The 144179-nt window shown below is 43.6% G+C and overlaps 1 protein-coding gene across 4 annotated transcripts; it reads left to right on the top strand.

Annotated features, from left to right (window-relative positions):
* Positions 1-24954: 24954 nt before the first annotated feature.
* On the top strand, positions 24955-137984 carry ACSL1 (acyl-CoA synthetase long chain family member 1). 4 transcript variants are annotated; one of them, XM_040334098.1, is made up of 21 exons: positions 24955-25083; positions 59087-59299; positions 81158-81272; positions 83767-83831; positions 89096-89197; positions 91604-91703; positions 92836-93014; positions 95554-95586; positions 103810-103861; positions 106363-106436; positions 110343-110420; positions 118914-119048; positions 119130-119264; positions 120597-120692; positions 123469-123541; positions 125996-126084; positions 126171-126287; positions 129607-129750; positions 129851-129952; positions 131740-131811; positions 135981-137984. In XM_040334098.1, the coding sequence occupies exons 2-21, from the start codon at positions 59105-59107 to the stop codon at positions 136119-136121; spliced, it is 2097 nt and encodes a 698-aa protein (XP_040190032.1). In that variant the 5' UTR covers positions 24955-25083; positions 59087-59104; the 3' UTR covers positions 136122-137984. The 4 variants fall into 4 exon arrangements, with proteins under 4 accessions (XP_040190032.1, XP_040190009.1, XP_040190017.1 ...); XM_040334075.1 differs by lacking the exon at positions 110343-110420 and adding an exon at positions 110483-110560 and having other exon boundaries at positions 24956-25083; XM_040334083.1 differs by lacking the exons at positions 24955-25083; positions 110343-110420 and adding exons at positions 30970-31070; positions 110483-110560.
* Positions 137985-144179: the final 6195 nt, after the last annotated feature.

The raw sequence follows: 144179 nt of genomic DNA, 5'->3' as shown, positions 1-144179 counted from the left end.
ATGTATTGAGCAAAGGCTGTGAATACTTTTATACGTGTGATTTTTTTTTTTTTTTGGGGGGGGGGGGGCTTATATGTACAGGCGGTCCCCAGATTACAAACACAATAAGGTCTGTAGGTTTGTTCTTAAGTTAAATCTGTATGTAAGAGCAGGTACATTTTTAATTGTAGCTCCAGACCAAAAAAAACACATTTTAAGCTTTTTGGATAGTATATGGAAGGGTTAACACCCCTGTAATGTTTGGTTTGTTTTGCTGTCTGTGCCCCTGTTCAGAAGATTTCAGATGGGGATGTCACTTGCCACACTGCCTGCCACCAGATGGGGATGTCACTTGCCACACTGGGGTTTGCCACAGTTACCTGGCTGATACCCAAAAAGTACCAGTTTGTGACAAATTGCATGTAAAATCAAGCGCCCCCCCCCCCCCCCACCCCAGCATTGCAGAGTGCTGTCAGCCTCTCCTCTCCCGCGTGGGGAAACTAGCTGCAGGTGAACCATGAAACAGAGGCACATGAGACGCGAGTGAGAGATGAGAGTGAGGGCGTGCGGTGAGAGATGACGTCATTCTCTCTTTTCTGTGTCGTGCAGCCTTCGTGGCCCTGTAAGTAAGGGCGGAAGATGGAACAGCAGTGCGGGCAATGAGAGAAGATGTAATCTCTCTCTGCCGCCGCACGGCCCGCACAGCTGAAAAATTACTTGTCTCCTCCACCCCTGCACACAGTGCCACTCCGAAGCCTGGCCTTGTTGGCCTTGTGGGAAATCCGGCCCTGTCCATGGGTTTTGATTTCTGGATTAAATTTATATACAAAAGATCAATCAAGATCTCTGTGTTCTTTTACATTACATTGCCAATAGATTGAGGCATACATGTCTCTTTTCTTCCTTTTTTCTGTTCACGCTGCTTGTTCGTGTTTTTGTTGAGGTGGTTGGGAGAGTGGTTCCCATTCATACTTTGACATACACGGACACATGCGCACAGATTTTGGCGAGTATATATACTGATTTGCCAGCTGTACCCCAAGAGGCATCCATTCATTCTTTCTTCCCCTCTTATATATTGATATTCACATTATTCCATGGCATCAAGTTTGTGATTGATCACTTTGAGGCCTCGTACAGACGAGCGGACATGTCCGATGAAAACGGTCCGCGGACCGTTTTCATCGGACATGTCCGCTGGGATCATTTGGTCTGATGGCTGTACACACCATCAGACCAAATTCCCCGCGGACAGACGACGTGGTGACATGGCGGCTGCGGGGTGGTTGACGATGACGCGGCGACGTGCGTGAACCCGGAAGTTCAATGCTTCCACGCATGCGTCGAATCACTTTGATGCCATGCGCGGGTTCTCGGGCCAGCGGACATGTCCGATGAGTCGTACTGACCATCGGACATGTCCGACGGACAGGCTTCCAGCGGACATGTTTCTTAGCATGCTAAGAAACATTTGTCCGCTGGAAACCTGTCCGCTAGGCCGGAAAACTGTCCGGTCGGCCCTACACACGGTCGGACATGTCCGCGGAAACTGGTCCGACGGACCAGTTTCAGCGGACATGTTCGGTCGTGTGTACGAGGCCTAACAAGCTCACAATATCGATCCATATGTTGGAATCTTGTCATGTTCATTTTTACTCTTTCACTTTTGATCGCTACACAATATATATATATATTAGCTATCTGCACTTGGTAAGACACACACACCGTCACAATTTCGTTTATAGCTTCACACATTGTGATTTTACGATTTTCAAACAAACTAATAACACCAATAAATGTGTAAACAAGCATCTACTTGCTCTGCCTAGTGAGAATGACACTGATCTCGGCTCCGTGTACTCGGAGCGGAGATAAGTGTCACGTGACAGAGAGCCCATCCCCCTACAGTTAGAAACACAAGGCAGGGAACAGTTAACCCCTACAGCTCCACCTGGTGGTTAACCCCCTCACTGCCAGTGTCATTTTCACAGTAACCAGTGCATTTTTATATGACAATATGACAATGGTCCAAAAAATGTGTCAACAGTGTCCGCCATAATGTCGCAGTCACGAAAAAAATTACTTATCGCCGCCATTACTAGAAAAAAAATTATAAAAGTGCCATAAAACTATTCCCTATTTTGTAAACGCTATAACTTTTGCGCAAACCAACCAATAAACACTTCTCATTGCGATTTTTTTTTTTTACCAAAAATATGTAGAAGAATATTTTTTTTTTCAAAATTGTCGCTCTATTTTTGTTTATAGCGCAAAAAATTAAAACCGCAGAGGTGATCAAATACCACCAAAAGAAAGCTCTATTTGTGGGAAAAAAAAGGATTTCAAATTTGTTTGGGAGCCATGTTGCACGCACGCGCAATTGTCAGTTAAAGCGAATCGCAAAAAGTGGCCTGGTCTTTGACAACCCAAATGGTCCGGGGCTGAAGTGGTTAAGAAGTCAAATTAGTGGTGATTATAAATGGATACATTCTCAATAATATAGATGTATTTGGATGTGATCTGAAATAAGATCATGAGGATCCAAGACGAGGGTGTAAAATACTGATGACATAATTAAAGAAATAAATGAGATTGTGTGAACATGACAGATGTTTGTGATTCTGCAAATTTAACAAGTAGGAAGAGAGACACTTTGCATCTGTAATTTGCTGCTGAAACAACAAAAAAAAGATACGGTATAAATTAATCACAGAGATATAAATAGAGGTTTAAAAGAACAAAGCCTGCGTTGAGAAAAATAGAGATAATTCATGGGGCCAGGTTGCGAAAAACAATTTAATGTCAGGCTGTGGTATGAATGTGTGGGGGACCCCTTTGGTGGCTTTTTAATGACAGATCAGTAATTTTTATTTGTGGAAAATCATAAAGTGTTTGAATATATACTGTATATATATATATATGTGTTTAATAAAATATTTTGGTCTAACTCTATAATTCAGGAATGAGGTTTTGCCCTTATTTTTTCAGTCTTTTTTCATACTACTGGTTCAGTGTTTGGGGTATACACCACTGTATCCATTGTATCCTTTTGGATTGGTGTAGAACTAGATGAATTATAGAAATGAGGGATGTGGCAGTGGTGAGCTCCCAACTGTCCCTCATTTAAAGGGACTGTCCCTCTTTTGAGACCAAATCCCTCTGTCCCTCATGCAGGTCTTAGGCTGCGTACACACGATCGGTTAAACCGATGAGAACGGTCTGATGGACCGTTTTCATCGGTCCAAACCGATCGTGTGTGGGCCCCATCGGTTATTTATCCATAGGTTAAAAAAAAGCAATCTTATTTTAAATTTAACCGATGGATACCTAACCGATAGAAAAAAAACTATCGTTTGTAGGCACGTCCATCGGTTAAAAATCCACGCATGCTCAGAATCAAGTCGACGCATGCTTGGAAGCATTGAACTTCTTTTGTTTTTAGCACGTTGTTGTGTTTTACGTCACTGCGTTCTGACACGATCGGTTTTTTAACCTTCAATGGTGTTGCAAGTGGAGAGTACGCTTGAAGCCTCTTTGTTGGATATTATTACTGTTTTAGCGGAGCTTGGGCGTACTCTCACAAGCTCGCAACTACCTATCTCAGAGATGCCTGAGAGTGGCGACTTCGAGAGCTACCTCTTCAGTTAGTGTGGGGCCGGGGGGGGGGGGGGGCATTATGCCTTCTACCTCCCCTCTTTTGAATAATAATGTAAACATTTTGGGGCAGATCCACAAAGCGAGTACGCCGACGTATCTACTGATACGCCGGCGTACTTTCAAATTTCCCGCGTCGTATCTTCGTTTTGAGTCCTCAAAGCAAGATACAACGGCATCTGGGTTAGATCCGACAGGCGTACCTCTTTGTACGCCTTCGGATCTAAGAGGCAAATTTTCGGTGTCCGCTGGGTGGCGTTCATGTCGTTTTCCACGTCGAGTATGCAAATTAGCTATTTCCGACGATCCACGAACGTACGAGCGGCCGTTGCATTTTTTTACGTCGTCTCTAGTCGGCTTTTTTTGCGCTATAAAAAAAAAAAACAGAGCAACAATTTGAAAAATAAAGCAATATTTTTTACTTTTTGCTTTAATAAATTACCCCAATATATATATATAACCCCATCTGAGTTTTTCCATCAGAAATTCCAACGGAACATGTTCTCTTTTTTTCAGATGAAAAAATTCCGTTCGTCTGTATGGAACTCCGATGGAGAAAAAAACATGCATGCTCAGAATCAAGTCGACGCATGCTCGGAAGCATTGAACTTTATTTTTCTCGGCTCGTCGTAGTGTTGTACGTCACCGCGTTTTGGACGGTTGGAATTTGGTGTGACAGTGTGTATGCAAGACAGCCTAAATGGAATTCCGTCAGAAAAATCCACCTGAGTTTATCCCGACGGAAATTCCGATCGTGTGTATGGGGCATTAGTTATTAAAAGATTTTTTTTTGTTCACTGTTGTATAACTTTAGACTTTGATAGAGATAAATTAAAGTTTGGTGTGGATAACTAGGCTTGATAACTATAGACTATATGACATACTACAAATAAAGTATTTTAAATCCTATTGGTGCAGTGAGTGAAAGTCACATCACAGCTCTAGTGTTAGGAATGTGGCTGGGTCTTATCAGCATACCTGTCTGGGTTTGGAATTTGGCCGTTTGTCTGTTATGAAGGTGGTGGAGAAATTCAATAACAGGAGTGTGTGTAAATGTCATTTTGTGTTTTGGTGTGTGCTTTGGATATTCCTACAAATTTTGTATTAAAATAATAGTACTGATTTGTAGAGACATATCATAAACTCATCACGTAATGTGTTAAGCTGGGTATACACGTTAAACTAACAGGTTGAACAAAAAAATAACTCACAGATCACTGCATCCACTCCAGTAAGGTGTATCAGGGATATTGCCTGCTGTGCTTGTAGGTGGGGTGCAGTGTGGTGTAGGGGTGCAACGGATCAAAAAACTCACGGTTCGGATCGTTCCTCGGGTCAGAGATACAGATCGGATCATTTTTCGGATCAGCAAAAAAAAATTCTCCCCCACTGTAATATCCACATCTCCCTCCCACTGTAATATCCACATCCCCCCCACTGTAATATCCAGATCTCTCCCCCCCCCCACTGTAATATCCACATCTCCCCTCCCCCACTGTAATATCCACATCTCCCCCCCCCCCACTGTAATATCCACATCTCCCCTCCCCCTCACTGTAATATCCACATCTCCCCCCCCCCCCCCCACTGTAATATCCACATCTCCCCCCCTCCCCACTGTAATATTCACATCTCCCCACTAATATCCACATCTCCTTCACTGCAGTGGCATCACTAGGGTTGGTGTCACCCGGTGCAAAAAAATTGTGTCACTCCCTCCATCAGTATAGACCCCCCTCCCTTAGTACAGACACCCCCACCTCAGTGCAAACCCTCCCCAGCAGTACAGACCCCCCTCAGTTACAGACCCCCCAGTAGTACACCCCCCCTCAGTACAGACACCTCCCACAGTGCAGACAACCCCCAGTAGTACAGACAGTATACCCCCCCTCAGTGCAGACACCCCCCCAGTAGTAAAGACAGTAACCCCCCCCCTCAGTGCAGACAGTAACCCCCAGTAGTACAGACAGTAACCCCCCAGTAGTACAGACAGTAACCCCCCAGTAGTACAGACACCCCCCAGTAGTACAAACAGTAACCCCCCCTCAGTGCAGACACCCCCCAGTAGTACAGACAGTAACCCCCCTCAGTGCAGACACCCCCCAGTAGTACAGACAGTAACCCTCCCTCAGTGCAGACACCCCCCCAACAGACAGGGTACCTGTCCAAGCAGTGCTGCCAACCTTCCGTATTTTTACGGACAGTTCGTAAAAACGGGCACTTTTTTTCCCCGTTCGTAAATGTCCGTGGTGACAGGAATGTGCCAGTAGCCGAGATCAATTCGGCTTGGAACTGCACATGGAGATTTGAGGCAGGGGGTGATTGGAGGCAGGGGGTGATGGTGGCTCTGGTGGCACCGCAGAGGGGGATGGAGGCACCGCAGAGGGTGGGGGGTAGAGACAGGGGTTGTTGGTGGCACCGCAGAGGGGGATGGAGGCAGGGGACGATGCAGGCAGGGGGTGATTGGAGGCAGGGGGCCTTGGGGAGATTGGAGGCAGAGGGAAATTGGAGGCAGGGGGAGATTGTGGCACCTCAGAGGGGGGTGAAGGCAGGGGGTGTTGTGACTAAATAATTTGCCCTTATTTTATCGAAAATAACAAAAATGTTTTTTTACCTTAATATCTACCTTAAATCACATTGCTATTTGCCTCGCGTACTTGTTTGTAGCCTAAATACTGAAATGTGCACCTAAAAATGTAATTTAGTAACTTTTGTGAAATGCCAGTAAAAACGTGGCTGTGCCAATAAATTTCGGGTGTCGTGCCAGTAAATTTCAATCTGGTAGGTTGGCAACACTGGTGCCAAGCCTGGGAGCCAAGGCCTTACAAAGGCTCTGCCTGACCAAAGATGGCTGCTAGAGTCACATGGGGTGGCAGCATCTAACCAGATAGATTCCCCAGTGACCCAGAATGTTCCTCTTCATTTCCTCTCCTACTGCAATGCCGCTGTGGACGAGCATCACCTGGATAAAGTAGACTACACTTATCTACACGCTATTGTAATCTGACAGGGGGGACCCCCCTGTCACAATACACAGATTAGCTCTGCGGCTGACCAAATGCTGGTTTTCAAGCAGGACAGTTCAAAATAAGCCAGACTAAAGAAGAGCTTTTGTTGAACAAACAGGGCTACACACAGTTTGAAATTCAGCCAGTTTCTTGTCGAAACGGCCGAATTGTGATACATGTATACCCAGTTATAGCCTTTAATTTTCCTAACGGAAAAAGTGAAAGTTGTAATACAATGCACCCTTTTGTGCCAGCGTGTACCTTTAAGCAATGTCCTCAGTGCCCAAGAATCACAGAAGTTTATGATAGTTTGATATGCAAGTCTGACTTTGAATGCATACAGACTGTGCAGGGTACAGACTTTGCAGGGAACATACATGTAGAGCCTTATGCCCCGTACACATGACTGGTTTTCCCGTCGGAAAAACTGCGATGAGAGCTTTTCGTCGGAAATCCCAACCGTGTGTATGCTCCATCTGACTTTTTCCCACAGGAAAACTGCTGGAAAAATAAAGAGAGCAGGATCTCTTTTTTCCCGTCAGGAAAAAATCCAACAGGAAAAAAACACACATGCTCGGAAACAATTTGACGTAAGCTCGGAAGCATAGAACTTAATTTTGTCGACTTGTCATAGTCTTTTACGTCATTGCGTTCTTGGCAATCAAAAGTTCACCAGACTTTTGTGTGACCGTGTGTATGCAAGGCAGGCTTAAGAAGAATTCCGTTGGGAAAACCATCGTTTTTTTTTCCGGCGGGAAAACCAGTCGTGTATAGGGGGAATAACTCTTCTATGGTAACCAGGCTGTGGCCTTAGTCCTGTTGAAGTGCCAGTCCACTTATGCACATAAGTGACTAAAGAGTCTTTGGAAATTAAGAAAAAAAAATCAAATATTAAAAATAATCTTTTTAAGTAATGTTTTTTGAGGACATGTTGAAATAAGCTATCTGTTCCATGCAGACATTTATCTATATTTTGTCTAATCTCTTCTGGATCAAGTCAGCCAAAGTGGTATGTGTGTCATAGTTTTCCCAGCATTATTACACAACCCATTAACTTGTGTTTGTTCCATTACATACAAATGAAAATAAAATATTTAGCAACCACAGATTTTTTTTATGGGGCGAAATATGTTTGCTTAGTAGCGCATTTACTCTATAGAAACCTGCTTCTGATTTTCTTTTTCAACCAGCAGGCCAATGGTCTATTTGCCAAATGTCCAAAGCTGCCAGCTGTATTTCTACTATCATTCATATAAGGTGGCAAATTTTTTATAAGTTTAGAAAAGAGGCTCAGAACAGGGAAATATAAATTCTGATTGTTTGGTATGGGGCAATGTAATTAGCACTATCAAACAGCTGAGATAGAACACCTGAGGCCGGGTTCACACTGGTCCGACAAACGCTCCGACATTGGGAGCTCATGTAGCATGACGTGTGAAAATTAATGTTTCCCTATGGGAGCTGTCTTAACTGGTCCAACACATGTCGGACCGACTTTGAAAATGCTCCCTGTACGTATGACGTCACAGTCCCGGGGCATGATAGGAATGTGACGTCATACGGGCAGAGCCGGACACTTGTGACACTATTTTGGGATCATTCACATTTATACAGCAATCAGAGCTACAAAAATGCACTGATTACTGTGTAAATGTCTCTGGCACGGAAGGGGTTAACACTAAGGGGCGATCAAGGGGTTAAATTAGGGTGCCCACGTGTCCCGGGTTGCCCGGGACTGTCCCGCAATTGACATGTCTATCCCGGGCACCTTCATTCTGGGACAATACAATGTCCCGGAATGAAATAGAGGATGAAAATCTTTTGTGTCATCCTACCTTGCGCTGATAAAGTCCCGCCTACGGACGTAACGCGTACGAGGGGGAGGAGTCAAGACAGACGTCACCCACAGCCATCGCTGTTGCAATTGTTTTCTATGCTGTCTGTAAGCACTCGCGTCTGAGTGCCATCTTTGTGAGTAGTTTCGCTTTTGTTTTATCTTTGCAAATAAACACTCCTTATACAGAGAGCACAAGATTGTCTTCATTTATGTTTCATATGCATGTTGGAGACAAAGCTCAGGACCTTGATCGACACCTTTGGTATGCTGATCGATTGGATGTTCTAAGTAGTTTTACTGGGAATGAGTTACATGCCACGTGACCTATTATAGGTCAAATCAGTGAGGTGAGAGGCCACTCTGTGTGCGGTGGAGGGATTTCTGGCCACGTTTGATCCACATTGCATGCCGTCATTTTCATTGTGCCTTTTCACAATCATATGTGGACTGTTTCTTCTCATGGACATTATTTATTAGTGTTTATATTTACATTTTAGGTTGCGCTGCACTGCTTTTATTGTGATATGTATTCTTCGACATATTTTTAGAAAAAAAAACGTATAGCGTCTACAAAATAGGGGATAGATTTATGGCATTTTTATCATTTTTATTTTTTTATTAGTAATGGCGGCAATCTGCGATTTTTATCGTGACACTTTTGACACAATTTTTGGACTATTGTCCTTTATACAGCGATCAGTGCTATAAAAATGCACTGATTACTGTGTAAATGACACTGGCAGGGAAGGGGTTAAACACTAGAGGGCGATCAAGAGGTTAAGTGTGTCCTAGGGAGTGATTCTAACTGTAGGGGGGATGGTCTCACAACAACATGACAGAGATCACTGCTGCCGATGACAGGGACAGTAGATCCCTGTCATGTTGCTAGGCAAAACAGGAAAATGCCTTGTTCACATAGGCATCTCCCTGTTCTGCTGCTCCGTGACACGATCGCGGGTCCCACTGAGTGCGTGCCCACAATGCCGCAATTTAAAGGGGATGTACAGGTACGCCCATTTGCCCAACCCTACCATTGTGCCAACGTATATCGGCGTGCAGCGGTCGGCAAGTGGTTAAAAGAACAAGCTGTTTTGCACATGCAACAGTTACAGGAATGAGACAAACCATTTAACACTGGTAGGGGTGCTTACAATGATCAACTTTTATTTACTTTTGTAAAAACTTTATCCCAAAAGGAAAGAAAAATATTTGCTGTAGCTGTTAATAAGGTAGCTGGAGTTTGGCTTCAATTTGTTAGTGCATCTAAATCTGCTAGTACATTGAGCATTCTCTTTCCCCCAGACTGACAATGCTGCTGTCCAAAGGTGCCCCTGTGCTCATTCATCCAGGGTAGGGTACTCTAATACAGTAGGTGTGTTACTGGCCAGATCACCAGGTGAAACCAGAGGTAAAAGAAACCTAAAAAAGAAAATTAATGCAGCCACCACATCTAATGGTTGGTAAGTTGCGATATATACATTTTTTGGTTTTGGGTCTAATAGCACTTTAAAGGATAAGTTCTTTTAGAACATGTTACAAGTCACCCACATATTTAGATTATAACATGTAACATGTTCTAGTTCCGCCCCTCACCTCCTCACTGCCCCGCCCAGTGTGACAGCGAGTGGGGGTTCCTCTTCTCGCATCCACTGTCACATATTGAAAATAATGCAGCTTTGCGGGACTCCGCCCACACAGCCGCATCCTTTATTCACAGGAGATTTTGTGGAAAATAAATACACAAATAACTAAAAATCATCATAAATAAAATTAATTAATAATATAAAATAAATAATTAACCCCTAACCTTAAAAAAAAAAAAATTAATTGTTATTATAATTAACACCCAAAACCGAACAAAAAAATACACTATTAATAATAATTGATTTAATGTTACGGTTAGTGGCCTAGATTCACGTACCCCGGCGTAAGTGTGGGCGGGCGTAGCGTATCGTATTTACGCTACGCTGCCGAAACTTAGAGAGGCAAGTGCTGTATTCACAAAGCACTTGCATCCTAAGTTACGGTGGCGTAGCGTAAATGTGCCGGCGTAAGCGCGCCTAATTCAAATTGGGAAGAGGTGGCCGTGTTTTATGCAAATAAAGCATGACCCCATGTAAATGGCGTTTTGAACGTACGGCGCATGCGCCGTCCGTGGACGTATCCCAGTGCACATGCGTCGGATAGAATGCATAAGATACGTCGAACACTGCCTACGACGTGAACGTAACTTACGCACAGCCCTATTCGCGTATGACTTACGCAAACAACGTAAAAAGATACGCTTGTTCCGACGTCCATACTTTGCATGGGCTACGCCACCTAGAGAACCTGCTTTATCTTTACGCCGGCGTATGTCTTACGTAAACGGCGTAACTAATTGCGACGGGCGTATGTACGTTTGTGAATCGGCGTATCTTGCTCATTTGCATATTCGACACGGAAAACAACGGAAGCGCCACCTAGCGGCCAGCGTAAATATGCACCCTAAGATACGACGGCGTAGGAGACTCCTACGCCGCTCGTATCTTAGCCAAATTTAAGCGTATCTGGTTTCCAGAATACGCTTATATATACGACGGCGCAGATTCGGACTTACGACGGCGTATCTACTGATACGCCGACTTAAGTCTCTGAGAATCTGGCCCAGTGTGTTCATTTATTATATGTTATTTTTTTAAGGGTTAGGGGTTATATATTTATTACATAGAGTAGTAGTAGTATAAATAACTAAATAATAATAAGACAATAAATAAAATATTAACCCCTAATCCTAGCCTAACCTTACCTTTACTCTAACCAGGGGCGTTGCTAGGTGCCAAGAAGACCAGGGGCTTCAGCCCGAAGCCTAACCGGGAACCCGGGGGGGGGGGGGGTTTCGCGCGCGGTCGGTGGAGTGGCGCGGCACATGACACATGAGTGTGTGTGTGTGTCACATACACTGACATAACCTGCATACACTAACATGTGACCTGACTACACTGACCTGTGACCTGACTACACTGACCTGTGACCTGACTACACTGACCTGTGACCTGACTACACTGACCAGTGACCTGACTACACTGGCCAGTGACCTGACTACTCTGGCCAGTGACCTGACTACACCGTGCGCTCAGCCTATCAGCGGCCGCAGCAATGTCCCGCTGATAGGCTGAGCGCACGGTGAGTCACCGACCCGCAGGAAGAGGAAGCTGACAGGAACCGGAGCACGGGCGGCGATAACGGAACAACGGGGGATCGTAGGCAGGTAAGTGAAAGTTTATTTTGTATAGTTTTACAGCCCGGGCACAGCGGGGGTTAAAAGTTTTAGCTTAGAGAACTCCTTTAACTGATCTTCTGGCGTAAAATGATTAATGATAAATATGTGTGCAAAAAATGTAACTAGACACACTAATATCGAAACCACTCTTGGTTTTAATCTCCCAAACCCATGCTCCACCAAAAAAAAAGATTATAAAAAAAAAAGCATTAGCCTGATCCACACAGAACTGATATAGAAAATAAAGTCAGAAACCAGGACTCTGTACTGATTTAGGCGGTGGAGTTTTAATTGTGAACCTGTTCATCACTTTTCTTAATTAGAGTATTAATAAATATATTTTAACACATGCCCAGACCTAGTCTGGTTGGGTTATTTCTGGGCTATGTCCAGAAAGGTTTGAAAAGCACACCAGGGTGGAGCCTATTGGTGATGGGACTGAAGACTCTAGATCAGGGGTGTCAAAATCGTGGGCCGCATAAGCATTACGATTGCCCTCAAAAGGGCCGGTTGTATGTGCAAGATTAGATGTCCAGCGCATCCCCTCCCCTTTACATGAGATGTCAAGAGCCACCCCACCATCAGAAGTTGAGTCCCCAACTCTCCCTTACATCACAGTGCACCCCCTTTCCTTATGCTGCAGGAGAGGTGCGAGGGCAACATGAAATGGCCTGGAGGGCCAAATTCGGCCCTCGGGCCTTGTGTTTGACTCCTGTGCTCTAGAGGGCAGACTTGGAGGAGAGCTTGTAAGTGTGGGAATCTACCATGCTACATATACAAGTATGTAAAGAGGAACTGAGAGTGAGGCGTTAGGACATCCACGGTGTTGTAAGCTTATGTTGAATGGCAGTACAGCCTGAGTCATTCTGGAGATGGAAGAAAATTGCCACACATCCACCACCAGGGTTTTACAAAACTCCATGAAGAAATTACCAGGTAAAGAATAAATGGATCAGTGAACCAGAATGAATTGTAACAGACTATGTAATAGTAATATGTAGCAGATTATAGTGTAAATTTAGCCTATAGCTCCAAACACTCTATACATGTGTAGCACTACCCCCGAAGGAGCTGCTGGTTTAGATTTTGGGTGGCACGTTACCTCTATCCTCGCTGTCCAGGGTGAAAGGAGAGTCCAAAGAATTTCAATGTCCACACACAATGTACCTCTTTTCTCTTTGGGTTTATTTTGGAGAACTTTAGTAGAAAGAGGAGTAAAGGGTGGCAGAGGCGTACTAAGCATGGGGCGGAGGGGGCGGGCCGCACCGGGTGCCACACCCTGGAGGGGTGTCAGGCCGACGCCCCCCCTCCGAGAATGAAGAGGACTGTAGCGTGCGGCATGATGATAGCGCGGTAACAGGAAGGCAGCGCTAGCGGCAGTCTAGGTAAGGCTTTTCAGGGGGGAGGGGGTGTGACTCGTGCGAGCCGCCCGTACCCATACCCGAGACCGCAATTATCCCCTTCTCTGTGGCATCGCAGCGCCCGCGGCTCTGATAGATACGGCTGTGACTGGCTGACACTGACAGTCACACAGCCTAGGAGCGTGAAGCTGCAGCCGCCTCCCCCTGTGCTGTGCTGCCTGTGTGTGTAGTGTAACACGCGGCGCGCTGATGATCATCTGTCTGACGGCATTATGGGTCTGAAGGCAAGGGGGGTGTGTGCACTATTGTAATGGGGGTGTTCTGTATATGAGGTGGGGGGTGTTCTGTATATGAGGGGGGTTCTGTATTCTTCGGGGGGGGATGTTCTGTATTGTAGGGGGTGGTATCTGTATATGAGGGGGGTTTTGTATTCTGGGGGGGTTCTGTATTGTGGGGGGTGGTATCTGTATAGGGGGGATTCTGTATTGTGGGGGGGGGGGGGGGAGTTCTGTATTGTAGGGGGGTGGTATCTATATAGGGGGGTTCTGTATTCTGGGGGGGGGTGTTCTGTATTGTAGGAGGGATTCTGTATTCTGGGGGGGTTCTGTATTGTGGGGGGTGTTCTGTATTGTAGGGGGTGGTTTCTGTATATGAGAGGGGTTCTGTATTCTGGGGGGGGGGGTCTGTATTGTGGGGGGGGGTGTTCTGTATTGTAGGGGGTGGTATCTGTATAGGGGGGTTATGTATATGAGGGGGGTTCTGTATTGTGTGGGGGGAGTTCTGTATTGTAGGGGGTGGTATCTGTATAGGGGGGATTCTGTATTCTGGGGGGTTCTGTATTGTGGGGGGGTGTTCCTTATTGTAGGGGGGTGGTATCTGTATAGGGGGGGTTCTGTATTCTGAGGGGGTTCTGTATTGTGGGTGGAGGTGTTCTGTATTGTAGGGGGTGGTTCTGTATATGAGGGGGGATTCTGTATTCTGGGGGGGTTCTGTATTCTGGGGGGGTGTTCTCTGTATAGGGGGTGGTTCTGTATATGAGGGGGGGTTCTGTATTGTGGGGGGGGTGTTCTGTATTGTAGGGGGTGGTATCTGTATAGGGGGGGGTTATGTATATGAGGGGGGTTCTGTATTGTGTGGGGGGAGTTCTGTATTGTAGGGGGTGGTATCTGTATAGGGGGGATTCTGTATTCTGGGGGGTTCTGTATTGTGGGGGGGTGTTCCTTATTGTAGGGGGGTGGTATCTGTATAGGGGGGGTTCTGTATTCTGAGGGGGTTCTGTATTGTGGGTGGAGGTGTTCTGTATTGTAGGGGGTGGTTCTGTATATGAGGGGGGATTCTGTATTCTGGGGGGGTTCTGTATTCTGGGGGGGTGTTCTCTGTATAGGGGGTGGTTCTGTATATGAGGGGGGGTTCTGTATTGTGGGGGGGGTGTTCTGTATTGTAGGGGGTTGTATCTGTATAGGGGGGGTTATGTATATGAGGGGGGTTCTGTATTGTGTGGGGGGAGTTCTGTATTGTAGGGGGGTGGTATCTGTATAGGGGGGATTCTGTATTCTGGGGGTTCTGTATTGTGGGGGGGGGGGTGTTCCTTATTGTAGGTGGGTGGTATCTGTATAGGGGGGGTTCTGTATTCTGAGGGGGTTCTGTATTGTGGGTGGAGGTGTTCTTTATTGTAGGGGGTGGTTCTGTATATGAGGGGGGATTCTGTATTCTGGGGGGGTTCTGTATTCTGGGGGGGTGTTCTCTGTATAGGGGGTGGTTCTGTATATGAGGGGGGGTTCTGTATTGTGGGGGTGTTCTGTATTGTAGGGGGGTTCTGTATTGTAGGGATGGGTCTGAACTGTAGGGGTGGGTCTGTATTGTAAGGGGGTTCTGTAGGGGGGTCTGTATTGTAGGGAGGGGTCTGGACTGTCCAGAGGTGCAGTCTAATGTAAAGGGGTGCAGTGTAATGTAAAGGGGTCAAGAGATGCAGGGTGCTGTGTAATGTAAAGGGTTCCAGAGGTGCAGGGTGCTGTGTAATGTAAAGGGGCCAGAGGTGCAGGGTGCTGTGTAATGTAAAGGGGTCCATAGGTGCAGGGTGCTGTGTAATGTAAGGGGTCCAGTGATGCAGGGTGCTGTGTAATGTAAAGGGGTCCAGAGGTGCTGTGTAATGTAAAGGGGTCCAGAGATGCAGGGTGCTGTGTAATTTAAAGGGGTCCAGAGATGCAGGGTGCTGTGTAATGTAAAGGGGTCCAGAGATGCAGGGTGCTGTTTAATGTAAAGGGGTCCAGAATTGCAGGGTGCTGTGTAATGTAAAGGGGTCCCATGGTGCAGTTGTGGAGAGGGGGTACACAGTAGTGACAAAGAAATATTGAAGGATGCAGGGGGCACAGTGGGGTGTTTTTACATTTTACCGTGGATGGGGGGGGGTGCCAGATATTCGATCCGCCCCGGGTGCCAAATGTTCTAGGTACGCCCCTGAAGGGTGGAAGGGTAGGTAGGTTCAGGTGAACAGTCACAAAGTAAGGAAACACTCCTGTTTCCAGCAAACAGTTCTCGTCAGAGTGGGTATTGCTCACCCGGATAGGTCCCTCTCACTGGCCTAGCAGCCGGGATGACGCACAAAATAAAGTACAGTCTCTGCCACTCTGCCACAGACCTTCCTTTCTCGGTGAGATATTTTGGTCCAGAATCCTCTGCCACAGGATTCAGTACCCGGATCTCTTTAGCTTTTCTCACTAGAACCTTTAGACCCAACAGACGACACTTTCAGGCCTCTCGATGTACAGTGCATCCTTGGATGAAGCTTCCAGGCCTTCTCTTAGGGTACCAGCCTCTTGCATGGTCCTTACCAGGATAGGTCCTCTCCTGGTCTCCTTCATCAAGTGGCTTCCTCCCGCAGGACAGACAGCACAGGATCACCTCTGCGGTATGGGCCCCAGTGAGATAACTGGGCCCACCAGATGAAGCCACAGCCCCGGGCCAACGTGGTCCCGGAGCTAGGATTCACAACATGCACCTCCGGCCAGGCGGGCCACGAGGTACAAACGGACCCCGTACCAATGGCGCCTGTCACTTAAGTACTCCTCCCCAGCATGCACAGTTGGGTAACCACTCCCACTAATTAGTTGCTGAGGGGGACACTCAATGTACCATGATCTGACTGCTGCCACCCTTGGCCTGGGGTGGTAATAACACCCCCAGGCGATCAATGGTGGATCACTCCAGGCACAGCCATGGCTAGAACAGAGGCTAAATTGCCTTTAATCACTCTGGTCTGAGCCAAATAACAGCTCAGACCCCCATTAAATTTGAGGCAGCGCCTGTTCATCAGGAGCAGGGCGCTACACATGGACCACCAAATAACAATGTATTTAGATGAATCAGAGAGAAAACAAAAATCACAAGAATGATAGTATTAGTATTAAATCAAATCAAATCCCAGGGGGTTAGCTAAACCCAGGCATAAGGTACTAACATGGTCCCAAACAAGGCTGCCTCCTAAATTCAGGCTTTTAGAAATACAAACGGGAGAGGGGCGCCAAACCGACAGATAGTGTATATTGATTTTATTAAATGCAAAACAAATGTTATGCACACACAACAACATGGAACTCAAGGCATATCACTGTGAGGCCAAGATGGATGTGGTACTAATGCTGTACAGGGAAGGGACTCCACTGCTGCAGGGAAGTGTTGAAGCTGTTGGAGTTGCAGCCACTGAAGCCACTGAAAGTAGAAATTCCACACAGAGACACCGCCGTATACTTTGCCTACTCGCAAGGGCTACTGGGATATGTGTTTCTGGAGACAGCACATCCCCTTCTACAGTCTACCCAACAGCTACCCTCCAGGGATTAAATAATAAGGTACCTAATTTGAATTAGATTGATCTCCACATCTGGGCCCATAATTTGTTTTCCAGTCACTTGGTCTTTTACGGTAGTTATTAACCGCTGGCAGGGTGATTCCAATACCATCTTGCAGTTCTTTCAATATTGCAACAAAAATTAGTTTGGGATCCAATTCACGATGGTCACAGATCCCACTACACTTATTTTTCTGGTATCAGGAGCATGTGTGTTTCTGCTTCATCACAGCTGCCATTTCCAGCATCCTGGTTTTGGCTGTGGCATTTTCCTTGTCTGTCTGTCTACCTGCAAGGTGATTGTGGCCACATTCTGGGTGGAGCCCAAACCTGTTATAAGCTAGCCAAGCCTGCAGTCTCATGCTCTTCAATGAGTGTGTAATGCCTGTTCAAGCTGCCTGTTTGTCTGCCTTTCTCTGCTAAATTGGACTACCCTGTGTATGACCTTGGATCGAAAATCGACTATTATCAGAACTCTGCCTGCCTTTTACCTGGACTGTCATTGAACCACTCTACCTGTCTGCCAACTGCAAGTAGCTGTTTGCTTTGCTCAGTTTGCACATGCCCTGGTGTGGTGACCAGGCACTATAACATTGTATATAAGTCTTGGGGGCGACCAATTTCTGGTAGGGCTGCTTGTCTTATGGAAAAGGGGGACTGCTTTAGGTGCAGAACACAGTGGCCAACTATAGTGTCTGACCATCTGCGTGAGGCCTGGTACACACGATAGGATTGATCCGCGGATACGGTAAATCCTCTGAGGATTTTGATCCGATGGAGTGTACACACCATCGGATCAAAATCTGCGCCGAATTCCCATCGCGTTGACGTGTCGCGCCGTCGCCGCGATGATGACGCGGCGACGTGGTCATATAAGGATATCCACGCATGCGTCGAATCATTACGATACATGCGAGGGACGGGTTCGGACGGATCGATCCGGTGAGTCTGTACAGACCACCGGATCGATCCGCTGGAGCCGATTCCAGCAGATAGATTTGTTAGCATGTCTACAAATTTTTATCTGCTGGAAATCGGAAATATCCGCTGGAACGTACACACCAGGGGATCTATCCGCTGAAACCGATCCGCTGAGATTTTTCAGCGGATGAATCCTCTCGTGTGTATGGGGCCTGAGGTGTAAGCGTGACATCTGGATCTTGAATTTTACTATGATCATAATCAGATCCAACACACATTCTAAGCCAGGGGTCTCAAACTCAAATTACCTGAGGGCCACAAGACAAGTTTTCATATGCCATGGGGGGCCGCATGCAAACTTTCAAACGTCAAAAACAACAGTACTGGTGTCAGCGAACACATTATTAACCCCCAGCACTGGTGTCAGCGAGCGCATTATTACCACCTGCACTGGTGTAAGTCAGGGTTTGACAAATTTGCTTGGAATCTAGGAGCCAGCTAAAAAAGTTAGGAGCCAGAAAACGCACCCCGTCCCGACGAGCTTGCGCGCAGAAGCGAACACATACGCGAGCAGCGCCCGCATATGTAAACGGTGTTCAAACCACACATGTGAGGTATCGCCGCAAGCGAGAGCAATAATTCTAGCACTAGACCTCCTCTGTAACTTAAAACATGAAACCTGTAGATTTTTTTAAACGTCGCCTATGAAGATTTTAAAGGGTAAAAAAGTTTGTCGCCATTCCACAAGCGGGCGCAATTTTGAAGTGTGACATGTTGGGTATGAATTTACTCAGCGTAACATTATCTTTCATAATATTAAAAAAAATGGGGATAACTTTACTGTTGTCTTATTTTTTAATTAAAAAAAGTGTAATTTTTTCCCAAAAAAGTGCGCTTGTAAGACCGCTGCGCAAATACAGCGTAACAGAAAGTATTGCAACGATTGCCATTTTATTCTCTAGGGTGTTAGGATAAAAAATATATATAATGTTTGGGGGTTCTAATTAGAGGGAAGAAGATGGCAGTGAAAATAGTGTAAAATGACATTAGAATTGCTGTTTAACTTAGAGGGCCAGATTCACAAAGGTTAGCGGATCTTTAGATCCGTGTAACCTATGTGAATTAAGATCCGCCCTCGCAAGTTTGTGAGGAAAGTGTCAAATTCACAACACACTTACCTCCAAACTTGCGACGGCGGATCCTAACTCCCCCAGCGGAATTCAAATTCCGCGGCTAGGGGAGTGTCATATTTAAATCAGGCGAGCTCCCGCGCCGATTTAAATACGCATGCGTCGTCCGGGGAATTTCCCGGCGTGCATTGCTCCCACTGACGTCAATAGGACGTCAGTGGTTGCGACGTGAGCGGGACTTGCGACGCGCGTGTTCGTGAATCGGCGTACGCAAACGACGTAGGAAATTTCAAAATCGACGCGGGAACGACGGCCATACTTAACAATACTTACCCCTGCTTTTAGAAAGGGTAAGTATACGACGGAAAACCGCTACGGAAACGACGTAAGAACACAGCGTCGGGTCCGCGTACGTTCGTGAATTTCGCGTATCTCGCTGATTTACATATTATTCAGTGTAAATCAGCGGGAACGCCCCCGGCGCCATTTTTAAATCAAAAAAAAGATCCGACAGTGTAACACAGTGTGACACTGTCGGATCTCAGCCCTATCTATGCGTAACTGATTCTAAGAATCAGGTGCATAGATAGGACCAGAAAAAATCCGAGATACGATGGTGTATCTGAGATACTCCATCGTATGTCTTTTGTGAATCTGGCCCGTAATGCTTAACTTGTAATACCAACGTCCACCACCAGATGGCGCCAGCTCACATCTGGTGGTAATAACTTGTAATACCAACGGCTCACCACCAAATAGCGCCAGCTCACAAAAAAAAAAATTATAAAAAATTTTTTTTTTTTTTTTGCTCCCCCCACTTCTGCCTGCGGGCCATTTATAACTGGTCCGCGGGCCGCAAATGGCCCGCGTGCCGGTACTTTGAGACCACTGTTCTAAGCAGACTGCTAGGAGCTCGTACCCCTGATGAAGTCACATGCCGTGACGTAACACGTAGGGCATTGCCGAACCGGAAGTGATGTTCGAAGTCTGCATATTACCTGTATCTGCATATACCAAGCATCTTTTACCAAACTGAAAGTAAGAATTACTATTTTTTAATAAACATTGCGATTTTAAATACTACACCATAGGAGGTCACTTGGCTTACTTTACCCTGATGGGTTTTACTTCCTCTTTATTTCCCTGCAAAGGCAAAGCATGATGAGCTACTATGCATCGCATAGTAGCCTATTATGTGTCACTTACCTGAATTAGTGAAATGCATCACTGCCAAAATGAAAAAAAAAAAAGGTAGGCTATAAAACAATTGAATATTAATACAAAGGACCCAAGAGCATTTCTTGTACCTGGAACTATCATTGGGATATTATGTGGCATCTTTGCACTGATGTTTTGTTAACAATCATCTCAGCAGGTAAAATTATTATTAGTTTTCGAAAGATATTGGGGCAGATCCACAGAGCGAGTACGCCGGCGTATCTACTGATACGCCGGCGTACTTTCAAATTACCCGCGTCGTATCTTTGGTTTGAATCCTCAAACCAAGATACGACGACATCTGGGTTAGATCCGACAGGTATACGTCCTCGTACTCCTTTCGGATCTAAGATGCAATACTTCGGCGTCCGCTGGGTGGCGTTCACGTCGTTTTCCTTGTCGGGTATGCAAATTAGCTATTTCCGTCGATCCACGAACGTACGAGCGACCGGCGCATTTTTTTTTACGGCGTCTCTAGTCGGCTTTTTCCGACGTATAGTTAAAGCTGGTATTTCGTCGTGTATAGTTAGACCTGCCATGTTAAGTATGGCCGTCGTTCCCGCGTTTATTTTGAATTTTTTTTGCGTAAGTGGTTCGTGAATCGGGATGGACGTAATTCACGTCTAAGTTTAAAAAAAAATGACGTCGTTGCGACGTCATTTAGCGCAATACACGGCGGGAAATTTTGAAACGGAGCATGCGCAGTTCATTCGGCGCGGGGACGCGCTTCATTTAAATGAAACACGCCCCCTAATCGCCGATTTGAATTCCGCCACCAGAGATACACTACGCCGCCGTAACTTACGTCGCAAATTCTTCCAGGATTCGATTTAAATCCAGGTAAGGTACGGCGGCGTAGGGTATCTCTGATACGCTGTGCAGGTGCAGATCTCTGTGGATCTGCCCCATTGTTTTTTGATATTTGATATTTTTAAGTACCGTAGTTTGGCGCCATTCCAAAATCAATTTTAAAGCATGACATATTAGGTATCTTTTCACTCGTACTGTAACAACGTCTTTCACATTATACAAAAAGTTGGGCTAACTTTACTGTTTTGTTTTTTTTATTCAAGAAAGTGTATTTTTTTTTAAAATTGTGTTTGAAAGACCGCTGTGCAATTACTGTGTGCAAAACCGGCCATTTTATTCTCTGGGATCTCTGCTAAAAAAATATCTATAATGTTTGGGGGTTCCAAGTAATTTTCTAGCAAAAAAATAAAAATTTTAACCACTTAAGGACCGCCCCCCAAAAATATTAACCACTTCAGCCCGGACCATATTGCTGGTCAATGACCGGGCCACTTTTTGCGATTCGGCACTGCGTCGCTTTAACTGACAATTGCACAGATGCAGGGTGCTGTGTAATGTAAAGGGGTCCAGAGATGCAGGGTGCTGTGTAATGTAAAGGGGTCCAGAGATGCAGGGTGCTGTGTAATGTAAAGGGGGCCAGTGGTGCAGGGTGCTGTGTAATGTAAAGGGGTCCAGAGGTGCAGGGTGCTGTGTAATGTAAAGGGGTCCAGAGGTGCAGGGTGCTGTGTAATGTAAAGGGGTCCAGAGGTGCAGGGTGCTGTGTAATGTAAAGGGGTCCAGAGGTGCAGGGTGCAGTGTAATGTAAAGGGGTCCAGTGATACAGGGTGCTGTGTAATGTAAAGGGGTCCAGAGGTGCAGGGTGCTGTGTAATGTAAAGGGGGCCAGTGGTGCAGGGTGCTGTGTAATGTAAAGGGGTCCAGAGGTGCAGGGTGCTGTGTAATGTAAAGGGGTCCAGAGGTGCAGGGTGCTGTGTAATGTAAAGGGGTCCAGAGGTGCAGGGTGCTGTGTAATGTAAAGGGGTCCAGAGGTGCAGGGTGCAGTGTAATGTAAAGGGGTCCAGTGATACAGGGTGCTGTGTAATGTAAAGGGGTCCAGAGGTGCAGGGTGCTGTGTAATGTAAAGGGGCCCAGAGATGCAGGGTGCTGTGTAATGTAAAGGGGTCCAGAGGTGCAGGGTGCAGTGTAATGTAAAGGGGTCCAGTGATACAGGGTGCTGTGTAATGTAAAGGGGTCCAGAGTTGCAGGGTGCTGTGTAATGTAAAGGGGCCCAGAGGTGCAGGGTGCTGTGTAATGTAAAGGGGTCCAGAGGTGCAGGGTGCTGTGTAATGTAAAGGGGTCCAGAGGTGCAGTGTAATGTAAAGGGGTCCAGTGATACAGGGTGCTGTGTAATGTAAAGGGGTCCAGAGGTGCAGGGTGCTGTGTAATGTAAAGGGGCCCAGAGATGCAGGGTGCTGTGTAATGTAAAGGGGTCCAGAGGTGCAGGGTGCAGTGTAATGTAAAGGGGTCCAGTGATACAGGGTCCTGTGTAATGTAAAGGGGTCCAGAGTTGCAGGGTGCTGTGTAATGTAAAGGGGCCCAGAGGTGCAGTGTAATGTAAAGGGGTCCAGAGGTGCAGTGTAATGTAAAGGGGTCCAGAGGTGCACGGTGCAGTGTAATGTAAAGGGGTCCAGAGGTGCAGGGTGCAGTGTAAAGGGGTGCAGTGTAATGTAAAGGGGTGCAGTGTAATGTAAAGGGGTGCAGGGTGCTGTGTAATGCAAAGGGGTCCAGTGATACAGGGTGCTGTGTAATGTAAAGGGGTCCAGAGGTGCAGGGTGCTGTGTAATGTAAAGGGGCCCAGAGATGCAGGGTGCTGTGTAATGTAAAGGGGTCCAGAGGTGCAGGGTGCAGTGTAATGTAAAGGGGTCCAGTGATACAGGGTGCTGTGTAATGTAAAGGGGTCCAGAGTTGCAGGGTGCTGTGTAATGTAAAGGGGCCCAGAGGTGCAGGGTGCTGTGTAATGTAAAGGGGTCCAGAGGTGCAGGGTGCTGTGTAATGTAAAGGGGTCCAGAGGTGCAGGGTGCAGTGTAATGTAAAGGGGTCCAGTGATACAGGGTGCTGTGTAATGTAAAGGGGTCCAGAGGTGCAGGGTGCTGTGTAATGTAAAGGGGCCCAGAGATGCAGGGTGCTGTGTAATGTAAAGGGGTCCAGAGGTGCAGGGTGCAGTGTAATGTAAAGGGGTCCAGTGATACAGGGTGCTGTGTAATGTAAAGGGGTCCAGAGTTGCAGGGTGCTGTGTAATGTAAAGGGGCCCAGAGGTGCAGTGTAATGTAAAGGGGTCCAGAGGTGCAGTGTAATGTAAAGGGGTCCAGAGGTGCACGGTGCAGTGTAATGTAAAGGGGTCCAGAGGTGCAGGGTGCTGTGTAATGTAAAGGGGTCCAGAGGTGCAGGGTGCTGTGTAATGTAAAGGGGTCCAGAGGTGCAGGGTAATGTAAAGGGGTCCAGTGATACAGGGTGCTGTGTAATGTAAAGGGGTCCAGAGGTGCAGGGTGCTGTGTAATGTAAAGGGGCCCAGAGATGCAGGGTGCTGTGTAATGTAAAGGGGTCCAGAGGTGCAGGGTGCAGTGTAATGTAAAGGGGTCCAGTGATACAGGGTGCTGTGTAATGTAAAGGGGTCCAGAGTTGCAGGGTGCTGTGTAATGTAAAGGGACCCAGAGGTGCAGGGTGCTGTGTAATGTAAAGGGGTCCAGAGGTGCAGGGTGCTGTGTAATGTAAAGGGGTCCAGAGGTGCAGGGTGCAGTGTAATGTAAAGGGGTCCAGTGATACAGGGTGCTGTGTAATGTAAAGGGGTCCAGAGGTGCAGGGTGCTGTGTAATGTAAAGGGGCCCAGAGATGCAGGGTGCTGTGTAATGTAAAGGGGTCCAGAGGTGCAGGGTGCAGTGTAATGTAAAGGGGTCCAGTGATACAGGGTGCTGTGTAATGTAAAGGGGTCCAGAGTTGCAGGGTGCTGTGTAATGTGAGGGGGCCCAGAGGTGCAGTGTAATGTAAAGGGGTCCAGAGGTGCAGTGTAATGTAAAGGGGTCCAGAGGTGCACGGTGCAGTGTAATGTAAAGGGGTCCAGAGGTGCAGGGTGCAGTGTAAAGGGGTGCAGTGTAATGTAAAGGGGTGCAGTGTAATGTAAAGGGGTGCAGGGTGCTGTGTAATGCAAAGGGGTCCAGATGTGGAGAGGGGTACACACCACTGACAGATATTGGGGGATGCAGAAGTATACAGGGGGCACAGTGGGGTGTTGTTACATTTTAACGTGGGGGGGGGGTGAAAGATATAGGATCCTCCCGGGTGCCAAATGCTCTAGGCTGGTGACAGGTCCGCTTTACGATATTCTCCTTTATATGGCCGAACACACATATATAGCCTGCCCCGTCTTCAGAGCGGAGTATGGCGTGTATGTAATGTACGGACCGCACACACCATCCTATACACCCCGCTCATGTCAGGCGAAAAGCGCGCCGCGCACAGTGGGCAGGAAAGAACCCGGAGAAAGGGGCGGGATTACGAGAAAGAGACTTGCAATGTATAAATAGGCAGAGGGGCGGAGCTAAGGGCAAGACGCATGCAATGTGTAGACAGGAGGGAGAGGCGGGGTTACAGAGAAAGAGGCGGGGATATGTAGAGAGGGGCTGGGAAGTTAGCGGAAAGAAGGGCGGAGCTAAAGAGTCGAAGTGGCGGGGCTAAGCATGAAGAGGCGGAGCTAATGGGAGAGGCTATGAAGGATGCCGAAGAAGGGGTGGGGCTAAGCATGAAGAGGCGGAGCTAATGGGAGAGGCTATGAAGGATGCCGAAGAAGGGGCGGGGCTAAGGGACAGAGGCGGATAGGGGCAGAGCTTATGAAATGTAAGGCAGAGGGGGCGGAGCTAAGGTGCAGACAGGGGGGGGGGAGGATGTGTATGCAGATAACGAGGGAGTGCAGGTTGGGCGGTGCGTGCTCTCTGCAGACTACACGGCCCTGATCTGTGGCCAGCTCTATATATAAATAGGTCTGGCTGGTCCGGCATGCACGTTGTCGCTGTGGTTTGCTGAGGTAGGTAGAATGTGAATAGCAGAGTGGGGATGGATGGTGCAGTGATGTATGGAGAGGATGATAATGAGTGCAGGACGGGTTGTGCACATGCCGGGTTCCTGTGTGTGTGATGGGTGACATGTGGGGTGAGGCCTCGGTCTGGCACTGTCTATGGGATCCTTAGTGCTGTGCAATGACCATTCCTCATCCGAGAACACATGACGGTATAGGGGAGCATCAAACAAAGTGAAATGTCACAGCTGGTCCTGTGTGCACAGCCCATGGTGGAAGCTGGATGTTCCCCTCATCTGATAGGGGATTAGTTGTGTTGGGGATCTTCTTCCTTCCGAGTTCCTTTGTGTGGGGTCAGTACTAGGAAGAGGTAATCCGGATTTCCTGGCAGAGATCTAGTAGTGATCACACACAGTGGGATGGGCTGGCAGTGATCAGTATACTGTGAATGGATCCTATATATCTGGGGAGATTTACTAAAACTCAAGTGTGCAAAATCTGGTGCAGCTTTGCATAGAAACCAATCGGCTTCCAGGTTTTATTGGCAAAGCTTAATAGAATAAGCTGAAGTTAGAAGCTGATTGGCTGCGATGCACCAGATTTAGTAAATCTCCCCCTCTGTCTAGCATGCTGTGTGCTGGGAGGTAATGCAGACTTCATACAGCTCCAGTGCCACCTAGCTGGCTGCCCTCTGATCACACATTACCGTCTCATTCATATGCTTCCATTCATTCTGCATTGTATGTATTAAGTGCATAATTAAAGGCTAAGTCCGCCTTTTGCAAACCATAAATAAATGCAAGTGCAGAAAATAAAAATTGTGCATTTTATTTGCAAATGAGCCTGAAAAGCATTGGAGCTTCGATCAGTGGATTGTGGGTGCAATGCCAGGCTTCAGCTCCCTGTCTGTACTGAGGTGGTATGGGCATTCAGTTGGAAAGCTGGAAGAAGTGTCAGTGGACTGCGGGGGTTTATTTTAGGGATCGACAATTATCGGCGGCCGATATGCACTTTAATAACAACCGTTGTGGCGCTGTTATTACATGCAGTGGGAGGGAACATCCACAGCCCCCCCCCTTCCGCTGCTCGCCCCGGCTCTCCCGAGCACCCAGCCGGCATGTCCGCTAAAGCTCTGTTCAGGTCTCAGCTCTAGTAACCTGGACATAATTCCTTTTAGCCCAGGTTCACACTGGGTGCGATTTCATTCGATTTGAGATGCGATTTCACATGTGAAATCGCATCTCAAATGCCCCCAATTGTCGGCAATGGCGCCGTCCTAATCGGTGCGACGCCGCATCTGCGGCGCTGCACCGATTTCAAAAAGTAGTTCTTGTACTACTTTTTGCGATTTCGGGCCGCGATTTACATAGACATCTGTGCAGAAACCTGCACAGATGTCTCTTAAATCGCGGCCGAAATCGGGACTGCCGGCGGGAGTGAAGCCGTGCGAGTTCAGCTGAACTCGCACGGCTTCACTCCCGCAGCCCAGTGTGAACCAGGGCTCACAAAGAGTTTTATTGATAATCAATGCAATTTTACAGCTTAACATTGAGAAGAATACATCATGAATAAACATGACAGGGAAAAATAAAAAAGTAAGAGCCGGTTCACACTGGGGCGACCCGTCAGGCGACTCAGCCGTCTGACAAGTCGCGTCCCATTCTATTCAATAGAACCGTTCTAATCGGAGCGACACAAGTCCCTCCGACTTAGAAAAAGGTTCTTGTACGACTTCGGGGGCGACTTGCATTGACTTCTCTACAGAGGTCATTTTGCAAGTTGCCTCTGAAGTCGTCTTCAGGACGCCCTGCCGAGTCGCCCCCAAAGTCGTGCTGCCCCAGTGTGAACCGGCTCTTACAATACAGCATTTCAAAAAAAGATAAACAAAACAAGAATAAAAAATGCCAGTCAATTTAGACCCGTAAAGACAAACAAAAATGTTCAGGACCCAGGAATGCCCGTAGGGCATAGCCCACTATTTAGCAAACATAAAAGGTCCATCCCAACAGAAGCCCAACTGTAAATATCCCGCAGCTTCCAGCCATGCCACCAACACTTCCAGGGCCGCCAACACTTCCAGGGCCACCAACATTCCGAATTATAAGCGGAGGCTGAAAAAATAATAGCACTGAGGAAATAAGAAGGGGTGGGGGGTCCCCGCGGCAGGAGGCAAAAGTACATCAAATCTGAAGAAGGGTGGTGTCAAATCTAGTGGGTTTAGTATAATCAACCCAGGGTTGCCAGACCTTCTCATTCACCATTATGTTGTCCATGCGTTTTTTAGCCTCAAAGCTAAGTGTTGGCGTCTTCTACGCCTTTGCTATCGTGAGTTTGGTTGCAGCAAAGAGCTGCAGAGCCAGCTGGCGTTCCGAGCGCAGCAATTCTGCCATTGGGCTTCATATGGGTCCTTTTTGAGGTCAGTATGAAGTATATTCCGGGAGGAGAGAATAGACTCTGATCCATAATCTGCGTACCCTCGGACAGGTCCACTAAATGTGTATCATGGTGCCATCCTGGGAACACCCCCGGAAACGTTATGACATCATTTCCTGGATTACTGGCATCTTAAAGGTGCCAGTTTTAAAAAAATATATAAAGTATTCAAAACCGATGATCTTCACATTTTGAATAACAGTACTTTTAAGTGCAGTGGAGGGGTTGGGGGTCTTATGGACCCCCAATCCCTCCATAAAGAGAACCTGTCACATGGGATGTTTACATTCCTTGTGACAGCAATAACAGTAATAAGTGTATCGTCGGACAATATCGGCCTGAGAGGTGGCTGAAATATCAGTATCTTATCGGCAATGAAAAAACAATATCGGTCGATCCCTGGTTTATTTACTAAAGGCAAATCCACAAGTGCAGTCCCTGTAGATCTGAGGGGAAGCTCTGCTGATTTCTATAATGCAAAAATGCTGTTTTTTTTTTTTTTTGTTTTGTTTTTTATCTTCCTTGCATGTCCTCCCTCGGATCTACAGCACAGTGCATTTGCCTTTAGTAAATAAACCCCCATGAGTCCCTGATCACCTCCCCTGTGTTCTGTTCATAACTACCCGTCCGTCTGCTGCATAGCTGTGCCCATTACAAATCTGACAGTTGCTGAAGAAAACGTCCTACATGCTGTCGGAGGGGGTGGGGTCCACCTGACACTGTGTTACACCCTAAATATGGGTTAAACCTATAACAAAGTCTTTAAGGTGGAGTTAACCTCTGTCACAAACCGCAAATATGCATGCTTTTTATTTCAGAAGAGATGTGCAATGTCTCTCCTGCAATTACAATAAAATACACTCATCTGCCTGCTTATGGTCTGTGCATGCGCAGCTTAACTTAACCTGCATACAATTTGTGTGTGTGTGTATACCCCCATGCCTGAAGCCCAATTGAACTCCAAGGCTAGCCATAAACAAATCAAAAACTGAATGTTCAGTTCATCAAAAAACAAAAATGGCGCGTACAAGTGACAATGAAATCCAAAGCACTGCGCAAACTGTTGGCGCTATATACATCCTGTATTGTAAAAAAAAAAAAAAATACAATGTGGAGTATATGGTTTTACAATTATTTTTACCTGCTACTATTAATCTGAATGATCTTGAAGTTTGTAAATGTATTTTGTGAAGATCCTCGCACATTTCCTTCATCAAATTCTGTGATCCATATTCACTATGCCCTGTGGGTGGGCACTGCTGTGTCACAGAATTCAGAGCCTGCTCTGAGGTGCTGATGGGAGGGGCTTCAGGAGGCGGAGTCCATGCAGGAATCAGTTTGCAGACAAGGTACCATGGGATATGTAGTCCTTTAGAAATGAAAAGTAAACTGCAGAGGAGAAGCTGCAAAGCATGCAGGGAATTTGGGAAGTTGTGTAAAGAGATTGACAAAACATAGTCTATCCTCCCCCTTTCTTTTTTTTTTTTTTTTTTTTTATATTGACTTTAACCAATTTTAGGGATCAAATCCTTCCTTTTAATCTATTAACAACATTGTAAAGGCTTTTAAAATGGCCTTGTGGTTACGGTCATAACCTTAAAGTAGTTCCAAAGGCAAAGAGATTTTTTTTTTACCTAAGGGCCAGTTCACACCAGACGCAGTTCCGTGTGCTTTTTTTTTTCTGCACTAAAAATGCATGCACAGTGTTTTCCATGTATTTCAATGGCTCTAGTTCACACCATGCAGTCAGGTTCCGGTGCAGAAACTGACTGCATGGTGTGAACTAGAGCCATTGGAAAACACTATGCATGCATTTTTAGTGCAGAAAAAATGCACACGAAACTGTACGAAACTGCGTCTGGTGTGAACTGGCCCTTAATGCATTCTCTTGAGTTAAATTCCACTGGTTTTTTATTTTTTTATTTTTTTATTTTTTTTATAGCAAGTAAGTCAGCAGCTACAAAAAGTATAGCTGTTGACTTTTAATAAACCGACACTCACCTGTCCAACGGTCCAGTGATGCGGCCGTTCGACTCCTCAGTTCTCTCCCCCCTCCTCTTTGTGGCACCTACATTGTAAGGTGTGGGCGTCCGGCTTTGACAGTTTGCGGCTTCACAGCTGGGCACGCACTGTGCGCCGTCAATGGCCAGGCAATGTTCTGGGACCTGTGACGTGTCCCAGAACATTGGAGGGAGGGAGGGGCCGTCTAGGGGGAGAGGAGGATTGACCTAGGCGACCAGAAATTTAGAGGAGGAAGTGGGTGGGACAGGAAGTCACACTCCAAACCAGGTGCCCCCCCCCCCAAAAAAATGACCTTCTAATTGTGGCATGTCGGGATGAGGAGTACTTAAAGCGGAAGTTCCTCTTTTGGGGGGAACTCCGCTTTAAGGTAAAAAGCATGGCACTACTTGTACTGCCCCCCCCTTCTCCCCAAACACTTGTCCCCTCTCACCAATCCGGTGCTGTCCTGGCTGTAGCCCACTGTATTTCTCACTCGCACTATAGGCATACTTTTCCCTCTGTTCCCCTGGTGATCTGGCCAGTAACAGACCTCCTGTGTTAGAGTAAACATGGAAAAGTGGAAATGGATGGACAGCCGCACTCCAAAGGAACTTGAAGAAGTAGTCTTAATAAAAACTGGACATGCAAATCCAAAAATACAGTCACATAAGGGGACAGCCGACGCGTTTCGCACACAGTGCTTAGTCATGGCTCTTTCCTGTATTAGAGTGCACCCACTCTGGATGAATAGGCAAAGGGAGCAGATTTGGCTACAGCATTGTCAGTCGGGGGGGGGGGGGGGAGGGGCGTTGGACGTACTAGCAGATTTTAATACACTAACAAATTGAAGCTGAGCTCCAGCTCCATACTTTATAATCAGTGAAAGTAAACAGTGTTTTTACATAAAAACTGATTGTTCTAAGCACCCCTGTCAGTATTAAATGGTTTGTCTTATCCCTGTAACTGCAAGATGGCTTTTCTGTTGAAAAACTGTCTGGCTGGATCACCAGATGAAAATAGAAGAGAGAACCTAAAAGAGAAAACTAATACAGCCATCACATCTAGGAATTGATGAGCTGCAATATAATGTTTGCTTTTGGGTTTAATACTACTTTGATTTCTACTAATCATTTACATCTTGGTAAACGCAGTGGATTTTTTTTTTTTTTGGAGCTAGACGGATGATTTCTCCTCTACTTTATATGGTGACATGTTGATGTCTAGAAGAAAAGCATTGCTCTTTTAGATTGTCTTCTGCAGTTTGCAATATAGTGTTGGAAAGTTCTTTGCAGGGTACAGGAATGAGGCCGCCTTGTTTAGGGGTGTCCCTGCATGTGATCTTGTTATGACAGTTGTCATGTGTATGAAGCCTATAAGGAACTGTCAAAGTGTGAGTAATGTGATTGTGAGTTAGTCATGTGACTCCTGGGAAATAACCTCTGCAGTACAAGGGCAGCACTTTGACCCTGTTCTATCGCTAAAGTCCTAGAGAACAGGACTGTCCAGTTCCTCCCACAGATCAAGGACTAGGCTCACTGCCCTGTCTGCTGCCTGAAGAGCTGGTATGTTCAGTATTCTCCTTTCCCTACAATGTAGTAGTATTTCCCGAGTGCTGATATATGAGCGATTGTTATTTTGCAGACTTTAGAAATGATCTAAGCTGTGGTTACTGGGCGACTTGTAATTATGTAATGGGGGGGGGAGAGACATGGTGATTGCGCTGACATGAAGGTCACTCGCTCATAGTGGCTTTTAAACTTTTGTTCTCACTTATTGGTGGCCTGTGACAGCTTAATGCTAAGCTTCGCACGTGTTTTTTTTTTTTTTTTTTAACCAACACAAGGGACCATACTTTAAAAGGACATTAATGTACTGGTGGCTGCTGTGTTCCGTGAAATCCACTGTCCGCAGCCACCCATTTAACCTCCGCCCCCCCCCCCCGGCTGTTTGGGGGGGGGGGGCACAGAGAACGGAGTATTTCATGGAACAAAGCAGCCACCAGAACAAGGGACACTTCTTAGTAATGCAAGTACTGATGTACTTGTGCTGATTTTAAAAGTAAATAAATGTGTGGTTTAGTGGGTCCGTTAACGGTAAAGTGCTGCTAGTTTTGGCTGCATGTTTTGGCCATTAGGGTGCTTTTAACCCCCACTAGTGGCCGAATAAAGGGTTAAAAGTGCCCGCGTTGCAGCAGCTTCCGAAGATTCATGCCAGACAGTGCCTGGGATCAAAGTCGAATGACTGTCACAAAGGAGGAAAGGAGCCTAATATGTACAGTCTGGGGGTAGAAGAAAAAGAGGGGGGGGCACAGGACTGAAACTTTTAAGAGAGAGAGTGTTTAGTAGGGCAGTATTTTCAATATGAAATCAAGCACATGGGGGGGACATGACCTCCAACTAGCAGGAAAGTTCAAAACTAATCTAAGGCTTCATGTACACAGGACGTTTTACAACTTCAACTGAACGATTTATCTTGACAGATAGTAACCCGCGTTTGCGTTTAAAAAATATTTTTTTATTTTTTGCCCAAAACCGAAAAACGCCTATAAACGAAACGCTGCTAAACGCGGGAAAATTCGGCATCTGAACTAATTTTTTTTTTTTTTTTTTGCCTTCAAGGCATATCAATGCAATTGCCTAAAAACGACATTAAACGAACTGTGTACATGTACACATAAGCTAGCATTGAATGAGTTCAGGGGCAGTTGGAAAAAGTGTCCAACTGCCTCTGAACGTCCGTTTAGCAGAAGCAGTGTACATGGGGCCTTAGAGTAGTTGATGCGATTAGATAATCTCTACCCTTTCTCTGTTTCTTTGAATGGCAACACATTACACAAATGCAAATGTTATGCGTTGTGGTAGCACACACATTCCCACAACCCAGTAATGTGAACCTAGCCTCAGGCTGCACAATTAAATGTCTGTTTTTAACTGTGTACACTAATACAGTGTTTGACAATGTGTGACATTCCACAGATTTACAGTTGAAAACAGGTAACATTTTAAATGTTTCCACTGGGTGCAGTTGTAACTTGCACAAGAATTGGGGAATACTTAACCACTTCAGCCCCGGACCATTTTGCTGGTCAATGACCGGCCCACTTTTTGCGTTTCGGCACTGCGTCGCTTTAACTGACAATTGCGCGATCGTGCGACGTGGCTCCCAAACAAAATTGGCGTCCTTTTTTTCCCACAAATAGAGCTTTCTTTTGGTGCTATTTGATCACCTATGCGGTTTTTGTGCTATAAACAAAAATAGAGCGTCAATTTTGAAAAAAATGAATATTTTTTTGCTCTAATATCCCCCAAAAATATATAAAAAAAAAAAAAAACATTTTTTTTTTCCTGCACTAAGGAAAAGGAAGCTATTTAGACCCCTTTAAGCACCATACACACTATCAGAAGATCGTACAAAAAGAAAATACAAATTCCGGAGCGATTCTCGTTCGAAAATGCAATACAAATACACTACAACACCATGACATCACTTCTGAATTTTTTCTCTATCGTACAAGAATTTTCAGGACTTTAGTAAACTCTTCAGGTTTGATCTGATATTGGCATGAAAAAAAGAGGATCATTCGTCTGATAATCTCATCGTGTGTACCAGGCATTGGGCTGGGTTCACACTTATTCGAATTTGGATGTGGGTTTCTCTGCCTCCAATTCGCATTACACCCCTCTGGGGCGGCTGCGCTCAGCATTTGGAAAGGGTCCTGTGCGTCTGACATTTTCCCTTCGAGACAGGGAAAGGGACTGAGGATGGAGATTCCCCAGTCCCTTTCTCTGCAGCCTCAGCTGCACTGCAGATGGAATGAAGAGGAGACAGGGACTCCTCTCCATTCATAAACTGAAGCATTGTTAACACGGTGTACGATGCTCAGTTATGAATGGACAGAGTCAGTGACTGTCCATTCAGAAAAGAGTAGTAGGTAAATGACGTTTTATACACTCTCCTCCATCCTGACCAATCTGGGACAGGAGATGGCAGAGGGGGACCGGAGGAGCGCATGGGGGGGGGGGGGGACCGGAGGAGGACATGGAGGGGACTGGAGGAGGATACAGGGGACAGTCAGGGACAATTGATGCAGTGGTGGGGGGTTACAAGCACGATCTCCCTGTGTGGCTTTCAATAAAGCAGCTGAAAGCCACGGAGGAAGGTAGGAGAAGTGGTTGTCGGATGCTTTATTGAAAGCCACACAGGGAGATCGGTGCTTGTAACACACACACACATGCGCGCACTCCGCACCGATCGTCCCTGACTGTCCTGGTATCGGGTAAAGCATTGGTCAGAGCATTTGTACAAGTGCTTGTGCAAATGCTCAGTATCGGCACTAGTGCTAGTATTGGTGCAACCCAATTTTAAAGCATACCTGTAATCCTTATAGAATGGTTTATTACTGTTGTAGATTACAGATGCCAGCAGTTTGTGTTGGTGACAGGTGTACTTTATATAAAAAAAATGTTTTAAGGGAATCGTCTTTTGCTGTTATATTTGTGAAGGTAGAACAATGTTTTAAATTATAATGGGAAAAGACAGAGGGCCAGATTCAGAAAGATCAGCGGATCTTTCTGCTGGTGTAACGTATCCCCGATACGTTACGCCGCTGTAACTTTGGGCGCAAGTTCTGTATTCTGAAAGAACTTGCGCCCCTATCGCAAGGACTTATTGGAATGACGTACAGCCGTTTGCGCAAACGACGTAAAAAATTAAAAATTGGACACGGGAACGACGTCCATACTTAACATTGAGTACGCCTCATAATAGCAGGGGTAACTATACGCCGGAAAAAGCCGAACGCAAACGACGTAAAAAAATGCGGCGGCCGGACGTACGTTCGTGGATCGCTGTAACTAGCTAATTTGCATACTCGACGTGAAATTCGACGGAAACGCCACCTAGCGGCCGGCGGAAAAAAATGCATCTACGATCCGATGGCGTACTAAGGCGTACGCCTGTCGGATCGATCCCAGATGCAGTCAAATCTTGTTTTGTAGATACAAAACAAAGATACGACGCGGGAAATTTAAAATTACGCGGCGTATCAATAGATACGCCGGCGTAATTCTTTTGTGAATCTAGCCCAGAATGTGTATTTGACCTGCAGACAGTTTAGCAAGCTTCTGATTGCTCTTGGTACTGCATTTGTTCTTTGCACTCCTTTTTATTGGTTTATTATTTTAGATGCACATCTTAGCCATTTGCAGGCCATTTCTCCCTAGACAATTCACGGTTCTTATTGGTTTCCCAAAACCTGAGATCCACCCTGGTTGTATTGAATCGTAAACCTGAATTTAATGTGGTAGAGGATGTGATGAAAGTGAAAACAGGAGCTTGGAGACCTTTATATGTAATATGGAGGGCTGTCTCAGCTGTTCTAGTGCACAGGGTCATTGCGAGTATTTCAGTACTTCCTAGCACAGCCATGACAAATTCCTATCTTCGTGTGTCATTGACATGCTGCGTTTCCGAGTAATCTTTTCCTGACACACACCAGAGCCAGAGAGATGCTAAATTTATTAACCTGAATGGAGTTTGTGCGGTGTTCCAGTTTATTTTATAATATAAAAATCATGTGTCCGAAGTTTAATGGCCTTTTTGGAATGTATTAGGGTTGATTAAGTAAAAGAGTAAATGTTGTTCATGTAGAAAGGTTAAATGAATGTTCTGTTTGCAATGTGTATATTATTGTCCATGTATTCATGCACCTAGCTTGTCTGTTTGCTAAAGGGACAGTCAACATCTTGTTTTGGGTCACAATGCCTCACCATTTCCTATGTTTTGTATTACAAGTGTGGGTGTGCTAATGCAATGAAAGACTGCATGGTAAGCTCTCTTGTAATTGCTCTGCCTGCTTGTGGCTGTGTCAGATCTAATTACTATGCAGCTTTCACTTGCAGAGCACTAGACTAGACCCTGGGCTTGTTGGATATGTATCCATTTCCTTAACAGGAAGTGCAGTTCTCAGACTACAGACAGAGGTCCTGTATTACATGTGCAGTGCCATGCAGCATGCCTCATGTTTGAATACAAACAAATGATTGTGAAGATTAGAGTAGCCTGTGTCGGTACCTCCTAGGTAAGTCATTACCTTTTTTTCCATCCTTTATTCAGTGTGTTGTGGGGTGTTTTTTTTTTTTTTTCTTCTTTCTTTTTCTTTCTTCTTGCATCAACAAATTGGGGAACGAAAGTGTCAGTCCTGATGAACATAGCAGAAGAGATTCTGGGATGGGTGAGAGAGTCTTCTGTACACATGAAAGGAGAATTAAATGTGCTGGCAGATGCCTTAAGCTGGGAAACTTTGTCTCAGACAGAATGGTGCCTAAGACCCCTTTCACACTAAGGCAGTTTGTAGGCATTTAGCAATAGAAATAGTGCTTGAAAACTTCCTCCCATACATTGCAATGGGTGCTTTCACACCCGGACGATGCGCTTGCGGCACTCCCAAAATTCCCCTGCCCATTGCAATGAAAGGGCAGCCTGAGAAGCTCTTTGGTAGTGCCGCAACACAGGAGATTTAAACCCCCTTTTTTTGGGGGGGTTAAAAGCGCCCCGCTAGCGACTGTAAAGCGCCGCTAAAACGAGTAGCACTTTACCGTGAACATGGCGGCCCCAGTGTAAAAGGCGTCTAAATTCAAAGGGTGTTCGAGCAAAATGGGGAGGAACCCCCAGATCTCTTTGCCACAAGGGGAACAGGATCAGCCTGGGCCTAGATGCCCTATCACACCTATGGGAAGCAGACCTCGTATATGGGTTGGCACCATTTGCGCTCATACCAAAAATCATCCAGAAAATACGATTTTAGAGGACGAAGGTAAATCGCAATTGCTCCTTTTTGGCCAAGGAGGTCTTCGGATCCTTGGAGGCTTCCCTGCATACCAGACCTCATACATCAAGGGAAGGTGCATCATCCGGAGGTGAACCAGCTTTCTCTGACTGCTTGGCTACTGAAAGGTGTAAAGGTCTGTCGACTAGAATAATGGACACTATTCTCAGTAGCAGGAAAACTTCAATTAATTCCATATACAACAAAATTTGGAAGAAGTTCGGAGCTTGGCCTATAGTTAATAACTGTTGCAGGGTCAATGATTCCAGCAGTTCTACATTTCCTCCAAGTGGGGACAGATCTGAATCTTGCAGTTGGTACGCTCAAGGTCCAAATATTGGCCCTCTCTAGCTTTCTAAAATTGGAGGTTAGTAGAGCCCTTAATTAAAAGGTTCCTCACAGCCATAAGTCGCCTCTCTGTAAGCCATCCTGGAAGATTATTTTCCAGCTTGTAAAATACTGCTTCCAGTTCCATGACAAAGCTGAGCAACACTTGAAATCTGAGTCAAAAAATTTTACAGAAAGATGAGAAATTTCTGCTGCAGAGTCATTCCTGGAGTAGGTACGATATGACCTATTGCCCCATGTCCCAAGACCTGCTGTTCTCTCCTAAGGCCTCTGTCAAACCTGTATTTATATGCATTTAGAAGTAATTTCCAATATTTTAAAGGCAGGAAGTTCTTGCTCCCCCTTACCTGAACTTGGTTATAGTCCGTTCAGCTGCATTTAGGGAAAATGGACTTCTGTGCATCCAGGACCAAGTTACAAACTCTAAATATGACTAAACCTGCTTTAAAGCAGGAACATGCCGGTGACTAGTCCTCAATGTTCCCCTAACGGGGAAGTTCCTTCACTGACTGCGCAGGCGCAAACTTCCTGACGGAAATATCCGAACCTCGCCCAGCATCCAGGCTCATTCTTTAATATCCCCGTGGATTGGAGGATGTTAAAAAAAGAGCCAGGAGGCCGAGTGAGCGGAACGAGCCGTCCGAGCGCAGCGAGGACGTGAGGCCGACTGGCCACTTACCTCGAAATCCACGTCGCCCTGGATGCCGGCCGTGGTTCGGAGATTTCTGTCAGCAAGTTTGCGCCTGCGCAGTCCTTGAAGGAACTTTCCCGATAGCGGGAACCATCTCGACACATCAGCTTGCACTGGAACTTCCATGATGGCTGGAACAAGCACGGCAGATCACCGGCAAAAGTAATCAGGGAGGCATAAAATATTGTTCTTCCCAGGTAACATCTACTGCGTTTAGAAAAGTTAAAGCAGTTCTTCGTCATGGTTTAAAAAAAACAAAAACAAAGTGTAGCTGCTGAATTTTAATAAAGGGACACTTTCCTGTCCAAGGCCATCCTCGCCTAAACCAGTTCATCTTTGGGTCCCCGCGCCGACATGTTTACTGTGGGCAGCTAGCTGTGATTCCTTTTGGCATTACAGCCAGCTGCCCACTGCGCATACATGAGCCATGCTGCGCTTTGTGAATGGTCCCACAGTCTTCTGGAACCTGTCGCGTGTCCCATAAGGTTGCAGGTGTTGGGAGGAGAAGAACTGGTGAATCGTCATGGAGATACAATTGGAAGTTGGAGCTGGTACCTGTTGAAACCCCTTTAGGGTGGTCCACTTTAAAGTGATTGTAAAGTCTTGCGTTAAAAAAAAAAAAACATGTTATATTTACCTGATCTGTGAAGTAGATTTGCACAAAGCAGCCTGGATCCTCCTTCTTGGGTCCCTTTTTGCTGATTCTGGCCCCTCCCTACTGTCGAGTGCCCCCACAGCAAGCAGCTTGCTATGGGGGCACTGAGCTGAGCTGCAGCTCCGTTTGTCCATTCAGACACAGAGCTGCGGTTTGGTCCCATCCGCTCTCTCTCTCATGAATGGCTAACTGACTTTAACAGCAGCGGGAGCCAAAGGCGATGCTGCTGTGTATTGGCCAATTAGGAGGGAGGATGGCCGTGGGACTCTTGGACATTGCTGGATAGAGATGGGGCCCAGGTAAGTATTAGGGTGCTGAAAGGGGACTGCTGCTCACAGAAGGCTTTTTATCTTAATACATAGAATTAGAATGCATTAAGATTAAAACCCTTCTGCCTCTACAACCCCTTTAAGAACAGGAGTGGCATTGTGAATGAGGCCTAACTGAATAAATGGGTCACCTCAAACCAAACTGACCTTGTGTAAAAAATTTGGCTTAAAAAAAAAGGGGGGGGGGGGGGCTCTTGGTCGCATATATGTAAGCTGCAGTGTCCAACGTCAAGGCACCCCAGTTTAGTGCGGTCCTAACTCTATAATTTTGAGTCTCCCAAATTGGAGCACATCCTAGCAATGGATAGATTAAGGGCAGGTTTGTCTGAAGGGAGCCCATGCCTCTGTAAAAGTACAGGGATGCACCGGAACACCCAGCAATGGCACAATGGCAGCTAAAGGTATCCAGGGCATCTCCACACCATTTTACCACTGTTCAAACTAATGGCAACCTATAATTGCCCTTTGCTTCAAGGAGCACATGGAAGGGCAACACACATCAAAAACAAAGTCAAAATTCCCAACTCGTATGCCATATGCTCCAGTGTGACTCACTGAAATTGCACTATTGTGAACAAAGCCTAAGGCTGGGTACACACTGGTGCGAATTGGATGTGGTTTGCCCCCCCATTCCAATTCGCTTGACAGACTGTGTTCGGCTCTCAATGGAGCTGGGATGGCTGCGGAGCAAATTGCACAGGCATCCTGTGCGTCTTCTGGTCCATTTCAGGTTCCAATCCAGCCAAAAATTTGGACCAAAATCAGAGCTGAAATGGTGAACAGGGACGCACCGGACCCCTGCTGTGAGCCGATCCGCACGACCGTGTGAACCCAACATCAATGTTCTATACAGAAAGCAAGGCCGAAGCCTTTCCTTTCTGTAGGAATTCCTCTACCATGACGGGGTATGGATGGATAGATAGAATTCTTATAAATACTGAGATCGGAAGCAGCCAGGGACATATTTAGAGTTTACACCAGGGTTTATCAAATTTACTTGGAATCTAGGAGCCAGCTAAAAAAGTTAGGCGCCAGAAAACACGCTCCCGTCGAGCTTGCGCGCAGAAGCGAACGCATACGTGAGTAGTGCCCGCATATGTAAACGGTATTCAAACACATGTGAGGTATCGCCGCGATTGGTAGAGCGACAGCAATAATTCTAGCCCTAGACCTCCTCTGTAACTCAAAACATGCAACCTGTAGAATGTTTTTCAACGTTGCCTATGGAGATTTTAAAGGGTAAAAGTTTGTCGCCATTCCACAACCTAACGCAATTTTGAAGCGTGACATGTTGGGTATCCATTTATTCGACGTAACATTATCTTTCACAATATAAAAAAAAAAAAGTGGGCTAACTTTACTGTTGTCTTATATTTTTTTATTTTTTTTTATTAATTTCCCAAAAGTGCGCTTGCGCTAATACGTTATTGCAATGACCGCCATTTTACTCTCTAGGGTGTTAGAATAAAAAAATAATATATATATATTTTAGTCCCAATTGCGCCCGGTTTTTGTTGAGCCCTGTTATATCCCTGTACAAGCCGTGTGTGTGTGTGTGTGTGTGTGTATATATATATATATATATATATATATATATATATATATATATATATAATAAAAATAAATTTATTTTTTGCACTAAAGAATTTAAACATTCTGCACTTTATTTCCATGGTGATTAAGGACTATATGAGAGAAGATTTTTCCAGTTGTATTTTTATGAACTTTTTCATTGAATTGTCTTGAATATCACATGTATGTATTGCATTTAAACATTTTTGAACACTCGTACTTTAGATTATAAATATATCTTTTTGGATGCATTTTTTTTTGGACTCTTACAGCTTTTTTTTATTTTTTTTAAATGCACTTTATATGAGTTTATCCACTAATATTTCAAAATTTTTGATCTATTCGTTCACGAGACATTTCTTGGGAAGATATATATATTGCACTTTGTGATTTATTTAGATCGAATTGGTGAAGCGCGGTTGCACTATTCACAATTATTTTTTTAACTCGCCTGGTTACAATAGAGCATACATAATTCGAAATTTTCTCTTCTGAAAAGACTTGCTTGGTAGAGCTGCTTATTTATAAGGATATCTGAGACAACAAGCGATTATCTCCCAAGTGTGCCCTCAGGAGGGTATTGAATTCTTACAGCTTACCATGTATTCTAAAGCCTATAACCACCTGTCCAACAAAAGATTCCTCACAAGGTAAAAGCTGAGTAAAGCTTCAATTAAACTTGCCTTTTTTTTTTTTTTTTTTTTTTTTAACCTACAAAGTATACACGGATAATGATTTGTAAAAGCTGAAGGTTTTTATTTTTTTTTATTTTTTTTTTCTTGCAATTTGTTGTATTGGAGTCATTACATTTAAATATTGTGTGTGTATGTATGTATGTATGTATGTATGTATGTGTGTGTGTGTGTGTGTGTGTGTGTGTGTGTGTATATATATATATATATATATATATTCACATTCACACACACACATTCTAAATTAAACAACATCTGTTTTGTAAATGTTTTTACATAATATGGCCAGTAATTTTTATTTTGTGTGTGTGTGTGTGTGTGTGTGTGTGTGTATATATATATATATATATATATATATATATATATATATATATATATATATATATATATATATATATATATATATATATATATATATATCTATATATCTATATCTCTATCTCATAGGAATAATTTTCAAATGCAGCCATCGGTAGGAACTCTGAGACCTCTATACATGGGGGGGGGGGGGGGAGAGAGAGAGAATGTATTTGCCCTTAGCAACTTGTACTGCAAATATTTTGGTTCTAGTCGGGCAACACAGATAATTTCTTGAATGCCTCAGGCCCACCAATGGCAAACACACCTTGTTTACTGTAACATGTAATGCATTAAATAGGAAATGCAGTCTGCTCACATAATTTGTAATAAAAAAAAAAATTGCCATTCTCACGCACAAGCACACACTGTGAATCTGTACTTGCCAAATATGCTGCAGAAATCTCCCTCCACCAAGTCTGGCTGCATCCATTTTAACTGTGGGCATCTGAAGCTGCTGCCTGTTCACTTCCTGGATTTACACACACACACACACACACAGGCACACCTTCATCTCTGCAGTCCTGCAGCTCTTATTGGCCCTCTTATGACTCACCCCTCCATTCCTGGCAAAATCTGAGAGAGAGAGAGCTGTGCATGATGTCTTAAGCCTAGGCTTTTTACCAGACAAACAGGAAGTGGGTTGTATACGGTATTTACTGACAGAATGTGTGTTGTTTGTTTTTTTTTTTGTTTTTTACTATCCAAAGTTTAAACAACAAGGGCAGAAGATTTAATAGATTGAAAGTTGGAAAGAAAAATGACTAAAGGTCTGCTTTTAGCATATTCAAAGTACAGTTTATTCTCTAATCTTTAAAAATAGGGCTGTCCAAATTAATTAGGTCTCAATGGCAACATGTTCATCCACAAATCAAGTGGAGGGCTGCATTTAAATTGACTACCGTATTTGCTGGCGTATAAGACGACCCCCTAATTTTACAGGGAAAAATTTGGTTTTGGGATATACTCGCCGTATAAGAGGACCCCCTTCCGGCATACCTCACTGTGCCCATCTCCAGATCTCGATGCCTTATCCCTGTATGCCAAGTCAGATTGCGGGCGTCCATTGTTCAAAAGCCGCGCCGCCTCCTCGTCCTGTTCCGTGATAGGCGGAACTCTGAACACAGGCTCTGCTGGGAAACTGAGTGTTCCGCCTATCACGGAACAGGACGAGGAGGAGGCGTGGCTTTTGAACAATGGATGCCCGCAATCTGACTGACTCTGCATTACAGGTACCGGCATATAAGACGACCCCTGACTTTTGGGGGATATTTTTAAGTACAAAAGGTTGTTGTATGCCGGAAAATACAGTATTTAATTTTTCATTGCAACAAACAGAATGTAGATGTGTGTAAAAAGGGAGCATACATAAAGTGCACAGAACGAGGAGGTGTGGAATAGGGAGCGTACATTTCTGCGTACAGAATGATGCGTGTGGAAAAGGGGATTTATATTGCAGCATACAGATTGACTTGGTGTGGGGAATAGGGTGCCTACAGAATGATGTGTGGAATAGGAAACCTACCTACAGCACACAGATCAAGGTGGGGAATAGGGAAAGTACAGCATGCAGAGTGAGGTAGTGGGGAATAGGGAGCTTACTATGCAGCATAGTGTGGGGAATAGGGAATGTACTTCGTAGCAAACTGAATGAGGTGTTGTGGAATAGGAAACATACAGTTGGAGGTGGTGTAGGAAAAAACAAAGGTATAGTATACAGAATGAGGAGGTGTGGAATAGGGAGCACTACAGCACATCATACAAAATAAGGTGGTGTAGAATGGTGAACATGCAGCATAGCAATGTGATGTAACTTGTCGCTAGCCTTAACACGGCAGTCTTTCTTTTTCTGAGATCCCCCTGTAACTTTTTTTTATTTTAACTTTTGATCTTGCTGTTCTTCAAAATCATTTAGGATACCAAGCTGTGCAGCAAAGGTGGCAATTAGAGGGCTAAGACAAACCATTTAACACTGACCTGAATGCTTACAATAGTCAGCTGGAGCCTTTAATCCAGTTTCTCAATCCTCAAGGTGCACCAACAGGTCATGCTTTCAGGATTTCCCTCAGATGAAACGGCTGTGATAATTACTAAGGAAGTGAAACTGATCAAATCTCCTGTGCAAAATAATGGAAAGCCTGAAAACATGACCTGTTGGTGCCCCTTGAGGACTGGAATTGAGAAACGCTGCTTTAATCTGTTTGTCACTGTACTGCTGTCAAAGTATGAATCTGTTGTTCCATAGATGGATCAAATGCCAAACAAATTTTCTTTTAAAAATCAGAAATTTAGTGTGTTTTGAGATCCAATGGTGCCACCTCATGTTGCTACCAAAAAACATTTTCGTGGCTGGTAATCTTTCTTTCAAGGTCACAGCTTATGCGCTTTTTTTTAATTTTTTTTTATTTGGTTATATTTCTTACACGATTCTCCCATTGATTAGAACTTCATTTGCTTTTCCAAAAATTTCCAACATCACTGATCACTCAAATTCAATGGCTGCGCAAAAATTGTCCATTTTCCTGCAGCCCACTAATAGTATGAACATATATACCACGCTAAATCAAAAAGAAAAGATACAAAACGGGCAAGAGCTCAAAATGTAAGAGAGAGAGAGAGAGATATAGATATATATATATATATATATATATATATATACTGTACATACTGCAAAATTGGACAGAGCCGCGCTAAAAAAATTAAATATACAAAAAATCATAAAACTAGTAAGGGAATTTTGAGCCCATATGCCACAGTGATTATGTATAAATTTTGAAAATCCTCCAACACAGAGGCGATTTTTTTTTTCTTTTTTTTTCCCAAGAAAGAATGTTTATTTACTCTTTAGCAGTTACAGTCAACAAGACAACGGCCCAATGGCCAACTTAAAGTTGTTAACAAACATATAAAGCGTATATATGCGGGCGCAGCCGCTGCACTAAGTATGGCATGCAAAGGCAGAAGAGTCGAAAAGCTGCAACATATTGGACACAGAGGCGATTTTATGTGTTTTATGAATTCAGTCCATATATCACATGCAGAGGTGTATAATCTTGAAACAAACACCACCAAAAACCATGCACCTCCACCACATGATTGTGAGCTTACCAGGAAAGCAAGCTCTCGGAAGCCTGTGGCTTTTAACCAAGCCAGGGCCTTTATCCGGAATATATTGGAATGGCAGCTCACAAATGCTGGATGCGATGGAGCATAAGCCACACAGCAGACAACCAGGAAGACTCGATCATTAGACAATCATGGATAGAGGCCAAGCGTTGCCCAGAATGAAAGGAACTCTCCATAGTGTGAATCGTACATACAAAGTTTATTAAAAACAACCGAAAACGCTACGCTGAGGTGTGAATGCGGCCTTAGAACCGGTTCACACTGGAGCAGCACAACTTCGGAGGCGACTCGGCAAGGCGTCCTGAAGACGACTTTAGAGGCGACTTGCAAAATGACTTCTGTATAGGAGTCAATGCAAGTCGCCCCCGAAGTCATACAAGAACCTTTTTCTAAGTCAGAGCGACTTGCGTCGCTCCTATTAGAACGGTTCTATTGAATAGTAGATTTTACCCCCCCTCGCTAGCAGCCGTGAAAGGGTTAAAACCACCCGCAATGCCGGCGGTATAGCCGTGATTTCATTGGGAAGGAGCGATAAACACCCCGCTCCAAAGATGCGGCTAGCAGGACCTTTTTTTTTGTCCTGCCAGCGCACCGCTCCTTTGGGGCTTTCACACTGGAGAAACAGCAGCCGCGATCTTAAGGTTCTGTTTGTGTGTGGGGTTTTTTTTGTCTGAATTTCTCACTTCCTGTTCCTCCTCAGTAAGCTTGTCCCCATCATCCGAGCTGTTCTGGCTGGGGGTTAGTCGGCATGCTCGCCCCCTCCCTTGGGACTACGTTCCTGCAGGGAGACGCTGGTAGATGGATCTGCCACCCGTCTGTTTTTTGGCAGTCCGGATCGGATGCAAGCGGGTGTAAACTGACATGGATTACAATGGGTGGTGCAATCGGGTCCGCTTGAAAAAATGGATAGGCGGGCCCAATCAGTCTGCTGGTGTGTGTAGTGATCTAATATATGTCCAATAAATGTAGTGATATAAATGTATAATATGATGACTATAAATTACGTTGTTTCGCAGCAACACAGGTTCTCCAGAGAACGCAATTTTAATTAACTTCCAATACAAAGTCCAAATTCCACAGATGATACAGAAGTCCAACAAAGTAATGTAGTGTCTTAAGTAGGGGTGCAACGGATCAAAAAACTCACGGTTCGGATCGTTCCTCGGATCAGGAGTCACGGATCGGATCATTTTTCGGATCGGCAAAAAAAAAAAAAATCTCCCCCACTGTAATATCCACATGTCCCCCCCCCCCCACCAACTATAGTACCCCCTCAGTGCAGACACCCCCCCTCCTCTCAGTACAGTGACCCCCTCCTCAGTACAGTGACCCCCCCCCTCCACAGTGATCCCCCCCCCCCCTCTGTACAGTGATCCCCCCCTCCGTACAGTGATCCCCCTCAGTAGTGACCCCCCCTCCTCAGTACAGTGACCCCCCCTCCTCATTACAGTGACCCCCCCCCCCTTCTCAGTACAGTGACCCCTCCTCAGTACAGTGACCCCCCCCTCAGCTAGTACCGACAGGCACTCCCCGAGCGGTGTGTCCGATTGCGGGCTCCTCCTCTGTGGGTGTAAACAGAGGAGGGCCGCCGCCGGGTGTACCAAGATGGCCGTGGCTCCGGAGCTAGGCCGAAGCCGCGGCCTTTCCTAATGTTACGGTGGCGGCTCCGGAGCTAGGCCGAAGCCGCGGCCTTTCCTAGCGTTATGGTCGCGGCTCCGGAGGTAGGCTGAAGCCGCGGCCATAACATTAGGAAAGGCTTCGGCCTAGCTCCGGAGCCGCCGCCGTAACATTAGGAAAGGCCGCGGCTTCGGCCTAGCTCCGGAGCCGTGGCAATCCGCGGATCACAGTGTGATCCGATCCGAAGGGGGTGACCCGTTCGGATCACGGATCAACTGTGATCCGTTGCACCCTTAGTCTTAAGTCTCATCTTAGAGAATACATGTTCTGATCACTTCCAGACCAACATATGTTCATGCAGAGAATACATAGGGGTATATTCTCTGAGTGACAACCAGAACTCCCAAGATTATATTGCCTATTTACTGAATAGCTGAGCAATTTGATTGGCCATCTTTGATCTGAAAGACAGGAACTACATCCTGTCTTTTAGAGTGGCAGGTAAAAGACCCAAGCCAGAGTCACTAATTGGTATGCATTCTTGCATACTAATAAGCCCCCTCTAATAAGTAATTAGATTGCATGTGATCTGAGTAATTGTTTGATTGGTTTGATGTGTAAAAACGGACCCATCCTGTCTTTTTGCATATTGACAATAGACAAACCTCTTTTGATGTGTAACATGTAATTACAGGTTTGATGTGTAAACTAGACTTATGCTGTCTCTTAATCGACAAGCGTCTTTTTGAAGTGTAACATGTAATTACAGGTTTGAAATCTGGCCTGGTCAATTTTGGAGATTATATATATATATATATATATATATATATATATATATATACCCAACATATTACTACATATACGTGAAGAGGGGCTTTAGTGCCTGTTCACACTACCACGACTTGGAATCCGACTTGTGTCGCCCGACATGAGAAATGACATGAAAGTAAATGAGAGCCGTCTATGCACACTACTGAAGTCGCTCCGACTTCAGAAAAGGTTCCTGTACTACTTCAAGGCGACTTCTAGGCGATTTGTACCCATTGATTTCAATGGAAGTCAGATCAGTGTCTTAACTGAAGCAACTTTACAGGAAGAGAAAATAGTTTTCTCAGGCAAACCTCTCCCTCCCCCAGAGACGATTATTGTTTGATTGGCCACTGGCAAAGTCGCCTGTCCTGGAGGCGCCTCGAAGTTGCCTCACAAAGTTGTGCCGACTTTCATGTGGGTGTAGTGTGAACCGGCACTTAGTGTTTCCTTTGCAGTTTGTTTGTTACATAGGGCTTGTTTACTGTTAGGGGGACTTTTGGTGGTAAAAAGTCAAAGTTGAATCATGTTTTTACCACCATCCCAACTGCTCCCTCTTAAAGGAACACTAAAGGCAAACTTGTTTTGTTATTTAAAAAAAATAAAATGTTATACTTACCTCCACTGTGCAGCTCGTATTGCACAGAGTGTCCCCTAACCCTGTCTTCTGGGGTCCCTCGGCGGCTGTCTCGGCTCCTCCTCGCAAAAGCTTTCCACCTTCGAGTGAGCTTGCATGGTGGAAAGCTTTTGCGAGCGCGCTCCCGTGAAACAGCGGCAGGCATAGCCGCCGACTGTATCACTCCGCCCTGGCGCGCTGCGTCATCCGCTGTCATTGACCGCAGCGCCAGCCAATGGCTGCTCTGCTATCAATCCGTCCAGCCTAGCAAATCAACGGCCAGGCTGGGAACCGAAGAGGATCACGTGGACGCGCGCGGGACTTTCGAGGGGTCAGGTAAGTAAAACGGGGGGGCCGGTACCGTCGGATGTTTTTTCACCTTAATGCATAGGATGCATTAAGGTCAAAAAACATTTACCTTTTACAACCCCTGTGAAAAGATCACTCCTCAGAATGCCAACGTTAGTGTAAATTGGCCCTAGGGATGACATGTTAGATTTTTGTCTAGTTTTGGTTTCATTCTGTAAAGTTTAGCCCTGCCTAACTAAAAACTGTCATTCTTATGAGGTGTCCGCTTATGTCCAGCCATTCTTGGATTCTGACCCACACGTGTGTGTGTATATGTATGTGGGAGGGCCAGATGAATAAGAAGCAAATGGCCCCTTTATACTAGACCAGAGGCTCAGCAGATAGAAGGAACAAATGGCTTATTTAGTGAAGGATGCTTGCCTCACAATGAATCCTGTTGTTCTGGAGTCAGTGGGGTGGGGAGTGCAGCTTGATCAGGAGATGCGAGTCATTTCAGCATTGCGCTGTGAACAAAATCGCCCCTACGCTATAGGCACTTCAGCTTCTATGACGGCAGTCTGGGGAAACCAGTAAACTTGGTACCATTGTCGGCTTTAACAATAAAGTGCTCCATTATTTATAAAACGTAGAAGTTGACCCGAGAAAGTGTAACCAATATAAATATGCCCCCGGGGTCAGAAATTCTAAATCCTTGGCCCACAAGGTTGCCACACATTAATTTCCATTTATAAAGCAGGCTGGTTGTGTTATTCCATGTTGATCATACTGTAGATTGCAAATATGGGCTGAATTCATTGGGTTGCATAGAAGCCTGTAGATTTGTTGTAGATCTATGGCTTTTCTGAAGGGAACCAAGAACTAGGAAACATGTTTTATCCTAAAAGCAGTTGCTAAACGTTTGCATAGGTCAAGGTACCCAGAATTTGGACACCAGTAATCCTCCCCTCTTGGCTGCCAGATCTGTTAACATGGCTACCACTTGGGTGGGAGAAGTAGATGGCAAACTCGTGTATGGACAAATCTGCAATCCAACTGGCATGCAGGTGCTGCTTGGCCAAGAATTTTCCTGGCAACTTTGACAAAGGTCAAATAAAAAAAAAAAAAACAGCTTTTGTTAGGCTTGTTGGTTCTCGCAGGTCCTTCCATTGAATGAATTTTGAACAATTCAGCAGGAATCTGCTGGAATTTGATCTATGTATGGCAGGGTTTGACAAATTTGCTTGGAATCTAGTAGCCAACTAAAAAAGTTAGGAGCCAGAAAACGCGCCCCGTCCCGTCGAGCTTGCACCCAGAAGCGAACACGCACACGTCAGTAGCGCCCGCATATGTAAATGGTATTCAAACCACACATGTGAGGTATCGCCGCGATTGTTGGAGCGAGAGCAATAATTCTAGCTCTAGACCTCCTCTCTAACTCAAAACATGCAACCTGTAGAATTTTTTTAAACGTCGCCTATGGAGATTTTAAAGGGTAAAAGGTTGTCGACATTCCACGAGCGGACGCAATTTTAAAGCGTGACATGTTGGGTATCAATTTCACAATATAAAAAAAAAAAATTCTCAAAAAAAAGTGTGCTTGTAAGACCGCTGCGCAAATACGGCGTGACAAAGTATAGCAACGATCGCCATTTTATTCTCTAGGGTGTTAGAATAAAAAATATATATGTTTGGGGGTTCTAATTAGAGGGAAGGAGATGGCAGTGAAAATTTACTCATTAGAACTGGTTTTACTTGTAATGCCAACAGTCGCCACCAGATGGCGCTAGGTCACAGAAGGAAGCTTGGGACTTCCCAACGCCGCAAAGCCGCAGCCTCAATTACTGGCCGTTGCGGGCCCGCCGCGATCGCTCGGGGGAGGTGGGGGCGCACGGAGACACAGGATCCTGTGCCTGTGTGCCCCCACCTCCCCCGCTGCGTGCCCGCGATGGCCGGTAATTGAGGCCGTGGCCTTGTAGGCCGCAAAGCCGCGGCTTCAACTACCGGCGGGCGCCAGGTCACAATTCCTTGTCGCAATTGCGACCTGGCGCCTGGATTTTGTCGAGCCCTGATGTATGGACAGTTTAAGATCTGCTTGTCTCTGCAACAGAAATACTATATATCTTGCATCCCACTGCTCCTATAAGGTAACGTGTATTTTACTGTATTACTACAGTAGTTCTTGAAATATTAACAAACACATTATGGTGATTTCCTGTTTGGAAATAACCTTGTAGATTAAGATCTTTGGACATATACAGTTGTGCTTATAAGTTTACTTACCCTGGCAGAATTTATGTTTGTGTAATCATTCATATTCTCTGAAAAATGGCCAAACTTTTCTTTCACTCATGATTAGTGTTTGGCTGAAGCCTTTTATTATCAATCAACTGTGTTTTTACACTTTTTTTTTTTTTTTTTTTTTTTAATCTTGACGACAAACTATCCAAATGACCCTGATCAAAAGTTTACATACCCTGGTGATTTTGGCCTGATAACACAATTTGACACAAAGGGAGTTGAATGGCTATTAAAGGTAACCATCCTCACCTGTGATCTGTTTGCTTGTAATTAGTGTGTGTGTATAAGGCTTCATTTCCACTGGCGTTTTTACAGCCACTTTTTTTTAGCCATTTTTACTGCTTAAAAAACGCCTGTCCGCCTAGGTTCACACTGCTGCGAATTCAAAATCGCGGTAAAATGCGCGATTTTACCGCGATTTCGCGGCTGCGATTTTGCCGCGATTTCTGCCGCAATTTAATGTAAATCGCGGCCCGAAATCGCAAAAAGTAGTACAGGAACTACTTTTTGAAATCGCAGATGCGGCGTCGCACTGATTAGGACAGTGCCATTGCCGACAATTGCCGCCGATTTGAGATGCGATTTGACATGTCAAATCGCATCTCAAATCGTTCCAAATCGTACCCAGTGTGAACCAGGGCTCAATGTTTATTTTGTAAAAAAATATATATATATTTTTTTTTTGTGAGCTGGAGCTCAAACGCCGCGGTAGCGTTTTTGAGCGTTTTTGCGCATTTTTTAATGTCTGGCGTTTTTACAGCTCTATTGCTGGAGCCACAGAACACCCTGGTCCCGCGTTTTTTTTACAGCTCAAAAACGCCTATGCCATTTGCAGCTCAAAAACGCCTATGTGGGCATAATGCCATAGAATAACATGGACAGGCGTTTTTAAGCTGTAAAAAACGCTCAGAAAAATGGCTGTAAAAACGCCAGTGGAAATGAAGCCTAAAAGGTCAGTGAGTTTCTGGACTCCTGACAGACCCTTGCATCTTTCATCCAGTGCTGCACTGACATTTCTGGCGATTTCGGCCTCCGATTTACATTGACATCTGTGCAGAAACCTGCACAGGTGTACTCCAATCAAGTTGTAGAAACCTCTCATGGATGATCAGTGGAAATGGGCGACATCTGTACGTCACGTCAAAGGCTGCGAATACTTATGTATTTTATGTTCAATACATTTGCAAAGTTTTTAAACATGGTTATTATGGGGGTAGTGTTTTATAGAATTTTTTAGGGAAAATAATCCATTTTGGAATAAGGCTGTAACATAATGTAAGAGGAAAAAGTGAAGCGCTGTTATACAATGCACTTTCCGGGTGAATAAATCCAAAGCAAAACAAAACTTTTTTTTTTTTCAATCAATAACTTCACTATGTACATTGATTAGTGTGAGTGTAACAATGTAGTAAAAGAATAAAAGAGTAACTGTTTCTACTACACTGGTGACTATTGAAATCTCCTACCACAATGTAAGCTGTTTTGTCAGCGAGGGGTTAATGTTTCTCTTGCCATGGGAAGTGAGTGGCTGTCTGTCGCTGCCAGTCTTCATGTCATTGTGTCGGGGATGCCACCCTCTGCATGTGGGGTGACTCTCGCCAGATTAGATTGTCACTGACCTCTACCCGCCTCTGTTACCTTTTGCCTACTAAGCATTAAGTAGCGGGCCTCTGCATGTGACTTGTGTCCCCGGAGTCCTTGTCTGCAGCAGCTGACACGTATATGTCCATTGCAGCCGGGCGTCCTGTCACTTTTCAGAGGCACACGCGGGTGAGTTGCTTTCTCTGTTACAAGAGATACTTATTGACCTCATACAGGATTTGCTGCATTTGTTTGTATGAATGAGAAACGTGTTGTTATCGCAGATCTAGACTTGCCTGTAGTCTGGGCTTTCTTTGTCCAATTCATATTTAAATACCATATGTAGGAGAAGTTCTGCTACTTGCAGATTAAAGTAAACCTGAAATTATGGGTTGTGTGCTGAGCTGGTCACCGAAATAGCTCTGTTACCATTATATTTATATGTCTTTAGTATGCTGGCAAGTAGAAGGCTTGTGGTTTGGGTCTAGTGCCCTGTACATACTGTATGTATATACCGCGTGTGTTTTAGAAGGGTGTGTTCTTTGGTGTGTGTGTGTGTGTGTGTGTGTGTGTTTTTTTTTGTGTGTCAGAATCAACATATTTAAATTATAAACCCAGAAAGAAAAATGTTAATGTTTTGCAGCTTTCCAGTCCTTTTTAGATATGGTGACTACAATCCTTTTCCTTTTTATCTTTACCTGGTGATCCTGCCACTAATGCACTTCCTGTCCTAGGGTGACAACGCTCACTTGCCGTACTTTATATGTGAAAGAGCAGCATTGTCACCCTAGGACAGAACTACAAATGCCCCCCCCCCTCCTCCTCTTCTTCATCATCATAATTTGAGCAGTATGTAGACTGTCTTCAGGGCTGGGAGCAATTTAACAGACAACAGTGCAGCACAGATATAGCCCTGGACGTTAGCTGAAAATATTTCTACCAGGATCTTCAGTATGTGTGTGTGTGTGTGTATATATATATATATATATATATATATATATATATATATATATATATATATATATATATGTGTAAGGGTTAATTTAACTGTCATATATTTTTATTTGGCATATAATAATATGTGTACCAGGTATTATTGAAATATCTCCAGGCGTACAGAAGTTATGTGGGAACATACATTTCCCATTGATTTGCAGGGGACTTTAAACAAAAAACCCGACCCTCACAAATGGGGGTAGTTAAGGGATAAATTAACTATCCTATAGTTTAAGTGGACATATAAGTAACATGTGACCAAGTGTTATCGAAATATCTACAGCCGTTTGGAAGTTATGAAGTAACATGTATTTCCCATAGAGTTGAATGGGACTTTAAAGAAAAACCCTGACCATGGCAAATGGGGGTGGGTAAGGGTTAAACCACCTATCCTATGTTTGTTGCTGACATATAAGTAACATGTGTGCCAAGTTTCATGTTAATATCTTTAGCCGTTTGGATGTGATGCTGGTACATGCATACATGCATACACACACACACACACACACACACACACACACAAATACGTGCTGTAAGGTGTTCCTAAACCCACAACAGTGAAATCTGTCTATATATGCACCAATTTGGGATATTTGTACCAAAGATGTGTAGCAGTATACATTTTGGCCACAATTTTATGAAGAACAAAGGAAAATGTATTTATACAGAATTTTTGGTCCCTTTTTGTTTTTTTGTTTCATTTATAGTGCAAACAATAAACACCAGCGGTTATTAAATACCACCAACGGAAAGCTCTATTTGTGTGTGTGTGTGGGGAAAAATGTTTTCCTTTTGGGTACAGTGTTGCATGACTGAGTAATTGTCATTCAAAGTGTGAGAGCACCGAAAGCTGAAAATTGGTCTGGTTAGGAAGGGGGGTTTAACCACTTAAAGCGGAGGTTCACCCTAAAAAACATCGGCAGAATGGCACGGCTGGGCACAAGCACATACCTGTACGTCCTCTTTAAGTGCCCAGCCGTGTGGTCGCGTCCCAGTCCGAAGCTCCGTGACCGTGGGACCCGCGGACACGATCGCCGCTGATGTCCCGCGATCAGTCACCGGAGCTAAAGAACAGGGAGGTGTGTGTGTGTGTGTGTGTGTGTGTACACACCTTCCCCATTCTTCGTTGTGGCAATGTCAGTGATCGTCTGATCACTGATGTCACACGTCCAGCTCTGCCCCCCTACAGTTAGAAACACATATGAGGTCACACTTAACCCCTACAGTGCCCCCTAGTGGTTAACTCCTAAACTGCAATTGTCATTTTCACAGTAATTGGTGCATTTTTATAGCACTTTTCACTGTGAAAATGACAATGGTCCCAAAAATGTGTCAAAATTGTCCGATGTGTCCCCCATAATGTCGCAGTCACGAAAAATCGCTGATCGCCTCCATTAGTAGTAAAAAAAAAATATTAATAAAAATGCAATAAAACTATCCCCTTTTTTGTAAACGCTATATATTTTGCGCAAACCAATCGATAAACGCTTATTGCCTAAACTGAGGAAAAAATGTTTTATCTATTTTTGGGGGATATTTATTATAGCAAAAAGTTAAAAATATTGCATTTTTATATTGCAAAATAAAAACTGCAGAGGTGATCAAATACCACCAAAAGAAAGCTCTATTTGTGTGGGGGAAAAGGATGCCAATTTTGTTAAGGAGCTACGTCACACGACCGAGCAATTGTCAGTTAAAGCGCGGCAATGCCGAAACGCAAAAAGGGGCAAGGTCCCTAACCTGCATAATGGTCCGGGTCTTAAGTGGTTAAATAGGTCAAAGGGGACAAAATAAGAGAATTATCGGCGTTGCATTACCTGTAAGTAATTGTCGGACATTCTGAATTGAGCCAGGAGGGGGTAGTGTTGGGCTGTGTGCAGAAATCTGTGATTGGAAAAATCCCACACTTAGTAACCCAAGTGTGTGTGTGTTTTTTATTTATATTTTTTATTTGCTCTTTCGGTATGTTTATTTTCAAATTAAAAAAAGGCTACTGAGTTAACATTTGCAGTGTTTGTGTTGCAGCAATAGGGGTGCATGCACATAGCACCGATGTATGAACATGAGGTAATCCTGGCAGAAATTTTTTAAAATGGTGGGTTGTATAGTGTGTGTGTGTGTGTGTGTGTGTGTGTGTGTATTTGCATTAAATGTACAAATTATTTTAGCAGGTGAGTGAGGGTAGGTAGGAGATGGGGGAAGAGAAAAGCTGGCCATAGAATGGCGATTCAGCAGGGGCTGTCTAAATTTCGATCCATCTATAGCTATTTCGATTAATGAAAAGTTGATCTACTGATTGACTTCTCATGAATGGGCTTGTTGGGGAAAAAATGTCACAGCGGGGGAGTCCCACTGTCGGGATTCAATGACGCGGTAGGGAGAATTCCTGCACATGTGCATTGGGGGGGGGGGTGGAGTTTCGTATAGCCAGCTTTAGTTGGGGTTTCATTGCAATATTGCAACCACCATTGCTTCCTGCTTTGCACTGCTGCACAGTAGTAATGCTCTATTGCTGTTTCTCACAATGCAAGCCTATGAGGCAGCCGATCCTTTGAAAAGCAATGCCCACCCTGTCTAGCAGATGTCTCAACAGGGGGGACAAAGTAATGAACAGAGTGCTTACTCCCTCTAGTGGCCAATCTATAAATGCATTTTTTTTATTTATTTTTTTAACAAAATTATGAACATGGCATACTTGCCTGCTCTGTGCAATGGTATTACACAGAGAGTGTTGCTTAAAGAGGCAGTGAACCCTGATGGGTTTTACTTCCTCTGTCTCCCTGCAAAGGTAAAGCATATGCATAGTAGCCCATTATGTGACACTTGCCTGCAGTAGAAGCCCGTGATGTCGCTGTCTTTTTCCATGGCAGCAAGCGTCAATCTTCACCCCTCTTCCGGGGGGCGCGAAACTCCAGCTCTGTGACTGGCCGGAGTCGCGTGGCGTCACTCCCGCTTATGCGCACAGGAGCCGCCTTTAACGACTTGAAATGGCACAGCGTTCCCTTTTCAAGACCACAAATGCGCAGAAGACGACGTCGCTCAGGGAAATTGAAAATATATGAGACCATGTAGGTCTCGGATATTGCAAGCACCTACAGGTAAGCCTTAATCTAGGCTTACCTGTAGGTGTAACTTCCGCCGGAGGGTTTACAACCACTTTAAGTGCCCTATGGAGGCACATGTGCGGATGCGCTCCTGAGTCGGGCTCTGTGCATCCACAGACAGTGCAGCTTACACAAGCGCACACACACTTTGTCTGTTAGCAGCAGGAGCCAGTTGCTCCAGTAATGAGTGTAATGTGAGAGGGAAGAGAGAATGGCAGCCAGGCACAGTGTCGGATTGCTGTAGGACTCTAGTAAGTGTTTGTTTTTTGGGGGGACAGCAAGTGGCATCAACTTTTATTGCTATATATATATATATATATATATATATATATATATATATATATATATATATATATATATATATATATATATAATTTAATATAATAAATATTTTTTTTTTTTTTTTTTTTTTTTTTTTAACCATAATGCAGGGAATGCAATAAGATAAGCCCTGCATGTAGCTAAAAAGATAATTGTCAGTGTTTACTCATCTGAGAGGTATAAATCGCTCATTGCTGAAGGAACCCTATAGCCTAGTACACACGGGCGAGTACAGCCATTCAACCAGCTTCTGTCGAAAGGAGCATTACAGAATAAGGTCTGCTGCCCGTCTAAGACCAATAGCTGAGAGCGCTGCAGGGTAGATCGCTGTACTAACGTCAGGTAGTTGGTACAGTGGCTCCTCCTGAGCTGTCAGGGTGTGTGGTAATTTTTTTTTTTTTATTAGCCCTGCTGGCTTGAACGAAAAAACCAATTCTGGTGTGTACTAGGTTTGTTCCACTAATCCCTGGTTAAGAGGCTGACCTAACGTGTGTGTGTATATGTGTGTGTGTGTATATATATATATATATATATATATATATATATATATATATATAATATACTGTATTTGCTGGCGTATAAGACTACCTTTTACACTTAAAAAAACTGGCCAAAAATCAGGGGTCGTCTTATACGCCGGGTCAGCTGCTCTGATGCCTGCTGGATGTGCGGAAACATACAGTATATACCGCTTAGTCAATCCCGGTGAGCGATGTATTGATATAAATGAATACAAAGCCTGCTCGGATTGGAGTAACAACCTCTGCCAATCCGAGCAGGCTACATACAGTAGCCTGCTCGGATTGGCTTCAAGAGTCAGAGGCGCGGGCTGATGATGTTACAGCCTCTGCCAATCCAAGCAGGCTTTGTATTCATTAATAGAATACATTCCTCGCCGTGATTGGCTGCAGCAAGAATGGAGAAGAATATGGCTCCAGAAGAAAGAAATATGAAGCGTCAGAAGCCTCGGAAGGGGGGTCGTCTTATACAGCGAGTAAAGGCAAAAAATCGTAAAAAAATGTAAAATTAGGGGGTCGTCTTATACGCCCGGTCGCCTTATACACCGGCAAATACGGTATATATATATATATATATATACACGTTTTTTAGATACATGTCACACCCAACAAAGTGAGCCACATGCTTTGTCTAATATAACACTTTCAGTGGTGATCTTTTCTCCCCAGGAACTTTTAGCTCTGTGTATTAACCTATCTGGGGAATACTGGGTGGCTTACCTTGCCATCTACAAGAAATGAACAGCGCAGAGAAGGCAGAATTTTTTTTTTTTTGTCCTGGGGCCTCCAGTGCCTGTAAATGTGAATTAATCTGTGTCCTGCACATACATATACGTGACACAAATCATTGATCCATTTAGCCTCGACTATGAGCCATAATGAGGAAAACCTTTCTCTTTAAATGACTGTGCTCTATTTGCATTTATTAAATGAAGGCGAGTATTTACTTATTGCTGCACAACAATATATTCTTGGTCTGGAAGTCGGTACTGTGTAACATATTGTGACATTCTGACCTCTTCTACTGAAACCGTTAGTTTCCTCTAAAATTGGTCAGTTAATTTCTCTTGTTAAAAAATAAATAAAAATAAAATAAACTTTTATTTGGAATGAAGTGGTGGTACATAAAAGAGGAAGAAAAAAAATTCAAATTTAGAGAAATGCAACTTAGAAAATGTTATACAGTTTTATTTCTCACGGAGAACCTGGAACATGTATGCAGATTAGGGGTGCACCGAAATTTTGGCTGCCGAAAATTGTGCATCGCGTCTGCTAGAGGTGCACCGAATGGAAATTTTTCTAATACTATTAGCAGTGTGTTTAATGTGGTTGTAAACCTACTCTGACAACCTGCACCTACAGGTAAGCCTAGATTAAGGCTTACCTGTAGGTGCAAGAAATATCTCCTTGACCTACACGGTTAAGGAGATATTTGCAGAAAACACTGCACCGAGCCAACAGTGCACTGAGCGTCCTGGTTTTATGAATGGGATCATGCCGGTCCCGCGCGCATGCGCGGGAGTGACGTCATCGCCGCTCCGGCCAGTCGTGGCGCTACCCGGAAGGTGCTCGGAGGGAACATGGCGGAGGAGGGGAACGAGAAGCGCTTCAGGGGCTTTGATCTCAGGTAGGTCATTCATAAAGAGCTAGTATGCATACTAGCTCACACTAGCTCATTATGCCTTTCTCTTGCAGAGATGTGTGTTTTTTCCCGGGGGGGGGGGGGGTTTACTTCCTCTTTAAGTTTTTAAAGGTGAATTCCAGCCTGAGCTCATCCGGCTGGGCTTCTCGTCCTGGTCGCATGAGTGCAATTTGTTTTGTACTCCTGTGACCCATTTTTAGCAGAGAGCGCGGTCTGAAGTTCGCTCTCTGCCGATGTCACCAATATCAGTCCAGGCACTGTGATATCCCGAGTCTGGATCCGCCAGGTGCCTGGACTGATGGCATTCTCAGTCTCTCAGCAAGCCGCTAAGATGGCCGCTTCCTCCCCTCCACAGCTCGGCACTCCTATCAGTGTGGAGGAGCAGAGCGGAGAGCTGCTGACTGACAGGCAGGAGCTCTCCGCTCGGGGAGGTGAGAGAACTGAGCCATCAGTGGGTGTTCGGTGGCTCAGCTCTCAGTGAAGAGGCTGCGGGGGACAGATGCAGCATCCACCTAGGTAAGTATGATTATGGATAAACAAAATCCCATACTGCTTTTAAGTAAGAGATTGCAGACATGATGCCAGAGACTGCATTTTTCATACTGAGACCCCTTTCATACTAAGGCGGGTTTCAGGCATTTTAGCGACAGAAATAACGTTAGAAAAAATGTCCTGCAAGCAGCATCGTTGGGGCAGTTTGAGAGCGCTGTATTTAGCCCCAGTGGGAAAGGGTGTCTAAAGGCGTCAATGGCCAACAATAAGTTCATATTTAATTTAAATGTTATTTAATTAAAAAGTCAAATATAATACAATTTATATATATATATATATATATATATATATATATATATATATATATTTTTTTTTTTTAAACTGTCATTTTCGGCACCAAAATTTCCATTCAGTGCACCTCAAATGCAGATTAGAAGTTCTACATTTACTGTGCCCTAACAAGCTCAGGCTTGGAAGCGGTGAAGCCAGTGACAGCCAGGCAACCAGCTTTTTCAGAGGGGTCAGGTTTTGAGCAAGTAGACCTGTAAAAAAATTCAATATTAGAAAATACATACTTGGTATTTTGATTGGCTACTGAATATATTGTACTTTTTTTTTTCATGCACATTGTACAAAGCCACTGCATGGTTAATTTTGTACATTTCTTAATGCTTTCCTCCTCCCACTCTGCTCCTCCCACAGATCTAGAGAGCACTAATAATGCAGGCACACGAGATCTTCAGAAGTCTTCGGATCCCGGAGCTACGAGATGTTCACCAATATGTCCGCACTCTTCCCACCAACACCTTAATGGGCGTTGGTGCATTCGCTGCTTTAACCACTTACTGGTACGCGACAAGACCAAAAGCCCTGAAACCCCCGTGTGACTTGGCCATGCAGTCTGTGGAAGTGAAGGTAACTCTATCTTTTATAATATGTGCAGCACCTGTCTAGACCGATGTACAGCCCCGGGAGAACTGGTTTAGGAGGAATTTCTTACTTCTACACGCTGTACCATACCTGGAATTCCCATCTTCATGTGTCCCCCTCTCTAACCTGTAAATCTACTTTAGGGGTTGCATGTTCTGTCGGAAGAGGTAACAAACATTTTATTTATCATAGGTATTTATATAGCGCTGACCATTTACACATCACTTTACTGTAAATTCCCTGCTGTGTCTGACGTCAAGGAGCTTACAATAAATAGGCAGAAGTGGTTACGTTTAACTAAACCAGGATTTCTACTGCTTAAACTCTGACATTTTGTGTAATAATTTTACATTTGCAGAGCCACCTTAAACTACCTGTTTAATAAAGTATACTATTTAGCATTTTTGCTATTCTAGATTTATGGACACACTTTTTATGGGAGCAATGGTACCCAATTAAGTCTGGTAGAATAGCATGCATCAGTATAATGCTGGAGGAACTAAACCGAGTCATTAATGCATAAAGAATTGTTATGTAAACGCTGGTGGTTTTGTAACCAATCGGGCACTGGCTTTTTTTTGTTTGCTGTGACTTGGGTTTTCCTTCCTATATTTCTGGAAATAAAGCCCTTTTTGGGGGTATATATTGATTGGTGTATACCAATTGGTGTGCATACATAGGTGATCATATATAGTCTAAACAGCTTGGTATGTTTGTCTAATATCATTGATTGGATGTTTCCCTTCTACCTGATTTTTATTATCACAAAGTGTCTCAATTTAACTTGTTAGCCACAGTGAACCTGATTGACCTTTTAAACCTTTTTGCCAGTACAAGATGGTAGAATGAAAGGACATTTTAAAATCATTAACCACTTCAGCCCCGGCCGGAAGAATTGGCTACCCAATGACCAGGCCATATTTTGCGATTCGGCACTGCGTCGCTTTAACTGACAATTGCGCGGTTGTACCCAGACAAAATTGACGTCCGTTTTTTTTTTTTCTCCCCCACAAATAGAGCTTTCTTTTGGTGGTGTTTGATCATCTCTTTTTTTTTTTTTTTTGTGTGTATGCTATAAACAAAAAAAAGCGTAGTTTTTGAAAAAAAACACTGTTTTGTACTTTTATTATTCATATATAATAATTTTTTTTTTTTTTTTAACCACTTCAATACCAGGCACTTTCCCCCTTTCCTGCCCAAGCCAATTTTCGGCTTTCAGCGCTGTCGCTGTTTAAATGACAATTGTGCGGTCATGCTACACTGTACCCAAACACATATAAAAAAATATATATTTTTTTTCCCCACAAATAGAGCTTTCTTTTGGTGGTATTTGATCACCTCTGCGTTTTTTTTATTTTTTGCTAAACAAATAAAACCGAAAATCTTAAAGCTTTTCATTTGTGTGTTATAACATTTTGTAAATAAGTACGTTTTTCTCAGCTGATGGGCACTGATTAGGCGGCACTAATAAGGCGACACCGATGAGGTAGCATCAATTAGGTGGCACTGGTAGGTGACACTGGGCACTTAGCGGTGGCACTGATGGGCACTGGTAGGCGCTGTGGGTGGGCATTGATTGGCAGCTGCCTGGGCACAGATTGGCATTCCCTGGTGGTGTAGGGGGTGGGGAATACCTGGTGGTCCAGTGTGGTGGGCATCTCCAGGGGGGGCTGCGCTGATGAACTATCAGCACAGACCTCCCCACCCCTGTTGGGAAAGCAACCGATCGTCTCTCCTACTCGCGGTTGGACGCGGCTGATCACGTGGTAAAGAGTCTCCGGAGAGGCACCACACCACCGATCGCCACGATGCAAGCCTCCGGGGGTGCGCAGAGGCTTGTTATCCTGCAGAACCACTTTGCCAACGTAACTTTGCTATATGGCGGGCGGCAAGTGGTTAAAGCTTTTTTTAAATCGGACTGCGACATTATGGCAGACAAATTGGACATTTTTGGGACCATTGGCATTTATACAGCGATCGGTGCTATAAAAATGTCACTGATTACTGTAAAAATGTCACTGGCAGGGAAGGGGTTAACACTAGAGGGCGATTAAGGTGGTAATTGTGTTCCCTAATGTGTATTCTAACTGTAGGGGGGGTGGGATTGACCTAGAGGAAATTACAGATCATAGTTCCTAGCTATTATGAACCCATGATCTGCCTTTCCTCACAGAACAGGGATATGTGTCTGTGTGTGTTTACACACATGTCCTTGTCCTGCCTCTCATGCCTGTGATGCAGCGGGTGCACGCCTGCTATACCGCTTAAAGGGACCGACGTACAGCTACAATGGTTCGCGCCGACCTGCTGCCGTATAACGACGACGGTGGCTGGTCGGCAAGTAGTTAAAACTGGTATGATTTAGATTTGGAGTGTTAATTAGTAAAGTGGCGTTTGAATCCCAACCACGACACTACCTGCCTGGAGTCTGCATGTTCTCCCTGTGCCTGTGTGGGTTTCCTCCGGGTACTCTGGTTTCCTCCCACACTCCAAAGACATGCTGGTTGGTTAATTGGTTCCTGTCTAAATTGGCCCTAGTATGTGTATGAAAGTGAGTTAAGGACCTTAGGGATTGTAAGCTCCTCGAAGGCAGGGAATGTTATTTTTTTATTTTATTTATGAGAGGGATATATTTTATTTATACTGTGTGTGTGTGTGTATATAAGTTGACAGCACTATAGAAGTACCTGAAATAAATAGATAAAATGACTATACAAGCAAAAGTGCTAACTTTAGTTCCCCAAACTTCAGTAAATTCTGATTGGTCGCTATGGGTTTCTGCACTTTAATATTATTATTATTATTCTGCCGTGCACATAGACGTGCCTCTTCAAAAAGTAAAACTAATATCGAGCTAGCCTTACACAGTCAGTTTTTAGGGTGCTGTTAAGATTCCAAAGAATAAATCGGCCGCTTTATAAAACTACACGATGAAATGTGAAAATACATTAAATGAATAAGGTGGACCTTCTTGATTGCCACGTGTTGGTGGACTTTTTAGCTTTGCGCTTTCAATTGATGAAGCTTGTTTGCAGGAAGCTGGTCCACTTCTTCATTTCACCAGGTAAGTGACGATGTACCTAGTTGAAATGTAAGAATCGGGGGTTAAACAGTTCACCCTCTCCATCTCCTGATTGGCTCACTGGCTGTGATTGACAGCTGCTGCCAAAAGCCAATCAGGAGCGCGAGTACCCGGAGAGCCATGGTTCTTGTGGACATTGCTGGATCGAGAGGGGGCTCAGTTAAGTATTGGTATAGTTTCATGTAACAAAACTAAAGAAATTATGCTTTTGCTACAATGTAAAGTAGTGAGTGTACAGCTTGTATATCTAAATAAGTGGATTGCGCTAACCTTATATTGGGGCCCAATAGTGAGCAACCCATCTGCAAAGCCTTATAGAAGCTATATACAACGTGAATAGGTGCTTATAAAACAATTTTTTCCCTGTAGTAAGTGAATGTATACTCAAAAGTACTTGGTGTTGGACAAGCAAGCAAGCCCATGTGTTTTAAGTGGAAAAATTATTCCCCCAAATATACAACAGTGTTTACTAATATAAATTGTGCCTATAATGGCTACTTCACTTATTTCAGTGGCTATATTATAAACGGAAAAGCCAAAACATCAAATATCTCAAACACTTGGAAAATGAATAATAAGCAAAATTATAAAAAAGAAACACCAACAGAGAAAGCAAAGGGGAAAACGCTTCTGCAATGGCCACTTATTTAGATATTTTTTGGCAATTTATGCTTTTTTCTTTGATTGCAGCAAACTAAACAATAAGGTATTCATTCAGTAACAACTTTTTTTCCTTGCGTCCGTGAACACCCCCTTTTTTTCTAGTACAGCTTGTATAACAGTGTAAATGTCCAAATTGGGCTCAAAGTGTCAATATTTTGTGTGGCCACCATTATTTTCCAGAACTACCTTCTTCTTTTTTTTTTTTTTTTTAACGCTTTTGGGCATGGAGTTCACCAGAGCTGCTTCACGGGTTACCACCAGAGTCCTCTTCTACTCCTCCATGATGACATTGTGGAGCTGGTGGATGTAAGAGACCTTGCACTCCATCTTATGTTTGAGGATGCCCCACAGATGCTCAATAGGGTTTAGGTCTGGAGACATGCTTGGCCAGTCCATCACCTTTACCCTTAGCTTCTTTAGCAAGGCAGTTGTCATCTTGGAGTTGTGTTTGGGGTCGTTATCATGTTGGAATACTGCCCTGTGGCCCAGTCTCCGAAGGGAGGGGATCATGCTCTGCTTCAGTATGTCACAGTACATGTTGGCATTCATGGTTCCCTCAATGAACTGTAGCTCCCCAGTGCCGGCAGCACTTATGCAGCCCCAGACCATGACACTCCCACCACCATGCTTGACTGTAGGCAAGACACACTTGTCTTTGTACTCCTCACCTGGTTGCCGCCACACACTTGACACCATCTGAACCAAATAAGTTTATCTTGATCTCATCAGACCCCAGGACATGATTCCAGTAATCCTTGTCCTTGGTCTGCTTGTCTTCAGCAAACTGTTTGCGGGCTTTCTTGTGCATCATCTTTAGAAGAGGCTTCCTTCTGGAACGACAGCCATGCAGACCAATATGATGCCGTGTGCGGCGTATGGTCTGAGCACTGGCAGGCTGGCCCCCCCCCCCCACCTTTTCAACCATTGTAGCAATGCTGGCAGCACTCATACGTCTTTTTCCTAAAGACCACCTTCTTTGGTCGACCATGGCGAGGCCTGTCCTGTTAAACTGCTGTATGGTCTTGGCCACCGCGCTGCAGCTCATTTTCACGGTCTTGTAGGCAATGCTATCTTTGCGTAGAGCGAATTTTTTTCAGATCCTAAGAGTTCTTTGCCATGAGGTGCCATGTTGAACTTCCAGTGACCAGTATGAGAGAGTGAGAAACACCAAATTTAACAGGCCTGCTTCCCATTCACATCTGATACCTTGTAACACTAACGAGTCACATGACATCGGGAGGTAAAATGGCTATTTGAGCCCAATTTGTAAATTTTCACATAGGGGTGAAGACATTAATGGCTGAGTTATTTTGAGGGGACAGCAAATTTACACTGTTATACAAGCTTTACACTCACTACTTTACACTGTAGCAAAGTGTAATTTCTTCATTGTTGTCACATTAAAAAAGATATAATAAAATATTTACAAAAATATGAGGGGTGTACTCACTTTTGTGAGATAATGTATATCCCTTTCTTCTGTTTATTTAAAACTCTCTAAAACCTACTGATCACACAAGTGTACTGTGAACTGTAGATATAATTCTTAGTGGGGGTTTCCTGTGCCCTGAAAACTTTTATTTTTAGAGTGCTATAGTTGTGTATATAAAGTGGAACTAAAGTTCTGCTGCTATTCACTTTAAGAAGGTAGGATTTAATTTCAGAATAGACATTCATACTTTCTTCTGCAATAAAATTCACCTACCTCCCTGCTCTCAGAAATCACCCGTATGTAAACTGAGCTGGGCATGCGATCTGCATATCGTATGCCTTGCATCCCTTTTATTTAAAAAGTTGCCTCTTTTTTTCTCTGTGCTTGCCAAGGTATGTGTGCCTGGTGGGACCATTGGAGTCTCCAGTTTGTGCACACTTCCATTTCGAACTACAACCTTATGTACAGCTATTTCTAGTACACAGACACTCAGGGGAACACCGAGCCAAGGCTGTACCGCCTACACTGAGGCCCCGTACACACGAGAGGATCCATCCGCTGAAAAATCTCAGCGGATCGGTTTCAGCGGATAGATCCCCTGGTGTGTACGTTCCAGCGGATATTTCCGATTTCCAGCAGATAAAAATTTGTAGACATGTTTACAAATCTATCCGCTGGAATCGGCTCCAGCGGATCGATCCGGTGGTCTGTACAGACTCACCGGATCGATCTGTCCGAACCCGTCCCTCGCATGTATCGTAATGATTCGACGCATGCGTGGAATTGCTTATATGACAGCGTCGCGCACGTCGTCGCGGCGACGGTGCGACACGTCACCGCGGTGTAAATTCGACGCGGATTTCGATCCGATGGTGAGTACATTCCATCGGATCAAAATCCTCTGAGGATTTATCCGCGGATATGGTCCGGCGGACCGTATCCGCGGATCAATCCTATCGTGTGTACCAGGCCTTAGTCAGCATGGCTTTGGCTGTGTCCCTCAGAATAGCCTGTACATAGGGCATGCTCTTATCTAGAACTACCTAACTTGGAGACTCTAGTGAGACTCCATGCGTCATAGCGGGAACAGAGGGCACATGTATACCTAAAGTTGGCCAGCGCAGCTGACTCACGGTTGGCAGAGAAGGAGTTTAAAAAAAAAGAATAGCATGCGCATGTATGACACTTGAGGATTAGAAGAAAGGATGTCACGTGTGGCTTTAATGCTTTAAAAGTGCATTTCCTTTTAAAATTGTAAATTCTTACAGACTATGTGTATTTTTCAAGATCACTTTTGTTTTTGATCTTGTTAAAGACATTGCACAACTGATGTACTCTGCCTATCCTGTTCTTCACGTTCAGTGGCCTTTTGTGCCTACAATTGACAAATCGCCTGTTGTCTAAAGGCTGTTTGCACAGTGAAATCTTCCCATTCTTGTAGCCTGTGTTTAAGTGTTGAGCTGGGCGGGCCCGAGAACAATTAAGCTTTTTACATCTTGTTAAGGGTTGACATTATGCATGATGGCACAATTTATAGGAGAAAAAGCCCAGTGGAAAAGCTGTCTTCCTCTTACTTGAATGAATTTGGTTCATTGTTTGTTTATCCTTATTTACATAGGAAGTGTCATGAGGGAAACCTGGAGGCTTCCAAATATGACCTTTTTGTTCTCTACATGTTGTTGCCTGGCTGACATCCCCTTCTGGGGTCCCCCTGCCGTCACTCCTAGCCCAAGCCCCCCCCCCCCCCCCATGTGCACCCATAGAAAGCTGCTTGGGGGCATTTGTGTGGGTGCGTTCCCGAGCTGCACTCTGCTCAGCACTGACCCGCTTCCTTTGTCACAGAATTTGATTGACCTGAATCTGTCCTGTAAAGAGTGACAGAGATGATGGTTTCTGCTCTCATGCACAGTGCTAGATTGAAATATAAGAGGGGGGCGATCCTGTGACACAGAAGTTTTTTTTTTCACCTTAAGGCCCATTTAACACATGTGGACCGTTTAAAGCGGGGGTTCACCCTAAAACAATAGAACGTTACATCCAGCATACTGCTGACATCTGCAGTATGCTGGATTTTTTTTTTGTACCGCTGTACTTACGGTCTTATGGTATTTTTCACGGGGATTTTGGGTTCTCGCTCCCCCGGAGAGTAGGCGTTCCTTAGATGATTGACGTTCGGGTAAAGCGCGTCATCGCCTTCCAAAATATCCGAGGGGGACTCTGCACTTTACAGCACCTGCGCAGTCGGCTCTACACGGCAGGCGCCGTAAAGAGCCGAGTCCTTGTCGGATATTTTCGGAAGGCGATGACACGCTTTACCCGCACGTCCATCGTCTCCTGGGAGGATCAACACTCACTCCCAGGAGACATTGCGCAGAGCTCCCCGTTGGGGGAAAAGGAGCGACATGCCCACTCCCCGCAAGGAAGAAGACCCAGAAGTGCGGCTGAATACAGGTAAGTGTACCCATTAAAAAAAAAAAAAAATGACAACGCTACAAGCCTTTATTAAGGCTGGAGATAGGTTAGCGAAAAAGTTAATTTTGAGGGTGAACCTCCGCTTTAAGCCTGCCTATCAGGTGTTTTTTTTTTTCCTTTCCTTCTAGGCGGACCTGAACGGATGCTCCATACAGTTCTATGGAGCGATGGATGTCAGAGGTGACATGTCCACTGTCCTCCACTGTGATCTGCTAGATTCAGATGGATTTAAACCCTATTTTCCCATCTGATTGGATGAAAACGGACAGGCGGATCCGTTTTCATTCCCCGGCCCCCCCCATATCAGAGAGCGGAGATCTGACAGGTCCCTCTCTCCACAGTGAGCAGACGGACCTGTCACCCGCCCGGCTCAGCAGGGATCAATGGAGCAAACTGAGTCCATCAAAAACTGATAATTTGTGGGAAAGAGCCCTAATACATAGAATGCATTCAAATTAAAATGGTTCTAAAGGCTGAAGTTTTTTTTTTTACCTTTATGCATTCTATGTACAGTGAAGGGGAAAAGTATTTGATCCCCTGCTGATTTTGTCTGCTTGCCCACTGACAAAAAATGATCAGTTTATAATTTTAATGGTGGGTTCATTTTAAAGAAGTCCAGCCTGAGCTGGACTTAACCTACCATATAAAATTATAGACTGATAATTTCTTTGTCAGTGGGCAAACGTACAAAATCAGTACTTAGCTGTACAAGTGTTTTACCTTCATACAGGGACCACCCAGCCCCCCAGACCTTTTGGGGATCGCTGCCCTAGAGCAATTTTCAGAATTGAGACTGTAAAAAACAAAAAAACAAATTCTAAACATTTTCTTATTTCAGACACTAATTCAACATTGTATTAGGAAATTTGAGAAAATCTTGGTGGCCTTTTATCGGTTGTAAAAAGACAGGTAGAGACTGATAGGGGGTGTGTTTTTTCAAGTGCATTGCATCACTGGACCTCAATGCCTACAAAATAATGTGTTGCTCATATCTGCTTCAATCCTGGGCTGATTTTGTAAGAGATTAGGCTGACATTTCATGTGTGGTTTGGATCTCGTGCACTGCAAAAAAATCCCACGACTACACGCCCGGTTTCTGAGATGTCCTAGGGTTACAAGAGGACAGGTTTGTAGAGATTTCACCTCCTACACGTGTCCTTTTAATAATGTCATGATTAACAATGGCTGAAAACTTAGAATCTACTTTGTTCTTTCCACTTGCCAAGCATGTAAACCTAGTAGTACCTTCATAATCCACTCAACTCTTTTAAATGCATTGCTCCCTTTCAACAAAATGTGTGGGTTACCTAGAAGTTATTGAGACCTAGATGTCAGGCCAAATTTAGCTGGTTCAATGTGCAATGGTCAACTCCAATAGTTTGCTCATTTTTATTAGAAGATGAGAAATGAAAAAAAAAAATTCTACACATAAATGTTTGCATCTTTCTCAGTGTTCAGCCTAGGCTCACACTAGTGTTGCCACGTAATCATGCATTTTTCAGTGTGTTTTTTGTAGAGTGATTTTGCACGGTCATACATGTTTTGCTGCGTTTTCAAGCGGCCTGTTCCCTTTTTTGTTTTTCATGTGCTCCTAATAAAGTCTATGGAGCCAAAAAAATACCATGCTGCACCAAAAGAACCTCTTCTTTAAAAATAAAATAAATAAATAAATATATATATACACCCTAGAGAATAAAATGGCGGTCATTGCAATACTTTTTGTCACACTGTATTTGCGCAGCGGTCTTACAAGCGCACTTTTTTTGGGAAAAATTCACATTTTTTTTTAATTAAAAAAATAAGACAACAGTAAAGTTAGCCCAATTTTTTTTTTTTTTTATACTGTGAAAGATAATGTTACGCCAAGTAAAATGATACCCAACATGTCACGCTTCAAAATTGCGCCCGCTCGTGGAATGGCATCAAACTTTTACCCTTAATCTCCATAGGTGACGTTTAAAAAATTCTATAGGTTGCATCTTTTGAGTTGGAGGTCTAGGGCTAGAATTATTGCTCTCGCTCTAACGATCGCGGTGACACCTTACTTGTGTGGTTTGAACACCGTTTTCATATGCGGGCGCTTCTCCGCACAAGCTCGTCGGGACAGGGCACTTTAAAAAAAAAAATGTTGTTTTCTTATTTTTTACAAAAAAAAATAAAAAATTGGTCTCTTGTATTCCTATTACAAGGAATGTAAACATCCCTTGTAATGGAAAAAAGCATGACGGGTCCTCTTAAATATGAGATCTGGGGTCAAAAAGACCTCAGATCTCCTATTTAGACTAAAATGCAAAAAAGAAAACGCCCTGCTAGGCATCTTGCCCTCACTCGTATCCCAGCCAAGCAGGAGAGAGGACCCGATCGCCTCTGCCGCGGCCGACGGCTCTGGTAAGCGGCGCGGGATAGCGGCGGGAAGCCCTCTCCCTCCGCCGATAACGGTGATCTCGTGGAGACCACCGTTATTGTTTAAAGGACCGCTCACAGGAAAGATGGATATCTCGGTTGTGGCAGCGGCTGCTGCCGTTACCGAGATGGCCATCTTTAAAAAAAAAATGACGTGTATATATACACGTGAGCGGGTCCTTAAGTGGTTAAAAAAAACACACTGTTATATTGATTTGAATGGGCACCAGAGAATAATGTGATTTCCATTGTTGTGCATTGCAGAGAGAAGGGAGATGCAGGAGGGATCGCACTAGTATGAACTGGGCCTAAGCCCTCTTCCACACAGGCAGACTCCGTGGCTCAGCGGGAGATCTCTCCGCTGAGCCGGCGGATGACAAGTCTCTCTCTGCTCACTGAGCGGGGAGGGGCTTGTTCAGCTCCGCTGTCTTCTTTGGGGAGATCTGATGAAAGCGGACAGCATGTTTTCATCAGATCTCGCCCGATCTGCCATGGACAGATGGGGACGTATAGCCATACGTCTGATTTTTGGTGGACGTGTCTCCGCTGACATCCGACGCTCTATAGGACTGCATGGAGTGGCCGTTCGGGTCTGCCGTCAAAACTGACAGGCGAACCTGAACGGTCCAATTGTGTGAAAGGGCCTTAGGCAGGCCATGAATTTATGCCGTTTTTTTTCCTTCCACTTTGGGTGTTGATGGGGGTCAGAGGTGGGGGTTGGAGAGAATCCCTCTTGCAGCACTATTGTGTTCTGCTGGCTCATAGCCTTCCCTGCTGACAGAACACAATGATTAGTGTTGCTGGCTATAGCCAGTGGCAATATTCATTCCAATAAAACCAAACAGGCTGGTTGTACACAAGTCAATCGATCAACTTCAGTACAACCAAGGTGCCTATAGATGTATTAAAATTCAGCCAGTCCCTGGAAGACTGTCTGAATTTGTGTCCATGTATGTTCGGCTTTAGTGAATGAACCAAAAGAGGTGCCGTGACATCTCTAGGCTGTAAACAAACATTCAGTGATGGCGTGGTTGGCAACCATACTGATTGCTATACTGGTTCCCATTGTTAATTGAACACTTGTGAAGGTCAGTGACAACATGGTCACATAACTCGGAGTGTGCACATGTATTTATTTTATTTTTTAACTGTTTCCTGACCAACATTTGTAGAGCAGCAACGTATTACTTTATTGTGAGTGCTGCTGTTACTGATGGCCTCACGTCACCTTTTTTGGATGCTTGCCGATAGGCCAAATGGAGTAATAACTGGATCTGCCTTGGATCTCGCACTTAGACAGACTTGAGAACTATCTGTACATTGACCGGTTACCCTGAATATTTGCAGTGATTTCTGTGATCGTTGGGAAATGAAAGGGTGGATTTGAACTTTAAAGCCAAAACCAGTTTTGCAATGTTTACTTCTTGCTCTCCCCTCCCAGTAAGTGCCGTAAGATCCTGATCAGGTGATGTTTCTGGCACCAGAGTAGTGAAATCATAGGGTGATATTGAATGAAAGGACACCAGGCCATTGTGTATTCAGTTTATACTTGAAGATTATGTAAACTCTTCAGTGAAGAGCATTGGGCAGAGACTGTGGCAACCCATGACCATTGCTTTCTCTTCGCTGTACAATTTGCCCACACTTAAATCTTCATTTACCCATGGTGTGCATTACTTCAAATCCTATTAAGGGAATTTAAACCTGGTGCTTTGAGCTGAATTATTTTAATCTCTTTAGAAGAAAATAAAGGAGGTCTAATATTGCAAACCTTTGCCAAAGTCCATGATTGTTCTGCCTTGGTTAATAACACACTAATGTGCTCACAACATTCCTCTATGCTCCCATGCATACAGTTATAAAGCTAAGCATGTAAATCATTTACAACTCTTTAGTCTCAGTTATGCCACTGGTAACTAAACTTTTTTGGGCTACTGCCAGACTAGTGTGATGTGTTCTGGAACTTCAAGTCAAGATAAAGTGTAAGGATAGTGTTGGAAACCACATTAAACAAACTGGTCCCCACACAACCACCCTACCCTCCGCATACTCGCTTTATTACACCTAAAAAAAATAGATCCCTTAAGCAGTGAGCTGTCACCGCAGACAGAGAATCCATCATCACTCGGTCTTCCTTCCAGGTTTGCACGCTTCGGACGTTTTTTTTTTAACCACTTAACCCCCGGACCATATTGCTGGTCAAAGACCAGGCCACTTTTTTTGCGATTCGGCACTGCATCGCTTTAACTGACAATTGCGCGGTCGTGCGACGTTTTTTCCCCCACAAATAGAGCTTTATTTTGGTGGTATTTGATCACCTCTGCGGTGTTTTATTGGTTTGCGCAAAAGTTATAGCGTTTACAAAATAGGGGATAGTTTTATGGCATTTTTCTTAATAATTTTTTTTTTTTTTTTTTACTAGTAATGGCGGCGATCAGCCGAATCACAAAAAGTGCTCTGGTCTTTGGGCAGCAATATGGTCCGGGGGTTAAATGGTTAAAAGGGGTTGTAAAGTCAGAAGTTTTTTTGTTTTTTTATCTCCATGCATTCTATGCATTAAAGCGGTTGTAAACCCGCATCAATTTTTTTATTTATTTTTTCTCCTGTAAGGAAAAAGTCATAATGGGCTAATATGCACCGCATATTCGCTCATTATGAAATACTTACCTCGGAACGAGGTGTGTAGCACTTACCTGGTCCACGCCGAGCGAGATTTCATCTTGCCTCGCCGTGTCTTCCGGGTATCGCCGCTCCAGCGCTGTGATTGGCTGGAGCGGCGATGACGTCACTCCTGCGCGCGGGAGATTTAAAACTCGGCAAGGTCCGGCGGCTGCCGGTCCTTTCGCCGTAGATCCCCCCCCTGCGCATGCGCCGTGGCGCATTGCGAGGGGAATATCTCCTAAACCGTGCAGGTTTAGGAGATATTCTCCCTACCTACAGGTAAGCCTTGTTATAGGCTTACCTGTAGGTAAATGTCAAAAAAGTGGGTTTACAACCACTTTAAGATGAAAACGTTCTGTGTAGCAGCTCCCCAATAGTTACCTGAGACCTCTCTCTATCCAGCGATGTTGTAGGATCATCTTAGCTGTCCGGGACTCAACTTCTCGTTGTCTGAGACTGCAGCACGGCACCATTGGCTCTCGTTGCTGTCAGTCAGCCAATGACAAGAGAAAGGGGGCGAGGTGGGCCACAGTTCTGTGTCTGAATGGATACACGGAGCTGTGACTTGACTCGTGTGCCCCCATAGCAGGCTGCTTGTTGGGGTCCTCGTCAGAGGGGAGGGGCTAGGGGAGCAGAAGCGGAGAATTCAGACTGCTCTGTGCAAATCCACTGCAACAGAGGAGGTAAGTATAACCAAGTATCACCAAATCTGTTGAATTCTCATATAACTAGCAGTTAGAGGCAGCAGTGCCTTAGATTCCATAGTGCAGTGTTCCTGGTCACCTGTGCATACCAGGAAGTGCACTGCTATTTTTTAGGAGGAAATTGAATACAAAAAGTATATCCTCCTCCGTACTGCAGCAGCACAGTTGACACTTCTACATGTTCCCTATAACATATTGTGTGTGTGTGTGTGTGTGTGTGTGTGTGTATATATATATCTCTCTATACAGGGTTCGACAAAATCCGGTCGCAATTGTGACTAGAATTAGCGACCTGGCGTCCGGGGAAGGAAGCGTAGGCCTGCAGAAAGCCACGGCCTCAATTACCGGCTAGCGTGGAGGTGGGGGCTCACGGTGACACAGGATACCCCATCCTGTGTCTCCGTGCGCCCCCGGCGGTTATTGAGGCCACGGCCTTCTGCAGGCCTATGATTCCTTCTGTTATCTGGCGCCATCTTGCGGTGGCCATTGGCATGACATGTAAATATATATCTCACCCTAGACTAGAGAATAAAATGGCGGTCGTTGCAATACTTTCTGTCACACCGCATTTGCGCAGCGGTCTTGCAAGTGTATTTTTTCACAAAAAAGTGCACTTGTGTTTTTTTTCTTTTAATAATAAAAAAAAAAGTGTAAAGTTAGCCCAATTTTTTTATTTTTTTTAATATATTGTGAAAGATAATGTTACGCCGAGTAAATTGATACCCAACATGTCATGCTTCAAAATTGCGTCCGCTCGTGGAATGGCGACAAACTTTTACCCTTTAAAATCTCCATAGGCGACGTTTAAAAATTCTACAGGTTGCTTGTTTTGAGCTACAGAGGTCTAGGGATAGAATTATTGCTCTCGCTCTACCAATGGTGGCGATACCTCACATGTGTGGTTTGAACACCGTTTACATATGCGGGCGCTACTCACGTATGTGTTTGCTTCTGTGCGCGAGCTCGGCGGGACGAGGCGCGTTTTCTGGCTCCTAACATTTTTAGCTGGCTCCTAGATTCCAAGCAAATTTGTCAAACCCTGTACCTATACCAGATCCCCCCCCCCCCCCCCAAGGCTTCTTCGGTCAGTTTAACTTTAAATTGCAGTGAAACATGAAGGAACAGTAGTCATCCTGGATATTGGTGAACACAGGGAATGAAGGTGTTGTCTGTTTACACAGCTTCATGGAGACTTGATTCGCTAATGTTTGCTTTGTGGTTTAAACTTGTGTGGGCATGCATATTTTTTTTTTGGTAAGAGCAGACTCAGTCAGATGGATAGTACCTTGACAATTTGCAGCAGGAAGCTGTAGCTGTAAATGCTGGATATAGAATTTACCGCTGGGCCTCGCGTAAAGCACAGGGAGCGTACGCCAAGCAAGCATTGTAAGAAAGTGTAAGAAATAGGAGTATGTGGTACATCGGCTTTAATTGTTCTCCCTTGTGAATGCTAAATAGCCTTAGTGTGGAGAACATTAAAGCATATCTAAAAACAAGAACAAAAATTGTTACAGACCAGTCCTTGGATATGCTCTAGTCATGCATCAAGGATGTTGGATCCCGTAAGCTGTGTTGTCTTCTTCAATGGAAATGTCCTGGTAGGATAAGGAACCACTGCAGCCTTAAGGGTATTTTGCCATATGATCCAAGCTCCCCGACAAATTCTTCTGATTTTATTCCAATATTGTCTCCAGATCCGAGGTATTGTATACAGGAAAGAGCCTCCATAGTGTAGCAATTTGTTAAAAAAATCATAGGTTTATTTTTTTAAATTAACAATATAACCGATAAAAATGGCACGAGCCAACAGCATACAAAAAGTGTCAAACAAAAGAACTTCCGGTCATGGCCGTAACCGGAAGTGATGTCACGGGGCTTAAAAAAAGTCACGTGTGGTGTGACACAATGCGTTGATAGGAGCCGGGTGATGGCACTTCCAGTTTCAGCCGTGACCGGAAGTCGTTTTGTTTGACACAGGTTTTTTTTTAATGCTTTTGCCTCTTGCGGGCGCTGCAGGATTTCAGTCCTTCACGGCGTAGTGTTATGTTTTCTTGGTGACTATGGTACCAGCTGCCTTGAGGTTGACCAGATTCTCCCGTGTAGTTCTGGGCTGATTACTCACCATTCTCATGATCACGGAATCTCCACGAGGTGAGATCTTGTATGGAGCCCCAGACCAAGGGAGATTGACAGTTATTTTGTGTTTCTTTCCATTAATAGCACCAACTGTTGTCACCCTCCTAAATGTTGTCTTGTAGCCTATTCCAGCCTTGTGTAGGTCTACAATTTCTTGTCTATGACATCCTTGGCCAGCTCTTTGGTCTTGGCCATGGTATAGAGATTGGAATCTGATTTCTTTTGTGGGCAGGTGTCTTTTTTTTTTTTTTTTTTTTTTTTTTATACAGATAACAAGCTGAGCTTTAGGAGCACTCCCTTTAAGAGTGCTCCTAATCTCAGCTCATTGTCTGTATAGAAAACACCTCGGAGCCTGATTGATAGGGGACAAAATACTTATTTCACTAATTCCAAAATGCAAAATCAATTTAACTTTTTTGAAATGTGTTTTTCTTGACATTTTTGTTCTGCCTCTCACTTTTTTTTTTTTTTTTTAAACTACTATTAACATTTTAGACTGACCATTTTTTTGTCAGTGGGCAAATGTACAAAATCGGCAGGGGATTAAATACTTATATTTTTTTCTCGCTGTACGTTCCATTCTGGCACTTACAGGAGGAGAGAAGCATCATGAGACTCATTCTACCCTTTTTTTAAATGTATTTCTTATTTTCACTTTCTCGTTTTTCTTTTCCTTTCCCAGTTGTGTAGCATATGTTAATTAAGTGTATAGTGGGTTGCAAAGATGGCAGCAAAGCATTGTGTTAAGCTTTAAAAGAAAAATATAAAATCTTCTTTTTATTTATTTCTTTTTTGCTCCTCACTAAATATTTTAAGGAAATGTTAGCTTTTTAAAAAAAAAAAAATGTAAATGGAGGTTGTAAAGGCTAAAGATTTTTTTTTTACCATTACTGCATTCTCTACCTAAGCTTAAAAACTTCCATTGTCAGATTTTTTTTTTTTTTCCCCTCCAGGCAACTAACCACTAAACCCTGGATGGTGGAATCTGCTCTTAATAGCGCTGCCAGTGGTTTTATAGGAGGGGCGACAAAAGGGCACCCATGTCGCATGCCCCAGGCTATGGAGAAGGGGGTGGAGATATAGTTAATACATATGTAGACACGGCTTGGAATACAGGAGGTTCATCCAACGAAGGAAGGAGGACCCAAACCCATATTTAGCAAAGACTTCATATAATTACTGCCATTCAATGGAGTCGAACGTCTTGAGTGTCCAAAACAATGACCAGTCTAGAGCCCACGTGGTCGTGTAGCCTACATGTTTGTAAAATGTCTCTGGAGATTAATATAGGTGGAACGCCCAGGAATAAAACCAGTCTGATCTGAGCCAATGGTAACCACGTCATTAAGTCTACGAGCCAAAGCCTGGATTTTAAAGTCTGAATTAATTAAAGAAATGGGCCTATATGAGGCACAAAGTGAATGTAGTGAGTGAACGGACAGCACAATGGTGTAGTGAGTAGCACTTTCGCCTAGCAGCAAAAGGGTCGCTGGTTCAAATCCTGACTACGACACCATCTGCCTGGAGTTTGCATGTTCTCCCTGTGCCTGCGAGGGTTTCCTCCGGGTACTCCGGTTTCCTCCCACACTCCAAAGACATGCTGGTAGGTAAATTGGATCTCGTCCAAAAAAAATTGGCCCAGTATATATATGTATATCTGTGTGTATGACTGTGTGTCCCAAGCGTGTCGAGATCCTACGGGGTAAAATGACCGCATCAACCAAGCAGACACTGGCTGGCAAAGCGCCTAGAGGCGATTCAGTTCGCATGTGTAGCGCTATACAAGTCATTCATTCAATGCTCCTTATGAGGTTTGGGAATAAGCAGAGAGAGAGCTTCTGACATAGAAGGGGGATACACCCTCTTTCAAATGAGAATTAACCTGGAGTAGATGAGGCAGAAGGAGTTCCTGATGCTGGATGTAGAATTCAGAAGGAAAGCCATCCAACCTTGGTGTTTTATTCCAGGCGAAGGAAAGCATAGTTACTTCAAGCTCGTTGACTGTAAATGAGGCTTCAAATTCAGAGACCTGGGCCTGGGAAACTTTAGATAAGGGGATATTAAACCTGTAATTGTCTAATTCCAGAATGGGATAATGCGATTTAATTGTGTACAGAGTTGTAGTTTTTACTGACAAGAAGCCAGCACACTATTTTTGTGTGGCCTCCGAGAAGTCAGGAAAGATGGTAATGGCATTGCCATTATACATCAGCCGCTCTTGCTGCATGCAGCATGGTTTCTTTATCTGGAGGGAGTGCTCGCAGCAGAACCTTGTGGGGACATTCAATGACAAAGTTTGCGGCCCCAAAAGCATCAGTAACCCATTTTTTCCATAAGACCCCATTCACACCTAGGCGTTTTTACGATTGTAGCGCTACGCCGCTGCCGCCAGAGGGCTGAAAACAGATGTCCCTCTATGGAGATGGTTCACATCTCCACGCCGAACGCCGGACGCCTGTCGCCTGCCGCGTGAAAAAAGGTCCCGGACCTTTTTTTTCAGGCGTCTTCGAGCGTTCGGCTAGGAGATGGCAATCATCTCCATAGAGGGGGTCATCTTGGGGCACATCTAGGCGGACAATACCGGCGTTTTGTCGCCGCAAATCGCGGTACAAAACGCCGCTATTTTTACCGCGATTTGCGGCGACAAAACGCCGCGATTTCGTCCGCCTAGATGTGAATGCAGCCTAAAAGCTTCAGGATGTTTACCTTCTGTGCCCTCTAAAAAGCCAAGCAGCTGCAAATTGTTACGCTGTAGGCGATCCTCGATCATTGTTTCAATCATGATCATGGTACTTCAATTCTGTCATCTGGTGATCAAGAGGCTGTATAGCGTCTTCCAAGTCGCTGATGCGTTGCTCCGCATTGGATACCTGGTGCCTAATATTTATGTACATCTTGTTTCAATTAAGTTTCACCTTTTTACTTAATTTGCATTGTAAGAGAAGCTTGGCAGTGCTGAATTGCATCCATGATCTGGGACAGTGTGGGTTCTGCACTAGGAGCTGGAGGGTTAATTTCATTAGGAGAGGGCACAGCTGCAGCCCTAGCCCCAGGAGTAAAAGGCCCTCAGGGCTTATGAAAGAGGGCGTTGGAGGGGAGAATGACTCACCCTGCACAGGAGCCGAAGGCTCAGTGTGTGCTGGCACTTTGTGGAGAGGTAGGTCTGCACTTGCTTCAGAGCCATTTTTGTTTTCATCCCAAGACAGCTCGTCGGGCTGAATCTGTGTGCTGGATGGGCCTATTTTTTTTTTATTTTTTTTTCACCATGGCGACCACTCCTCTAGTGACCATCGGGCCAGATGAGCAGAGCGAGAGGATCTTTTAGAACATCGGGGATCTGTAAAACAGGAGGTTCCCCCCCCCCCATGAAAAATGAAGTCAGCAGCTACAAATACTGCAGCTGCTGACTTTTAATATATGGACACTTACCTGTCCAGGGAGCCCACGAGGTTGGCACCCCAGCTGGTCTCTGGATCGGCTGTTGGGTGCAGACGCTGCCATTCCTGGTAAGGGAACCCGGCAGTAAAGCCTTTCGGTTTCACAGCTGGTTCCCTACTGCGGCCCGTCTCCTGGAAGTGGTGAATGGTACCTCTCAAAAACAGGTACCCGGGGAGGAGATGGATAAGTGGTAGTTCTACTTTAAGAATTTCGATATTGGGATGGAGCTCTGTCCAACTGCTGCTCCCATCCCGGAAGTAGGCCAACCCCCCCCCCCCCTTGTGAGTTATTATATAGGGTGTTGGGTGGTGTTCAACAAATGACAATATTTGCTCTTCTCTAGGTAATTATTGCTTTCATTCTATTTACTTAAAGCAGAACTCCAGGTATATGTTTGTCTACTCCTGAAGAGGGGAAAGTTCTTCTCAAGAGGGGGGAACAGCTGACTATCACTCATGAGTGTCTTGGGGACACACTGAAAATCAATGTGTACTGTCAGATAGGGTCCACTTTTTCTCCCACTCCTATACCCCCATTACCCCCTCCCTTCCTTTTCTCTTGCCCATTCCCCCCCTCCCCCCCCCCTCCATGCCTTATTGCGCAAGGCAGTCCCCTACTTGCAAACATCCAACTTACAAACAACTCCTACTTACAGAGGGAGACGACAGGAAGTGAGAGGGAATCTACCCCTAGGAAGGGAAATTCACTCCTGTAACAGTTAATATCTGGAAAAGGTGTCTCCACTGATGCTTTATCAACAATCCTTGTTTCTTAACAACCCAAAATTTTCAAAATCCATCTGTCATTGGAACAAAAAGTGAGGTGAAGTCTTCTGAACAGGGGCACAGACTGCAAAACAAATGTTACAGGAGTGATAACCCTTCCCTATGCTATCCAAAAAGCTTAAATTTTTTTTGGGCTGGAGCTACACTTACAACATGTACCTGTTCCGACTTACAGATTCAACTTCAGAACAAACCTACAGTCCCTATATTGTTTGTAACCGGGGACCGCATATATAATAAACATACGATTTTCATAATGGTGTATTATGTATACCGTTGTGTCACAAACTCCTTACCACAGTTTTGTTAACTTGGAATTTGCCTTTTGAGTAAAATAAAATATATGAACCATTAATAATAAAAATTAATAACACAATAACACATTAAAAACTTAAATGAACAAAACCAGCTATTCACTTTTTTAGTTTTAGAATTTTCCACTTTTTTTTCCCCTTACCACTAGATGTTCCCAGTCTGGTGGCCAACATCATTGGACTTGCTTCCTTTGAGCCCAGGTCCTCCTGGACCTGCCCAAAGTCCACTACTTGCAAAGCTTCCATTTGAAAGTTACATGATGTTTATGCAGAAGAGAAAAGTGGACCCTGCAGACTTAAGAATAGATTTTCATGGTAGCACCATCCCATACATTCCATAGTCCAGACCATACAGTATTGCCCTATAGGAGAGGCCAGAACCCAACTGGATGCGGGACTCTCCATCCACAGGGGAGAGGACTTTATGTGAAGCAGACCAATGGGAAAATCAAAATAAAAAATTTGTGCAGAAAACACCTTATGTCATAAAAGCATAAATTTATTGTTTCCTATTAAGATTCCTTCTGGCTAATATAATTCATGTAGGGCTGCAACTAACGATTATTTTCATAATCGATTAGTTGGCCGATTATTTTTTCGACTAATCGGATAATCTTAAGTGTGGTGTACAATTTAGTTAATATGTAAATAAAAAAAAGGCAATTTATTCTTAAATATCCATATGCAGTGGTAAATATAAATAACCAACTACAGTAATTGTAATGCCTTCTATTACCTCCACTTTCTTTTTTTTTTTTTTTTTTTTTAAACAAACTTGTTGTTCTTACCTGCTCTGTGTAATGGTTTTGCACAGAGCAGCCCAGATCCTCCACTTCTGGGGTCCCTCACCGAAGCTTCTGACTCCTCCTGCCTTCAGAGTGCCTCAATAGCAAGCTGCAAAGTATAGTATAGAGCACCTGCTATAGCAAGGTAAAAAAAACTTCTGCCTTTAGAACCACTCACTTTCTGCCCAGGACTACATGTCCCATGAGGCATTGCTCCTCACACTTTCACATGCTCAAATTCTCAGGCACTTCGTGACATGTATGGATGGTGTACTGAGCTGTATGTGTGCAGCAGTGTATTTCCTGATATGTAAACAAATAATGCATACTATATGCAGGCCAACTAATAAACTGGCCGATTAATCGATTATGAAAATAGTTGACAACTATTTTCTTAATCGATTAGTTGTTTCGGCCCTAAATTCATGTAATTGTACACTTAATATTTTTGTATTTAATTCATTTTCTTATGTTCTTCAAGCATGTACCATGAAGAAGCAGATGTAGCCAAATGCATCAATGTTACACACTAGTAGTGCCCATATATGCCTCTTTGACCTTTTTTGTATTGTTGATTTTTAAACTCTGATGCCATATTTTAAGATACAATAAATGTGTTTTTATGAGGTTTTTTTTTTCTTTTTTTTTCTGCATGTATTTTTTTTTCCCCCATTGGTTTGGCACACTTAAAGTCCACTCCCCTGTGGATAACGATTCCTGCATCCAGTTGTTTTCTGGCCTCTCTGCTATAGGGGAATTAATACTTTACATGATGTTTTCATGACTACAGAGCGGCATTAATTTATATATCTGCCTAGAGTTCAGCTTTAAATGGAAAAAACATGTATTGTGACCGAGCTTAATAAATGTTGCCAATTACATTCCATGCTTGTCTCTGCAGGTCCTATTAAATCTTGCTTTTAATTAATGAGTCAGTAATCCTTGTTAATCAAATGTTGTTTATACAGGGACATGAGAACGCCCGCAGATCTGCACTGCTGGATAGCGATGAAGTCGTGAGCTACTACTATGATGATGTCCGAACAATCTATGAAGTTTTCCAAAGAGGAAGAAGAGTGTCAAGTAAGCTCACCTTACTTTTTACACATATTTCCCATTTTTAAACGGTAACTCCACTTTCGTGGGAAAAAATTGCAAAAAAAAGGAATATACAATTTACGACACAAGTCATATTGTAATTGAGTAAGTCATCAGGAATCGGTCGAGATTCGAAACCGTAATGGGTAGGCTGAATGTACCAAGTTAATCGCTCAATCAGCTTGGGTACAACCAGCCTGCCGGGTTCTCTTGCGATTTATTGCAAGCGGCTGCTATAGCCACTAGCGATAATCACTGTCTTCTCCCGGTGGGGATGGCTTCAACTAGGTGGAAGACAAGTTAACCCCACTTTTAAGAGTCCCAGTTAACAGTAAGACTCACCAAGACTGAGCAGAGGACATTGAAAACCGCCTCAGACGTAATAATGTCTGAATTGTGGGGCTCACAGAAGAGGCGGAGGGATGGGACCCCACAGGTTTTGGTGGAGAGCTTTGGGAAGGAGGTGTTTGGACCCCTATACTCTATTAAACGCGCATACAGCCTACCGCCTCAGCACCTTCCGCATGGGTATTCACCTCGCATACTCCTTGCTTAACTTTAAAAACAAGGAAATAATAGCCAATATAACTGGTTCAGTATATTCTTCTATCCTGACTTCTCGGTGGAAGTACAATGCCACCATGCCCGATTCGCTGATGTCAAAAAGCAACATCAAGCTACATATGCCATGCTATTCCTGGCCAAGCTTTCCATAATAGCCAGAGGTCAGGCGCACTTTTTCGAATCGTCAGCAGAGTCATCCTCATGGCTGGATGCCAATGAAAATACACTTCGGCAAGCCAGATGTGCGGCAGCAGAGTAGGCCGGGCGTTCTGCTCCATTCAAGCCTACAAAGGGTGAGAGAGCTTCACTCCATTCTCTCCTGTTATGTTTGTTACTTCTTGATATCGGCTGGGAGTGGATATCGCTCCATGCTACATGAGGGCGAAATGTTTTCGTTGACCCCTTAACTTGGTTACGAGAGTTACACAAGTCTGTTGGTTCGGTGCAACCTATGTGAAGGATGAGACGGGTCAACTTTCATGAACCCTTGTTAACTTTGTTTTCTGGCACACAGATTTTTTTTTTTTTTTTTTTTACTAAACTGTTAGCCCGAAGGGGCTGTGTTCAAAGTGCAAATGCTCCAGTCTCTCCTGTTGGATAGAGAACCCTGTTTTTACTGCTACAATGATTCCATTTCCGTTCCGTACAGTTCCAGAGTACGCTGTTTCATTTCATGTCTTTGAGGGGTTCCTGATGCGGTACCCTTTGCCACATTTTCAAACACTAGCTGTTACCATTGCTGTATGAGCGATGGAATCTGTTGCTCCTGAGGATCGGGTCATTGCTGTACCCTTGCAAGGCATGGTCCGGATTGTATCGCACCATCCATTTCCCCATTGAACCGATTTCCAATGAACGCTGTGCCACTTTCTTGGAACATTGTGGGTGTCCAAAGCCCTCTTAAGAGAACAATGGCCTCTCCAGCTATCAAAGTACTTGCCTACAATTTGTGCACTTCAGGAGACTCACTTGGTGCCAGACACTTTGTCATGCTTAAACTTTTCTTGGGTAGGATGGACGTACCACTCTACCCACACCTCCTAGTCTAGAGGGGTGAGTGTGTTGGTATACCCTGCATTGGATTTTCAGGAGTCTGACAAACTGAGGGATGATATGTTGTTATACTGAACCGCATCTTCCAGCTGAAGGGTTTACTTGCATTTATGTATGTTCTGCCACCCTTTAACTCTATTTTGAGAGTACTTCTGACCTACCAGTTGGGCAACCCTGAAATTCATACTTTTAGTAGGAGACCTAAACTGCTTTCTTAATCCTGAGTTAGACAAACACCCCCCCCCCCCTGCCCACTACAGGTAGATGTCGAACTGCATTACTGAAATTTATAGAGAAGGCAGAGTGGATAGATCCGTGGTGCAGCCGACACCCTCAGTAGATCTCTGTTTAGGATTGATCTGAGGCTGTTCACGTCACTGGGTATATGTGAGGGTTTACATCCACTTTAAAGGCCACAGATTATGCATTTTTTTTTTTTTCCCCTCAGGTGGAAGGAAAGAATTTTTTTTTTTTTTTTTTTTTCCCATCAACACAATCCTAATCCCTACCGCATTGCTATTGTGTTCTGCCGGCGGGGAGCCTTCCCTTCCGGCAGAACACACTGATCACTGCTGGCAACTATAGTGATCATATAAAAAAAAACATGCTGGTTGTACTCAAGTTGATTAAGGGATCGAATGTACAACCAGCCTGCCCTTAGTGGCATCGTGGGTACTTTGGCCAGGATTCGAATAACCTATGGAGAGCTTTAGCATGAGCAAAGCACTGAGGTAATGAAAGCCCTTCTGCAGAAGGGGGATAGGGCAGAGTCTGCTGCTGAACTGAGCATTATTGTGAATGCTGAACCTCCAGACAAGGTTTGTGACTGCATTGATTTTTAATGTTTTTTTTTTTTTTTCAGATAATGGGCCTTGTTTAGGACATAGGACGCCTAATCAGCCATATCAATGGATATCATATCAAGAGGTAATGTTTTATTTTTTTCAGGTAAATATTCTGTTAGCCTGAGTGTGTGGGAAGCAAACAGCTGTTATATGCCCATATTTTTTTTTCCCCAGAGTATAATGCATTGCTTGCCAAGTGAAGTCATTGGGTGACAACCACTCAAACCAATGTCTGTTCTGCTAGCAGCTGTTTGGAGCTGCCCTCATGGCATTGTCCCCATTTGTCTAGCCAAGTATACAGCACTGACCGGTTGAATTATAATTCTTCTGAATGTTTTACCTGAGGGAGTGTACAGTGTTTTGTGTATATTTTCTGTAATTTAGTCAAGTTATTATGAAATATTGCAGTTGAATGACTAACTCTTGATACTTACTGCCAGCAATGAAATGGACTCACTTCTGCACCTTTGCGAAGTAATTACACTGTAATGGGATCTGCTATAAAGAACACATGGATGAATGAGCAGACGCATACTCTATCTTTCAGCTCACATTTGTTTTATTTGAGGTACTTGTATAGTGTCGGTGTTCTATCGAGAAATGCCTCCCGTTGAAAAATTCCCCGATGGGTCAGCACAAACGTCACTCCAGCTGATATGTTGATCAGCTGGAGTGACGTCAACACAGCGCATGTACAGATCGGAGGCATTAACTGGCACTATGCAAACAGCAGGGCGAACTTGTCAGATTATGCCCAGCTGTTGTGTGTGTGTGTGTTGCACTCTTCATTTCTGCATCTCCCAATAGCTCTACCAATTATAAAAATACATACTTCCTGAAAGTGGAAGTTCATCCTAACACTCAAATCTCTAAATCGCAGTACTTTTTTTTTTTTTTAACCAATTAAGACCCGGACCTTTAGGCAGCTAAAGGACCCGGCCAGTTTTTGCGATTCGGCACTGCGTCGATTTAACTGACCATTGCGTGGTCGTGCAACGTGGCTCCCAAACAAAATTGGCGTCTTTTTTTCCCCCCACAAATAGCTTTCTTTTGATCACCTCTGCGGTTTTTATTTTTTGTGCTATAAACAAAAATAAAGCGACAATTTTGTAAAAAAAATCAATATTTTTAACTTTTTGCTATAATAATTATCCCCAAAAAAAAAAAAATATATATACATATATATATATATATATATATATATATATATATATATATATATATATATATATATATATATATATAATTTTTTTTTTTTTTTTTTTTTTTTTTTTTGTATGACTGCGACATTATGGCGGACACTTCGGACAATTTTGACACATTTTTGGGAACATTGTAATTTTTACAGCAAAAAATGCATTTAAAATGCATGGTTTACTGTGAAAATGACAATTGCAGTTTGGGAGTTAACCACAAGGAGGCGCTGAGGGGGTTATGTATGACCTCATTTGTGTTTCTAATTTTAGGGGGGGGTGTGGCTGTAGGTGTGACGTCATTGATTGTGATTCCCTATATAAGGGAACACACGATCAATGACGGTGCCACAGTGAAGAACGGGGAAGCTGTGTTTACACACAGCTTCTCCCCGTTCTTCAGCTCCGGGGACCGATCATGGGACTCCAGCAACGATCGGGTCACGGAGCTTCGGACTGGGTCACGGGAGCGCGCCCACGACCTACGGCTGGGTACTTAAAGAGGACGTACCTGTATGTGCTTGTGCCCAGCCTTGCCGTTCTGCCGACGTATATGTGCAGGAGGCGGTCCTTAAGTGGTTAAGCTGCTCCGGTCCTACACTGAGCTGTTAGCAGTGGCTTTGCAGTGGAGGCAGGTGCAGAGGAGGCAGCCAACAATGTAAGCTTCATAGTAACGCTATGGGTGACGCATCTCCATTCATTTCTCAGCCACTGTCGGCTGTCTCCTACAGAGCTTCCGTCACTTGGGACCGGAGTGGAGCGGCTTTAAAAAAAGGTAAGTGTAGCGCCCCCTTACTTTCAGTATGGGCACTGCGCTAAAGTTAGTGGGGAATGGGAGAGTTATTTTGCTCTTATTCACAATTTTCTAAATTTGGACTGCTGTCATTCCTGAAATGTCCTGTAGGTCAGTCTGTGCTCCAGGGGTGCTGTTCCCACCCCTGGACGACAGGTGGCGCTAGAGGGGTTCTGGCAGAGCCACTTTTCCCCAGCAGCCAATTAGAGGAGTTTTCCCTCGCGGGAACCGTTCCAGGTGCGGCACCCACCTTTAGGGTGTGCGCATCCAACGGACCCCGGCGGTAGCCTACCAGGCCGGGGTCACATTCTACACGGAGTTCCATGTTCCTGAGAGGGGCCCCAGTGACTTGCTGGGTCCCCAGTTCTATTGAAAGGATCCCACGCAGGGTGCCGTTCGATTGGGGGGTCGGCTTGAGGAGAACCCGGAGGCAGGTTGTCTGACAGGGCTTGAAGGATCACCAGATCGGGGATCTGGTGACCGGAATGCTGACAGGTACACTTTGCTGTCATCTGGTGACCTCTGCTAAAATCTACTGGGAGGATTCGCTCAATTCGTCCATTTAGCTCATCCAAAGTAATAGGCCTGTGGCAGAGGCCCGAGAGCCAGGTCTGTGAGAGGCCTGTTCCTCCCAGCAATCTAAAGTGACACTTCGGCTGCCAGGCTTGTGGCAGGAGTCTGTCCGGGGGCACTTCACCCACTCTGACTGGAGTGGCGACGAACTGAAATTGATACTACTGAGAGCAGGATTGCTCGGTTCATATCCAGGCCTGATACTGCAAAGTTCTCTCTCTTTTGCTTCATCAACCTTTCTTTCCAATTTGATGTTGGGCCTGGAAATAAAGCATTGGAAAACCTTTATTCACTGTCTGGACATTCGCTCACTACTCTGTTCTCCAACTGCACCCCTAGGCAACACCAAGGTAACTTAATACACCGATCCCAACAACAAATCAGCGGCTCCCGAGGGAGTAGCGCTACAGTAAGTATAGCGGTTTCTTCTTTACAGGGCTAGATAGGTTAGTCTTAGATCGTGCATGCCTGTAGATTTAGAGATATTAGTGTTGGGGTGGACTTCTACTTTAAAGCCCCTCAACCCAACACAATGTTAGTAACTTCTTTCCAAATGCCATAATACTGCAATAGAGGCATTATAAATTGACGAGCTGGGAAAAGCTGGAAATGTATGTGAAACCATTTTTCTTTTGTAGTAGCCATTTTTGTCAGTCTTCATCTTTTTGTCCAAACATCTGCTTGCTTGTAGATTTGGTGCACTTGTTTCCTTTTTTGCCTTGAATGAAAGCTTACAATCTAAGGACCAGCATACTGACTTTTGCTCACATCAGTGTGGCATTTTCCCATTCGAGAAATGTAAAAGCAGCAGGAATAAGTTCAAAACAGATTAGTTTCTCCTGCAGTGAATTCTGAATGATCTAAAAGGTGTTCCAAAAGTCTTCAGGCTTTTCGTAAAAACTTACCCTTATGTCTTTTTAGTGTGTAAAGTATAGGCAAACGATTATATACTTAATTGAGATGCAGATATCTGAATTGCCTTTCCTGATAAATGATTTCTGTTCAGCATATGTCTGATCTTGACAACTCTGCCAGACACTATATATGCAGGGGTCTACAACTGGTGGCCCTCCAGCTTTTGCAAAACTACAAGTCCCATAATGCCTCTGCCTGTGGGAGTCATGCTTGTAACTGTCAGCCTTGCAATGCCTCATGGGACTTGTGGTTTCGCAACAGCTGAAGGGCCGCCAGTTTGAGACTCCAGATAGAGTATTGACCGTTTACTTGTTTTGGGAAAAACTAATTTAAAGTGGAGTTTCCATCCCAAATTTTTTTTTCATTATTGTGCTCATTAGACCTAAAAAAGTAAAAGTCATCTGGAAATGCCTGTTGCTATGCGGTCCCACAAAATCTGCCTTTGAAACCACCTAGGATTCTGACATCATCTCCCTCTAATGCTCCTGAGAAATGTGTGTCATCATTTCCCAGGATGCAGTGCGCTGTCCAATTATCACTCCCCATCCAAGACTTCCAGGAAGTAAGTGCTTGTAGGCTTCACAATGCCCACAAGAAAAATGACAATGGTGTAGACATAGTTTTATAAACTATCTTTTTTGAATATCTATGCGGATCGGCGGCGGATTGTAAAATAGTAAGTGAAAGGATTTATATTATAAAAACGCAGGATGAAAGGACATACATTTAAAAAATGCTAATTCTGGTTGGAACTCCGCTTTAAAGAACCGCTTTCAGATTAGGTGCTCCAATCAGCAAGCTCTTTGCTGTGCTATTCCATAGAGCTTGACTAGATTGGAGAATTGCCCCTTCTTCCTCTCTGGGCACCTAATTTCAGGGGATTATGAAAGGGGATTATGGAAGGGTACTACAAATGTATTCATCTCACCAATGCTTCTTAAATGTAGCACAAGAGGTAAAGCTGGCCATACATTATACTATTTTCTTGTTCAAATTCCTTTAGATTTACCTCCAACTATGTAGTGCAAGGGCCTATCTGATTGCATACAAATTGAAAGTGTTTAGGTTTGATCTCACATTATATGGTTTTGGTAAATCTAAAGGAAAATTGTATAATGTATGGCCAGCCTAACATGAGATTTTAGAATAATCCTAAAACAGAGAACAGAGTTTATTATTGACTTTAATGTGTACATATTGTAACCTTGTATGACACTGTTTACCAGGTGCCCATTAGTTCCAATAATGCTGTTTTCAAGTCTTGCTAATGGGATTCTGTATAAAGGATATCCGATCACTTTCCCAGGTAATTTCTCTGAGAAGGTTGTCTGACTAACCTTTTAAGACCTCTAGGGGGTGGTTGTATGTGCAGATAGCATCTGCCCACTCTTGGTAAAGAAGCTCCAAGCGCAAAACAGGACAGCTCTGATGGAGGAAACAGACGATGCAGGCAGACACTGCTTATCGTGGGGTTGGTAGTGATCGTGAAAGGTTTTCTAACCAATTTGATTGCTCATGCTGGTGACCTCTGTTCGCAGGCTTGAGATCAGCTAGTTACATCATGTCTATTGTTGGCTTTTCAGCGTAGTGGAAGCAAAAGTCCAACTTATAATGATTTTTATGTTTTAAAGTGAGTGATCAATGATGCTATTTAACAATTCATGATTATAATTTTTGCAATTTTAAAGTACGTGTATTTTTATTTTTTAAAACCATGTGCTAGATGTTATGCATGCTTGGGTTGCTAAACATCAGTAAAACCTAGGAAGTCTTCCTTTTTTTTTTTTTTTTTTTTTTTTATTTACTGTGCATATTTTTCTTAGATTTTTGTAGATATTGGCTTGTAAACTCCTATTGTTTCTTTGCCCTCAGGTATCGGACAGATCAGAGTATGTGGGGTCTGCCTTGCTGCACAGGGGCTGTAAACCTAATTCTGAACAGTTTATTGGCATTTTTGCTCAGAACAGGCCTGAGGTAAGATATATTTTTTATTTTTTTTGGGTGATGTGTTTTGTTTCAGTAAAGTTGGATATTATAAATGCACCCTTCTGCTGTATTCATCTGCGTAGAATAAACCTCTACATAACTAACATGCATCCTGGATTTGAAGGCGCATTAAATTATCGCTGGGTTGCTCAAAGGTGAAACTATGATATGCCATATGGGACTGATTTATATGTACACACATTTGTATTGGTTTTGTACAGCTAGTCTACACCAGGTCTCACGATTTCAAGTCCAGGCCTTAAAGTGTTTCTAAATCCAGTAATCTGAAAATGGTTCATCCACCCCCCACAGTGCCCACGGTTTATAAATCATCCTTGTACATTAAAATACTGCCACTATATACCGTTTTTGGATGATCTGTATACCACAGTTACATGATGGATGCACAGTTTCTTCAGTGCTGAGTACAGGAAGGAGATTTTCAGTGAACCTGTGTACATGCCCCACATGTGTGATGTCAATATCATGTGACCTGGCTAGCTCTGAGAACAAGAAACTGTTCTCTCCAGCATAAGACACAACTGAGCATGTACAGGTCGGCTACTTTGCCTGTGTTAGCTGACCTTCCCCAGATGCAGGGAGGGATCGATAAAACAAACTTTTTACACAATGCCGAGGATTAATCCCTTAAGTTCCACAGTGAGTAGAACAAGTATGCTATGCTGCATATACAGACAGATTTTTACTGTTGTAGGTTTAGTAACACTTTAAGGCAGGGATATGCAATTAGCGGACCTCCAGCTGTTGCAAAACTACAAGTCCCATCATGCCTCCGACTCTGGGTGTCATGCTTGTGGCTGTCAGAGTCTTGCTATGCCTCATGGGAATCGTAGTTCTGCAACAGCTGGAGGTCCGCTAATTGCATATCCCCGCTTTAAGGGTTACGCCCCACCCAACCCCTACCCTGTCCTGCCCCTAATCATGCCCTCGTAAATTATCTTATGAAATGACACTTAAATGTTTTATGCAGAATTAAGTTACAAAAATAAATATGAACAACAACTTTATTAATACAGCCTCGCATGTGCCCATCATTGAAGCATGACCTGTGCAGAGGAAGAGAGGGCGGCTGGATCATCAGAGTGGGAATTGCCTGTTGTAACGGCATACAATAAAATTGCCATCCGCTCAAGGTCACACACAGCCTCGCCTCATGACCCGGCGCCTGTGACACACAAAACACCAGTCCAATGCTGGGATGTGTTCTGTCTGTCACAAGAGCTGGGTCAGAAGGCGGGGCTGCATGTGACCACGAGCCAACGGCGATTTCAAATGTAAGCTGTTATAGTGGGCAATCTCCGCTTTGTGATCCGGCCAGCTCGCCTCTTCCCTCCCGAAGGGCGATCGCTGGGAGAAAGGGCTACCATTCAACACTGCCTGCCAGCGGTGCTTGCCCCCCCCCCTGCTCAGAGGCAACCCAACGCTCGCCAGAAACCAAAATGCGAGTAGAAAATATGTAAAAGATTATGTAGGGGGAGGTGCAAAGAGGCTGGGTCAGCACAGATGGTCATTTAAACACTCTTGGAAGAGGACAGTTCTATGACATGCAAGGAGGAGGGAGTAGGCTGTGTCAGGAAATAGACCCTTCCTGGAGGGGTCAAACTCCTTGGCAAGTTAAGAAGAAAGAAATCTAAATGAATGAATCATTCATTAATGGGGAAAAGAAAAAGGCTTTTGCAAGTAAGCATTTCAAATACTTTGTCTAGACATAATGCACGCAGACATTTTTTTTTTTTTTTTCACTGGATCTTGATGCGTAAAAAACATTATGGGTGTTGAGGGACTGAATGACTGCCAGAGGTCATTCTGCGCATGCGCCACTGCCACATGACTGAGTCATTCAGGACTGGCAATTAGACAGTGTGTAATAGGTGACAGCTTTGCACACTGATTAGTTTGCATGTTAGCCCTGAGCAGTGGAAGCAGCCTTTGCACTGTACGTATTTAAAAGTTGGCACAAATGTTTACATGGGCACAATGTAAAATACTGCCCAAACCTAGAATCGTAAATGCACATTTTCTAGTCTTTGGTTTATGCAACTAAATGCTGTGGATGAAAATGTAGCAGTGTGCATAACATACAGTATTGCTGCGTTCAGATTCATGTAAGTTACTAATCTGTATGTGGCAAATTGTATACCTGTATGAATGAGCCTTAAAGGCTGTGTGCCTATAAATTCTAGTAAGTATGTCCTGATATTTTGTGCAAAGTAAATACTCACTGCACCAATAGTATCCTTGGGTCTAACTAGGCCTCCTAAAACTTTCTGTTCCATATACAGAACCTGTAGTCATACATCTTTATATGTGAAACAAGGTTGGCTGTGCTAAATTGAATACATATTTAAATGTATTAATGTCGTCTGTTTACAGTGGATAATCACAGAACTGAGCTGTTATACCTACTCTATGGTGGCTGTTCCTCTGTATGATACGCTAGGAGCTGAAGCTATTACATACATCATAAACAAAGGTAATTTTTAATTTTGGTTTTTTATTCTTTTTTAAAGAATACTTCTCCAATAGGCACTTCTACCGCTGTCCTTTTAAAATACTACCTGGTAAAATACTACCTGGTAAATATAAAGGAACAAGAAAATTGTATAATGTATGGCCAGCCTAAAGCAACAATGGAAAATATTTTTTTGTGTAGATGAATGTTGATTGTAGATGAAGTGTGGTCTGGATAGTTGTGGGGTTAAAAGATAATGTTGTCACTTTTAATTGGGTGAAGGGATAGGGTAACAAATTCTGTATATGCTTAATTTTTGTTAGCACTTTTTATTCAAGCTAATAAACTACTGTAAGCGCTAAATCACACCTGACCTCTAGATTAACTGCAAGCTTCTTACCACCTTATGGATTAATTCTGTTTTTGACAATAAAAGGCAACTTTTCACTTTAGAAACTAACTGTAGGAGAACACTGTTGTCTTAGTGTACTGTGTTCTCGAGTGCAGAGTGTGCCATCAAGCCTTGTCCAAATTTTAAAATGTAACCAAGAGTATGCAGCATGAGGGTTCAATTATCAATTGGGGACCAGTATGCACCACACAATATCACTAATTTAGAACCACTATGCAGGTTATCAAGGAGTTGAAGGGTTTATACAGTTGAGCGGTCACTGTCCACCGACTGGTCAAGGCAATAGGCTCCTGCAATTCCTAATTCACAGCTTAAAATTACTTAAGTGACAGGTTTCCTTTAATCATAAACATGAAAGGAGCAGTAATATGCGATTTGGTGCTGAAGTTTATGTTGCTGTTTATGTCCCAGTTTGGGAGATTTACACCTCTGTATTGATTATTGTCCCCCAAGACCAAAAGTAAAGGGAAATTCAAAATTTAAGTGAGGGTAAATCTTCCTGTGGAGACAATTGTGGGATTCCCCTCGCTTTGAGAAATTGTCCTTCATTTGTTGTGTTTCCAGGACTGGAAATGAGGGGAATCTCCACAACCGTATGCTAAAAATGACCTGAGTTTTGTCTGTTTGGGGGGGGGGGGACGAATGGTGTAAAGGGCAATTGATCATATAGTATGTTATACAATATTACAGCTTGGGTTTCTTTGGAAAGTAGTTGAAGCATTTTTTTTTTTCTTATACTAGCGCAAATTTCGTTGATATTCTGTGACAACACTGACAAGGCTAAGCTACTCCTATCCAATGTTGAAAATGGAGACACGCCTATCCTTCGCACCGTTGTGCTCATGGATCCTTTTGATGAGGATCTTGTGGAGCGTGGCAAGAAATGTGGAGTGGAGATCATCAGCCTGAAGGAAATAGAGGTTGGTAGCATTAAAAAAAAAAAAAGAAAAAGAAAAAAGTTACTGTGGAGGTTGCCATTGCTTATATCCTCTTTTGACGATACTACTTCTCTGGCTGTCATGCCAATCCCAAAGCTTCAGCTAAGGAAATGGCATGGAATGGCTGGGCTGATGAGGTTTTCTGAATTCTCCAAGGTGTTTTTTTTGATCCACAAATTTCTTCTAGGTCAGTGGCTTTGAAAATGTTGAAGCTTTACTTTAGACAGCAGAGGTCAGCAGTGACAATCCTGCATATTTTTTTAGGTACCGTTGCATCTATTTTACATTCTACATCACTAGAAGCAGTCTATGTAGTCTGTATGCCTAGTGCCCTTATCAATAAATCAAACTCTCACAAATGGCCATATCTTTCAAAAAAGACCATCAAAACTTCCATTTCCTGCTGCCTGCGCTGCAAGAACCCTGCTCAGATACTGAGAAATGTTGATCTGCTGTGTCTCCAGCAGCTATTGCTGTTCTGTTCTCACCTGCACATTACTTCTGTATAAGGTAATGCATGAAGGTCACCAGGAGAAACCAGTGGAAGCTGCAGGGGACTCAGGACATCAACACTCCTACAAGTGTCCAGTGGATTTCTGGGTAGCACAGGCAGCGGGAAAGATGACTATTGACTGTATTCTTTACAAGCATGGCTGTTTGAAGGGATATACTTGGTGACCAGGTCACATTAAGTGCACTAATATACAATATATATATATATATATATATATATATATATATATATATATATATATATATATATATATATATATATATAATTTTTTTTTTTTTTTTTTAAGTTATTTGTCATAAGCGAAGCACACAATTGGGTGGATGTTTTAAACCTTGTAAATTTAGCAGGATGATATGCTGGTAGATTAGGGACGGAGCAACAGACGGCATCCTCTTCTGACTTTGAAAGTATTTTCTATCATAAAAATACTTTTATACTTTTTTTTATTGTTTTTTAATTTTTTGTTTTTTTGGTGTTGTGTGCTTGTTTTTAAGGTTTATATAGATCTCATAAAAATTGGTGAAACATTTTAAGAATAGTATGTGCAACATATGTGTAATGCTTAGCAGAGTCCCTGATTTTATTTATTTTTTTCCCCCAAAAATGTTCAGCTCCTTTTTGTTCTTCTTTAATTTTCTTCAATTACTTTCCTATATTTTGACATTGATTTGACTATATTCCCATTTTTTGTCCCGTTGGCATTGTCCTTAAATGTATTATCTAGTGGGCTTAAAGTGATACTAAACACACACTGTTTAATTTTACATTATCCTTTCTTTTTCTGTGTATGGATGCTGGCACTAATTATTTTAATAAAAGTGCCTTTTTCCTAATTGATATACAGCCGTCACATGACCCAGCTCTTTCCAAGCCTGTCTGCATCGAAACCTAAGCAGGAAGAGCTTCTCGTCCTCGGTTGCTGGTCATATGTTAAAAAAGCAAACAAAAAAAGCAGCCTTTGGCCCCTCTCTCACGGCCTGCCAGTTTTGACAGTGGACCTGAACGACCGCTCCATACATCTCTGTGGAGCATCGGATGTCAGCGGAGACATGTCTGCTGAAATCCGATCTGCTAAAATCAGTCCATATCGGATCGGGTGAGATCTGTTGAAAACGGACATGCTGTCTGTTTTCATCAGATTTCTCCATAGGAGACAGCGGAGTCAGAGAGGGACCTGTCATCTGCTAGATCAGCAGAGATTTCTCCCGCTGAGCTGGCGGACTCCATAGCTACGGAGTCTGCCTCGTCTGAATGAGGCCTTTTGCAATACAGAGTAAAAATGAAAAACTGTTTTAAATTTAGCATACAAATATGTATTTGAAATCTTTATTTGGTGTAGATAACATGGTGTGGGTGGCTTTCTGTCAAGCCCCTCCAGCCTGTGTTGTCGAATCCTGTAATATCCCCCCCCCCCCCCCCCATTGGCAGGTTAGTAGACAGTAAGGAGGGAGTGAGTGGGCTGTAAATTTCCATTGTGTATACGCCCACATGTGTGAATATAGTCACATGGGCTTCTCGGATGTCGCAAGGCGGAAATGCTCAGCATAGAAACTTACTGAAAACTGAGCATGTGCAGAGTTGCCACCACAGCTGCAAAATCCCTAGCTGAATTGGTGACATGAACAGAAGGGGGAGATGGAGAGCAGCAGGATCAACCAAGGTTTTTTTTTTTTTTGCAGAATGCATAGTGACTGAAGATGAACAGCATGTAATACATTATTTATTGATATTTTTATTTATGTGGGTTTAGTAACACTTTAAAGCTTGACCACAAATAAAATTGGAGAATGTGTAGTAAACGAATAAGATGCACAGTTGGCATGTAGGATTCTGTATGGACTGTTAATAATCAATAAAATTGACATGATGGATGAGTCTTTCACATTTTACCTGCTGTCTCTATTGTGATGTAATGTCTGCATTATGCTATCATTCCATGAGCTTTGCTTTATATTGTATAGTATGGTTTGTATTAATAACCTTTCATTATTCTGTCTCCCAATTCAGGAGGAGGGTAGGGATCATCATGAGAAACCAAAGGTGAGCAGGCATTATTTCGTACAGAAGATCACGTACGCTGAAAATGCTTTCTGAAAAGGATCATTCATAATCCTATTTGAAATGTAGTAAGACGCACAAGTGGGCACAAAGGCCCTGTTTCATTGTAAATTGACCTGATCTGAACATACGTTGTAAATTCTGATTAACCACTTCCATACCGGGCACTTACGCACCTTCCTGCCCAAGCCAATTTTCAGCTTTCAGCACTGTCGCACTTTGAATGACAATTGCGCGGTCGTGCTACACTGTACCCAAACAATTTTTTTATCATTTTGTTCCCACAAATAGAGCTTTCTTTTGGTGGTATTTGATCACCTCTGCGGTTTTTATTTTTTGCGCTATAAACAAAAGAAAAGTGACAATTTTAAAAAAAAAACACAATTTCTCTTATCGTCCATGGACGGACACAGCTCCTTAAATCTTGACAAGTGGGTTATGTTCCCTGTTTACAGGAGAGGACTAGGCAGAAACATGTTAAATAGTTAAATACATGTTACATTAACAGAGTTGAACAGCCCCGCCCAGGGGGCGGTCCCTCCAGACATAACCCTCCTCACTGCAGCTTGCAGCCTCAGTTTCGTTCTGCCTAGCAAAGGAGAAGGACGTATGGCTCCCTTTGGGCCCAGCGCCCTGAGGAGAAATTTTATTTTATTTTACTTTACTTTTTCTTGAAGAATCTTCTTTCAACTGTTGGCTGAGAGACAGGCTGGATATTATAGATCCTTGTAGTCTACTCAGTCCGACCAGCAAGCGTGGGCACACCTTTGCAAAGAGGCTTGGTCTGCCACGCCATACCTCATGACTCCTGAGGTGGCCGGTGAGCTTTGCTCCGAGGTCCACATATGACTGAGCTGTGGTGTTGTCTCAATCACAGTGGACCGGGCCGACAGCTACCTCCATTGCGGTTGTAGGTCTGTCAGGAATGCGTCAGCGAGTCCTCGCTCGGACGGGTAAGTACAGTCCCTCCTGCTTCGGTGGGTTGGTACAGCTGGGCATTCCTGGGGTTTGGGGGTCCCTTCCCCTTACTTCCCTGCTCCTTTCCCTTGCTGCATTGCTAACATTGCCGCTGTCAGGGGGGAGGGGGCCTTCCTGAGGGGACTGTGTTATCTGGCCTGTGCTTTTTCTTTTTTGTATTGGGCTTTCCTGTGAGGTAAAAAGCCTTGTGATGAGCACAGATGTTTATGATTATACTTCAGCAGACGCTGACTGATTGGTGACACCTGTAATGGTTTTGCTTTTTATGCTGTATCTGTGACTTGTCCTTAAATAAAACAGCCCTAGGAGGCTTTTCCTGTTTAAACACAGGTCCCTGCAAAAGTTACCTCACGGTTCTTTTCCTCTCACAGACAGCACTGGGCAGTCTCCTCCTGAGGGAGTCCCCTGGTTACCCCTGGTCAGCGCAGCAAGTGAGTGAGAGGCCCTGTATGGGGTTCTAGGAGCTTTTGTCTATTTGTATGGACAGGTGTGCATATTATAATACACACTATGTAAATATTGGAGTCAGTATCTGGGTCCTTCCCCACATGCTGGTGGTGGCAGCAGGTGTTAGCACCTGTGATTCCCACAGAGTTTTTATTGTTAGTCCTGGACACAGTTTGTGCCAGGGTGGGGGTGGACTGCGGGCGGGCGGTAAAAGAGTGCCCCCTTCCCCCGTTATCCCCTGGGGAATGCTCTGTTATGGAGCCATGGACTAGGTACCTAGTTAAAAAAAAAAAAAAAAAAGGCAGAATAAGGCATTTATGGGTGCGCTTTTTACTGCTGCAAGGGACTCTCCTAAGCTGCATAGTGCAGCTGGGTTTCCGCCGAGGGCTCGGTCTTTTTTGGATCACACAAATCAGACCGCTGTGTAGGTTTTTTCCTTCTGTGCCCTTCTTTGATAACTTCTGAGATGCGGAATGAGAAAAGCCACTGAGGGCTTTTGTAGTCCCTCACCGCCGGGCGGGAACCCCCGCTTGTATGGATCTGACTGATAGAAGATCCGAAGTACTGACCCGTTCCATGTTTACCATGCTGGGGTCTGGCTTGCGGCCTATTGTGGCCACTACACTGGGGTCTCAGTGGTCGCTGGCGCTATTTTTTTGGGAGATTTTTCAATTACATTGAAAACTCCCATTGGCGCCCATTTTGTCGTAGCCACGCTATGGCGCAGCTTACATTGTGCTGGCCTTTTTCCTGTGGCCGCGTTCTGAACGCTCGGCGGCCATCTTGGAGTAGTCCTGACCCCTAGTGCTGTATACAACTCACAGAGTGAGCATTTTGCACCAGACAGTGGAGGAGCACCGACTCTCTCCTGAGGTTATTAGCCTAGCGGACCAGCTGGTCCAGGGCCTCATATAGGTCTGTGATGCTTCATTGAATGCTGCGCCCTTGTTATCCAGGGCGTCTGTTTCAGAATGGTTTTATGCACACGGTGGTGTAGTGCTTAACTCCATTACTTGGCAGCAAAAGAGTCATTGGTTCAAATCTGCACACTGACGCCAATCTGCCTGGAGCTTGCATTGTCGCTCCCTGTGTCTGTGTGGGTTTCCTCCGGGTACTCCGGTTTCCTCCAAAGACATGTGTGCATACACCTACATAATATACATACACACTATGTGTGTGTGTATTATTTAGGGGCAACCCTCCCAGGCCGTCAAAGGCCCAGCTGGGGGACTAATCTGTCCCTGGGTGCATAAGCCGATCACGCCGGCACCCAAATCCTGCCAATGTATATAGCCTTCCCTCCCTGTCTCTAGGTGGGAGGGGCGGCTTGCAGGTTCACAATTCAGTGAAACCTCCCTGCTCTACGACTAGTGGGTCTGCGAGGTGGTCTCTTCGGAGTACTAGATAGGGTTTCCTCCTATCCACAGAACAAAGTTCTGTCCTTGTGTCTTCCCCTCCCGGCACGTCGGTCTGCCTTGGGCAGTGTGGGATTTGCTAAGCTGCAAGGTAATTTTACCTTTCCTGCAGGACGAGAGTTTTGGGGTTTTCTATGGGCCTCAGGCCCTAAATACCTTTGTGAACGTCGGGTAGTTCCGCATGGAATCCATTTGTTCGGTGGTAGCTGCGCTTCATCCGGGGGATGTCCTGACGTCCTCGGACATCAGGGACGCATACATGCATGTCCCGTTTTGCACATGTCACAGTGTTTTTTTCTGTGCTTCGTGATGAGAGAAGGGTCTCTGTCAGCCTGTGGCCCTCCCTTTTGATCTGGCGTCGGCACCATGGGTTTTCAGCTAGGAGCTCGCACTTATTTGAATTTTGTTGGGACAGCGAGGCTTTGCCTCATTGGCTACTTTGACGACTTTCTTCTGAGAGCAGCTTCTGTCTCCGACCTAGTGGATGGGTTATTCCCATTCAGACCCTCCGAAGATTCGGGTGGATGTTAAACGTTTAGGCCAGAAAGTGTAGCTCAGTGGCAGCAAGCCTGCCCTACATGTGTGCGACCCAGGGTTCAAATTATGGGCATGCTAGGTTCCGACTCAGCGTTGGAGTATCTAGTGTTGATCCAGACTCCTCAGTGGCAAAGGTCCTTCTTCCCCTGGAGAAATTGCAGACTCTTCAGTCTGCGGAGAAGGTATTGGCATCACGCAATCGGTCTTCTCTCCGGGCGCCTGCTGGTTCATGGTCTGTGGGTAGCCTACTTCAAGGTGGTACAGTATTCCCAGTTCCACACCCTGGTTTTCCAGTGGAACTACTGTCCAGGTGGTAAAAATCTCTTGTCTCTGAAATCATTAGATTCCTGTGCGCCACCTAGTCAGAGTCTCTCTGAGTTGGTGACAGAGATTCCCGACTCTTCGGTCCGGGAAGTTGTTCCTTCCTTCCAGTGGTCGGTGTTTACGACGAATGCCAGCTCACGGGTTGTGAACCTGGAGGTTCACAAAACTGGGGGGTCCAGTCGGCCCTGAGTCGCTGGACTTGCGTGGACCTATGACCACACCTCCTTGAATGTGTCTGGTCTCGGTAGCTACCCAGGGTCGGGCCTGGCTAGTGCCTGGTGGAAGACCGCCTGGGAATACCAGGTGCTGTCTACTGTTCATTGTCCTACTATTTTAGGCGATCAGGCTATGCTTCTCCTTGTGGTCGACCAATCTGGTTTCAGCCGGACAACGCCACGGCCGTGGCTTCAGTCTACCATCAGGTATGCCGGCAGGCAGACTACTGGAGTCGCCAGATGCTGGACCAGGGCGACTGGTCTTTGTGCTTGGGGTTTTTCGGCTCCCTTGCAGGAGGTGAGCCTCACATGGCATGGATCTCCTGGCAGCTTGTCTCCGCCGCAAGGGTGTCAGTTAGTGGCCAGGTCTAGTGATCTTGTACAGACGCGTCAGTCGCGCTGGTGGCCCTGTGGGGTCTGTATCGGTGATTTTTTGCCATTCCTCCATGGTAGTTGCTTCCTCGGCCGCTCCACAGAGTGGATGCTGAGGAGATCCCGATGATTCTAATCGCTCCAGATTACTCTCGGCGTCCTTGGTACGCTGATATCGGGCGCCTGGTAGCGGAGGCACCCTGGCGATTGCCAGGGCAGGAGGTTCCTGTCTCAAGGTCCCATACTTCCTCCTGTTGTACAGTCACTGACTTGCTTAACATGGTTATTGGAAGCCAGACTTTAGGTGACCAGGGTCTGTCTGACTCGGTCATCTCAACAGGGCACCGTAGTCTTCTTCCGGAGGATCTACCGTCGCACCTCTCTTGGTGCGAAGGGATGGAGTGACGTCCACGGGCGTACTTTCAATGTCCAGGGTCCTGCTGTTTTTAAAGCTTGGATTGGATCTAAAAATTGCTTAAAGCACCGTTTGGGGGCAGATTTCAGCCTTGGCTGTGTTCTTTTAGTGGCCTTTTTGCGGCCCGTTCCCTGGTGGGTCCCCTTTTTTTGTGTGCAAGGGGTTTGTCATATACTTTCCCCTCTTGGCCCATCTCTTCCCCCATGAGTTTTGACTCTGGTGCTCTCGGTTCTTCAGGAACCTTCCTTTTGGAAACATCAGAGAGATTTTCTCTTGACACTATCTCAGAAGGTGGCCCCTTTAGTGGCCTTTACCTCTGTTAGAGGGGTTTCTGAGTTGGCGGTCTTGTCTTGCAAGCCGCCATGCTTGATCCCCCATAAGGATTAGGTGATGGTGCGCCCGCGACCTTCCCTTCTTCCGAAGGAGGTTTCGGCCTTTCATACTTTAGGCGTGGTACGCGCTTTGCGGGTATACCAGCCTACTACGGCTCCATTTCGGAGCTTCTGACTCTCTTTTGTGTCGGTGTCTGGTCCACAAAAGGGCCTGGCGGTCTCGTCGACCACCATTTCTCGGTGGATCGGGCAGGCCGTCATACAGGCCTATGCTCCTAAGGGCGGGCCCCCCTTTCCGGTCACGGCACTTTCGACCAGGGCAATTGGTGCTTCCTGGGTTTTTTTTTTTTTTTTTCCCGACATCATGCGTCGGTCTCACAGGTGTGCGAGGCGGCGATTTGCTCGTCCGTTCACGCTTTTTCCAGAATTTACATGGTTGCTGTGAGTGCATCTTATGATGTTTTTTTCAGCCGCTAGTTTTTGCCGGCGGCTGTTTAAAGTTGCACCTCCTCCGTTGAGGAGCTCTGCTTGTTTTGGGGTGAAGTTAAAATTGTTTTTACTGATATATTTCCCACCCCTCGTTTTTTGACACTGCTTGGGGACGTCCCACTTGTCAAGATTTAAGGAGCTGTGTCCGTCCATGGACGATAAGAGAAAATAGGATTTTTTGTACTCACCGTAAAATCCTTTTCTCTGAAGTCCATGGACGGACACAGCTCCCACCCCTCCTTTTTAGGTTTGTACTGCTTGTTACGAACTGAGGCTGCAAGCTGCAGTGAGGAGGGTTATGTCTGGAGGGACCGCCCCCTGGGCGGGGCTGTTCAACTCTGTTAATGTAACATGTATTTAACTATTTAACATGTTTCTGCCTAGTCCTCTCCTGTAAACAGGGAACATAACCCACTTGTCAAGATTTAAGGAGCTGTGTCCGTCCATGGACTTCAGAGAAAAGGATTTTACGGTGAGTACAAAAAATCCTATTTTTTTTACTTTTTTATTTAATAAATATCACAATTTTTTAAAAAAAAAAACGTTTTTTTCCCTCAGTTTAGGCCGATACTTATTCTTCTACATATTTTTGGTAAAAAAAATCGCAATGATCATATATTGATTGGTTTGCGCAAAAGTTATAGCGTTTACAAAATAGGTGATAGATTTATGGCATTTTTATTTTATTAATTTTTTTTACTAGTATTGGCGGCGATTTGCGATTTTTTTTTTTTTTTTTTTTTTTTTACTGTCACCGTGACATTGCGGTGAACACATCGGACACTTTTGACACGTTTTTGGCGCCATTCACATTTATACAGCGATTAATGCGATAAATATGCACTAAGTACTGTATAAATGTGACTGGCATTCAAGGGGTTAACACTAGGGGGTGAGGGAGGGGTTAATATGTATACCTGTATTGTGTTCTAACTGTGGGGGAAGGGGGGTGACTGGGGGAGGTGACCGATCTATGTACAAGAGACACAGATCGGTCTCCTCTGTCCCCTGACAGGACGTGGAGCTCTGTGTTTACACACATAGCTCCACGTCACTGCTCTGTCGTTACCGATCGCGGGTACCTGGCGGACATCGCGACCACCAGGCACGCGCATCGGCATCTCGGGGCCGCCGCCGGCGCGCTCACGCGCCACCCAGTGGCCGGAGGAATACAGGACGTCAAAAGACGTCCTGTTGAATATTCAGAGTCACCGTGAAGCCGTCATTTGACGATGGCCCGGTGCTCAAGTGGTTAAACCATCTCCTTTTTAGATCTGCCACCAACTATGTAATGTAAAGGGTCTGTACATGGAATGGAATTTTAGGTTGCCCTCATATTGTGCCGTTTTGTGCAGCCCTGGAAGTATTTTCCCCCTTAATGACCGGGCCACTCTTTGCGATTTGGCACTACGTCGCTTTAACTGACAATTGCACGGTTGTGCGATGTTGTACCCAAACAAAACATTTTCCCCACAAATAGAGCTTTCTTTTGGTGGCTTCTGATCACCTCTGCGATTTATTTTTTGTGCTATAAACAAAGAGCGACAATTATGGAAATTTTTACTTTTTGCTATACTACATATCCAAAAAAAATGTATTCGACAGTTTAGGCCAATTTTATATATTCTTCTATAGATTTTTGATTAAAAAAAAACGCAATAGGCGTATATTGATTGGTTTGCTCAAAACTTATCGTGTCTACAAACTAGATGGAAAGATTTGGGGACTTTTTTTTTTTTATTATTTTTACAGGTAATGGCGGTCCTTTCTTTCTTTTTCTTTTTCTTTTTCTTTTCTTTCACTTTTTGGGGAACAGGGAAATGTTTGCATTGATCAGTGCTATAAAAATGCGGTGATCAATGTAAAAATGACAGGGAAGGTGTTAACTGTATTCTCTGGGTATGTTCTAATTGTGGGGGGCTGGCAGGGACATGACCGATCACCGAGAACAGTAGATCTGTTATGTCTCCTGTCAGAATGGGGATCCGCCTTGTTTACAAAGGCAGATCCCAATTCTGCCCCTGTATTAGACGACCGTAGGCATACTCATGCAGCGAGAGCTCGCCTGCGTGAGCCGACGTACAGCTATGGCCATTTGCACAGGAGAGCCAACCTGCCGCTGTACAACGACTGCGGCTGGTCGGCTAGTGGTTAAAGCTGATTGCACAAACCGATTGTACCATGTATGGTCACTCTTAGGCTGGCCGTACATACAATTCTTTTGTACAATTTTCCTTTTAGCTTTACCTAAACGATGCAATGTGATCTCAAACCTAAACACTTTCAATTTGTATTCAAGCAAGCAGGCCCTTGCACTACATGGTTGAAGGCTCATCTAAAGGGTATTGAATAAGAAAATTGTATAATATATGGCCAGCCTTGGTCATCAAGTCTTTACAAGTAGATTTATCTGGTAATGGTTTGATAAAGGGGTCAAACATACCTTTTTACTATTGCTGTAATGGATATAGCCTTGAGTATACCCCTTTTTATATGGATGGAGGTACCCCAGGTATTCAAATGCCCCTGGATGGGAATCGCTGCAATATAGAATGCATGAGGAGAAGTTTTTACCGGCAGACCCAGACTGGCATTTGCTAAGTTGACTGGTGTTTTTGTTTTATGGATTTTTATTTCCAGATCCTGTAGAATGTAAACATTTTAATTTTTTTTTTTTCCAGCCCCCAAAGCCAGAAGACTTGGCAGTGGTTTGCTTTACAAGCGGGACGACTGGTAATTGTTATAATTCCATATTGCTTATTGGTCATAATGATGAAGGCTATTTTAAATCGTATTAACAATTTTGCAGCCAAATTGGGATAACACCTTTTTATACATTACATGTTCCTATTCATATAATATAGTTTTCACCTGCTATTTATTGTTAAGGAAGGGGGCTGGAGAGCTAAAGTGGTATTCAATCCAAAACCAAAACTGTAATCCTATTGCAGCTTACCAATTATTGGATGTGATGGCTGCTTCAGTTTTCCTTTTATTTGTCTTTTTTTCCCCCTATGTTTTCACCTGGTGATCTGGCCAGTAACGCATCTCCTGTATTGGCCCCTTTCACTCACGATTTTGGGTGCACGATTTTAACAAGACTGTGTACGACTGTGGATCGGACTTTGCCCTGCGACTTGACCTCAGACTTCAATTAACAAGGATCCGACTTTGATCCCCAATACCAGGCACTGTCTGGTATTAATTGTTAGGGTGAACTCCACGACAAATTAAAAAAAAAAACAGGCATGGGTTCCCCTCCAAGAGCATACCGGGTCCTCATATCCCTTAACTGATCACGCAGCCTGGCAGGTCAGAAAATGGGTTGGGGATGAGCAAGTGGGACCCCCCTCCTGAACCATACCAGGCAACATTCCCTCAACGTGGGGGGTGCTTTGAGGCAGTCAAAAATAAAACACAGTAATTTATTAGTCGGCTCCAGAGTCTCTTCCGACGTCTTCTACTCTCTCTCTGGGTCTTCTCCGCTCTCTCTGGGTCTTCTAAAAATTCTTTCTCCACCCTCATACAGTTACTGAAATGTATTGGGTGAATGCCATATTAATGACACTAATTTGTTTTTACAAAGCATTACAGAAGTGTGCCAAGGTATTGGATATCATCTACAGCATAAAATCCACATTGTGAGAACAGAAAAAGCTCTGTATAACTGGAGAGGTTTCTCATAGAAGTTGAAATTGGTTCTGTTAACACCACCTCATTTCACTGCCTTACCCTGAAATCTACAGAAGGGATTTTCTTATACTTGGCTTGAATGTGTTCTGAGTAGCTGAAAGAATTCATGGAGATAACTGGATTACGGCCAGACATCATTTGCAGAGTTAAGGCCGTAAACACGGTCGGACTTTTTGCCAACAAACTTCAAAATCAGCAAGTTTTCAAATTGGTCCGACCGTGTGTACGCTTCATCGGACCAACTTTTTCGGGTTTCATCGGACAAAAAGTTTGGTCTGCAAACGGACAAACTTTTCGGCAACAAAAGTCCGATGGTGCTTAGTCCGACCGTGTGTACAGCAAGCCATCGGACTTTTGTACAAAGTGCAAATACGCATGCTCAGAACCAATGTTAAAATCGACCAACAATAGCAGAAGTTAACCAAAGGGTGGCGGTAAAGAGCAGAAAAACCACGTGATGTTGGGAAAGTTTTAGAAAAGTTTGCAGAAAAGTCAGAGCGTGTGTATGCTATGGGTGTGACCGGACAACTCCCTTCGGACAAAAATCCAAGGGAAAGTTTGTTTGCTGTCCGACCGTGTGTACCAGGCTTAAGAAACCTACAATAGCATCTTCCTGGTTTTCTAGGTTTTTATTTTAAGAGAATCTATTCTCATGTTCACTCATCCTCAGGCCCCCTCCTGCCAACATCATGGTCCCACTTTTTTTTTTCCTTCCCTCCCTCTCTGCTCTACTTGGATGCTGAGAGTGAAGAGAAGTCTTGTGTAAGCTCCAACTAGTGACTGGAGGCCGTGTGTGGACTCTCCTCTCCCCCCATATGACAATGGGGGGGGGGTGAGCTGGGCCAATCGGTAACGTAAAATAAAAGTTTGGTGTTTTGATTCCCTTTATTGGCCAACTGCTGCAAGCTTTTATGATGGCACACGATTTAAGATATTCTGCAGGAATCTTTAATAACTTAAAGTGGAACTAAAATTCATCTAAACACAACCCAGAAACTTTTTTTTTTTGCAGAGCATATAATATGCAGTTAACATATTTCAACCCATACAGGAGACCATACATATCAGGGTTACAATTCTACACCAACCCCTTCCTCTGAGACACAGTGCCAGAAATGCTATTTAATTCATTTTTAGAATTCCACTCAAACTCCCCCCATCCATCTACGTCTCCATGCGTACTTTTTCTGGGAAATCTGTTGGAACCCAAGCCAGCATTTCTGGCAGCAGCCATCTTGAGTAAGGGCAGATGTATGTAGCATTTACTTCCTGGGATCCATCTTCTCTTAGCCCAGGCAGGAGGGTGTGCTTGGCTGAGAAAACCCCTCCAACCCTCCTGAAGACATCTGGGATGTATAACAGGAAGTAACTGAAGACTTTCCAATCTATTTATTAATGCTAAAAACACAAGGATTCAAAATGGTCAATGTTTATTGAGAGAGTGAAGTTCCACTTTAAGTTCACTTAAACATTCTGTAAAAAACAAAAACCTGTGAGATGTTCTTGAGTCTAAAATCATTTTTGTTTTCTTTACTCATTAGGAAATCCGAAGGGTGCAATGCTTAGTCATAAGAATGTTGTAAGCAACAGTGCTGCTTTCCTTAAAGTAACCGAGGTAACTATGGTGGTTATGTTACTGAATGCATTACGAAAAAAAGTTGAATGCGTGGCTACTGTAGTTTGAGTGATGATTCTATTTAAATCAATAGATGTGCGTGTTGGGCCCCTTTCACACTGCTGCGAATTGAATGTCGTGCGATTTTTGCCGTAAATTTACCACGATTTTGCGGCCGCGATTTTGACAGGTTTTTAGGGAATGCCTGTGTAAACTTAAGGTCTATGGACCTCATCTCGCGTCAAAGTCTGACCAAAGTAGTTTAAGGACTACTTTGCAGTCGGTGTGACTTGAAGTCACACAGATATGAATGGTAGTCATTGGAAATCATGGGGTTCGGCTTGTCGTGCGACTTTGAAGTCCCAAGTCGCAGGACAAGTTACACAAGCGTGAAAGGGGCCTTAAAGTGTTTTTAGACACTGCAGATAAAAAAAGTAAAGTTTGGTGAATGTAAGCCTTGGAACTTGACCTTAGAGCTGCATGACTTTGTGTGAGATTACGAATACATTAGTTGAGTTATTCATTCTTTTGCTTCTTGCTATCCTTTTTATCTTGATGTTGGTTTCCTTTTTATCTTGATGTTGGTTTAATGGTTTAATTGTCACGATCAGAATGAGTCATCATTTGTTTTCATTTTAGTTCATAGGAACTTCCTTGTATGCAAAATATACAATGCTTGATTTGTTTTAACCCTCCTTAACCCTTCTGTGATTATTTTACATAAAAACATCTTTCAGTTGACCTGTTTTAATCCAGCTGAAAGATTGGCATTGTGCCTGCAAAATACCATCTACACCCTAACATTTTGTTCATCACTGCCGTGTGTGTGTGTGTGTGTGTGTGTGTGTGTGTGTGTGTGTGTGTTTTTTTAACACGTTCTTTTGTAAAGGGAAAAATACATGCATCGTTCTACTTAATTGTAATGAATACAGTTGTTGCCTGTTCTAAGAAACCTCACCCGTTAATGTCCCATGTGCATCTGCCTCTGGTGCTGAGTGGAAAATTGTGCTTCCCTTTTTATTTCTCTATCTCCCCACTGTGCTCCAAAGAGCATTGCAGCAGGCACTCTTCTGTCTGATGCCTACAAGTCCAACTAATGCCGCGTACAGACGGTCGTTTTTTGTGATGGGGCACTGTTCTTCCATATATGAGGTGCTATTTCTCCCACTGATACCAACAATGGGGCACTATTTCTTCCACTGATACCAGTAATGGGGTACTTCTATAGATCATTAACATTGAGGCCATGTTTACCCTCACTGATGCTGGGCCCAGGGCATTTTCTACCCCCAATGGCCACAATCTTCTTGCACCAGTGTGAACAAATAACCTAGATGTCAGACAAATGTGCAGTTGAGGTTTGCTGTAGTGAAGCCATAAATGGGCAGTCGGGTACACTGTTTCACTGTGTTGGCACAGACTAAAACAGATGTTGATCATCAGGGTTATGATGGACTTCCTGGATGGAAAAATCAGTTTCTCAGTCATTTTATCTTAATAAGTGATACATTGATGCCGTTTGTATTTCTCTATGCAGGTTTCCACAACATGCAGTAGGTGTGCATGGTTTTTTGATGGAAATATTAAATGCTGTCCCATTTTGTCACCCTAAAACAGACTGTAGGGAAGTATTAAATAAATAAAGGATGCATCCAATGATTTTATTTAAGACATTTGTGCATCGATTTTCCTGGGCAGAAGAGTTTGAGTTCACTTCAGAACTGTTATTAAAGGATCACTAAAGGAACATTTTTTTAAGCTAAATGGCTTCCTTTACCTTACTGCAGTCCTGGTTTCATGTCCTCATTGTTCGTTTTTGCTTTGAAGTTGCTGTAATTCTGCTGTGATCTCCACACTTCCTGCTTGTCTGGCTCCTTATAACAACAGTACTGGGAGCTTTTCACGGTGGTCTAAGCTGTCATTACTGTGTGTCTAAAACTTAACAGAACCAATCAGATTAATTTTAAAAACAAAACACTGCCCTGGATTTGTTTGTTTTTGTTCTGTGGGTCTCTTTACTTCACAGAAACATGAAACCAGTTTAAAACCGAAAGTGAAACTAGAGGCACATTATATGATTGAATTTAATCTATTTTTAATCATTTTTAAAAGGAATCGGTTAACTTTTTGTCTCTATACCCTGTAAACAGTCATTTCGGCAAAAATGTTTTTTTCCTTTAGTGACCCTTTAATACTAACAAACTTGCTCTGTAGGAAGCAAAAAGGCTTCCTATGGAGCACGTGTAAAACACGAGGCCTACAGGCTGAATCTGGCCCGTCTGTTTTTTTTTTTCTAGAGGCCCTCACACCCAGGGCTTTTTTTTTGGGCAGAACAGGGCTCTCACCCTCCAACTCTCTCTACTCACCACTTCCTATTGGCCACTGTCACTTGTAAACACAGAAGCTTTATGTGTTTGTTTACAGGGACAGCTTTCCTCTCAGGAGCGCTCGTAGATCCCAGCCTGCTCTACACTCACAGTGGGGACAAGGGAGATGTAGATGGAGCTGTAGTTTGGCCATAATTGGAATTGGACATCACATGGTAGCTGCACTTTGATCCCCATATGTGCCCGGGTACACAGATGCTGACCATTGATCTCGCTGCAAGTGAGAGAGATATGGAGCCATCTACACTGTGAGGAGGTACTCGAGTAGGCCGTTTTTTTTTTTTTTTTTTTTTTTTTTTTTTAGAAGGTGTGATACGAGGAAGCTTTGGGGTGGGGGGAGTTGAGTGCTGTAGAGGGGGTTGTGTGCAGAAGTGGGAGATGAAGAGAGTGGTACAGACGTAAGAGCTGAGGAGGGGTGGAAGTAAAATGTGGACAGCCTTTGAAGGAGAGAGAGCTGCACACTGGGCATAGCCCACCCCTGAGCACTTCACATGACACAATCCTAGTATTTATTGCCCCATTAAGATTCTCCCACAATGCAATTTGGCCACACCCACCCTCTAAAGCAGTTTGGGTTGAGTTCCTGAACCTATACTTTGAGAAAATATCCCTGGATATATTATTTATAGTGCCTTACCAATACAATCAGCTTTTTGAGGGCAACCATAATGCTGACGCGGCTCGCAATGAATTTGTGTTTGACACCACTGCTCCAGAGCATGAAATACTCACGTTAGGGTCGTTTATTCCTCAACTGGTTTGCGCTGCAGTCTTTCAGATTTTGCCGTTTGGGTCTACACTGTAGTTGGGTTTAAAGGCTAACTGCGCCTTTTGCACCATGTTACACCCATATTTAGGATATTACAGGGCACACATGGGACCAACCCCAAACTGTCCATGGGGACAGAGATGAATGAATAAACGACGAGTACCGTCTTCCACTGCAGAAGACTAGATTGAAGTTCTCAATAGAACACAAGTCTGGTGATGACCGCATGTAAAGTTCATTGACACTTCCTCCAGATCTCTAACTGAAAGCCCACCTGTAAGGGAGCTGGAGGAAGAGTGTGCAGGCGCCTGATCCACTCATGGTAATGGCAATGCTTTGCAAGCTGATTACAGGAAAAAGGTGCATTTATTATTTTTTTTGCAAAATATATGTGCATGTGGTGTTTTAATGGTTATGTTTTCTATTGGTGTAGGCAAACAATGTGGTAGGAAGTAAATAGTGTGAACGATGAAAAGGAATCTTATTGTGTTTATGTCTTGTGTATCCAAGGCCCTAATTAATGTGTGTTAACCCTTTATTCTGTGGATGAATGGTTGTACTTCAGTAAAGCAGTGTGCTTGGTGGTGGAGATTCCGATTTTTGTGCTTTATCTGTGCTGATTAATTTTTCTTTCTTATATTTTTTATACTTTTTTTTGCATGAAAATCAATTTTTTAACCCTTAGTGACCTGATTCTCCTTAATTGAGAAAATCATTATCTTGAATTGTCTTTCTCCTGCTGCTGCTCAGGACTTGGCATATCCTTCTACTCAAGATGTTCTCATCTCTTTTTTGCCTCTGGCACATATGTTTGAAAGAGTTGTGGAGGTAGGCACAAGTCATGTTGTGTGTTTTTTCATATGCTTAGCAATTTTTGTCATATTTTCCAGAGTTTGCTAACACTGAACGCCAGTGATATACACATTTCCTATTTGCCTCTGGCACACATGTTTGAACGACTAGTCCAGGTAAGATGCTGAATAATACTTCAATGGATGTACGTAATTAAAACTATTTGTAGAAGGTATGTAGAACGTAGATTCCTTTCTATGTGGAGATTTGTGTGCACTGAACATTGTTTAGTTCAGATGGGTGTCATTAGTTCATTGGAACACCATTCTGGTGAGAGTGACTTCCAATCATATCTGTGTATGCAACCCATTGGAAACTACATCCAGTTTTGTTTTAATTTTGGATAGAGCAATGGCTCCCAGCAACGTTAAGGAATTTAAACCTAAATTTCAATGGTGCTCATACAATGAACATCTTAACTATTCACATATTGTTAACGGGCAGTAAAAGCTTTCAAACAAGTCATCCCTGACCTCTCCAGCTTGTTGTGAAGTTATTTATTCTCAAAGATCACAACAAAAACTCTTAGGATTGTACCATCTCCTTCAAATTTACCAAAACGATGTAATAATAGTACCAACCTGAACAATCATTTCAAGTTGTATCCATGCAGACCCTTCTGTTATGTGGTTTTTGGTAGCTCTAAAGGCAATATTTTAGTGTGCATGATCTGGGCATAGGTAGGAAAAATTGAGGCCTAAATCAGGGGTGCACAATCTTTTGAAGAGCGAGGGCCACTTAAAGGGGTTTTCCACCTTTTTTTTAAGTTTATTAAAAGTCAGCAGCTACAAAAAGTGTAGCTGCTGGCTTTTAATAAACTGACACTTACCTGCTCCAGCGACGCACCGGCCGGGGCTCCGCTCCTCGCCCCCCCTCGCCGGCCGGCGTCTTCATTCTTAGTGTGTGCACCCGGCAGTGACCGCTTTCGGCTTCACGGCCGGGCACCCACTGCGCATGCGGCAGTGCGCATGCGTGAGCGCCGCTGTCCGATTGGACAGGCGCTCGCCTACAGGGAGGGGCTGTGAAAAGGCGATTAAGCTAATCGCCTTTCCAGCCCCTCGGCGGAAGGAGGAAGTGGGACAGGAAGTCCCCTTCTCCTGAAGCCCCCACTCCCCCCCCCAAAAAAAATTACATGTCAAATGTGGCATGTAAGGGGGCGAGGAGTGGGTTAAGAGGAAGTTCCATTTTTAGGTGGAACTCCTCTTTAAGCAACTTGCTAACCGTCTGCAATGAGATCCGTGTCCACTCTGCATATGCAAAGCAGACACGGACACAGCCCACTCTACTCTATGGGCTCTCCCCTTTTTATTAATTTTTTATAATTTTTTTGCGGATTGGATAGGAGGTAGGCAGGTGTAAATGAACACAAGTCCATTTACATCTGCTGCTCCATAGAGGTGAATAGAGGGTCCGATTGGGTCAGACCAATTGTGTGAAAGGGACCCAAGGCTGCTTTCACAATGATGCACTGCGGTTTACCCACACCGTGGGTGCAGAGCAGTACACCTGTGGCTTTCCTGTGGGTTTGCTGCACTTTGCCATAGACCTCTATTCTATCCTGCAGGTGTGTTGTACTTTCTGAAAGTGCACCAAACCTGCAGGTAGTAATATAAGCCTATGGCACAGTGCAGCTTACCCTGCAGATCAGTTTGAAAGCAGCCCAGTAACCTCTGCAGAACAGATATGCCCAAATATACACTGTAATTTTAGTAATAAACGTACCTTTAAAAAAAAGTCTTGAATTCTGGTATCATCGGCTGTTGCTATACCAGGCAGGAGCGCATTTGATATCACTCTGCTTGTGACATGAGCGGCGCTATACAGGAAGCATCGGCTTATCCGGCTCTGCTCCGCAGCCGCTTGCTTCCTCCACTGTTGGCTCCATTTACAACACTGATGCTCTGGCATGGCGGGCTGGCAACCCACGATCTGGGCTTGCCATCTCAGAGCAGGAGGTTGTGGGCCACATGTGATAGCGGTTAAATGATAGCAGTTACATTCCTCACATAATTTTGCAGTAGGATGCTTCACAAGAAATTTTAATGGACCCTTTTTCAGGGATAAACTTTTTTTTTTTTTTTTCATGTTTGTTATTGGTATAGGTTCCAAAGTAATCTCTTTCTAGGATTAAGAAGGCACTTCCCTTGATGGACATATTGTGGTCCTTTGCCTGTGTATTCCATTCAGTTAGGAACACAGTTTCCTTTGAGTTTCACATTCCTGAGAGAGAACCTCAGACAGATATAAATTAGAGATTTATTTGTATATATATATTTTTTTTCATTGCCGTCTATTATCTGTGAGAAGATATCATCAGGTGGGGAATGTACAACCTATCCTATTTGAAAGGGGAATGTATGATTCTTGTTGGAGAGATTTTCTCTTACTTTTCTGTCTTAAGCCGGCTATAGATTGTTCAAATGTTGGCTGGTTCAGCAGGGACCTGGCTGATGGTGGATTCATGTATAGGCAGGCTGATTGTATCCACGTCAATCTATCAATCGACTTGTGTACAACCAGCATGTTGGATTTCTAGCATGCGATTATTGCCAGCGGCTATTCCCACTAGCGATAATCACTGTGTTCTCCCAGCATCATCTATGGCCTGCCTTATAGATCACACAGAAGGCAGTGGTTTTAAAGGCACCCTGTCTCCATACTACTTAAAATCATCTTCCTGTAAGATTACCTTATTTCCGCATTTGAGCTCCCTGTAATTATTGATCATATTATAACAAACCCTATAACTTCTCCTGGGCTCTGCCGTCTTGGTTGTGACATCAGTAGCCCTAGGCAGAATCAGTGCTGGCATTCAGAAGCCATTCTGTAGCATTCCCCTGCTATTTATGCTTTTATGGGCGCATAGATACCAAAGTTCCAATATTGACAAAAACCCTAATGTTTAGGAACAGGTAGCCCACTATGTTCTTGCATAGCAGCAGGAGGAGAGGGCATGTGCAAGGGCTGGCATTTATAGGAATTGACACATCCAGGAAGTGGTCAGATTCCTACTAAAGTTACACTAGGATATAACATGGAGAAAACCGTGGTGAGACACTTAAAGGAACACTAAAGGTTAGTTTTTTTATTAGATCAATTGATTGCTGTAAGCTAGAGCATTTAAATATCACTTAACTCGTTTTTCCTTTTAACCTCCAAAATACAGTAATCCAGGTTTGAAAATGCCATTTCCTGTCTCTCCTCTTCTTGCGTTCCACCAGCATCTGAGCTGTTTTGCATGGTGGAAAGCAGAATGTGCTCACCCCCTCCCTATGACTACAGCCCTGCGTGAAGATGCTTTCTTATCCCTCACAGGCATGGCGGCTAAGCCTAATGGGAACTGTAGTTCCCATTAGGCCGTGATGTAGCAAGAATGAATGTGCACCGCAAACCAGGAAGTCAGTGAGAATAATGATTCAGGAGTGCTGGAGGTGAATAAAACAGCTCCATTTCAACAGGTATCAAACTAGTTATAATGCAAAACATTACTTTTTACTTTAACAGCTACTGTCAGACTTTAATTTAAGAGGAAAATATTTTTGTCTTTACAACCCCTTTAAGTGCTTCTTATCCTCTACTTCTGCAAGGTTCCCAGTTCAGAAGTGAGGTCAGGTGACAGGATCACTTTAAATCCTCCACTTTCCCCACTGGGCTGATATCCCTATACTTTCTGTCAAAGACCGCAAACAAAGCGAGAACAAATCTCCTCCCCAGCATACAATCTTAAGGCTGGGTTCACACATGCTGCAGCCATGGCTCACAGCTGGGGTCTGGTGCGTCCCTGTACACCATTTCAGGTGCAAATCGGGCCCAAATTTTTGGCTGAATTTGCACCTAAAATGCAGCCAAAGATGCTCAGGACTAAGCATGAGCTCCAGCTTGTTCGCATAGTACACGTGCAGAGCCCGCCAGGAAGTCTGCACGGCGCTGTGCTAATCACAGCCAGGGAGACATTTCCCGATGCTCGGCTGCAGAGATCGGGACCCTTTTTCCAGTGAGCTTTGCGGCGGCCCTGGAGTTATGTGAACCAGCTACATTGAGAGCCAGTCGCAGTCTCCTGCCATGAGAATTGGATGCGAGGAAACCCACATCTGATTTGCTTTAGTGTGAACTCAGCCTAAAAGAGGGTTAAAATCTTTCATCCTCTATCCAAAACTAAAAACAAAACCATCAAAAGCTCTGCTCTAAGCTTTCATTTTTTTTTGCACAGCTGAGCTGAAACTATGCCATTTTAAAACAGTAATGGGCAATAATTCCTATAAAAGGCCGCATTATAAACAAGGTCTGTGGCATATTTGTGCGACTTGGCTTAACACAGACCATGGTTAGTCTCTTGCCAGCTACAATACACACAGGCTGGTTAGGCTTTTGCCATCTTCTCCTTTTTTTTTTTTTTTTTTTTTTTTTTTTTTTTTACATAAACCTTTTTCTAAAAAAATAAACCTGATTGTCAGGCATGCAAATCAATATGTAGAATGATGTGCCTCATGCTACTTCCTTTATAAATGCCAACATTTTTCCCAAGCCTTGTTAATGTTTAAACTATCAATTTTGAAAGAATGATGTTTGGTGATTTGTTCCTCCCCACCATTGATTAGACTTGTCAGGTTTCCTCCCATGTAACAAGCTGTGTATAAACATTCTCTTGTTTTGGATTAAATAATTAGACCAGATGAACTGTGCTGTCTTTGTGTGATTTAAACAAACTGGTTTCGTTATGTTCTTGCTCTGTGCCCTTTTTATCACCAACACCCCCAGTTCTTCTGTAATTGATTTTCCTGTGCATAAAGTGAACCATGTAGCATACAATATTTTGTGTATTGGATAAAGGATGGTGATCCATCATTCTTTTTGTTTATATTTCAATACCTGTACACATCATAATCCTTTAAATGTTGAACACGTCATCTTCCTTTTTTTTAAAGGAATATATCATTTTCGGTATATACCTGTAACGGCTCTGGTGAACGGAGTGAACCACAACTGCGGTTAGCAAGGATTTCAATACACTTCTTTATGTGAGAATTCAGTATTAGACCCCAGGCGTCACTCCACACAAACAGGAGTTTGGGGGTTCTCTACATCATCTCTCTCTCACATAAAGAAAGGCGTTAAGCTACTAAGGATGGATGCATTACAATATGCGACCAGAGCTTGGCGTTTTAAAATTATAATATAAACTTTAAGATTCCAATGCACCTCTATATGCAAGTGATTATCAGTACGGGACCCCAGGCGTCACTCCACGCAAACAGGAGTTTGGGGGTTCCCTACATCATATCACATAAGCATATAGAGATGTATTGGGCCACTAAGGGAGTTGGTATGAAATACAATCAACCCTTAGCATAGAAAAGTTAGAGTGAACATGTTCAACAAGTTAGGGCAAGGCCCATAAGCAATTTACACTTATGTCAAGCACATAGTAAATAGGAGTTGTTAAGACAACTAATAGTTGCATAGGACAGGCAATATAGCTCGTAGTAAATAGGAGTTGTAGAGACCACTAATAGTTGCATATGAGAGGCAATATAGTTCAGGTAATTTGTGAGTAGATGTCCCTTTAATATATTCCTTAGCAAACAGTCATAGGCACAACAGTCTATCCCAAGTAGTATGTTAATAGCCACAAGCCATAATAAATATCAGCAATTGTTTTAGGTCGAAAGTATGCAGCAGATGTTTCTATAGTGCTACAAGTGACACAATTGCTACTTATCCGTCTGCAGTGCTTCAGTGTAGCGAGTAGGGATTCCGTAGAGTAGGGTGTCAGCAAGGAAGGTTGTCCCCGGAAATGGCAATCTGGATTATCTTCAATCAGGCAGGCATCCAGGGTTAAGGATTGCCGGTACCTGTAGTTCGTTGTGGCCTTAATAGTGGGATGCCTCCAGGTCCAGGGAAGGATGGTAGTCTAGCCAGCTACAGCCGACAATAATAGAACAATGTTTGACTGTTCCCTGAATGCCTTTTATAGGCAGGTAACCAGCTGCAGTGCATCAGCACTGAATTCAAGAGAACCGCCATGAGTAGCGGCGCACTTCCGCGTTCCAAGCTGGAGCGCATGCGGCACCTGGCGATGACGTCGTCGCCGTAATGCGTTCCAGCGTGGAATGCATTAAAAGAAACAGGCGATCTCAGAGGAGCGCCTGTTGCAATACTATTAGTAAAATCTAATCTAATAATTCATGTATAAAAATATACATGAAAATCTTATATTTACCACTTGTAGATGGCAAGGGGGGGGTGCATCTCTAAGTGTAGTATTAAAACAGTAACATATCTTGTGCAATAAATACCGTATTTATCAGCGTATACCGCACACTTTTTTGCCCTGAAATTCAGGGCAAAATCGTAGGTGCGCGATATACGCCGATACCCGCGCCGAGTTTGAACCACTGCGCCGGCATATACCGAGCGCAGTACACTCGGTATGGTCGGGCAGGCTCGGCTCCTCTCGCGGTCACGTCCTGGACGCACAGGATGTGACCGCGAGAGGAGTCGAGCCTGCCCGACTATACTCGAGTGTACTGCGCTCGGTATATGCCGGCGCAGTGGTTCAAACTCAGCGCGGGGATCGAGTGGGGAGGACACCGCAGAAGGATGCCGGACCCGACGAGGAGGACACCACCAAAGCCGCAGACGGACGCCGGACCCGACGAGGCCGCCGATGGACGCAGTACTAAAGTTTTTTTTTACAGGAATGCGGGTCCACTTTAGGGGTGTGCGCTATACGCTGGAGCGCACAATACCCCGATAAATACGGTAAGTATGTAGTCCTGGCAGTTCTACTGCGTCGCACAGGCTCCTCGCATGACCCGGATCGTGCGAGGAGCCTGTGGGATGCAGTAGAACTGCCAGGACTACCGTATAAAAGTGTAAGCCAAGTTTTTCAGGTTTTTTTTTTTTTTTTGTGTGCTGAAAATTCCCTTCTCGGATTATACTCGAGTCTGTCTGCAGTCTAATCACACCGGCAATCATTGATGTTCTATTTCCCTGTCCGTCCGGGATGAGAGAGGACACACAGCTGATCTCACTGCTCCCCCCTTCTCCCCCTCCTCTCTCCTGTGTGCTCCGTGGTCATTCAAGTGTGAATATAACAAGCTCACATTTCCCGCGTAGCACACAGGAGGGGGAGAAGGGGGGAGCAGTGAGATCAGCTGTGTCCTCTCTCATCCTGGACGGATGGGAAATGGAACATCAATGATTGCCGGTGTGAGTGGCACACAATAGAGGGCAGTGGGCACCGATAGGAAGCACTGATGGACACTGATAGGAGGCACAGTGAGGCTGAGGCATGCAAATGAGCACAGTGATGCTACAAATGGGCATTGTTGACTCTTTTCCACTTGCAGTAGCTGCTGCATTCTCACCCTAGGCTTATACTCAAGTCAATACATTTTTCCCATTTTATTTTTTAATTTTTTTTTCTGGTAAAAGTATATACTTATACTCGAGTATATACAGTACATACTTATGATGAGCATGACTCCCACTTATATCTTGTAAAGTGTTTTTTTAATTTTGTGCAATACATGTTACTGTTTTAATACTACACTTAGAGAGCCCCCCCCCCCCCTGTTTCTTGTATATGTTTTGCAGAGTTGCTGGACACTGAGGATGGTTGCCTCTTTTTAAATCGCCCCCTTACCATGGTTCAACTTTGTTTTTACCTAAAGACTGGCTAATCAAATGTACATTATTATAAACTTAAGGGCATTGCCTTCTGGAGTGCCAGATACCCAATTTGCATTCACTTGTAGATAGCAGGTGGCACACTCAAAGCTACTCTGTATCTCTTACCAAGCTGTTTTAGGCCGGCCATACACGGTTCAAAACTTTGAACCATTAATGGGCAGGCTAAATGTACAAAGTTGATCGCACAATTTGGGTACAACCATCCTGCTGGAATCTCCTGCGATTATCGCTAGCAGCTGCTATAGCCACTTGCAATAATCACTGTCTTCTCCAGGTGGGGATGGCTGCCCCTGCAGGGTGAAAACAATTGCAGATTCCCCTATCAACACTGTGTTGATAGGGGAATTGTGCAAATTTCTTTCCTGCAACCTGTGAAATTTGCACTGTGTATGGGCCAGCCTTACTACTGTGGGCCAGCATTGTGAATAGAACAGGTTAGCAAGAGAACACGTTATGCATACAGGTATAACCAAATGGACACAACTCCCCTCCCTCTTTTCTAGTACATATATAAGAAGTCAAAAAATGAATAGATAGTGCAGGGCTTTCTTATTACAAACCACAGTATGCTCGGTAAACAGATTGAAAAAAATCCTGTATTTAAAAAAAAAAAAATGTAATAAAAAAAATCTTTTAGAAACAAATTAATCTAACTATTACAAATAGATGAACTGGCTTGAGCTAATGTAAATGAACCCTGTTTACAAAATGTAAATCAACGGGGTTTATAAATGTAAAAATCAATCATTGAAATTCCTTCTTGCTATGTTTCAGTGTGTCGTTCTCTGCCATGGGGCTCGAATAGGCTTTTTCCAGGGAGACATCAGGCTGTTAATGGATGACTTGAAAGTTCTGCAGCCCACCATTTTCCCAGTGGTGCCCCGTTTGTTGAACAGGATGTTTGATCGGGTAAGATGCCTAGCAGTGCTTACACAGGAGTGTAAATCCTTCTGTTCCTGATGTGATTATAACTGATGTCTTTGTCTTCAGATATTTGGGCAGGCAAATACTTCACTCAAGCGCTGGCTGTTAGACTTTGCTTCAAAGCGGAAAGAGGCCGAGCTCCGCAGCGGAATTATACGAAAGGATAGCCTGTGGGACAAGCTCATATTTCAGAAAGTTCAGGTATTGCATGGAATTCAAAAACAAAATGTATTTAGTCCCTATTTAAAACTATAATCGCCTATACAGCAACTCCCAAATTGGGGGAGGAAAGGGTTGGAATGGAGTCAGCGCGGTGTTGTGCATGCACACAGCCTGACCGGTGAAGAGCGCAGTGTTTAGCTTTACTGCAGTTAAAATGTCAGTTCACCATCCTTGTCTGTTCTATGTGTAAGCTTCAAGATGGGATGGGCAGACCTTTTGCAGATAAAATGGTTTCAACTGATAAGATATTTACCTGGCGTTCAGCTTTGTTTAGTATGTCTGGGGTCAAAAGGCCCATTTCTCATACCCTTAGTTGTGTTCTGTATTTATTTTCTCTAATTAAAAGAAAAAACTTTAACGAGAAAAATATTTAATCACAGAGCACAGTTGTCTTCCTCACCCCATCGTTGTTGTGTATATGTGTTTATATATATATATATATATATATATATATATATATATATATATATATATATATATATATATATATATATATATATATATATATATATAATTTTGATCGCTGTTTTCTAGCTGATGTAAAACCATTTTTGACATAAAGGGACACTTTTGGACAATCTACAGTTTTCAGGCAGAAAGAATAGTTTTTATTTTATAAAAGTACATGTAGGACACTGGGCAGACCACTAGGGACAAGGGGGGTGTGTATTTTTTACATACAGTACTGTAATCTATAAGATTACAGTATACTGTGTTTATTGTGTTTGTTTACTTTTTTGAATTTGGCGCCGTTCTCCGCTCCCGTGCGTCGTAACGTCGCAGGGAACGGAGATCGGCGGCACACAGACACTGTGAATCGAGCGAGGAGGACCCGCTCGATCACACAGCGGGGTGGCATCGCTGGATCCAGGGACAAGGTGAGTAACTTGCCTGTGAATCCAGCGAGAAGGTAAGCCGCGCCGCTGCACACTCTGCACGTCCACCCCGAGCGTTAATCGTGCGATAAAAATATTGACGGCGTTAACATGGGTTTGCGTTAACGCCGTTAATATAGCGTTTAATGCACAGCACTAATAAATAAATATATATATATATATATATATATATATATATATATATATATATATATATATATATATATATATATATATATATATATATATATATATATATATATATATATATACATACACACATACACAAACCCACTGAAGGGAGGGACGTGTTGTGTTTTTTGTTTGTTTTTGTTTTTTTTCTTATTTCAAAGGTGTAGACTTTTACTTTTTCAGTACATTTTGTGTAGTTTTCTTAAATACGTAAACTATTTTTTTTTTTCTTCTTCCTGTATAGAATAGCCTTGGTGGAAAAGTACGACTTATGATTACTGGCGCAGCTCCTGTTTCTCCTACTGTATTAACGTTCTTGCGGGCAGCTCTCGGTTGCCAGGTTGGTACAGTGTTTTCATTTTACTTCATTTCAAAAGAAAAAAAAAATGTTAAGGCTACATATACAGTACTGCTGGATATTGTACTTGCTTAGCTTTGTTTTGAGTGCCTAGTGATTTAAAATATATACTTCAAGCTACAGTAGCATTGATATGGGCTGATTCTCACTGTGGGTGTGTGTTTAAGAGTATGCTGCTACTCTATAATTAATTATGCCTGTCTTTAACTCTTGCCAGCTAGCAGGAGCCATCCCTTTAAAATGTCATATCACTGGACGTGTTATATGGGCTTGGCAGTCGGCAGTCGTGTGATTGGCTGTCGCAGTGACATGATTGTTGTGAGCCCACCTCACTGGCTCCTAATCGTAAACAGTGACTGACAGCTGTCAGTAAAAGTGAGGTTACTGTGCTGGGGGCGCCAAGTGAGCAAGCTCCCGGCACAAACAAGGAACACTGGCTGTATATGGCAGCTCCATGTCAAAGCCCATCACTGTGCTGCCACATACAAGGAATGAAATGAGAATATTTCAATTTTTTTTTTTTTTTTTTTTACAGTCGAACAATTGTCTACGCCAAAGCAGTGGCGGCCAGTGGTATATTTTTTAATTTGGGCGGGGTGGCGGCAAACACCCCACCCAAATTATTTTCAATAAAATAATTTTTATAATATCATTCTCATTACTTTCTGGACACACTTTGTATGTGTACAACTAAATGGTAATAGTTTAATAGAAATCATTTGATTGTCAACCTTTTTTTATTATTATTAAAATAAAGATGCTATACTTGCCTGCTCTGTGCCATCGTCATGCACAGAGCGTCCCCATACCTCCCATTCTGGAGTCCCCCCCCTCCCACAGGCACTCTCTGCTTCTCCTCTTCTCCCACTGCCACCTCTGCTGAGTGCAGGTTGATAGTTACTTCATTAAAATTGTTAATAATTGTAATGGTAAAACCCCTGTATCCTGCTCTGCAAATATAAAGTTTATTAAGGAAAAAAAATATGTAATTCTTTGTAACTAAAACTGAGTTTAACCAACATATTTTGGGGTTCAGAGCCATTGAATTCTGTTTAGGGTGCGTCTTGGCTAAGTGCAGTTAGAAGAAATCCATACTAGGGAGTATGTAGCCTGCAATTGCTGATCCTTTCTAAAACTGTTTAATTTCTCAACTGTGATGCTGACCTGGAACAACCCAGGTCATTGGTATTTTTAAAATGAGATTTCTATTTCGTTCATTGATGAATACAGCGATCCATATTCAGAACCATAGCGTTATAGCGCCCCCTACAAGAGTAGGACACTAAGCAGAAAAAAAACGTTGCTACTACGCCTATGCACAGCCCTAGGTGGTATAGATTCTCCCCACCCCCCACTATAGGCCTTCAGTTTTTTTTTTTTTTTCTGCCTAGTCAGGAGTAAGGATATAGTTACCTGCCAGGATCTTGGTCCTGGCTTTTTTTTTTTATTCCCGTAAAATAAATTTCTCTGCGTTCATTGGTGGACTGGACACAGCCCCCACCCCTCTGTAGAGTTTTAATACTCCTGACACTGCTTGTTACTAAACTGGCCTATAGCAGAGAGGGAGAATCTATACCACCTAGGACTGCCCATAGGCGTAGTCAATTGTTTTTTCTGCTCTGTGTTTTACTCCTGTAGGGGGCTATATGAACCTATGGAGTATATGAATATGGAGCGATGTGTTCGTCAATGAACTCGGAGAAATTAATTTTACGGTATGTATAAAAAAACTCTCAATTTAAAAAATACTTTAATTCAATCCTAAAGGGTACAAAGTAGATGATTCTATTCAGATCAATGGCCCTATTGAGGAATAAACGCACCTGTTTTGCTAGCTGTAGCTCCACCCTATTAAAGCGGGGGTTCACCCTTTAAAAAAAAAAAAAATATTTTTTTTTCTTCTAGTATAAAATTAGGCATAGTAGTGCGAGCTACAGTATGCCTGTCTTAATTTTTTTTTATCCCCGTACTCACTGTGTAATCGTACATAGAAGATTCCGACTGCCCACGGGGAATGGGCGTTCCAATCCAGACGGAAGGTGATTGACGGCCGGCTCTGGCGCGTCACGCTTCTTCGGAAATAGCCGAAATAGGCTTGGCTCTTCACGGCGCCTGCGCATAGTCTGTGCGCAGGCGCTGTGAAGAGCCGAGACCTACTCCGGCTTTCTTCGGGGAGCGTGACGACGTGCCAGAGCCGGCCGTCAATCACCCTCCCTCTTGAAAGGAACGCCCATTCCCCGCGGGCAGTCGGAATCTTCTATGTACGATTACACAGCGAGTACGGGGATAAAAAAATTAAGACAGGCATACTGTAGCTCGCGCTACTATGCCTAATTTTATGCTAAAAAGTTGTTCTGCAGGGTGAAACACCGCTTTAAGTTCAAATTGTGTGCATTCCTGTGGGGGAAGATACAGTTAACAGAGCACGGCACCCTTTCTAAGCCCCCTTTCTTTTACTATGTGATGGTGCTGATCTTTCATTTATAACCATCAAAAAAACACTCCAAGTGAGATATCACTAAACGCTGCATGGCTGTGTGAGCCATTGGCCTGGGCTTTGTGGGTTTACAAGCAGCAGCAGATACACACAGCTCTGCAGGTTATGTGATCTTTTGTAAATGGGGCCCCTGCTGCCTGAAATCAACACTCCTACATGCAGTTGGTTCCCCAAAGGGTTAAATATGTTAAAAGCTATAGTAAGACTACGTTTCTAATTGACAGTTGTAATACATTGGTCTTTGTGTTCTTTCCTATTCAGTTCTATGAAGGCTATGGACAGACTGAATGTACTGCTGGCTGTTCACTTACTATTCCCGGAGACTGGACAGCAGGTGAATACACTTTTTGTTTCTTTGAGAAATGGTCATCTAGTATAATTTGGTAATTTCTAAATCGCCAATTTTCTAAAATAAGTGGTGATAATTTGCTCAATTCTCTAGAGTTTAGTATTCTAACTGTAAGGAATTCTGTTCATTTCATATCCTTTATGGGAAAGTACAATTCTGCTAACAAAAGGTATGCTTTCTTTTCAAGCATACTAAACTTGGTACTACAATTTAAATGTAAGATGAAGCATTATAAATTCTAGAAAATACTTTTAAAAGGAAATCCACAGATGGGAACATTTGCACGCAAGCCATTATTTTTCATTATTGTGACTATTCTACTCTATGGTTAGGAATGAAGCTATCTCATTGGCTGAACATTGCACACCATAACTGCTTTGTATTTTGCCTTTAATAAATGAAGCATTTATGTAGTTTCATGTTATCTCAAGCAAAATGACATAATTCAGGAAATTACATGACATGGATGACCTTAAAGCGGAGTTCCACCCCGAAATTATTATTTTTTTCAGAATCGGAAACCTATACAAAAGCATTTGGAGAAAAAAACATTTTTTTACGTACCAGAGTCGCCCTGTTGCTAGGTGGTGGCTCCTAATCTGCCACTTCCTGGTCTGCAGAGCTTTTTCGTCACTTCCTCCCTCGCCTGTGCTCCTGGGAAATAATGTGTCATAATGGAAAGGAAAAATGACCCCCAGGGGCTTTGTGTTGCAGCAATGAGTAGAATCGTAGGAATAGGATTGGTAAAAAAAAGTATACATTTTATTCGTATATGATAGAAAAAAGCTTTCTGATAGGAATCAAGACATGAGCTCAAAGAACATCAACAAAGACCATAACATATGTATAAAAGACAATTAATATATGTCCGTACAACATTGTAAAATATACTCATAGTCGCAAAACTTCAACGCGTTTCGACCTGTTGTAGCAGTAGCGGTCTTCTTCAGGGTGAGAAAAGATTTGCGAGTATGAGTTCTGTTAATGGAATAACACATATCCGTAAAGAAATGAGAAAAAAACAGCCAAACAAAGAAGGGAACATGCGCACCCCCATGCTTGTACACGCATGCCTGTGCACATAATTCCCATGTATAAATTCAGTCATTGTTGGTGATAATCATCAAATACATACCAAGGTGGGTGTCGAGAGCCAGGACTAGCGGTCCACCTATAACCATGCCGTCAAGAGCAAAGGATTCCAAAAGGGGACCAGACAGGAGAAAACAAAAGAATAGCACCGGACAGTTTGTGGAGCAGGAGAAAAACACACCCCCAAAACCTACGAGAGCTCGCAAGGCTAGGCGTCCATGCACCAAACAGGATACGCCGCAAGATCACCATTGGCGGTGGGAGAGGGGCCCCCCCTCCTGACGCTCTCCCGTGCCCTCCACCGCTTACCGGAGCCGTCAGGAACGACGGAGGCGATAGGGTCCTGTCCTGTTCTGTGCTGGGTATAGAAACGAGTGAGGGAAAGATGGCCTCCACCTGTCTTCATTCCATAGCAGTGCGGAAGCGGCGTCAAAACGTCACTTCCGCCCATACTACTTAAAGGCACTTTTTTTCAAATGACAATTTATTTTTTATTTATTTTTATTGCATTTTAGTCTAAATATGAGATCTGAGGTCTTTTTGACCTGTCATGCTTTTTTTTCTATTACAAGGGATGTTTACATGCCTTGTAATAGCAATAAAAGTGACCCTTTTTTTCTTTTATAAAATCAATTAAAATAAAATAAAACAAAAAAAAATGTTTTTTTAAAGTGCCCCATCCCGACGAGCTCGCACGCAGAAGCGAACGCATATGTGAGCAGCACCCGCATATGAAAAATACGTGAATTTTTTCCAAAAAAAGTGCGCTTGTAAAAGACTGCTGCGCAAATACGATGTGACAAAAAGTATTGCAATGACTGCCATTTTATTCTCTAGGGTGTTAGAGAAGAAAAAAAAAAAACATATATAATGTTTGGGGGTTCTAAGTAATTCTAGCAAAAAAAAATGTTTTAAACTTGTAAACACTGAGTCTAAAAAACAGGCAAGGTCCTTTAGTTGTTAAGATGTGCATGCTGTTTAGTCCAAACAGAAGGCTAGTGTGGACCAGGATTAAAGGAATACAGGCATACCCCACTTTTAAGGACACAATGTGGTTTATTTACTAAAGCTGGAAAGTGCAAAATCAAGCTCACTTCTGCATAGAAACCAATGAGCTTCCAGGTTTTATTACCAGGCTTAATTAAGCAAGCTGGGGTTAGAAGCTCATTGGTTTCTGTGCAGAAGTGAGCCTGATTTTGCGCTTTACAGCTTTAGTAAATCCATTGTGTACTTAAAAGTGGGGTATGCCTGTACTTGAGTTCTCCTGACAAAGAACAAGCATGCAGCGAGTAAAGCCAGCATTAAATGCTCCTCTATACATATTGATTGTGAACATATTCTTAACAGGTCACGTGGGTGCTCCTATGCCCTGCAACCATGTGAAGCTGGTTGATGTAGAAGACATGAATTATTTTGCATCCAAAGGAGAAGGCGAAGTGAGTACAAAGCACAGATATTTGTACTATAATAACTCTTCTGAGTGGCAGACTGAAGTATCGTGAACTCAATGTTTGTCTTTCAGGTTTGTGTCAAAGGAACAAACGTTTTTCAAGGATACTTGAAAGATGACGAAAAAACTGCTGAAGCCTTAGACAAGGATGGCTGGCTGCACACAGGAGATATTGGCAAATGGTTACCAGTAAGTAAAGTGCCAGCCAGGAGGTTAATTAATGATGGTTACATAGGAGTGTTCTTTGTCAGTGTACAATAAATCTCTCTAGATAGAGGTTAGAATTGGAATCTTCCATTGTTTTGGAATAGGGACTTTAAGATACTAATATGTGAAATGTCATCCAAGGTTATGACCGAGTATTCCTAAACTTATCAATAATTTGTTTTATTAACCCATGTAGAATAATACAATCATGGTGGCACAAAACATACTTTTTTTTTTTTTATCAACTTTCATTATGTACCCCTTGTGTATTACCCCCCCCCCCCCCCCCCCTTTTTCCCAATTTTATTATATACAGGTTATAGTTTTCTTATATAAACATGATTCTGGCCAGTGATTGACTTTCCTGTAAAAGTAAATGTGTAAACCTTTCCACACTGAAGAATATATTGTGAGAATATTCTATTGCAAAACTGTGAATCAAATAACTTCTTCCTCTACGAATAACCCGCTGCTATCAATAAAATATAAACCTCTAAGTGATATAACAAAGTAATAATTGGCGCTGATTCAGTAATATAAATTCTTAAAGCGGTGGTTCCCCCTAAAACAAATTTCTAACAATACATTCGTAAGACCCGTTACACTGCGGGTAGGCTGGCTTTTGTTTTGTTTTTTTTAGTACATACCTCGATATCGCCGTTTCGTCCCTTGGTGGTGGGCGTTCCTAGTTGATTGACGTTCCTCCGACGGGCACATACGTGACGTCACGACTTTCCGAAAGAAGCCGAACGTCGCTGCGCAGGCGCCGTATAGAGCCGACTAAATGTTGTGATCAAATAAAGTCTTCTAAATAATACATGAAAATATTTTAACCAAAATTAATTTCAGATGAAGTAAGTTCAAATAAAACAACCCAACAGTGTAATGACTAAAAAGTTCCCATCACCAATATTCAAGTGTAGAAAAATCTTTTTATACAAAGTGACCACCACCACTAATACAGGAAACCGCAGGTACCAGAAGTGCATGCCCATCTTACTACAAGATTAGGCAAACACGGCTTGTATCAATTCCGAAGATCTGCCAAATGGGTGCAGTCCACTATAACCACTTCAACTTTCAGGGCTGTCACATTTTGAATGACAATTGTGCGGTCATACAACACTGTACCCATAATACATTTTTTTTATAAAAAAAATCACACAAATAGTCCTTTCTTTTCTAATCACCCCAGGGTTTAATTTTTTTTGCATAATTAAAAAAAAAAAAAAAGACAAAATTTTGAGAAAAAAAGAGTCCACAAACTATGGTATATACAGTATATCTGAAAAATGCCAAGACAGTACAAATATCCCCTAAATTACCCCTTTTAGGAAAGTAAACAGTCCAATGTATTTCGTAAGAGTTATGGTGAGTTTTTTTGAGGTTGTAATTTTTGTATTTAAAAAAATAAATAAATTAAGCGAGTAAAAACAAAAATGGAACCACTGCAGTACAGCGTCATCCTCATATAACTGGTGTGACAATGATCAGGGACACTGACTGGTGACAGTATGGGGGAAAAAAGTGTTACCATAGTAACGTTGTATTACTCTGGGGAAGTGATGAGGATTTTTTTTTATTTTTTTTTTTTTTATTGCTTATACCAGTGAATTTCACTAGTTTATAGCAACCTTCTTTTTTTATTTTTTTATAAACATTTTATTGAGGACTTGTATCAAAATACAAGTAAAAGGTACAGGTGCTGGTCACATATAGATAAATATATAAGTGAATATACAAACATACAATATTAACATAAGGGCGTTGCATTGAAGTGGCATAATAAGCAACATTTTTGCTGAATAAACATTCAGTGTGTATTGTGATTAGCCATAGCTAATCACAAGGTACAAGTGGACTGTCATTGGCCCTTTCTGTACCATGTGATCACTGTGACTATTTACAGCTAGCAACACAATTGTACATAATGAATGGCATGAAGCCAAGCCGTTCATTGTTTACAATTGTCATGTAGTCTGCTTTGATTGGTTACAGCGATTACTTGGTAGTGGCAGCAGGCTGGTACACTGATCAGCCATTGGCTGTGTCCGGTGGGCACAGCCGGTGACAGATCGCGCCACAGCACGGGAGGACGTCATATACTGTCCACCCAAGATGACAGCCCAGTTGTCGTCTGACAATAGTCCGGACCAGAAGTGTTTTTTTAAGGCTTCACCTCCACTGCTGTCCTTTCCCCAGAGATTAGATTTCATAGCCAGCATAAAAATAACAATTGGGCTCCCATAGTGTAGTATCTAAAACATCCAAATTTATTTGACACAAATAGTCAAAGTACTCACAAAAGCTGTTTAAGCATAAGCTTACAATCAAACCTATAGATGTGTTTGCAAAGATATACAGAAAAGTTGCCAGCCGCCAACAACTCCATCCTTCCCATTTCCCGGGAAAAAAAGTCAAAATGACAGGACACCTTTCCTACTCACTCCTAGTGTCAGGCACCCTACATGTTTCGTCTGTACTGACATCAAATGGATCGCAATAATTGTGAAAATTCCTGCACAATAAATCATTCCATAAAGAATAATTTATATTATTGAATCAGTACTGTAATTATTATTTTGAGGTTTTCTGTAAAAGTTATCAATTTGACTGCGCCGTGGCGCTCCCCTCCAACCTGGGGTGTTGATTGAAAAGCCCCCCCCTTTTCCAAATCATTTTCCAGCAAAAAAAGCTTATATTGGCATATATGTGAAAAATTTCAACAATTGCAGTGTTTGGCAAATGGTTAAAGGTAAACATGTATTCTTTAGACCCTCACCTTTAATTTTGACAGGATCAGACTATATTATTGCTGTCCATGATATAGTATGTAAGGGCATGCATTTTATCCCTTGCCGATTTATGATTCATGGTTTCTAAATAATTCCATATTGGGTGATGTACATGTCTATGGGCGCTAAACTCCTAAGAGCAGCTTGTGCTAGAGGGTTCCGATTGCACTCTAGAAATCCCACTGCATACCTTTAAAATGCAAATCATTGGGGAGATCCAGATTGCAAGATTATGTTAATATTTGTAAAAAAGAAAATGTGTTGTGCTTGCAAGTCCAGATGTCTTTCAGTGCTAGTTTTATCCACTAGTCCTGCACGTGGAGATGTTAATGTCAGGTGGGGGGAATAGACTTCCTATCCCTTGTGCTGGGAAAGCAATGTAGATTTGGGCATATGTATTGCAAATGCAATTACAATTTTGGCATAGTTTCTCAATATCTTTAAATGTATTGATTCCAAATACTAGTAAATGTAATTTTTATTTTTTTTCCTTTCTTTTTTTTTAGAACGGTACATTAAAAATTATAGATCGCAAGAAACACATATTTAAGTTGGCCCAAGGTGAATACATTGCACCAGAAAAAATTGAGAATGTCTACTTAAGAAGTGAGCCAGTGGTACAGGTGTTTGTTTATGGAGAAAGCTTACAGGTAATACTAACCTATACTCTTGTGAAAACTAGTAATATGAAAGAAGGACATATATTAATAAATCCTTCTTCCTTTTTTTTTTTTTTGTGTGTGTTTTCAGGCTTTCCTTGTGGGTGTTGTGGTGCCAGATCCTGACAGTGCAGTCATCTGGGCCAAAAAGAGGAAACTGAATGGCACTTATGAAGAGCTGTGCAAGAATAAGGTAGGTGTATAGTAAAGTAAGATTGCCTCCTAGTGTCATAATAGTCTGACAAGTTTTATGTATACTTTTAAAAGGAAAACTTCCAGGCAAATTTAGAAATATAAAAATTGTCTTCCCATTTGCCAGGCTTTGGAAGAAATATATTCTGCATTGCTTTAGGCCTATATCTAGGGCTGCAACTAACGATTATTTTCATAATCGATTAGTTGGTCGATTATTGTTTCGATTAATCGGATAATAGCCTTTAAAAAAAAAATTGGGCCAATTTGTTGTTGGGCAGATTACAAAACACAAATTGCGGCAAAAACACATTACATGCTTTTCTGCAGCTTCTTCATTGAAGTATATTGAACCAAAAAAAAAAAAAGCACCGTTTTACGTTAAGTCTTTGCCCTTTCCAAATATGCAGCAACTGAAAAAAAAAAATCATGGATGTGAACGTGTCCCGTAGGAAACAATGTAAATGAACTGTAGTGTGTTTCTCCAAAAAGCACCAAAACACAGAGGTGTGACCCCAGGCCTGAGATGTTTAGTAACATAATGGGGTGTAAAAAACTAAAATAAGTACAAAAAGAGCAAATAATCGCTACTGTCAGGCCTTGTACACACGAGCAGACATGTCCGATGAAAACGGTCCGCGGACCGGTTTCATCAGACATGTCTGCTGGGATCTTTTGGTCTGATGTGTGTACACACCATCAGACCAAAATCCCCGCGACAGAGAACGCGGTGACGTAGAAGACACCGACGTTCTCTGACACGGGAGTTCAATGCTTCCACGCATGCGTCGAATCAATTTGACGCATGCGCGGGATTTCAGGCCAGCGGACATGTCCGATGAGTCGCACTGACCATCGGACATGTCCAACGGACTGGCTTCCAGCGGACAAGTTTCTTAGCAACTTTTGTCCGCTGGAAACCTGTCCGCTAGGCCGGAAAACTGTCCGGTAGGCTCTACACACGGTCGGACATGTCCGCGGAAACTGGTCCGACGGACCAGTTTCAGCTGACATGTTCGGTCGTGTGTACAAGGCCTAAGGTGTTCATTTTTTTACTGTGGGGCAGTGAAAGTAATATTTACAGTAGCGATTTGCTTTTTTGTACTATAAAGGGCTACCTATATCAGATGTCATGAGTAAGCTGGAAAAAGGAGGTTCTGATTTCCCAATACATATTTTTAGTTGGATCACATTTAGAATACTATGTCCAGTTCTGGAGACCTCACAAAAAGATATTGATGAGATACAACAGGTCCAGAGACGGGGAACAAAAGTGGTGAAAGGTTTGGGGATTAAACATATCAGAGACTTAAAGCGATATTAAAGTATTGTGTTTTTGTTTTGTTAAATGTCAAACGTGTCATACTCGTCTGCTCTGTGCAGTGGCTTTGCACAGAGCAGCCCGGAGCCTCCTCTTAAGTCCCACGCCAGCCCTCCTGCCAGGTGCCACCTCAAACTAGCAGGAGGAAAGTTCAAAACTAATCTTGGGAGAGTCATTTTTTACTAAAAGGGTAGTTGATGTTTGGATTAGACTTCCAGCAAAGATATTGAGTCGGTCAATAGTAAGTGGATTCAAACATGCTTGGGACAAACCTAGATCTATACTTGGACAAGAAGAAAAAGTTTATAAAAATAAAAGTGTAAGAAAAAAGATGCAGACACAATGGACCACTTGGCCTTTTTTCTGTCATCACTCTTCTATATTTATTTGTATAATAATCTTTGTACTTTAGAATAAGGAAAATTTGCAATTCAAAATGTAACTTTATTTTTTTTCTGTTTTCTTAGGACTTTAAAAATGCCATACTAGAAGATTTTTTGAAACTCGGAAAAGAAGCTGGATTAAAAACATTTGAACAAGTAAGTGTACTCCTGTTGGTGTCCTCTATTACAGTGTACAGTAAAAGGAAACCTTTCTGGGTGCAAATATAGCAGCTACCATTGTAGGTTTGTTTTTAAAACTGCAACCTTGTGGGCAGGTATTACTACCCAGAATTTATTGCCTTTTTTTTAATCGCCAATCCATTCAGGAGGAATTCACTCAAAACATAAAAATATTTAGACCCCTTTCACACTGGGGCGTTTTTTCAGGTGCTTTGGTGTTAATAAAAAAAAAAAAAATCGCCCGAAAGAAGCCTCATCTGCAATCCCAATGTGAAAGCCCGAGTGCTTTCAGAGGCCTTTCACACTGCCAGGGCCCCGAAAAACGCTGGTAAAGCTCCGCTAAGACCCCTTTTAACACTGGGGCGTTTTTCAGGCACTTTGGCGTTAAAAAAAAAAAGCACCTTAATGGGAAGGGGCGCTTTAGGAGCAGTGTATTCAACGCTTCTGAAGCGCTGCAAAGAAGCTGCTTGCAGGACTTTTTCTGATGCCCTGCCAGTGCCGCGCCTCAGTGTGAAAGCACTCAGGCTTTCACATTGGGATTGCAGATGAGGCTTCTTTCAGGTGCTTTACAGGTGCTTTTTTTAACGCTAAAGCGCCTGAAAAACGCCCAGTGTGAAAGGTGCCTTAAGCTAAAGGGGAACGCTACTTTCATGGTGGAGAAAATGGTAAAAATATAGCATATGATGACATATACAAATGCTACGCAAGCCATATTGTAATTGAAAGTTATTTAAAGCGGTTGTATACCCGCAACTATTTTTTTTACACCTGAAAGGCAAAAGGCATAATGAGCTAGTATGCACCGCATTAGTAGCTCATTATAAAATACTTACCTTGGAACGAGGTGTGTAGAACTTGCCTGGTCCACGCCGAGCGAGATGTCATCATGCCTCGGCGTGTCTTCCGGGTATCGCTGCTCCAGCGCTGTGATTGGCTGGAGCGGCGATGTCGTCACTCCCACGCATGCGCGCGGGAGACTTCATTCCGGCAAGGTCCGGCGGCTGCCGGGCCTCTAGCTGAGGATCCCCGCTGCGCATGCGCCGCTGCAGTCAGCCGGGGCATTGCGAGGGGAATATCTCCTAAACCGTACAGGTTTAGGAGATATTTTTTATACCTACAGGTAAGCCTTATTATAGGCTTACCTGTAGGTAAAAGTGGTAGTAAAGGCTTTACTACCACTTTAAAAATTGTCTTTCCTTTTAAATCTGCAGCTCTGTAATTTTTTTTCTATAAAATTAAATGCAATCTGGAGGATTTATATACACAGCTGGTATATCGCAGAAAATGTATTTCCTGCTTCTGTGATTGACTTATTGGTTTCCCCAGAAGTCTGCACAAGTTGGATTTTAGGCATCTTCTGCAACAAAAAATTTTTTGTGAGATTCTCCCGAAGGGTTAATCACTTCTAGAGGGATGCGGTCCCTACAACTTCCCTCATTCGAGCACTGAAGGTGCATCAGCTAATTAATAGAGAAAAAAATAAATTTTCGATTTATATAATCAAACAGCTTTTTTCTTCAGATCAGAAACGAGTAGGAATCGCAACAATGCTGCTCCTTTTCCTCCTCCACCACAATATAAAAAAAATTTTTTGGGGGGGCGGATACCTACTTTTGGAAGGTACCCGCTCCCACTTCTGCTCAGATTGCCTAGGACCTCCCTCCCTGCAGCCTTCTGGAACACCTCACTGATCCCAGGATGCTGCAGGACCATCCACAGAGCACAGCATGGCTTGCACATGCACTGTGGGACTCCAGCCGGCTTCCCACAGTTAACATGCCCTTTCTTGGGAACCAAAGAAAGGCAAAGAACTTGCCCAGGTGAAGAACGGTGCTGGATTCCTGGAGAGGTGAGTGTCTTATAAAAAGTCAGCAGACAAAGTTCATGAATTAAAAAAAACATTAAAGTTAGCCCAATTTTTTGGTATACAAATGATGTTATGCAGAGTAAATGGGTACCTAACATGTCACGCTTTAAAATTGCACACACTCGTGGAATGGCGCCAAACTTCAGTACTTCAAAATCACCATAGGCAAAGCTTTACATTTTTTACAGATTACCTGTTTAGTTACAGAGGAGGTCTTGGGATAGAATTGTTGCTCTCCCTCTTAATGTTTATGGCAATACCTTGCATGTGTAGATTGATGGCGGTTTACATATGCAGGCGTGACTTTCGTATGCTTTCGCTTCTGTGTGAGACTACACGGGAGGGGGCGTGTTTGCCTGGGGCAATTTAGGTGGTTTTTTTTGTTTTGTTTTTACACTTTCCCTTTTAAATTATAAAAAAAAAATTGGATCACTTATTACTATTACAAGGAGGTAAACATCCCTTGTAATAGGAATAGTGCTTGACAGGTCCTCTCCATGAAGAAGAGATCTGGGTCCGATAAGACCCCCTGATTTCTCCTCCGGCATGAAAGACTGAGATAAAAAAAAATCTCGGGCTTTAAAGATGAGGTACACGCCAGTATTTACAACTGCCAGGCCAGAAGTTATGTCATGACGTCACGCCCAGGCGTCAGTCATAGTAGACACTGCTGAGAACCATCTGGTCTCAGGTATTCTCTATGGTAAACTTCCGCCGACGATGGATTACTTCTCCGCATCGCCGATCACACGGGCGAGCTGTTAGAAGCATCGGAGGGTGGCGGGGGTACGTCTCCTCCCACCGCCTGTAAGAACAATCAAACATCTGAACAGTTGCTATGATTGTTTTTATGGTGCAGGGAATAGCCAGCTGAAAAAAAAAAAAAAAAAATATGATGCCTGTAACTGCAGGCATCGTTCAGATATAAAAGCCCAGGACATCATATGACATACCTTGGGTGGCAAGTGGTTAAAAGCATTAATGTAATTTCTGTCTGCTGCTTTGTTCCTCTGCTATTGCGTCTGACAATTTTTTCCTGACGCCAAGAGAAAAATGGTGATGGGAGGGACCTCCAGCAGATTTCTGGCCTCGGCCCTGTTCCTGTGTGCTGTGTGAATGGGGTGTCTTTCCTCCAATCAGCTCTCGGACCTCTCCTTACTGAGCGCTGCAGAGTGTCATTTCCTTTTTTTTTTTTTTTTTTTTTTTATGTCAAGCTTTATAAATTCAGCACTTTTTGAAAGAATGTAGAGAGGAGCAGACTGCATATAGACAGATCCTCTGTGTATCGCCTGAGGATAGTCCCTTTACTAGGTTTATGTGAGGGTTTACAACCACTTTAAAGTAAAAACTTTTTAGTTTTGTTCAGTAAAGAAATCTCTCATTGAATCTTTTGCACATTGCAAGGACTTAAAGTGGAGTTCCACCCATAAATATAACATTACATCAGTAGTTTTAAAAAAATATCATTAGTCCTTTACGAAATTTTTTTATTTTTTTTAGATGCCTTCAAAGTGTTGTTGCTAGGCAGAATAGTTAATCTTCCCACTTCCTGCACCTAGGTGCTTAATGCTTCCTAACCTACACCGCACAGACTCCTGGGAATGTAGTGGGTGTAACTTTCCAGGAGTCTGTGCACTCCCCAGTCTCGAAGAATCATGTGACTTGGACAGCACAGGTGCTGAAACCTGATCTGACCCTGCTTGTGCAGCACTGAGCATGTACGAGATCGGCAAGGCTGAAATCCAGGACGTCATACAGTCTGGCTTCATGATGCCCACACTTAAGATGGCCCCAGTCAATTTCTATTTTATAAAGTGTCTAAATGCTGTAACAACCTAACAAAACGGACCTTAGTTTACAGACTAACTTTACTAGAATACATTAAGCTTGTGTATTACAGGGGTATTTATATTTAAAAAGTGAAATTGTGGCCGGAACTCCGCTTTAAGACATCAATACTGAAGATTATTTACACTTTTATCAAAGGAGTTCTAACAAATTTACACCGCCTGAAAAAGTACCTGCCTTGGCAACCCTTTTTAGATGGCAACTCTTGAATGGTATTCTACGGTCTACCAAAGATTCATGTTGCAGGTGATATCTGTAATTTTGAGTTTCTTTTGGTAAAACTGTTAACCAGTAACACATATTCCGTAGTGAGATTTCAAAGTTTGACTCAAACAAATTAAATAAATGGATTGCATAGAAAATGGAGGAGGGAGCAAAGTTTATATTAAGTGCTACTCTTTCTGAATTATTCTGTTACTTTTTATTGCAGGTAAAAGATATTGCTTTATACCCAGAAATGTTTTCAATCCAGAATGGCCTGCTGACTCCCACACTGAAAGCCAAGAGGCCAGAGCAGCGAAAATACTTCCAGAAACAAATTGATGAACTCTATGCCAATAACAATGTATAAAAAGCATCTTCAGTATCACTTGCTTTCAATCCACAATAGAAACTTCAAATCTGGTTGGTCATAGGAATAACATGGAAGACATTTCTACAATGCCTTATTGGTCACTCGTGTTCATCTTCCTCTCAACTGTGACCAAAAATATTCAAAAACTAGGCCTTAAAATGTGAAGGACGGCTACATGTGATTTAAGTCATTTTGGACATCTCGAATATGAATGTTAATCTCTAAATCTCCCTTTTCTTGATATTTCTTCCCTGTAGTAATATTATTTCGTGGATGTTTGGTGTATGCTCTAAATGGCTTGGCAGAAGTGAATGTAACCAGCACATGTGTGCATGTCAGTTTTATCCATGTCACAATTTGGTGTCATCCACATACTGTTCCTTATTTCTTCCCTGCTCTGTCTGATTCTGTAACAGATTTAACAGGCTTATTTAACAAGGCAGTGCAAAGAGCGATGATGGGCTGGTGGGTTGAGGTCAAACAGGTACTTATACTTTCAGTGGTGTTTAACTGACGCTTACCTTGGCTGTTTGTAGGATTTTGTATGTTCCTTGCGACAGAAATCGCAAAATCTGTAATAATGTCAGTACGTTGCACATTGTCTCCCCCTCAAGTTCTTGGGATGCTGATATAGCAAAATCTCTCTGCTACCATGCTCAACCGATACTGTGTTCGAAGTAGTTCTAATGTGCCATCATGACACACATTTGAATGCAGAGTCATTAATTTATGAGTGTGTGAAATGTGTCTGTCTGGCCTTCCCTGAACTCACAGCAATCAGGTTAAAGTATGCATTTCTTAAGTGCACATCAGAACAGAAAATTAATAATCGCTTCCTTTTTTTGGGTGGGGGGGTGTGACACTGCACATTGACCTCTGCCTCATTAAATAAGGCCATCAATCTTTAATTTCAAGTCACCAACCTGCTTTGCCATATCAGATCTTATCCTGCAATTTTGTATATACTGGTTTAAAAGGATAAAGGCCTGCACAATGGAAGCAGATTACTTCACTTTTATTATAGTCCTCTTTCTCACATGCTGCAGGGGTGGGTTTCGTTATAGTAGGGTTGTGGTATTTTAAAGAGGTAGTATTTAAAATTTTACCATGGTCTTTAGAAATACACAGGTACACTTAAAGAAAAAGCATTCTGCACACTTTTTAAAATATAATTTAAACACCGGTGGCTTATTTAGTAAGGTGGTTCAGTGTGCAGTCCTGAGGTCCAAAGATCAAAAATAACCAGATTTCAGTCTGCCAGCTGGATCAATGAAAGATGATTGTGATTGGTTCCTGTGGGTCACTGCCCTAATAAATAAGCCTCATAGTCCTTTTTTTCCCTCCTGTAGGAATTTTTTCTTCCATGTCAAAGCTGCTAGGGGGCTGGGGGCTTGTCCTTGCCACTGGTTCAGTAAACATATAAAAAGTGCAATTATTGCTGACTTGTCTGATAATATTTAATAAGGGAATGAATGAGCAGTTCTTTTGGGAGAGAAAGTAGAGCGATTATTGTCAGCGTTTACTAGTTTTAAGGCTTTTTGAGGTGTTCGTGTACAGGTGTTTTTTTATTAAATGCAAGACACAAGGGAATTGTATACAAGCACAACAATGGTTTGCACTATGTAAAGACCTGTGTGATTTATGAAGATGCACTGTAAACTAGGGTAAGGAAAAAAAAGTCATTGCACAGTTTAGAATGAATTTTTATGAAAATGATGCATGACGTGTTAAAAAGGAATTTAACTGTATAACGAACGGTATTGATATTGTACAAACCAAAATCTTTCTGTCCTGCTTCCCTTATCACTCCCTTCCAAAAATGAAGGAAACCAAAATAAATGATTATTACATTGTACAACTTGTATGTGTGTTCTGCTTTATTTTTACACTATCCACTTTTCTGTTAAAGCTGAATTCCAGGAAAATGGCTACGAACACAGCTGACATATATGTAATGGAGCTGTCATAACTGTCTAAGGAATCGTATTTATGGACACCCAGTTCTGAAATTTGCACAGCCAGCTTGGTGACATGTCCTATCTCTACTGCAGTTCAGCCACATAGCTAGATTGCCTTCATGCCCCAGCCTGTGACTGGTTAGTGATCGAGCAGCAGGTCTGATTAGGTCACTCTGTTCTCTCCTCCATGTTCTTTGTCCGCAAATGGTTTATGTAGAACACCAGAATTGCTCAGATTCTGACACTTCCTCACCCAGTATGCTCTGTGGCCGTACAGGGGGGTACTAATTGCCCTAAATCAAGTCAGATTAAAGTAAATACACTAGCTGCATTTTAAAATCCTGATATATTCTGATGTGTTTTAGACATTGGTGTGTTTTAATATCTGCCTGGAGTTTAGAAACTAGTGCGGTGACTGTCATTTTTCACACTGGAAGAATGCCAGTCATCGCTAGGACACAGAAAATATTTCCTTTGTTTCCTTTCCTAAAACTTGCTGGTTGGGCCTATTTGAAGGCTTGGTCTCTACCACAGCGTAGAGGACACTTCTCAGTCTCCTATTCTACACCAGAAAGGCGATCACTCTGTGCTAGAAAAAATCCTCTCCATCCTCAGTCCAGTTTTGTCAACGATTGGTGAATACTAATTTACTTCTTTATAAGTATACTTATGCCAGTAGGGGTTGTTTGGATGCACTGTATTCTGGGGTAGTGACCTGCCAATGGGCATCATATATATCGGTTATCCTTCTTAATTGGCAAGAGCCACACACAGGCACACAATTTGTAATGGTGGTATTTGGTTTGTTTTATTGGACTTCTGGTACTTTGTACCTGGTTTGTACTAGATGGTTTACCCCTGCGAGGGTTGTGCCGCTCTTTTGTGTTTTTGTACACCCTTTTTGATACTCTAATAAAAAGATTTGGGGGGGGGGGGGGGGGGAGTTTGTTCCGATAGGAGACCCCAGCCGTCTGTGTCGCTTAAACAAATCTCGCTGTACCAACTGAAGGCGATGGGAAGTTCAAGACGCTCTTAAAAGGAGTTGTAAAGGAAAACATTTTTTTTGCTGAAATGACTGTTTACAGGGTATAGAGACATAATAGTTAACTGATTCCTTTTAGAATTGATTAAAAATGGATAAAAATTAATCATATAATGTACCTGTAGTTTCGTTTTTGCATGTTATCCTGCCTCTGTGCATGTACAGAGCCATAGAGCAGTGATGGTTTGGAAAATGAAACTAGAATCTCCCAGTACCGTGGTCATCGGGAAACAGACAACCAGGAAGTGTCCAGAACAGAGAACAATTACAGCAACATCAGAGCAAAAACGAACAATGAGGACATGAAACCAGGACTGCAGTAAGGTAAAGGAAGCTATTTGGCTAAAAAAAAAAATCCTTTAGTGACCCTTTAAAGACTATAGGAAAAAAAGGGGAGATTATGGGAATCCCACCTAAAAGAAAAATAGTGTGCACCCCCCGATAATATCGGTGAGTACTAATCAAAAAGTACAATATAACAAAAATAAAAAAGAGACAGACTGCTGCACACCCTAAAGAGTTAACTACCCTTTAAAGACTCCCTTTACTCTTGCAGGCCCAGCTCTGAACCAGGTATTCCTGTCTGTCAACCTGCAGAGAAATGAACAATCAACATGATCCTGTATTTCAGGACCATACTTTAACTGAGCAACTAAAGCAAACACCTTCTTCCCTGCTCGTTTTATGTGGATGCCCTAGAACAAGTAATGACACAAATTCCCAAAATGAATTTACTTTCTATTCACATGCACAGAATCTTGTAGCTAAAAGCCTGGTCACCTGTAAATCGATGGTTTTAAAGGGGTACAAATAAATAGGATTTTTTTTAATACAGCTTACCTGTAAAATCTTTTTTCTTGGGAATACATCACGGGACACAGAGCCTTAATTACTTAATGGGTTATGTAGTCACCATAGGTGATTGGACACTGGCAAACCCAATTAAAATTGAGTTCCTCCCCTATATAACCCCTCCCAAATGGAGAGTACCTCAGTTTTGTAGCAAAGCAATAAGTGTTCCACGTTAACTCCGAAGAGGGGTGGGAGCTCTGTGTCCCGTGATGTATTCCCAAGAAAAGGATTTTACAGGTAAGCTGTATTAAAAAATCCTATTTTCTTGATCACACATCACAGGACACAGATGTCAAAGGCTGGCATACTCGTAACCCCTCATATTTACCTGGTAAAATTTAGTAAATGTATGGACCGAAGACCAAGTAGCAACCTTACAGATCTGCGCCATGGAGGCCTGGTGATGCACTGCCCATGAAGCACCAACTGCTTTAGTCGAGTGAGCGTTCACCTAAAAAGGAGAGATCTTCATTTCTAAACCATAGGCCTGAATAATGACTTGTCGAATCCACCTTGCAATAGTGGATTTTGACGCTGCCTGGCCCTTCTTTGGGCCTTGTGGCAGAATGAATAAACAATCTGTCTTCCTTATCTGAGCCATAGCTTGCAGCTAAGGTCTACTCAACGGGCAGAGGTATCATTCAAATTTCAAGGAGCAGGTGGTATGGTGCTTTCGGAGTTAACCCAAGAGCCCCAAACCTTCCAGAATTTTTTTGGACACCCTCTGGCCTCATATGTCAACTTATACAGCGGTATAGCATGGTTGATGGTGGTGAGCCATAAGGCAATGGTAGGTAAGGATGGAGACTTCCAGTGGAAGGTTATAGACTTCTTAGCATAAAACAATACTATCCGCAGGATAGTTTGCGTATTTTTAGATATACTCTCGTCATCAATATAGCCCAGTAAACATATCAGGGGATTACATATATTGGGTATCTGCGTCCGTGAACTAATGAAGGCCATGACCTCTGGCCAAAACGTTCTAATCGGAGCACACTCCCACATTAAATGAAAAAACGTCAGCCACGCCACATCGAGAGCATAGCGCTGAGGGGATTCTGTTCAGCTTAAACAATAAGCAATGGTGTAAAATAGGATTTGTATAACAGTTTGGTCTGTATTACCTTGTCACTGGAAGAAATGACAGGGGACCTGGAGCGGCAAAACCTCCTGCCAGATGTCCTCCGTCAGCTCAGGGATGTCGGCTCTCCAGCTAGCAGCCGCTTTGCTCAGCCTTTGAGTCGTAGTGTGCAGGAGAGACCCATAATATGTGGCGACTAGCTTGGCGTGAGAGGAGTCAGTTAGCAACCGTTCCAGCGGGGAGAGATGGACTACTGTTACGAAGGCCAAACTGCAGTGTGGCGTATCCGTAAGTAAAGGAAGTAAGCTGTGCGTGACAGATTGTAGTCTCTACGAAATTCATCAAAAGGACGAAACGCATTGTCAGCGAACAAATGCAAAATAGTTTTCACCCCCCTTTTAGACCAATATTCCCCATCCGATCTCCGAAAAAATTCCGGGAGATTCGGATTCCCCCATAGTGGAGTGTTTGAGTATGTATTACTGCCGGAGGGGGTTTGTAATTCAGTGAGTTTAGGAATCTATAGTCATTGCCATAATACTCGTCCCCTCCCGCCCTCTAAGGGACATACGATCAATACAATTTTTTGCAGGGATTCATAAGAGGTAAGAATAGCTGCCTCCAATTCAGTGGCTGCATTGTTGGCTTTGGGGTAAAACCACCAATGTGCGTGGGCCAATTGTGAGGCAATATAATAAGTTTGAAGGCAGGGCAGGGCCAATCCGTCCTCCAGTATTGGTAACTGAAGGGTGTCCTTGGCAATCCTGACCGCCCCCCCCCCCCCCCTTCCACAAAAAGGAGGTAAGGATGGAGTCCATCTCCTTGAATTTGATTTTAGTGACATATACTGGCGAATTGCCCAAAACATACAGAAATCGTGGCAAGAAAATCATCTTAAAAATATTAATCCTGCCCAGTAGTGTAAATGGAAGATTAGCCCAGGTTTTGAAAGTGGTTTTCATGCGCCCTATGAGGGGGGGTCTAAATAAATTTTAATGTAGGAGGCCATGGGGTGTTGTATCATGACTCCTAAGTATCGGAAGGAGCCAACTATCTGCAGTGGGCAAGAGGGTGGCAACCGGACCGATGTTGCCCAGTCAATCAAAAATAAAATGTACTTGTCACAATTAACCTGGAATCCAGAAAAGTGGCCAAACCTCCCAATGAGCTTCAGCAGGGCCGGGAGGGACAACTGGGGGCCCGACAAGTATATTAACATGTCATCCGCGTATGGAGATACCTTTTCCCCTAGACCCCCAATCGTCAGTCCCGCGACCGCTCCGCAAGATCTCACCAACGCTGCCAGAGGCTCTATCGCCAGCGCAAATAGCGGCGACAGAGGACACCCCTGTCTGGTGCCTCTCTTTATCGGAAAGGGGTCAGATATGGCTGCGTTCACTCTGTTTAGCAGTGGGCTTTAAGTAAAGCAGCTGCACCCACCTGATAAAGGTATTGCCGAATCCAAACTTCGCCAAGACCTCCAGCAGATGAGGCCATTCGACCGAGTCAAATGCCTTATGTGCAGTGGCGTCACTAGGGTTGGTGTCACCTGGTGCGGTAAAATATGGTGTCACCCCCCCCCCCCCCCCAATAACATTTTTCAAATATTTTTTACCCTACTGTTTGCTCTCTGTTCTCCTTTCTTCCCCTTTTCTCTCTCTCCCTATCCATCTTTCTTGTTCGTTCTATCCCTTCTTCTTTCTCTCCATTTTTCTTTGTCCCTTCCCCCCACCTCTCTTTCTCCAGAACCGGAATTCACATCTCAGGAGCCTATAGGCCAGGGGCGTACCTAGAGCATTTGGCACCCGGGGCGGATCCAATATCTGGCACCCCCCCCCCCCACGTTAAAATGTAAAAACACCCCACTGTGCCCCCTGCATACCTCTGCATCCTTCAATATCTTTTTGTTACTACTGTGTACCCCTCTCCACAACTACACCTCTGGACCCCTTTACATTGCACAGCACCCTGCATCACTGGACCCCTTTACATTACACAGCCCCCTGCATCACTGGACCCTTTTAAAATTACACAGTACCCTGCATCACTGGACCCCTTTAAAATTACACAGCGCCCTGTATCACTGGACCCCTTTACATCTCACAGCCCCCTTCACCTCTGGACCCTTTTACATTACACAGCACCCTGCACCTCTTTACATCACATAGCCCCCTGCACCTCTGGACCCCTTTACATTACACAGCACCCTGCATCACTGGACCCCTTTACATTACACAGCACTCTGGACCCCTTTACATTACACAGCGCCCTGCACCTCTGGGCCTCTTTACATTACACAGCCCCCTGCATCACTGGACCCCTTTAAAATTACACAGCACCCTGCATCACTGGACCCCTTTACATCTCACAGTCCCCTTCACCTCTGGACCCTTTTACATTACACTGCACCTCTGGGCCCCTTTACATTACACAGCACCCTGCACCTCTTTACATTACACAGCCCCTGCACCACTGGACCCCTTTACATTACACAGCACCTCTGGACCCCTTTACATTACACAGCACCCTGCATCACTGGACCCCTTTACATTACACAGCACCCTGCATCACTGGACCCCTTTACATCTCATAGCACCCTGCATCTCTGGACCCTTTTACATTACACAGCCGCCTGCACCCCTTTACATCACATAGCCCCCTGCACCTCTGGATCCTTTTACACTACACAGCCCTCTGCACCCCTTTACATTACACAGCACCCTGCATCACTGCACCCCTTTTACATTACACAGCCACCTGCACCTCTGGACCCCTGCATGTTACACAGATCCCCCTTCAGTGCAGACACCCCCCTTAGTGCAACCCCCCCTCGGTGCAAATCCCCCCCCCTCAGTGCAAACCCCCTCGGTGCAACCCCCCAGTGCAAACACCCCCAGTGCAAACACCCCCCCCCTTAGTACAACCCCCCCTCTCAGTGCAAACCCCCCTTAGTGAAAACCCCCTCAGTGCAAACACCCCCTTAGTACATCCCCCCCACCCCTTCAGTGAAATCCCCCCAGGTGCAAACACCCCCCCCCCCCCCCACTCAGTACCTCAGATCATCGCAGGCAGTGCCACGGCACATGGACAGAAGGTCCCCTCGGCCCCTCCCCCTCTGT

The sequence above is a fragment of the Rana temporaria genome, chromosome 1 (assembly GCF_905171775.1).
Source record: "Rana temporaria chromosome 1, aRanTem1.1, whole genome shotgun sequence".
In the NCBI taxonomy this organism is placed as follows: Eukaryota; Metazoa; Chordata; class Amphibia; order Anura; family Ranidae; genus Rana; species Rana temporaria.
This window is presented reverse-complemented; position numbering and strand designations above follow the sequence as displayed.

Bases quoted from the DNA above. Each gene is read 5' to 3' on its own strand.
- ACSL1 (XM_040334098.1), top strand. From the start codon at position 59,105: ATGCAGGCACACGAGATCTTCAGAAGTCTTCGGATCCCGGAGCTACGA. The intron at 91,704-92,835 runs GTAATTTTTAAT...TTCTTATACTAG, and splicing joins TACATACATCATAAACAAAG to CGCAAATTTCGTTGATATTC. The intron at 129,953-131,739 runs GTAGGTGTATAG...CTGTTTTCTTAG, and splicing joins AAGAGCTGTGCAAGAATAAG to GACTTTAAAAATGCCATACT.